The 144,179-nt window shown below is 45.5% G+C and overlaps 2 protein-coding genes and 1 pseudogene across 3 annotated transcripts; all 3 read right to left on the bottom strand.

Annotated features, from left to right (window-relative positions):
* Nucleotides 1–49,291: 49,291 nt before the first annotated feature.
* LOC308418937 (protein FAM169B-like) lies at nt 49,292–126,006 on the bottom strand (the record flags this gene model as incomplete). The annotated part of the gene is made up of 9 exons (XM_080914450.1): nt 49,292–51,122; nt 53,750–53,852; nt 58,594–58,725; nt 62,412–62,594; nt 88,726–88,903; nt 94,778–94,863; nt 119,527–119,626; nt 124,277–124,404; nt 125,937–126,006. 9 exons carry the CDS (start codon nt 126,004–126,006, stop codon nt 51,071–51,073), a joined length of 1,032 nt encoding a protein of 343 aa, XP_080770576.1. The 3' UTR covers nt 49,292–51,070.
* LOC308418453 (guanine nucleotide-binding protein G(I)/G(S)/G(O) subunit gamma-5-like) lies at nt 75,189–75,386 on the bottom strand (the record flags this gene model as incomplete). Its single annotated transcript, XM_080913825.1, has 1 exon — nt 75,189–75,386. One exon carries the CDS (start codon nt 75,384–75,386, stop codon nt 75,189–75,191), a length of 198 nt encoding a protein of 65 aa, XP_080769951.1.
* On the bottom strand, nt 120,444–120,882 carry LOC308418573 (large ribosomal subunit protein uL15-like; annotated as a pseudogene). Its single transcript has one exon. The product of its transcript is annotated as a large ribosomal subunit protein uL15-like (transcript).
* Nucleotides 126,007–144,179: the final 18,173 nt, after the last annotated feature.

The following is a 144,179-nucleotide window of genomic DNA, read 5'->3' as shown; positions in this document are numbered from 1 at the left end:
CAAAGGTGGGCCAGGCAAACACTGCCATGTTCACACCTTCTGCTTCTTGTAGAGCGATTTCACTGAATTCTCTTGGAGAGCAGAGGGTGGGGGTGAAACAGGGATCGCCATTGGATAAATAGGCTCATTCTGGTTAGTTCAAACACATGAGCCTGGACAGCCCCTCACCAAGTCCATGCCTCACTCTCCTTATCGGTAAAACACAATGCTGACAGGTGTGAAAGAATCATGCCCCACTGTATGCTGGGTACCTCACACATCATCTGCCCCAGGAGAACAAAGGACTAAGCCATCTACACAAATAAAATCCCAAACATGAGGCACCAACCTTACCTTCAGTGTTATTGCTACCAGATCATCTTGTTGGTGGACAGGATTTTGTGCTCCTGTAATGGTGAGTAGTGCTTGGTAACTGAAGCCATCTTGGAAGACTCCCTAGTAACATCCTTGCCTGATATGTCACAATAGGACCATTTTTTTCAGAGGTTGAGCTGATGTACCAGACTGACAACTAACTTTTCCTCAATGTCTACTTTTTTAAACTGAAATTATTATACACTCACAAGGAGTTGTGAAATAACATAAAACCAGTGCATTGGCATAGAGCAGAAATATCAAATGGTAGTGCTTGGGACGTGGATTAGTGAGTAGCGTGTCTGCTTTGTAAACATGAACAACCTGAGTCGAATCCCCAGCACCCACACAAAAGTTGGATGTGGCCACTCATGGTTATAATCTCAAGGCTCGGAAGGCAGAGACAGAAGGACCCCTGGGGCTTGTTGACCAGTAATTCTAGCCAAATCCGAGAACTGCAAGTTCAGTGAGAGATCCTGACTCAAAAAGTAAGGAGGGGAGCAACTGGGGAAGACTCTTGGGCTAGAACTCTGACCTCTACATGCACACACATTATCATGCATTTACACGCAAAGAGACAGGGACACAGAGAGAGGCAGAGAGAGACAAAGACAGAATCATAGAGACAGAGACAGACAGGCAAAAACAGAGACAGCGAGAGATAGGGAGAGACAGAAAGAGACACAGAGAGTGGGGATAGAGGCAAGGAGGAAGCAGGAGAGAGAGGACATATATGCATGCACAAATAAAGTAAAAAAATACAAAATTGACTGTGAGTATATGTCCAGCAGACACTCCAAGTGAATTTCAATTCCATTGTAAGGAGAAGGAAGCAGGACACTCTATTAGACACACAATCTCCAGAACCAAAATGCTTGAGTTCAAACCCCAGAGTCTGAGACGTTCACTACCTGTATATCTCTGGCCAAGCGGCTCACCACTCTGTGCCCCCATTTCCTCCTTCTGGTCATGTCTGGATCATAGAATATCCCTCAAAGGGTTTTGATGAAGATTAAATAAGGTGATGCTTTGACAAGATTGCTTTGGCCTGTGTTTCACATTCAACCAATGAACAATCTTGGCCTATAAGGCCACCATCCTCCTCTCGGAATCTAAAGACCTTTCTAAAAGATAGGACCTGCGGGATTCAGAAGGATGGGGGAGGTGTGTGACTGAGCAGAGAAGGCCAGGTCAGTATCTGTGAACCCCAGATCACCCCAAGGGCGCCAGACAACCCACCCATCCTAAGCCTGTTTTATTTCATTGCTACGGATTTTCAGTCAAAACGATTTTGTGAAGGTTTTTTTTTTTTTTTTTTTTTGGTTGTTGTTTCAGTCCTAAGTCCCACTTGCCCCGCATTGATAGCTAAAAAAAATTCAAGAGGTCAGAGAAAATATAGGCCAGTGAAAATAACATGGCAGCAAGAAATTAATTGCAGAGCCTGTTTAATATGACAGGGGACCCCCTAAAATCCTATTATGTCGTTCCTGGCTTCCCTTCGTCATGCGCACGGGTTCTGTGCACAGAGGCCAGGGCAGTCTCCCCGGTGCATTGCTGCATTAATTTGACATTTCTGGCTCCAATTAACCTTACGTTTCAACTATTTTCTAAAGCTTGTTCTTTTAATTTGCGATAAGGTTATTTTTTTCCACTGGTGTTTCACAAGCTTGTGCACAAAGGCCCACTATAGAAAATCTAGCCCAGTTGCTGGACGCTTCAAGGCACCATGCTGTCGTTTATACTTTGCCTATTCACAAGCATACAGGTTAGGTAAGAGAGAGCATCCTGCAATGGAAGCTGGTGGGCAGAGGTGTGGGACCCTCTATGGCACAGTGAGTACTGTCAACCAAGTGGACCCTACTCCAAGGCAAGATCAAGGAAACCTAAATGTAGACCTGCTGGATTTTAAAAGGCTGGGGAAATGGTCCAGTGGGGAAAGTGCTTACCACAAAAGCATGAGGACCTCAGTTCGTATCCCAGCACCCACACAAAAAAGTCCAGTGGAGACATACATACTCCAAATCCCAACTCTGGGGAGGCAAAAACTAGAGAGTTACTGGGACTCCCTTGCCATCTGGTCTAGACTATCAGTGAGTTCCAGGTTCACTGGAAGATCCTGCTTCAAATCATAAGGCAGAGAGCAACAGAAGAAGACACCCCGACATCAGTCTCTGGCCTCTACATATAACACATGTGCACACACCCACATACACCCCATGCTTCAGGGCTGAGCTTGGTAGCTTACTGAAAACACGAGGACACGCATGCGTGCATGTTTGCCACATGAATGAGAGGACCTGAGTTCAATTCCCAGGACCCACAGAGAAGCCAGGCACGGTGGCTCTTGCCTGTGATCCCTGAGCTAGACAAGCAGAGATGAGCATCTCTGGGGCTTTCTGGCCAACTGGCATAGAACAGTGGGCTGCAGGTTCAGTAAGAACCTGTCTCAAAAGAAAATACAGTGGAGAGTGATGGATAAAGACACTTGGCATTGATCCCTTGTTTTCAGGGAGTGCATGTGTGTGCACTCACAAGCACTTGCTCGCGCCCCCGCGCGCGCGCACACACACACACACACACACACACACACACACACACAAACACACAGACACGTTCATAAACAGAGACACACACATAAGCAATGAGGCTTACTTTGAGGAATATAACTTAGGGGTGTACAGTTAATGTGACTGCAGAGGAACTCCCGTCATCCTTTTCTTTCTCTCTTTTGCTTCCTGCCTGCCAGGAGGTGAATACTTCCTGTATTATATGCTCTCGACCAAGATGGACTGCTGAGCCACGTGGCCAATAGCAAAAGAGCCAAGTGAGCACAGATCAAGGTCCCTGAGACAATAAGAAAGCAAAGCTCCCCGTCCTTTTAAATTGTCTCGAGCATCAAGTGACAATGACAGAAGACTGGCTCACACCCCCCCCCCCCGCCATCACCCTGTCTACCTTGGCTGGCATCTTAACCTCAGAAGGTTGAGAACTGGAGACTATGCCTCGGAGCTCTGCTATCTTCACTCAGGTGGTACCGTGAATGGTGTCTGTCGCCCCACTGAGCACACCACACTGGAATGTGTAATATTTTATTAATGACCCACTCTCTGAATGACTCTAAGTACAGGCAGCTTTGGCCCCTGCAAACAAGGGGATTTATTTTCTGTAAAGTATGTGAGGCAAGAGGTCCCTGCTCTAATTTTCTTTAAGAACTGTCACTTTGGGGCTAGAGCAATGGCTCCGTGGTTACCACTGGCTACTCTTCCAGAGAACCCAGGTACTGTTTACAGCACCCACATGATGACTTACAACTAACTGTAACCCCAGTTCCATGGGATCCAACACCCTCTGCTGGCCTTCACTGGCACCAGGCTCACGGTATGCATATATACACATAGACAAGGCATGAATACACATTTTAAAAACACGGTCATCTCTCAGCTCATTCTGTGGGAAAGGCTCTAGGCTGTATAGGATCCTTGGGGAATAACAAAGATGAACATGAAGAATTCTTTCTTCAGTCATGCCTACACACTGCTCAGGACATTTGTGTGCAATAAACCTGGTGGTGCAAGCCTTCCTCCCACGTAGCTACTCTAGGATCCCCGGGAGCTAGCTGGAAATAGAGATCCACAGGCCCAGGGTAGATGATGGGTGTGCACGTGTTCCACAGGAAGACCACACCCACCAGAGACTTCCAGGGAGCTGGACAGGAGTGAAGGGAAGGAAGAGCCTACAGCTTGCATGTCTCTCTGACATATGGAAAGAAGAGAGGAAAATTACTAACCAAGCAAAAAGACTTTTCATTGTGGTACAGTCCCAATGGTCATGAGCAGACCAACATAGGTTCAAATGGACTGTGGCCCCTCTATCTATGCCCCAATGGAAGGTCAGTTTCAGGGTATCCCCTCCCATTACCCAAAAGGCCTGTACCCTGAGAAGAGGGTATGGTTGGCTGAGGGCAGAGTGTACCAGTAGTGCATGTAAGGCCCAGGCTTCTGTCCCTGACACTGAAACAAGAAAATCAGTAAGTAAAGAAAATAAATTTGTAATGTTTGCACAGAGTCTACATGCGTCCTACCCTCTACCTTAAAATTTTTAAATGACTTGAAATACCCAGTACAGTAAGCAGTGTAATGTTGTATGGCTTGGGGAAGGGTGTCAAGAAAACATCTGTGTCTTCTCAACATAGCTGCTCTTTTTTTTTCCCCCTGAAAGTTATTTCTCAGAGGCTAAAGACTAGACTATGGACAGAAAGCCACTAACTGTAATCATCACTGTGAGGTAACCTACCTGTATTCCTCCTCCTTACCTATCTTCCTTTATCCCAGATTCCCTGGAGTATATTGTTTTAAAGATTGGTTTTGTTTTTAACTATTTGTGCATATGTACACATGCACGTATGCATGCATGCATGTAGGTATATATGTATTGTGTAGGGGGCAGAGATATGTTCAGGTGCCCACCCTCCTGGGGTGTCCGGAAGAGGGCCTTGGAACACTTGGGGCTGTTCCATCTGGCATTACAGCTGCCTGATATATAGCTACTTGGCACTGAAAACTCGGGTCCTCTGCAAGAGCAGTACACACCCCCAGCCACTGAGCCATCTCTCCAGCACCCCGAGTGTTCTTTGTGGCCTTTCATTCTATAAGCCTTGAGATGTGTGTATATATGTGATTCATTTAAAAATTCAAACATATCCATTTTATTGATTGCACGTGAGTCCATTGCTCCTCAAGATCTCTTCCCTGGCATCACACATTTGGACCACTTCTCCACCAAACCAGTGCTTTAATGACCTGTATCATCACTGAAGCAGCAGGGATAGTTCCCAAGCACACTCTGTAACAACCGATAGAGCATATCAGCCTTTGATAGGCTGTTCTCCAGTTAGTGAAGAAAAAAAAAAAAAAAAAAACTTTCCAGCATTTGGTGTTCACAGAAAGGAAGAAGTTGTTTTTTTTTTTTTTTTTTTTCACACTTCAGGCATCAGATGCTGAGTTTTAAAATACCCTGCATGGTGTGAATTTAGCTTTCAACATCAAGCACAGCTTTTCCAAATCTGAAACCAAGCAGTTGAGAAATGAAGATATTAGGCAGCGAAACGCACATGTGTGGAGTTGTTAAATGGACACACATGTGGAAGAGAGCATGCATCCACACGCAGTCATCTGGGGGTCCTTCAGTGAACCTGAGTCTCCAGCCTCCAGAGGGCATACTCGGACATCAGTGTACACAGACACACAGAGAGAGGGGGTAGGGAGTGCAGGATCTTTTAGAAAACATAGCAGCTGAAGCACTGTTTGTCTTCTGCATTCGTGTGCGGTTCCTTCCATATGTGTATTTGACATCTGCATCAAACAGAGAACGCTGCACAAATGCCTGAGGAAGCTGTTCGGTGTGTGTGTGTGTGTGTGTGTGTGTGTGTGTGTGTGTGTGTGTGTGTGTGCAAATGTATGAGTACCTGCTGCACTGGCTGTTGCTTCTTGGGTGCCATCCAGTTTTTTCTTTCTTCTTTCTTTCTTTCTTTCTTCCTTCCTTCCTTTCTCTTTCTCTTTCTCTTCTTACTCTTCTTCCTTCCTCTTCTCTCTTCCTCTTCTTCTTTTCTCTTTCTCTTCCTCTTTCTTCTTCTCTTCCTTCTCCTCCTCTTCTTTCTCCTCTTCCTCCTCCTCTTTCTCCTCCTCCTCTGCCTCCTTCTCTTCCTCCTCCTCTTTCTTCTCTGCCTCTTTCTCCTCCTCCTCTTCCTCCTTTGTCTTCTTTTTGGAAACAGGATCTCTCACTGGCTAGCTTTCCAACAAACCAGGTACACTCACCCACCCTAGCACTGGGGTTGCAAGCACCACCATGCCCTGCTTTCATTTAAATCTTTTAACTTATCCCCTGGCAATTTGATACTTACATACGATATACCTTGATATGATCCACTCCCAACTCTCCTCTCCTAGTCTGCTCACACCCACACAACAATGCCCATCCTCCTTCCCATTCTCTGGTCTTTTGTAACTCCCTAAATCTGACGACTGCTTCCTTTGTGAGCATGGGCGACAGGGAACTGTCCAAAACAAATTAATTCTTCCTCCTCCAGATGTCATCTGTTTCCAGTGGCTTCTTTGCAGGTGCACAGCTATCGTGAGCCCCACCTCATCTACAATGACATGGCTGACTACAGGTCTTATGCGGGTAACCACAGCTGCCACATGTCCGTGAGTGCAAAGGTCTCATCAGGTCCAGAAGACAGCACTTCATAGCATGCTCCCCAACTCTCCAGCTCTTTCTGTTCTCTCTTTTTTTAATGTTCCCCAAACCTTGCAGGGGGTGTCACAGATGCTCCCTCTAGGGCTGGGCCCTTCGTCATTTATTCTCAGCACTAGGACCAGTTATGAGTCTCTACACTGACTGCTGACCGTTACAAAAAGAAGCTTCTCTGACCAAGGTTGAGAAAAATCAATAATGTATGAGTATAAACCTAAAAGTGTTTAGAAGACTGTTTAACAGCATGTCTGTTTAGCATAACAGTAGCAGCAGGCTCCCCCAACCTCAACCTCACAGTCATGGGCTTTGGACCAGATTTATAGCTCAAGACATCAATTCCCTCCTATGGAGAAGTCCTCAAATCTAATCGGAAATCAGTTTATCACTTACTTTATTTGGGTTTTTTGGTTCTTTTTTTTTTTTTTTTTTTTTTTTTTTTTTTTTTGCTATGACAAAATATCATGACCAGGTGACTTACGGAAGAGTTTATTTTGCCCAACAGTTCCATAACGGCAGGGACAACATGGCAGCCAGTAACAGGCATTGTGTCAGGAAGCAAAAAACTGAGAGCTCACATTTTGAACCACAAGCATGAAGCAGAGAAAGCTAACCTGAACTTGGCGAAGTTTCTCAATTTCAAAGCCTGCCCTTAGTGATGTACTTCCTTCAGCAAGTCTGTACCCCCTAAACCTTCCCAGACAGTACCACCAGCTGGGAACCAAGTGTTCAAACGTCCAAAACTATGGGGGATGTTTCTCATTCCAGTCACCACAGTCAGTGAAGCCCATAACAGCTGTGCCATTCACTCTTACACTATCTTGAGGACATTTCGTCTGGCAGGTCAGGACTGCAATGTGCAGGGTTCACTGCTGGATAATAAATGCATTCGTGGTTTCCCCAGATGTGACCCACAGAGCCTTGGGGCACTATGAAGTCCAGCCACCGAGGACATAACTTCCAGATCTGTTCCAGTTTGATTATTCTGCGTCCTATAATCAGTGTGCGTTGTGTCTTCAGCGATGGCGTTTACTCCAGTTTGTGGCTGGCAATAAAGAGCGACAGCAATAGCCCGTGTTGTTTGTGAAGCATCCGGAGCCTTTCTGATCAAACTGACAAGGAGCTTCTCGTACCTGGCACCTAGATTTTCACTTCACAGCCTGTGCCTTTTAAGAAAAGCATTGCCCCCACCCCATGCCTCCGTTTAACCTCCTTCATGTTCAAATATTTTTATTTACTTATTTTATGTGTGTCAGTGTTTTCTCTGCATCTATGTCGTGTGCCACATGCAAGTTTGGTACCCACAGAGGCCAGAGGACACAGATCTCCTGGCACCACAGGTACAGGTGGTTGTGAGTCACCATGCGGGTGCTGAGGATTGAACCCAGGTCCTTTGGAAGAGCACCCAGGACACTTAAATGCTGAACTCTTGATCTGACCTTAATTACTGTTAATGGGCTTACAAAGGAGTGAGGCTATTTCATGCATCCTTCATTTGGTAAATTACATCCCCTCAAACTGTAGGGCAAGAACAAATCCTTCCTCCCTTAAGTTTCTTTGTGTCAAATACTTTCTCAGTAAAATGTTTGCTTATGTAGGCGGATGGGCTGTGTGTGTGTGTGTGTGTGTGTGTGTGTGTGTGTGTGTGTGTGTGTGTGAATTCCAGAGATAACCATGTAGAAATTAACTATCACTGCTTCTTTACATACTTAATAACCATGCATCTCATATCTCAAAACAGCTAACAATGTAATTGTCATAAAGAAACAATAAAAGTTTAATGTGATGGATATGCTAATTACTTTAATTTGCTCAACCTCCGGCCTGAGCATGAATCAAAACATCACATCATTCCTCACAGATAAATACAGTCATTATGACCATTTTCTAAAAAGCCATGACATGTTTTTCTCTTGTGCTTTAAGATTATTAAGCTTCCCGGGCATTATAGAATATTTCTCTGTAACTCAAACACTCAGCATCTTTTTGATTCTTACCATTCTTTTTTAATATATTTTGATTGATTCTTTAAGAATTGCACAAATGTATACAATGTATTTATGCCCCATTTCCTCCCAGATCCACACCCCACTCCCCATCTCCTGTACCTCTTCCCAACTCTCTGTCCTCTTCTGTTTGCTGTTTTATAACCTCTCCAGTGCAATTTGTGCTGCCCATATACACAGGGGCGTAGGGCAGTCCACTGGGATGCGTTTGACCTACCAGAAACCATACCCTTATAAAACAGACTCTCTCTTCTTCAGAACCCATCAGCTGTCCATAGCTCCTCATCCACGGTTGGGGTCTCCCGAGTCTTCCCCATCTTCATGCTGAGGTGTTGCCTGGTTTGATCCGGGGCACATCTTGTGCAGGTAACCACAGGTGCTGTGTGCAGCAGGCCTGCCACGTCAAGAAGACACTGTCTTGCCGATTCTCCTTGACCTCTGGCTCCTAGAGAACTCTTCTGCAATGGTCCCTGAGCCTCGGGGACCTCTGTGATAGCGAAGTCCTCTCTGTGGCTGAGTACTCCACAGTCATGTACTGTCTGTGCCGGCTGTGGGTTTCTGTGGTAACGGATGTTCACTGCACAAAGAATTCTCGGAGAGCTGTGCTAACCTACGAATGCCCAGCATCTTGGTTTATGATACCACAGCTACAAATCCAGGCATTAGAGAAAGACGAAGAAACATTGGTTTTACGTTCTTATTTACAGGACTGGAGACATGGCTGAGTGCTTGAGAGCTCTGGCTGCTCTTCTGGAGGTCACAGGTTCAATTCCTGGCACTCACATGGAAGCTCACAACTGTCTGTAACTCCAGTTCTAAGGGATCTGACACCCTCACACAGACATGTGAGCAGGTAAACATTGATGCACACTTAATTAATTAATTAAGTAAGAGAAAAACACAAATTTAATCCCAGCACTTGGGAGGCAAAGGCAGACAGATATCTGTAATCTCGAGGCCAGCTTGGCCTACAGAGAAAGTTCAAAGATAGTCAGGACTACAAAACCCTGTCTCCAAAAAAAAGAAAAAGAAAGAAAAAAAAAAAGAAAAAGCAAACACACAAAACAAAAAGAATCATATTTGCTCTTTTGTTTATATGCTTTTTTGTTTTATTTTTAAGTTATATTGTTCAGTTTACTTTCTTTTTCTTTTTTCCAGGTGCATGTTTCTGGAGATAAAATCAAGGCCACACATGTCACAGGCAAATGCTCTATGAATAGGCTGCATCTTCAGTCTTATTTATTTCTTATGTGCTATTATATTATATATGTTATGTAGTTGAAGTAACTGGTTAACAAAAGGGACGGTAACTTAAATCTTATTCCCCAGTTCCCTTTTGCTGCTTTCATTAAAACTGACCTATATGCACGTTTGGTTGAGCTAATAGGCTCTTATTTTACAGAATTGTTCCCAGTCGTCTCTGTACACTACAGTCAGACAATCAGGGAAGTAGAGTATAAGTCTGTCTTTCACTAAATGTTTTCTATTTAAATATGGTATGGGGTTGGTAGAAATTAAGTGATCTTGCTTGACATATCAACATGGGGTAGTTTGAATAGGTTTGTCCCCATAGACTCATGTGTTTGAAATCTTGCCCCATAGGGAATATTAGAAGGTATAGTCTTGGAGGAAGTGTGTTACTGTGGGTATGGGCTATAAGACCCTCACCCTAGCTGCCTGGAAAGTCAGTCTTCCACTAACAGCTTTCAGATGAAGATGTTGAACTCTTAGCTCCTCTTGCACCATGCCTGCCTGGATGCTGCCATTCTCCTGCCTTGATGATAATGGGCTGACACTCTGAACCTGTAAGCCAGCCCCAATTAAATGTTGTTCTTATAGTTTTCCTTGGTCGTGGTGTCTGTTCACCGCAGTAAAACCCTAAGACAGTCATCTAAGAGGAGAAACCACCCATTTAAGAAAATTGCTTCCATTAGATCTGTAGGCAAGCCTATGGAGCATTTATTTAATTTGTGACTGACTGGGAAGGGCCCAACCCATTGTGAATGACGCCATCCCTGGGCTGGTGGCCCTGAGTTCTATAAGAAAGCGGGATGAGCAAGCCATAAGGCACAAGTTAGTGAGCAGCACTCCTCTGTGGCCTCTGCATCAGCTCCTGCTTACATGTTCCTGCCCTGTTTGAGTTCCTGTCCTGACTTCCTTCAGTGATGACCAGGGCTGTAGACATATAAGTCAAAGTTATCCTCTTCTGCTCAAATTTCATTGGTCATGATGTTTCATCACAGACACCTTAACTTAAACAAGACACCTTCCAGAAAACACACACACACACACACACACACACACGCACAGTCAATGAGCATATAGAATCTGCTGGATTTCATTTAAACATTAGAGAGATGCAAATCAAAAGTCAGCAGTATATCATCTCACCCCAGATGGCTATCTAATATTAAATGAATAATCAGTGCTGTTGGGATGTGGATAAAAGGGAACCCTTGCACTCTGTTGGTGGGAATATAAATTAGTTCAACCATTGGGCACACATAGCTTTTATAAACACTATGAATCAACTTACCATGTGACCCCACTCTCCTCCTTCTCTCCCTCCAAGTTAAACATCCAAATGAAATGGAATCAGCATTCCAGCAGATTCCTGTACAGTGGTCATCTCCGTCCATACAAGGCTGAGATTGGAAATGACCCCTGGTTTCCTGGCAACAAACAGGCAGATTAAAAACATGCAGCATTACTAGGAAGGTCGCTCTGTTGGTAGAGTGCTTGCCTAGCACCCATGAGGTCTCGAGAGTCATCTCCAGCACCGCAGAGAAATACTAAGTGTGCTGGCGCCCTCCTGTGCCCTCGGCACTTGGGAAGTAGAAGGAGGAGGATCAAAAGCTAGAGACCATGTTGGCCTCATTGAAGTTTGAGACCAGCTTAGACCACAGAGGATCCTGTCTCAAAAATGTGGAGAGGGACAAGAAAACATGCCAATGTACATAACGGAGTATTAGCTAGAAACAAGTGACATGCTAGTGTTTGGAGCCAGTGGGTGGAAGTGTGTGTGGACCATCATAAGAAGTAAATGAAGCCGTGCACAGGGAGAGACACACCATGTGTTCTCTCTTTAATATGAAAGTTTAAAAAGAAAAGAAAAGCTGTAGAGCAGTGATGCTACAGAGAGAGAAAGAGTTAGGGAGGGGAGTGGAGGGAAGGGGGCTGTGTTTAACTGGCACACAACAGATGTATTATTGAAGCAAACACTAAATGACTCTTGAATAAAAAAACATGTGCCCATCAAAAAAAGGGGGGGGGTTGATTCAAATAACTATTTGTATTAAGTAGTAATAATAGTATTGTTTTACTTATTGACTTTACATCCCACTCACTGCCCTGGCCCCACCCACAACTCTTCTCCCCATCCCCCTTCCCTTTCTCCTCTGAGCTAGTGGGCCTCCCTGGGTATCCAACCCTGGTACATCAAGTCTCTGTAAGGCTGGGTGCATCCACTCTCACTGAGGCCAAACAAGGCAGCCAGCCCAGCTAAAAAAGGACATAGCCCACCTACAGGCAACTTTTGAGATGGCCCTGGGCAGGTGTTCAGGGCCCACATGAAGACCAAGCTGCTCATCTAGAGAGGTTCATCTTAGCAGCCTTCAATACAGCCTCTATTTGGGGAAATAAGGGTTTTCTACAGTTCTTAGAGCCCCAATGTGAAAAGAATAGTTTCTGTAAACTGGGGACCTCTAACCCCATCCACACTGATGTCTCTCAAGCTGGGGCTCCTGACTGTCCCCTTTTTATTTGCAAAGGTTTCACTCAAAAGACAAAACATCCAGGCCTAGAGGACTCCACCCTCCTGGAAATATTTAACATCTGAATGAAGCTGGCAGGCTTGGCAGTATAGGTGAAAACCTTTAATGCCCTGGGTTCTTTCCCCCAGCTTTTAATCCCTGAACCATACAGAGATAAAGATGACTCTAACAAATTGCCTTTTTCTTAACTAAATGCTGCCAGTGAAATCCTTTAAGTTCCCTTTTGGATGGCAAATGTTATAAGACATTTCACATCCTTTGTGTCCCTGACAGATGAAATTACCCTGGAAACAAGCATTAGTGTTTAAAATTAAGATCCAGGGGCTATTAGTGTGATCCAACAGCTGTGTGAGGAATGAACCCAGGAGCAATGAGGCAGAGACAAGGATGGAGGCAAGGAAGCTGACCGAGGGTCAGAGACGATAAAATTATATGGCCCTCTCCTTTAACTGCCCTTTTGGGATTAATGCCCAAAGGCCCGTTCCACAATTGACTGTAGAATGGGATAACAGGGCTGATTGGGCATTTCCAGAAGGCATGTGTAGGCCACCTCCTTTCCCAGGTCTCAGCCAGCAGGATTTCTTGAGAGCCTGTGTCATACAAATCACAAAGCCATAGTGCTGCGGGAGAGAAAAGCAAGCTAACTCCATGCCGCTTTAAAGGCTTACACGGTCTTCTTCTCTCTAGCTCACCAGCTTCCTAGCTCATGCAAAGATGGAGCTGAACCACATGGCCGTGAAGACGTCAAAAACAGAAGGAAGCAAAGATCCACAGAGGACTTGAATGGCCACAGCTCTGGTGGCCTCAAGGCCTCTGAGAAACAGGTGCTCGGTTGCTAAGCTTCAGTCAGTCAGTTAGTCAGTCTGTCTGTGTGTGTGTGTGTGTGTGTGTGTGTGTGTGTGTGTGTGTGTTTTCTACATGAGAATAAAACTCTGATCAGTTTCCTGCTTCTGCCTACCTGCCTCTTGCCAGGTCTCTCCTACCATAATTAAAACTATGCCTCTGGAATTATAAGCCAAAATAAACCCTTTCTTCCTTAAACTGTTCTTAGTCTTGATATTATAACACAGCACCAAAAAAGTTAACTAATAGGGAGTTTGGTAGATGATTATATTAGATGAAGTCATAAGGGTGGGCCCTTATAACAGGATTAGTGTCCATATAAAAAGAGATTCCATAAAGCTTCTAATAGTGTCTCTCTCTCTCTCTCTCTCTCTCTCTCTCTCTCTCTCTCTCTCTCTCTCTCTCTCTCTCACACACACACACACACACACACACACACACACACACACACACACACACTCACTCACTCACTCTATAGCACAGCAAAGTAATATGCTCTCACCATAATCTTACCTCTGAGCACTTTGCTTTGAGACTTTCAAAACTCTGGTCTTATAAGAAATCAACGCCTATCATCCATCAGCAAGACAATGGTATTCCATAAAGACAAATCAAGCTTAGGCATCAATTAAACATTCTGTCTCTTTTCTCCTTCTCTTTCCCCATGCCCTTGGTCTTGAGGAGGATGGAATCCAGAACTTAAACAATATCTTCTGCATATAAGACGCTGATGAACTCGTGAAGCTATACTTACCAGTAAAAGACATGCCCAGAAATAAGCCTGTCAGCAATCAACCTTTCATAGCAGAAGGGGGCGGAGGCTCATGAAGGCCTGCCCCTCCCTGAAGAACTATCAAGAGTTAGCAGTGGCTGAAGGAGAAATACTGATTTCTTCAGTGATATAGGCACTGATAAGTTGTACGTGCTACAGTAAATAATCGTCTACCAATGTAAGCAAACATATTTAAACTCAGTGGCACATACACCATACACGAACACACACAAAAATGTACATACACACACTCACACGAACACATACACATTCTCATACAAGACACACACAGCGTACATATACACAGACACATAGACATATACACTCACACATGTACACTGTCTCAAACATACACTCACACAGGCACACACCCAACATGAAAGTAGGAAAAAGGTTTATTGGGAAGAAGGAGGGTTTCAGTGGGAGGAGTGGCGATGGGGGAGGAGAGAGGAAGGGGAGGGGAATGGGAAATGGGGGAGGGGAGGACAGAGAGGGGAGGGGAGTGACGATAAGAAGGGAGAGGGGAGCGGGACATGGGAAAAAGGAAGAGGCATGAGAGAGGGGAGTTGGAATGATGGTAAGAACTCCATAATGTAGAGGTCTAATATCCAATATATACAAAGAACTCAAGAAGTTAGACTCCAGAGACTCAAATAATCCTATTAAAACTGGGGTACAGAGCTAAACAAAGAATTCTCAATTGACGAATATCGAATGGCTGGGAAGCACCTAAGGAAATGCTCAACATCCCTAGTCATCAGGGAAATGTAAATCAAAACAACCCTGAGGTTCCACCTCACACCAGGCAGAATGGCTAAGATCAAAAACTCAGATGCTGGTGAGAAAGAGGAACACTCCCTCCACTGTTGGTGGGGTTGTAAGCTGGTACAGCCACTCTGGAAATCAGTCTGGTGGTTCCTCAGAAAATTGGACATAGTACTACCTGAAGACCCAGTAATTCCACTTCTGGGCATATACCGAAAAGATGCTCCAACATACAATAACGACACATGCTCTACCATGTTCATAGCAGTCCTATTTATAATAGCCAGAAGCTGGAAAGAACCCAAATGTCCTTCAGTAGGTGAATAGATACAGAATTTGTGGTACATTTACACAATGGAGTACTACTCAGCTATCAGAAACAATGGCTTTATGAAATTCCTAGGAAAATGGATGCATCTAGAGAATATCATCCTGAGTAAGGTAACCCACTTACAAAAGAACAGACATAATATGCAGTCACTGATAATTATATACTAGTCTCAGAAAGCTCTGAATAACCAAGAAACAACTCACAGACTGTATGAAGCTAAAAAAAAAAAAAGAAAGAAAGAAAGAAAGAAAGAAAGAAAGAAAGAAAGAAAAGACAGAAAGAAAGGACAAAAAGTGGAAGCCTCAGTCCTTCTTAGAAATTAATCATAATAATAATAAGTGTATAGTACCCTCTCAGAGTGGGGTACACCCAGACCTTACATCATTAATAACTCAAGAGCTAAGTATATAGCCTTGTGGCAATTTTTGGTAGTTAAAAATCAATATGTTTAATCTTTACATGCCAAAAAAATCTTTGACTATTTCTATGTTAGGTTTTGTTCTACGTATACTTTATGATCTTTGTAAATAATAAAATTTCAATGCATACTATCAAACCTTTGAAAAAAATCAAGTACTGACAAAAATATATTCATATATATTTATGCTAAAAATGCTTTTAATAATCTGTACATGTAGCTCTGGTTTTTTAAAAAAAACCCACAAAAAAAAGAACTCCATAATATACAAACCATAATAAATATTTTAAGCAAGCATGATATCACACGCCTATAATCCCAACAGTCCAGAAATAGAGCCAAGAGAGTCAAGAATTCATGGTCAAGGCCACTCTCTTCTACACAAAGAGTTGGAGGCTAGACTTGCCTACATAAAAGCTTGACTCCAATTATAATAATGAATATAAAGATTACCCTTCTCTGTACAGATGACAGGGCCTTTCTGATAAGAAGACAATGCTGTTTTAAGCAAATGTGAAATAAACTTCAAGACAACATGTTATCTAGATTACCTTAACCGCCATAAACCTCACTTAATCAGTAACCTAACAGGTAAATGATTGATAGTGGTAGCCTACCTCTGTTTGATGCTTTGGAGGAGAAATGAGTGTTTTTCGGTACCTGTTCCCATTGAGATCATGTCAAGCAGCTGTGAATCTAAGGTTCCCTTGCTCTTCACTTTGGGGAAATGGGGTCAAATAGTTGGTCAATTAGAGCAGGTGACATCCCATGACCTCTGGATCAAGCCCAGTGCTCCCTCCCAGAGACCAGTACTTGCTCCAGGAGGGAAGCTCATAAGTGGGTAAGGAACAAGGCAACAGGGCCACGCCCACCAACATTGCTACTCAATGGATGGTGTAAGCCCCTAGAGCAGGGTAGGGTGATTCGGTCACCCAAGTGGGGGAGAAGAGTTGGAGCTTAAAGTGGGGAGCATTAAGTACCCCTTCTCTGTAGGTTGGAAGACGGCACACAGACAACAGCTGCGGTTTACATGGGCCCTTCAAAGCCCATGCTGAAATGTGATATGAGGTAGCTGGGTTAGGAGAAAAGGGCCCTCAAGGATAGATTGGTGCCATCACAGGACAGATAGTTACCTTGAGGATGGGTTGCTATGAAAGTAAAGCGAACCCCATCTCCTTCTGCTTCCTGTCTTTCTCCGATTCTCATCTGTCTTTCTGGGATGAACTTGCATAGCATAAAAGCTTTCACTGTTTACCAGCTGTCACTTTGGTCTTCAAGTCCTCTGAAACTGTGAGCTGAATACACTCTGTTCTTTATTTTCACTTCTCTATCTCTGATGTCCAGCTATCTGTAGCAACAAAACCTGAACTAAGACAATTAAATGAAGCCTAATTGCCCTGATCGCTGTCACCTCAGCCTTAACCTGAAAGGAAATGCTTAGGAGTATGCAACTGACATTTTCCTTTAGAATGAGCTCTCTAGACAATCAAAGCAGCCCTCACATAAGAACACAGATTTCTGTAACAGAGGCTGGGAGATGGCTCAATGGACAAGCCTCATACTATGCAAATATAAGACCTGGGCTTCAATTCCAGGACCCGTAAATAGACCTGGGCATACCTGTGAGTAACTGTAACCCCAGCATTGACAGGAGACAGACATAGCTCAGGTGCTCAGCAGCTACCCTGGGGGCTAGGGGTGGGGCTCAGGTTCAATGAGAAGCCCTGTCTCAAGTGAAAAAGAACATGGAGGGTGATATAGGAAGACACCCAACTTCCTCTTTTGGCCTCCACATATGGGGACATGTACTCACACGAACACAGGGAATACCACACATAAACCTGCACACAACTGATTCAAGAGTTCTCAGTGCTCTGCTTTCACTGGGTGCTGAGCTGAAGGGATCACATGGGTGTGATGCTTGCTGATGAGAAGCAGGATTGTCCTCTCTGGGTCTGACCTAAGATCTAGTCAACCAGGCTCTTTGAAGGGACTACAAACTTGGAAAAACAGTCAACCCTTGAGAAGAATTTGAGGCTTGGAAAATGACGAGGGTTGTAGAGCAAGAATGGTAGCTGTCCCCTGAGAGCTAAAAGCAAACCCTGGGGAAGAGCCAACAGAATCGGGACCCTGTAAAGAGGATTCCTCTAATATAAGGTCCAGCCAGGGCATTTCCAGCCTTCAGACTTATAGATTGTAAATTAACATGGCTCTTCATTCTAGGCAATTGGGTCCAGGATCCCTTGTGAGTACCAGAACCCATGGATGCTCAACTCATTTAGACAACATTTTGTGCATTTTATATTACCTATACACAGCTTCTCCCGTACTTTAAATTGTCTAAGTAGCATGATGCCTGATACTATATAAATGTTGTATAAAGCCATTACACTACATAATTGGGGGGGGTATAAATACCAAGAAAAGTCTACACATGATTGACAGATGCCTCTTTTTTCAATTATTTTTTATCTAAGAGTTGGATATCTGAATCTGTAGATCACCCATTGATGGGAAAGGCTAAGTAGGTGGCAATTCGTTGCACAGCAATAGAAATCCAACACAGTAGTAGCCCATACTCGGGGCTTTGGTGTTTCTTCTCTGCCAGGCAGTTCTGAGTCTGGTTAACTCTGTGAGTTCACCCAACCCCACAAAGGGCATCTGCTTCTCACCCTCATTTTACGGCTAAGGAAACCAGCATCTAGCCCATTCTTAAGCATCCCTCCTAGCTTCCACATTCTGCGATTTCAGAGGGTTCTAGCCTCCCTCCATCAGGACCTGCAGTCACTGTCTCACCCCTATATCATTATAGTCTGAGGAATATACCACCCCACACTTCCCTTGGTGCTGCTGAAGATAATAGGGAAGCAGAGGCCAGTGGGTACTTTCCTCCGGTGCTTGGTCATTCTTGCTGAAGCACCATATACTAGGTGACCTGCCATTTGAACTTAACTTTTCTCAGTACTTGCCAAAGAGCAGGCTCCCACCAGCAGTTCACGGACTGATCCCCAACAGGCACCTAAACTCCATCTCTACTGTCTCTTCTATGCTTCCCCAACATGCACAGAGGGCCCCTGTACCAATCAGTCACTTCCTGTCCTGAATGTTAGGACATGCCATTGCCTCTTGGAGGGCCAAGTATACCGTAATCAACTTATCCCATCAGAATTCCAAAGGAGAGCAATATTTAGCAGTTCAAGCAGGGCAAGGGCTGACATTAAGCAAATTTCAAGGGTTATTTGAAGTTAATTAAGTTTAATCATATAATGGTTTTATAATTAGTAATGGTGCTCTTCTTTCTACATGAGTGAACTGAGGTCTGAAGAAAAAGACTATAACAAGAAGGAAAGGGACCTGGGCATCCACGAAGTGAGGATGCAGTTGGGGCACATCTGGTATCCCTGCAGGGCTTTGGTACACTCCGGGTCTTTGTCCTCTGTGTTTGGAGTATGTCCAAGCTTTGGACCATTTGGTCCTGTTGGTGGCACTGTGTGTGCAGTTGTGTTTTGGGCGGTATGGCTTCTTTGGAGGAAGTGCATCACTCGGGGTGGGCTTTGAGGGTTTACAATCTTCTTCCACTTCCAGTTCAATCTCTCAGTCCTGTGTTGGGATGAAAATGTGAGCCCTCAGCTTCCTGTCACCTCACCTGCCATTGCTGCCATGCCCCCTCCTGTGATAGGATGGGCTCTTTCCCTCTAGAACCATAAGCCAAAACAAATTCTTATGTCTGCATGTCGCTTTTTAACATGGTCCTTTTAACACAGCAACGGGAAATGAATGGTGGGGGGGGCATTACAAAGTGCAAACAGTATTTCAAAGCCACCTGTGAAATCTGTGATGCTGTTAGTCCAAATCATTGTCTCAGCTTGGCCAATAAATAGCTCTGATCTACTGGACAGTAACTAATGGTATTTGATGGCAAGATTGAATCCTGTAAGAAATTTGAGGTGGGTGCCTTGTGGAGTCCATGGTATCTTACCCAAACAGACTCGGGACTCTGAATTTTGTCCTCAGTACACATAGTTTAGCTACTTGGGAATTCACATAGGTCCTCCCTGAGTGGTAGAAGTAGACAGACCCAAATGCTTTGTGAAACCAGACGTGTGATAGCCGGGTCTCTGAGAGAAAGAAGGGAAGACTATGAGAGCAGCCTGTGTTTTGTCATGTGTGTGGTCCCCAAGACCTCAGGAGGTCTTCTTCCTTAACTCCAGGAGCCCAAGAGAGGGATGGAGAAGGTCACCACCTTCATGGACTGCTTCCTGTTGGCCATACGCTGTACTTTTTTACAGCCCCTTTCCAGGAATCACAAATGAGCAGAGCCTCCGAGTGATCTAGTCCTGTAGGCACATATCCAGGGTCAGACTGTGTGTCTCCAGGATCTGAGGGACAGTGCCCCGTGGGACACTTGCTGGTGCATATGGAAAAGGCATAGGGGGATAGATAGGTGGGTTCTTGCAGGAACAGCCACTTCCGAGTACCTGGAACATCACTGTCCTCCCAGAGAGGTGAGTCCCAGAGAGAAAACCTAAGGACCACATGCTGAATGTCCAAGGATGAAATGACAGCTCACTTCCCTTTCCTTCTCAGTCCCTTTTCTCCACAGTGGTCAGTTAATCAAGGAAATAATTCAATGAGTCAAAAATGTAGAAAACTATACACAAGGGACTTCTTCCACACAACCAAAAAATAAAAGTCTGATTCCAACTGATTTGCTGTTTTTGTTTGCTTTTATTTTGTGAGACAAAGTGTCACTTTATAGCCATGGCTGAAGATCAGGCTATCAAAGAGATCAGGCTGTCATTGCTGTACGAGTGCTGGGATTAAACATGTGTATCCCCTCACCAGGGTTTGACACATGAACGGCGACATTTCCTACATCAGAGTGACTACGTGGGATTCTGATCTGACAACTCAAGACCTGGACTCTAACCTCCATAGACACATTTTATATAGCCCAGGCTAGCCCCAAGCTTGCTACATAGCCGAGGATGACCTTGACCTTCTGATCTGCCTCTCCCTTCCCAGAGCTGGGGAGTACAGAGCCACTCCTCCAGGGCCTTGCCACCCCTGGCTTATGGGGTGCTGGGATGGAGAGCAGGGCTTCCTGCGTGCTGAGAAAGCACAACCCAGGGAGCTTCGGCCCTCAAGAGGCCACAGTCTTAACTACTTTAGTTCAGCTTCTGCTGGAAGTCCAAAGACAGGGGCCGGCAGCAGCCCTCCGAGGAACAGATGATCAGGATCATCAAGGCAGATAGTATGGAAGTTGTCTGGTTGGGTTGAGGTGAGTCATAACACTGATCCAGGACTTGGCTCGGGATACTTGGCACATCCAGATAACTGCTATGTGCATGCTTTCCCAAGCACTTAGGGGGCCAAGTGACTGCAAGGACCACGCTAATGCCTGTGCTGCTGTTTTCTTATTTTCCTCAACTGAACACCAGGCCGGACCTGAAGTGGACACAGAAAGAAGCCAGCATGTGCTGTATGGCACCTCTTGCCAGAAAAAGGTCAGGGGAACTTCTACAAGTGGTCCAGACACGGCCAGCTTCCTCCATCTCAGCTCCCTTCGCCAGCCACATGCCTTTTGAAGGTGTTTCTGAATGCTCTGCTCTGAGCTTAGACGCTAATGATGTCAAGGCCATGGTCCCCTGGACCTCGTCACGACCCTCTGTCTCCCATTCCTCAGAGTCCTCCTGTTGTGGTGCCCCTTGCCCTATCTTCTCCCTGCCTCCCTGCTTGCCCCCCGCCCCCCGTGTCTGTTTAAGAGCTGAGCTAGGAAGCAGAGGTTAGCTTTTTATCGTTTGAAGAGAGCCTTTGCACACAGCCTTGGTGCGCAGGAGCACTGTTGGGATTTAGGGTGTCGGTGGCTTCAGTTTATGGAGCGCTGCTACCTCAAAAAACACTTGCAAACCAGAAGAAATGATGGTCAACGCGCCAAGATTTCTGCATTCAAGGCCACCTTTCCTGTACGCTAGTGTTATTGATCACCCACACCTTCAGGCCTGACAGGTAATCAATAGACCCTCTGACCCCGACATGTGACTTGGCCCATCGGGGCTCTCAAAACAAGAAGTGAACATGGCAAGTATGGTTCGTGGTTTTCATACACGAGAATTACATTTTTTTTTTATTCCCCAGAGCTATAGAGCCCTTTCTTCTCAAATTACCCTAGCCAGCTTAGCAGCGTGGGATCAGAGTCCTTTTCCACTTTTCCTGCTCAATAGTTCTGACACCCAGTCCAAGCTACCACAAACAAGTGACAGACCCAACTGTGGGGAAATCTATTCGTGCCCTGAAAAGAGCTGGGATTCTAGCTCACTGTACCTTCTGAAGAGGGGCAGTCGCCTTCTTGGTGAGAGCTGTGGGGAATGATCCTGGGTGGGGGTAGCAGGGATTTGAGGAGCCAGGGGGACAGAAGCCAGTTCAGCATCTGTCAGGAATGAAGGGGGAATGTGGAAGCTGTTGTTATGGTCACCTTCAGAAACAGAAAGCTAATTCTAATGACACTGGCCTTCAAGCTGAGGATTTAATAGAATGTACGGGTATAAGACATTTAGGAAGAAAGAGAAGAGAAACACCTGTCAATCTGTCTCCTTTAAAACTCAGCACCCTCACTAAACCAGGAGCCACCTCCTTACTATGAACATGCTTCTTTGACTATATGTATATACATATATATGTATGTATAGATATATTTGTGTGTGTGTGTGTGTGTGTGTGTGTGTGTAGAGGGAGAAAGAAATCCCAAAGGTACCATAGGTATTGAAGGAATGAATCAGGACAGCTCACATCTAAACCCAAGCCCCACCCCTCCAAACAAACAAACAAACAAACCAATACTTAACAAATTTTCAATAAAGCCACATGTATGAGTTAATTCATTATGAATGAATGACTGGTAAATGAATTCATAAGTTACCAAGCGAATGAAAATATAGTATGCATCTGTGGTGGTTTGAACAGGTATGGCCCCCCAGAGACTCGTGTATTTGAATGCTTGGCCCATAGGGAGAGTTTTAGGAGGTGTGGCCTTTCTGGAGTAGATACGGCCTCATTGGAGGGCATGTGTCATTGTGGAGCTGGGCCTTGAGGTCTCCTGTGCTCAAGCTGTGTCCAGATTTGCACACGGTCTCATTCTGCTTCGTATGGATCAGGATGTAGAACTCTCAGCTCCTACTCTAACATCATCTCTGCCTGCACGCTGCCATGTCTCCCACCGTACGATAATGGATAAAATGCCTGAACCTGTAAGCCAGCCCCAAATAAATGTTTTCTTTTATAAGAGTTGCTGAGGTCTGTTCACATCAATAGAAACCCTAACTGAGACAGCAACCAAACACAGGGCATCACCATGCTACTGTTCCCAAGGGTTACACTCAGAATAAGAGTCCTCTTTCTTCATCCCTCCTCTTCAGATCTGCAAAGCAGACTTGACTAGGTACAGGGAAAAGAAAAACATGGAAGCTACAACCCAAAGTTGGGTTCAGATCTTAGTTCAGGCAGCAACGTGAGTTCGTGAAACCTGTTTTAACTGTTTCTCATTCTGGCTTATCATGTGGAAAATGAGAAAAAAAGAATACAGTGTTGTTATCATGGGAAGAGATGATGCTTACTCGGGGCCACATACACAGCTAGTGCTCTGCAAGGTATGGTTATTGCTAATATTACTCGTACCATTCAACAGAATGGGGCAGACAAAGCTGGAACATCCACTTTCAAACCAGGAAGGATTTACTTAATGAGCCAAGATCATTCTGAGTTGTCAGATGATGACTTCTGCTTCCTTCTCCCCGAGCTTGGAATAAATTCCACCTTCCCAGTAAGTTGACTGTGGAAAGTCTCTAAAGAATGTAAAATGGTGAAACAGACAAAGGAAAGCCATAGGCCCTGTGCAAGTGAAGGTATGCTAAGTCCTATGTCTCTGGAAATGACAACACCACCTATCAGGAAGTGCCAGGTTTACTGCAGTAGCAAACTATTCCAATAGTCTGTGGCTTTAAAAAAACAAAATCAGGATACATGCTAAGCCTGAGAGCACAGAGCTGTAATCTCATTTCTTAAGAGAATGAGGCAGGAGGATCAGAAGTTCAAGGCCTACCTTGGCTACTTAGTGAGACTCTGTCCAAAAATACACATCATCTAGGGGTTTTCCCTCAGAGATCTGGGTTCTAAGCATGTTATCTTAAGTGATGCTGAACAGCCAGCAACAAGGACAGGTTCTAGAGGGTTTCATTCTGACAATCGGGTGGCCCATGCATGGTCATTGGCCTGAGTTAATCAGTTGACACCAGCAAACCACAAGAGGACCAAGGATTGCCTGCCCTCATGCACTAGAATAGGAAAGCGGAAATCACTATTTGATGACACTAACAATCACGGTTGCTCTGACAAAATACTTAACAAACACCACTTAAGGGAGGAAGAGTTTATAGTGGCTCAGAGTGCAGTTTGTCGTAGCCAGGAAGTGATGACAGAGAAGGCTGGGGAGACTGGTCACTGTGTGTCTGCAATCAAGCCAAACAGAGAATGTTGGCTCTCTGGAGGCTTCCTAGAAAGCTGAAGTCTACATTAAGAGATCAAAGAAGCTGGGCTCTGACATCAGTGAAGAGCAGCCTTGTTTGTCTCTTGGACCTTTTGTCTGGGTCACTGTCAGAAGGTTCCACCCACTCTGGAGAGGAGCTTCCCTGTCAGTCCATCTGCCCAGGCTCTCAGATGAGCCCAATTCAATAAATTAACAACCAATGCTAACTCTCCCAATCACCAAATACCCTAAGCCAAGGAGCCTGCTGGGGGGTAGGCGCTCCATGCAAGCCAGTTGTATACCTAAGGACAGTGGGGGGGGCTGAGAAATCACCCTGACTCCCAAATTCTAACAGCTGAGTGCAAAAGGACCTTGTGTAGCACAGTTTGGAGTTGCACTTAGCAGCACACAAAGCATCTCAGACGTCCGTCCTTACTGCTCATTTGGAAGTGGCCCATGTCCATACCCCCACTGACCGTCCTGAGGTTCTGCATCCAATGGTTCACCCAGCCACAGACTGAAGCCATGCTGAGTAGGGGGAATGATGCCTCTACTGAACGGAGACTGAATTTCATTTCTTGATATTATTTCCTGCACGATACACTATAACAACCATTAACAGGGCATTTATATCCACTATGTGTCACCTACAGATGATTTAAAGTGCACAACATCAACGTGGGTGAGTTGTATACAAATTCTACAGCTTATAAAAGACACTCAGACAGCCACTTGGCATCGAGTCCCCTGTAGCCTCTGAGGGATTGTGACCACTGGTCGATCACCATGGAACTCACCGCCTGGGTTAGGCAAGAGTCGGTGGATCACATTGAAAATGAGGTTTCTTGGATAGAAGTGAGAAAGGACTTATCTCTTTCTAACTCTAAAACTATCTTTAAAGTGTACAAGGCATCAGGATCCCTCTGGGCATGTTCCCCTGCCAGGTTTCTCTGTGTGGTATGAGGGCAGCAATACTGGCCGGCTTGGTCAGCCTTCAAGGAGTCTGGACAGGACCTCATTGTCCAGGTCAAGTTCATTAGAGAGCTAATTAGTGCCTTGGATGCAGGATCTATCTATAACCCTCATCTTCTCTGACCCTAGTAAGCTCGACTGAGGACCCCTTTCCTCAGCAGCTGTGAAGTTCATTGATCCTGAAGATGTCTTTGGTCTCTAGAGGGCTCGTATCCCTGTGGCTACAAGATTTCCAAGGGAAACCCAAGCAAGTCACAAAGGCCTATGGCAGCACAGGGTGTGCTACTGAAGAGGGAAGCCCGGGATAATATGAGAACCAGCAGGCAGGAGACTTGGATAGCCTGGGAGAAAAGCTGATCTTTACTCAGCCCAGTTCCAGGGAAGGAGCTTAGCAGAAGTCAGGCATAGGCAGGTTTACACTTTTAGGGGATCTCAGTGAGACTGTTTCTCCAGAAGCTCGTGAAGCGGTAGAAAAATCTAGAGAGAGAACCCAGAATGGATGTCCTGGGAGCAGCCACGTATCTGGCCCTGAGTATTAAATGGTTGAGCAAGTAAAGGTGACAGAGATTTGTGATTAAAGGAAGAGACAAGAGTCGGGTAAGAGCACAGAGGACACTGGGAATGAACAGAGGCCAAAGGATGAGGGAACAGAGGGGACGTCCAGCGGGGTGAGTCACCTCAGAGGACCAGAAGACAGGCTGTTGATCTCTGGGGAGTAGAAGAAGGTTTGGCTGAGACCAGTTGTCTTGAAGGCTGGAGGAATGCGTGCCGTAGGCACAGAGCAGCCACTGTAAGTACCTAATGGAGATATAGCAGAATGGGGTGACCTATGCTGGCGGTTTGTCTGTCTACACTAGGGTGAGCCAACAGGGGAACCTTCAGAATACATTTCCTGAATGTACAAACAGCAGCATTTACAGCAGGAAAGTACCACTTTTCAATATGTCCACAATGGCTTCCACACAGCTCCTTGCAAAGGGCAGAACCTAATGACTCCTTCCCAACATCTGGCTTCTAAGAAACTGGATGAGGAGACAATTATGGAGTGTGGTAGTGAAAGCTGGTTCTTCAAAAGCCTTGCCCCCATCCCCCTCTCTAACTATCTGGGGAAGCCAGTTGCCCCATCCTGAGAACATGTCAACATATGGGAAGGCGCTGTGTGAAAATTCCAGGTCTCCTACCTACAACTCAAGAAGAATAGCGGCATTGTACCACAGCCATGTGTGTGCACCATCCTGGAAGGAGACCCTCTAGGCCTAGTCAAGCTTTCAGATGACTACATCACTAGCAGACATCCTGGACTAAAGCCTCATGAGATATCCTGAACCAGAACCATGCAGTAAAGATGCTCTGGATCCTCCCAAGCTCTGTGGCACACCAAACCATCATACTCAGATAATGATGTGTTGGCCTAGGTTATCACATAGCAGTAAGAAGTAGCAAAATGAGATGCTGGGGTAAGAGTTGAAAGATAGATGAGCAAACGGAAAGAGGGAGGGAGGCTACCTTGACAAAGTTCAGGAAAGACACATGACAAGGCAGAACCAGTGATGGGAACAGAGAGGAGGAGATCTCCTGTGTCTTATTAAAAAAAAAAAAAAAAACATTTAGGACATTTAGAGAGGTCAGAGATTTGTTGACCATGGGGCATGGTGAGATGCCTTAATGGGGTAAGGCCCCTTGCCACAAAGCTCCACTACCAAAGTTTGATCCCCCGGGACCCATAAGGTAAAGGAAAAGATATGACTAACTCACACAAGTTCTTCTAACACTAGAGGCACAGTACATACACCATGGCTCACACCTCACTTATACACACACACACACACACACACACACACACACACACACAATTTTGAAAAGACAGTTATAGGGGATGATCCCAAGACTCGGAGTCTGAGTTGTGGAAATGCCTTCAGAAATGGAAAGATTCGGATCCACCACTTGTCACCATGAACCTCACCTGTCGTTGTCACCACTGCCAGCTTGCGTGTCTGGAATGGTTTTTCCTTTGCAACAATATGCTTCCACAAGAGCGGTCTCCCTGGTCAGGTTTTCAGTCTCGTAATTTTGATTATCAGGGTGGCCAAAGTATGTTTTTTGAGACGTGAAGCTTCCATTTTGAGGTTCTGGGTTTTTTCAACACCTGTAATTACTCCCTAGGTAACTAAGGAACTTGAAAGAGGCATAGCATTTTTTCCCAACAGTCACATGAGCAGATAAAATTCCCTTTAGCCACAGCTTGTAACACTTGAAGCAAGCATGCACGGACCATGGCGTGCAGCCATGCACTAAACTCAAAGCCGCCTGTCAGAATCCCCAGTTGAGACCAAGCAGCAAAGCCTAATCGATCCACCCATCAACACCTTGGAGTTGAGCTGAGAGAAAGGATCTCAGCTGGACAGGGGGAGGGGCAAGTGGAGGTGTTGACAGGTCTCCTCGGATGGGTTCCTAAGTGAGACAATGCCCTTCTCGGGTGTCACAGCGGGTCTTCACCAAGTGTTAGAAACAGTCATGCACTGGGCAAAAGCTGAGGCTGACCCTCCCCCTCCTGGGGCTAGCACCAAAGGGAAAAAAAAAAGTTGCACTGTCTTCTTTCACTTTGAGACAAGGTCCCATGTAGCCTCCACTAGCCTCAAACAGGCTATGTTACTGAAGATGAAGCTGAAGATGATATTGCTGGGAGCTGCAGAGATGGCTCAGCGGTTAAGAGCACTGACTGCTCTTTCAGAGGTCCTGAGTTCAAATCCCAGCAAGAACATGGTGGCTCACAACCATCTGCAACGGGATACGAGCCATTTTCTGGTGTGTCTGAAGACAGTGACAGTGTACCCATATACATAAAATAAATAAATCTTAAAAATAAAAAAAATACATTTAAAAAAGAAGAAGCAAAAGATGATGTTGTTGAAGATGAAATTGAACCCCTGGCCTCTCACCCCCACTTCCCAGGTGCTGGGATTGCATGTACTTCACCGCCTCACCTGGCTTCCCTCCCTTCTGAGGGCCAAAGTGTCCACTCACAAAGAAGTGCCATTCAAATGTGGAAACCCACAATCAAGTCCTATGATATGAAGGTGTTTATCTCCTGACTGAAGTTTTATTTGGTCGATTACTTTCTCACAACAGGGACATGCCAACACCCACTGTGCCCCTGCCCAAGATCTCTGAGCAGACCCTGTGTAGACACTGGGACTATCTATGCCAGTTGTGCTGTGATCATGTTTTCCTTTGGATGCCTCCTTCACTGATGGGTGGCTTTCAGCAGGACACCGGTCAGGCTCAGGGGGCATTCTGTGGCATCTGGAGACATTGGTTTTCCAAACTGGAGGCAAGGGGTCTAGAGAGGTGGCTCGGTAAGTCAGGGTGTTGGTTGTGTGTGAGCCAGAGGACCTGAATTCAAATATAAGCACCCAAGTTAAAAGCCAGCAATGGGCATGCACATCTGTAACCACAGCACCATTGAAAGTGATAGGGATGGGGGGTTGGGGGGAACCACTGGGGTTTGTTAGGTGGCAGCCTAGCTCCAGATTTGTTGAGAGACCATGCTTCAAAGGAATAAAGCAGACAGTAAGCGATCAGGTCATTCGGTGTCTTCCTCTGGCCTCCAAGTATGTGCACAACTGGATGCTCCAGCAGACACACAAGTGCAAACACAGCACACACACACACACACACACACACACACACACAAATTTCAAGGTCTTTGACTCTCCTGCCCCGCTGGCAAATGACCTGGGGTAGTCCCATCCACAGTGACCACAAAGCCAGCTGAGCTACGCACACACATCTCCTCCAAACACTTGACACAACGTCCCTCTCCCTATTCTATGTTGCCTTCAGAGATAACCCAGACTTCCCCAACATCCACAGCCCAAAGCACCTCTCAGTGTCTATCTTTGGTAACCATGGAGCAAGGGATGGGTGTGGAGAAAGTTGGTGACAACTGTCACACTGGAAGGCTGAGTGCTGAGGAAGAGTCCAGCCGTTCTGTGTTACTCAGGTGATCAGCTTTGGGTCAGTATGGTATATACTCTAGAAAGCCATCTATCTGCCACTGGGAACAGCAGAGATCCAAGGACAGAGGCAAGGAAGTCAGGAGAGGTGGGAACCAATCACTGACAACAAGACCATGTGTAGTCACAGACAACAAGATGGCAAGAGGAAAGCGAAAGAACTTACCCAATGAAAACCAAGACAACCTGGCAACACCAGAACCCAGCTCTTCCATCACAGCAAACAGTGGAATGCCAAACACTCAAGAAAAAGAAGACTCGGACTTGAAAGCATACCCCAAGATGATGATAGAGATCCTTAAGCAAGAAAGGGAGGAAAAGCAAAACACTCAAAGAAATCAAAGAACTAGAAGAAAACAGAACTAAAGAGATAAAGGAATTGAAGAAGAAATTTAAAATGGAAGGGGAAACAATCAGGAAAACACTAAAAGAGACAACCATGGAGGTAGAAAACCTAAAAAAGAAATCAGTAGTCACAGATGCAAGCATCTCCAACAGACTACAAGAGATGGAAGAGAGAATCTTGGGGACCGAAGACAACATTGAAAACATAGACAAAACAGTCAGAGAAGATGCAAAAGCCAAAAAGCTCCTAACCCAAAATATCCAGGAGATCCAGGACACAATGAGAAGACCAAACCTAAGGATAATAGGGATAGAAGAGGGCAAAGAATATCAACTAAGAGGCACAGTAAATATCTTCAACGAAATCGTGGAGGAAAACTTCCCTACCCTTAAGAATGAGATGCCCATGAGCATAAAAGAAGCCTACAGAACTCCAAATAAAGTGGACCAAAAAGAAATTTCTTCTGACACATAATAGTCAAAACACAAAGTGCCCAAAGTAAAGAAAGAATACTAAAAGCAGTAAGGGAAAAAGGCCATGTAACTTATAAAGGCAGACCAATAAGAATCACACCCAATTTCTCAACAGAGACTATGAAAGCTAGAAGAGCCTGGTCAGACATCGTGCAGACCCTAAGAGAGCACAGGTGCCAGCCAAAGCTGCTATACCCAGCAAAACTCTCAATCACCATAGATGGAGAGACTAAGATATTCCAAGACAAAACTAAATTTACACAATATCTGAAAACAAACCCAGCACTACAACGAATTATAGGTGGAAAACCCAACACAAGGAGGGAAACTACATCCTCGTAAAAACAAGAAAATACCTAAGCAAGAAAACCAAAAGAAGAAAGACACACAGGCACAATTCTCCCTCTAGAAGCAAAAATAGCAGGAAACAGCAACCACTATTCCTTAATATCTGTTAACATAAATGGACTCAATTCCCCAATAAAAAGACATAGGCTATCAGACTGGATACATAAACAGCATCCAGCATTTTGCTGCATATAGGAAACTCATCTCAGAGACAAAGACAGACACTATCTCAGAGTATAAGGTTGGGAAAAAAACCTTTCAAGCAAACGGCCCCAGGAAACAAGCTGGAGTGGCCATTCTAATATCGAATAAAGTAGATTTTCAACCAAAAGTTATCAAAAAATATAAGGAAGGACACTTTTTACTCATTACAAGGAAAATTTGTCAGGAGGAACTCTCAATCCTTAACATATATGCTTCAAACACAAGAGCACCCATATTCATAAAAGAAACCCTACTAAAGCTCAAAAAATACATTGTACCCCACACAATAATAGTGGGAGACCTCAACACCCACTCTCATCAATGGACAGATCATGGAAACAGAAACTGAACTAGGACACATTGAAACTAGCAGAGGTTATGAACCAATTGGAATTAATAGACATCTAGAGAACATTTTATCCTAAAACAAAAGAATACATCTTCTTCTCAGCACCTCAGGGCACCTTCTCCAAAATTGACCATATAATCTGTCACAGAACAAGCCTCAATAGATATAAGAAGACTGAAATACTCCCATGCATCCTATCAGATCACCATGGTCTAAGACTGGTCTTTAATAACAACAAAGACAACAAAAAGCCCATATACACATGGAAAATAAAAAATTCTCTATTAAATGATACCATGGTCAAAGAAGAAATAAAGAAAGAAATTAAGGATTTTCTAGAATTTAATGAAAGTGAAAACACGACATACCCAAACCTATGGGATACAATGAAAGCAGCACTGAGAGGAAAACTCATAGCTCTGAAGTGCTTCCAAAAAGAAACTGGAGAGAGCATACACTAGCAACTTGACAGCACAGCTGAAAGCTCTAGAACAAAAGGAAGCAGATACACCCAAGAGGAGTAGATGGCAAGAAATAATCAAACTCAGAGCAGAAACTGACCAAATAGAAACAAAAAGAACCATTCAAATAATCAACAAAACCAAGAGCTGGTTCTTTGAGAAAGTTAACAATATTGATTAATCTTTAGCCTGACTAACTAGAGGGCAAAGAGAGAGTATCAAAACTAACAAAATCTGAAAGGAAAGTGGAGACATAACAACTGATACTGAGGAAATTCAAGAAATCATCAGATCCTACTACAAAAGCCTATACTCAACAAAGCTGGAAAATCTGGAGGAAATGGATGAATTCCTAGACAGATACCAGATACTAAAGTTAAACCAGGACCAGGTAAATCATCTAAATAATCCTATAACACCGAAAAAAATAGAAGCAGTCATCAAAAGCCTCCCAACCAAAAAAAGCCCAGGTCCAGATGGGTTCAGTGCAGAATTTTATCAGACATTTATTGACGACCTAATACCAATACCCTCCAAACTATTCCACAAAATAGAGTCAGATGGAACACTACCTAACTCATTTTTCGAGACCACAATAGCCTTTGTTCCTAAACCACACAAAGACCCTACAAGGAAAGAGAACTTCAGACCAATCTCACTTATGAACATTAATACAAAAATACTCAACAAAATCTTTGCAAACTGAATGCAAGAACTCATCAAAACAATCATTCACCATGATCAAATAGACCTCATCCCTGGGATGCAGGGATGGTTTAATATACAGAAATTCATCAACATAATCCACCATATAAACAAACTCAAAGAAAAAAAGCACATGGTCATCTCACTATATGCTGAGAAAGCAGTTGACAAAATTCAACACCCCTTCATGTTAAAAGTCTTGGAAAGAACAGGAATCCAAGGCCCCTACCTAAACATAATAAAAGCAATATACAGCAAGCCAATAGCCAACATCAAAGTTAACAGTGAGAAATTTGAGGCAATCCCACTAAAATCAGGGACTAGACAGGCTGCCTACTCTCCCCCTACCTATTCAACATAGTACTGGAAGTCCTGGCCAGAGCAATTAGACAGCAAAAGGAAATCAAGAGATACAAATTGGAAAGGAAGAAGTAAAAACATCACTGTTTGCAAATGACATGATAGTGTATGTAAGTGACCCCAAAATTCCACCAGAGAACTTCTACAGCTGATAAACAAGTTCAGCAAAGTGACTAGATATAAAATTAACTCAAACAAATCAGTCTCCTTCCTCTACTCAAAGGACAAACATGTGGAGAATAAAATTAGGGAAAATATACCCTTCACAATAGTCACAAACAATATGAAATACCTTGGTGTGACTCTAACTAAGCAAACGAAGGACCTGTATGACAAGAACTTAAATCTCTAAAGAAGGAAATCAAGGAAGATCTCAGAAAATGGAAAGATCTCCCATGCTCATGGATTGGAAGGATCAACATTGTAAAAATGGCCATCTTACCAAAACCAATCTACAGATTCAATGCAATCCCCATCAAAATTCCAACCCAGTTCTTCATAGAGTTGGAAAGAGCAATGTGCAATTTTATCTGGAATAACAAAAAACCTAGAATAGCGAAATCCATCCTCAACAACAAGAAAACATCTGCAGGAATCACTATCCCTGACCTCAAGCTATATTACAAGGCAGTTGTGTTAAAAACTGCATGGTACTGATACAGAGATAGGCACATGGATCAATGGAATAGAATAGAAGATCCGGAAATGAGCCCTCACATATATGGTCTCTTGATTTTTGACAAAGAAGCTATAAACATTCAATGGAAAAAGGACAGCCTATTCAACAAATGGTGTTGGTCCAACTGGCACTCAGCATGAAGAAGAATGAAAATAGACCCTTTCTTATCTCCTTGTACAAAGCTCAAGTGCAAGTGGATCAAAGATCTTCACATTAAACCAGGTACACTGAAACTATCAGAAGAGAAAGAAAGGAAAACCTTAGGACACATAGGCACAGGAGAAAACTTTCTGAACAAAACACCAATGGCTTGTTCTCTAAGGTCAAATATCAACAAATGGGACTTAATGAGATTGCAAAGTTTCTGAAGGCTAAGGACACTCAAATAAACAAATCGGCAGCCAACAGATTGGGAAAAGATCTTTACCAACCCCACATCTGATAGAGGTATGATAGCCAAGATATGCAAAGAACTCAGATAGTTAGACACCAGACAATCAAACAACCCTATTAAAAAATGGGGTACAGAGCTAAACAAAAAGTTCTCAATTGAGGAATATCGAATGGCTGAGAAGCATCTAAGGAAGTGCTCGACATCCTTAGTCATCAAGGAAATGCAAATCAAAACAACCCTGAGATTCCACCTCACACCAGTCAGAATGACTAAGATCAAAAATTCAGATGACAGCAGATGCTGGTGAGGATGTGGAGAAGGAGGAACACTTCTCCACTGTTGGTGGGGTTGTAAACTGGTATAACCACTCTGGAAGTCAGTCAGATGGTTCCTCAGAAAATTGGACCTGAAGACCCAGTTATTCCACTTCTGGGCATATACCCCAGAGATGCTCCAACATACAACAAAGACACAGGCACCACAATGTTCATAGCAGCCCTATTTATAATAGCCAGAAGCTGGAAAGCACCCAGATGTCCTTCAGTAGATGAATAGATACAAAAATTGTGGTACATTTACACAATGGGGTACTACTCAGCTATCAGAAACAATGACTTTATGAAATTCTTAAGAAAATGATTGTATCTAGAGAATATCATCCTGAGTGAGGTAACTCAGTCACAAAAGAACAGACATAATATGCAGTCACTGATAATGGGATACTAACCCCAGAAAGCTCGGCCTACCCCAGAAACAACTCACAGACTATATGAAGTTCAAGAGAAACAAAGGCCAAAAAAAATGAAAAATCATTATGCTTAATCTTTACAAACCAAGAAAACTTTGACTGTTTCCAGGTTATATCTTGTTTTACATTTACTTTATGCTCATTGTAACTAGTAAGATCTTAATGCACACTATCAAACCTTTAAAAAAAATCAAATACTGACAAATGTTATGCAAATATGCTTTTAAAATCTGTACATTTAGCATTTTTTAAAATAAAATTGTTCAATTAAAAAAAGAGAGTTAGAAATAAAAGCAACTGGATAATATAGAACATGAAGCACGATTGTCACTATAATGGCCCAATCTTCCCCCTTCTACCGTCCCTCTGCCAAAACTACTGCTCCTTTGCCCCCTCTGTGTTGAGCCACAAGTGTTTGGAGCTAGAACACAATCTATTCAAACTTATTTTTCTGTAAATAAGTTTGCCCGATTTAGTAAATAAAAAATGTAATTGATTTCAATTTCTAGCATGCAACATGTTTATGATGACTGTATTGCATGTTGCTCTGGAGTGCTTTCATACCAAACCTATACCTTTTTTTTTTGCATTAAATTAAACTTGGAGTTTAGTGGGAAAAGAAAGAAAGAAAGAAAGAAAGAAAGAAAGAAAGAAAGAAAGAAAGGAAGGAAGAAAGCCATCAACACTGGCCCTGGCCCTAAGGAGCCAGAACAGCCTTACCAATGGTTATATAGTTATGTCCCTCTTCCCCAGGGATGGAAAGTGTCTACACTACGCCCATGTCTTACCAGGCTTGGTGCTTTGACGTTGATGTTTCTCCCTCTGGGAGTCAGGTAATCCCTACAGAGTCAACAACTTGCCCTCAAAGCAAACTAACCAATATATACCCTACAAATCCTCCTGGGCAACTCACTGTTCACCTGCCATAATCACTGTAGAATCAGATTCAGATGAGGGCCAGCCCAGCACCTCCGGACCTCAGGCTATCCCTCCTGAAGACTCCCTAAGCCTGCTCGGTCCCTTGCCTTCTCTTTCTACAGACACCACAGGTGACAACCTGGCCTCCTCCACTCTGCTTCTTCTCCCCTAGTCTCCCCCTTGAATGTCCAGGAACAGCTATTTATAGAAACCCGAAGTTGTGTGTATCTCCACATCTGCCTATCCTACTATATTTGGTTAAAACAAACTCAAAGCGCTCCTACAACAATGCCAGACCCGCTCCATTGCTCAAAAGGGACAGGGTACACCCAGCCCTCTGCCTCCTCGTATGCCAGCCCATGTCAGTGACAGCAGCCCAGGGAGGTAAGGACATAGTGTGCACACTGACTGGAAGTTGCACACACTGTCCTTCTCTTGTGGATCACAGAAAAGTCTTGGAGCAGGTAAAGGACCCAAGCTAATCCGATAGAGCCAGATTTGAACCCTAACCTTAACTGTGTGTTCTCCATCTACTACTGGGTTGCCTGCCTGCTGGATGCTGTAATGCATCACAAACAAATGAGCCTTTTTCCCCAGGAACCATCAAGGGCCACAGAGAAAATACACCAATAAGATGTGACTATTCTATCAATCCCAGGGACTGTGCACATGACATGGTCCACTGTCCACAAACTCTCCTTTATGACACCCAGTCACTGGCCATGTATGAACGACCGTGGCATTTAGCAGACCAAGCGAAGAGAGGTGGCCCAAGGGAGCCTCAAAACTGTTCCCTTGAAGCCCAGCCCTGGCAGGACACACTGTGTAGTGTTTACAGCCATGCAACCGAGCCATGAAGGAGGTAAAGGGTGCATTGTTCCTAGCCCAGCTGCTCTTAGGGGAGGACTTTATAGTGCACCCCTGGCAGCTGGGACAGGAAACAGGGCCTAAGAAGTGTGGGAACTCTTCTACTTCACTGGTGCTTGAAGCCAGCGAGCTCATTAAGGTTTTCCACCATGGCTGAAAAGAGTTTGCTGTCTCTGAAAAAAAGCCACCTCCTGATGTTGCTGTATCTACAGTCCTCACAGCAGCAGGGAAAGGTAGAAGTCATCTTGACTTTAGGTTTGCCTCATAGGTTGTGCACCCACCTCCCTGGGAGAGTCGGGTCTTCTCCAGTAGGTCCCAGTGAGATTACCAAGACACACCAGAGAAGGTCAAAGAAGAACATTAACTTTAAATTGATTTTATTTGACAATAAAATATGTATGCGTGCATATAGGTACATATGTGTGTGCACATACATACATGCATGCGCTACTGTGTGTGTGTTGAGTGTGTGCATGTGATGACCATAAGGGCTCTAAACCATGACGCAGAGGTCAGAGGACAACCTTCGGGAGTCAGTTCTCTTTTTCCACTGTGGATTCCTGGGATAGAACTCACATCACCAGACCTCGAAAGGGCTAAAGCTAAATCTTAGCCCACAAAGTCTTCCCGCCAGCCCCTCCCCGTTTAAAGTTTAACTTAAAGAACACTAGTTTTAGAGAGGTGTGGGGCAGAAGTGTCCTATGTGCACGCATTTCAATGTCACAAAGGACAAGGGAATGTTTCCATGTCGGTTCCAGACCAAGGGATCAAGGAGATGTAATAATTCCCCTGTGCTGGGGGAGGGGTGGAGGTTACTAATAGGGGTGGCTATTGGGGGGGGAAGAGTTAGGAAGGGGGAACTTGGGGGAGAGGGCTGCTCTAAAGGGCATAAATTATTAGAACAGGTGGCCAAATTAAAGCAAGCCTGAGCATAAGTGTTGCATCTGTAGAAATGGATGACAAGTCCTCCCCTGTGACACGTGACTGTGAAGAAGAAAGACTGATGTCGGGTGTGTGGCTCCCGCCCCATCTACAATCCAACACTTCTGGGGCAGAGACAGGTGCATCTCTAGCACCCACATCTTGGAAACTCTTGCAAATTTTAAATGAATTCCAACATCTTTGGGTTTGTTTCTGATCTAACCTTTGGACAGAGGCAGAGAACTTTCCATTGGAGGGTAAGCTTGCATCAAGTTGAGATCAGGCAGGCGTGGGTACCAGCTTGAAACCCAGGGGAAGTTCATTACTCATTCCAAATGTCTTGTGTCCACACTTGGTCCTGCAAGCCCAGCAAGGGGAGGAGAAAGCAGACAAAGACATCAGTCTCCACCCAGCTGCTCAACAGACAGATCCAGTGGATAACACACACCCAAGAGCAAATGCAATGCTTAAATTAGACTTTGTGGGGTTTTTATGGGGTGGGGGGAGTGTCCCCAGTTTTTTTAAAAGTCTGTCCACTGGGAGTGTGACCATGCTCCAGTGAGAATACAAATTAGACTTGGTTTTTTTTTTCCTTCTTTTGGGGAGGGGGAATACAAGGAGGGTGAGGGGGGGTCCCTGGGAGGGGATTGTGATGTGTTGAAATCCCCAAATAGTCAATAAAAATATTATGTTGAAAAAAACTGAGTACCCAAAGAAGGGTGGGTAGGAAAGGGGAGAGTAGGTCTTGGAATAATTGGGAGTTGGGAGGTGAATATATCAAAATGCAATGTATAAAATTCTCAAAAGAAAAAAAAAGATTTTTAAAAAGTAGGGCAGCGGGAATCACACCAGTCACCAGATGGACTCGGGAAAGAAAGGAATGTGAGAGGACAGTGACAGCCAATGAGGAGCAAACCCAGAAACAGACGGGGGCACTTGGGGGATGTGGTAAAGCCAGAGTGGGAAGCACTGGGCTGATCCTGGCAATCATATTGGTGGTGGTGTGGAATCAGGGCGGGATTTGGCGTGGCAAGAACAAAATGGATATCAAGAGAGAACCCCCAAAGTGGTGAAACTCACAGAGAAGAGACTGCTTGTGGCGGGCACCTGTGCCCCATGGCTCTCCCTTGTCATCTCTCCTCTGGTTGGCCACGGTCTTCCAGAGATCTCCCCTTGCCCTCACCTGGTGCGAAGAAATATGGAGAGTTCTCCTCAGAGGATCAACCTATTCTAAAGACATGAATGCCAGCCAGGTCTCTCAGGGAGCTGAGCGTGGTGGTGGGAGGTGGGCACGATAGAGGCGCTGAACCCTTTCTTTTAATCTCAGTGTTTTGCTTTCCTGAGTTGGTACCCTTTCTCCGAGGCAGCCGCAGCCCCACAGTGCCCATGTGGATGTAGATGGAGCTTCTGGATGTGCAGCTTCCAGATGGCTTCAAAGTTTATTGCCACCCAGGAAAGTGGGTTTGTCACTGAGTCACTCAGCAGCCCCCTGCAGCCCCATGTTCATGCTGTGCTCCGGCACAAATTAGTCTAGGCCCAGTTCCAGCCTGACCCTATTACCCTGCTTCCCTCAGACATTCTCATGCCCCAACCTAAATAGGACTCTCGATTTCTCGTGAGACCTTCTAGGAGTCCCTTGCCAATATCAACTCCATCAAGGCTGGCACCAAAAGGGAGAAAGAATTCAATCAGATCAGAAAGCTCTGCCACGCTGAGAGGCCCAGGGTGGAGTGGAGTGGAGTGAAGTGGAGCCGAGTTAGGGAGCCTGCCATGCAGAAGGGAGATTTGTAACATGCTGCATGGCTTTCCTGCTACACCGTTCCCCCTAGCCAAAGCCTCATGATTGCATATGATTTCCTAGGTATCTTAGTGAAATAGGCCTCAACTCACAGTGGCCCGTCGTTCAGGTTTTTTGTTTTTGTTTTTTGTTGTTTTTTTAAAACGAGGACTCCAGTGGCATCCACAAGAGCCTTAAGTGGAATCAAGTGCAGAGTCCGCAGGGAAGTGCAGCAGCGCCATCTAGTGGCTATTCTTGCTCCGTGCATCTTCTGGGCCGTGAAGATGGACCTGCATAGTAGCAAATTCTATTTTACAGACTTAAATCCACCAGCTTTCGCTTCCTCCTCCGTAAGAAATGCAAAAGCAAAACTACTCACAAAACCTATTTCGGCTAAAAGTCCTAAAAGGGCCACTGTAAACCAGGTTCCCTCCAGGACGACTGGTGCAGGAGGCCTTCCTAGAGAAGCCTTTTTCAAAAGAGTTCATCCTTGAGTAGAAACTCAGAGATGAACTCACCAGACAGAGTAAGACAACAGGCAAACACGGAAAGCTTCCCTGTCATATCCTTGCATATTGGCTGCCACCAAAAGGTGTGACCCAGATTTAGATGGGTCCTTCTAACCTCAAATGATCCAGATTTATAATCTCCCCACCTCAAACAATCCAATTAGGAGAAATCCCTCACAAGGCTTACCCAGCTGCTTGGTTTTAGCTACTTCAGGATGTAATCAAGTTGGCATCCAGGATTAGCCATCACATTACAAAAGTCAGTGGACTGCAGAAAACTAATTCATCAGTCCAGACGCTTGGTGTGAGAGACAGAAAACCAACTCTAACATTAGGCAAAGGAGAATTTTAACTCTCGAAACTGAAAAGTCTAGGGACAGTTCTGGCTTCAGGGAAAGCTGGATGGGGGGGGAGGGAGCTCAATCCTAGAGTGTGGAGTCTACTGGTTCTCATTCTGTTTTCTAGCCAGCCCCGGATGGCAATCTTCCACCTGTCTCAAGCCAACTGTATGCCCTGGGCCATGCCTATGCACGGAATGCTATGCTCAGACTACTTAGATCTGTGTCTCAAACCCCACTAAGCCACATGAGGAAAGATGGGGACATAATGGGCAAACATCCAGGGCAATTTCTGGAAGGAAGCATAGATGCTGGAAGTTGATATTGCTTTGTCCTCTGCGCTGCAAAGTGCAGGTGGCAGTCCATGCTCTTTGCCTTGGAAAGCATCAGCATCCTTCTGCTCATGAAACTACCTGACATCCCAAGATCCCTTATGTCAAAGTTCAGGCTTCGCAGACAAGAAGATCAAGGCTCAGAGGGAAAGAGATCACTGACATTTTAAACATCACCTGCCCTGACTGAACACTGCGGAGCCTGAGAAAGTGGTCACGGGTTTAAGGGAGGAAGGACGTGAATACACAGCTCTTTGCGGTGTGCTACACACCCCTGTTATATTCTTCTCTACTTTTTCTTACGTCAGCTTACCCGATGCCCTTACAAAGCCAACAACCTCACTGGGTGAAACGGCCTCCTAAGGAAACTGCCAGTCAAAATGTATACTGCTGGTCTCAAACAAAGGTTTGCCCCAAAGTAAAGGTGGGACTACTAGGTTTAACATTGGTCATCACAGCTACTTGAGAGCACCCTGCATCTAGGCTAGGACCACAAACCTGGGCAAGTCAGGGCTAAGCAGTCATCCCAGAGCACACACAACACGCTCCGATACTTACTTCTGCTATTTGTGAACCGTGATCCTCAAATGTAATCTCACCACTGCCCAGCCCACCCACCTCAGGGCATGTCCTTAAAGGATGCAAGAAGGCCACCAGATTTGACAGAACCCAAGCATCCCAGGGGCTTTTCCTATCTACCCAAGCTTGCAACTGGCTTTGATCCTTTCCTTCAAGCCCTGACCTAGCTTCGTGGAGCTCCTAATCCTGGCTGAACACCCCAGTTGGATTCTTTGCTTCCTATGCACCCTCTAGTATTGGAATAGGACTGAGGGCAGCCAGCAACAAAGGACCATTCTCTCTCCATCTTCTGTATTGGCCCCGGTGCTTGCTCACTCTGCGGCTCTGTTGGCATCAGCTTGCAGTGAGACTATGTGCATGTTAGGATGCTGACTGCCAACACCAGGGAGAAATCATGATGCCAGACCCCTTATTGCTTCTTGAGCCAGAAAGCTCAAGGAGGCCAGGGAACGTGCCCGCCATGTCCAAGAGTCTGTGCCAGTCCTCAGCTTAACAACTGGTCCATGAAGAGGAAACTCGTGTGGAAAGAGTGCTCACATGAGTTGAACGTCAACAGGACAGAAGCATCCTGAGCTCAGTGTGAGAGTTCCTAGGCCTGTGATGCACAGGGAGATCTTGGACACAATGTTACCAGCTGCTCTGTCCTAAGCCAGTGTGACCTGGGCACCCTCAAGTAGAAGACAAGCGCCCATACACCTCCAGCTTCCCAGCGGATCCTGCAAGAGGACCATCACTGTCCTTTTACAAAGGGGCAACTCTGTTCCCAAACACTTGGCTGCCAAAGCTAAGAAGAAAAAGTCAGACAACATTAAAAAAAAAAATCTAAAAGCAAATGTGTGCCCAAGCTGACAGGCTAGAGAGAAAAGAACCTGTCAGGACTGTGCCCTGTGTGCAGAGAGAGAAGCCAGCAGGTGGGAGTAGCAGGAGGAATGGGAAGGATCCCAAGGCTGTGTGCATCCCAAGTCAGGCTTGGAGAAGCAGCCTTCAGGTTGCCCACAGCAGATTCCTCCTGCTCTTTGAGGGAATTTGTGGAGGAGTTTGTTTGTTTGTTTGTTTGTTTGTTTACTTGTGGCCTAGTTTATGAAGTTAGTAACAAACTTATAGAACTGTTCGGTGAGAGGAGATGGGAGAAGAAAGTAGGAAGAACATAGAAGAGGAGACAAGGCGGGGAAGAAGACAGAGGAGGGAGGACAAGAAGAGGCGGCTGAAGGGCCTATTCAGAAGTCTCCAGAAGTTAATCTTGTCACATCATTCAAATTTGGGAAACAGGTTGGCCAGATGCATTCTTCTGCACGGCAGTGGGGTGGGGGAGGGGTCACGTTGACACTCACTATTTCTTTCCCCCGGGAAAATACATAGTGTTACTCAGAACGCATGCCCCCAGTGGGAGGGTCCCCTCCCACTGGGGGCATGTGTCTTTTGCAGATGAAGGTGAGAACCCCAGAGCCTGCCCGGGGTGGCCTTGGTCTGTGCGAGGCTGCCATCGTGTGGCAACTGCAAGTATTGCTCATAGAACCCAGGAGCTGGCGGGCGCTGCTTAATTTCTGTTGTTTTGGTTTTTTAATTCGTTTGCTTGCTTGATGTTGTTGTTGTTGTTTTTAATGGTAGGTCAACTAAATTGATAACTAAGTTTTTGAGGGGAAAAAAACCCGCTCTGAGTCTTCTTTGGAAGCCTTCCAAGCCACATGATGTGAGCCTTCGCTAGCTGAGGCAGAGATGTCTAAGGAGTCTTGTCTATCGGCGGGGGTAGTCAGGAGGTTCTCTATAAAAAGACAGTCTCCAGAATGGGGCTTGTGTTCCACGGTCATCTTGTAAGATGTCACTTGGGCTTGCCCTTGTTCCAGGGTCGGATTCCGTGTTCAGAGTTCCTGAGGCATGCAGGGTCCCCGCATAGCACCCAGTGAGTGCTCAGCTAACAATAGCTTACCTGAAGTTTTCTCAGAAGATAGAACTCAGAAGTGGCCTGGGTCCCAGAGCTGGGGGGAGGCCTGGGGGTTCCAAGGGGCCAAAAGCACAACAGGAAGAAAACCAGCAAGTCACGAGGTTGACTTCATGGTTACCACTAGGGGAGGTGGTGGCGCCATCATGGGCTGGTGCCAATGCGGTCACAGGCAGGGCCCAGGTGGGAGAGGCCACTAGCTCAGCTCTGTGGCCAACGTGGCTGGGAGTGTGAGCCCAGAAAGGAAGATGGAACAACCATGAAGGTGCCACCAGTTTGCGGCGAGATCGGATGACGCTCAGCATCACCGAGCCTCTGCCCTTCTAGTAGATGACAAGAAGATAGAGGTGCAGTCCCGTCTGGAGGTGACTCTGGAAGGAGTGTGGAGCCACCTGAATTGCATTCTCTGACCATTCAATATGGCGGGGTCTGTGGCATGGCTGAACCACGCTAAAGCATAGTGTGCAGGGAGCTAGTCTTGGTTACACACCTGAGTGCAAATTCTGCAGGTCAAGACTAAACGCAGACCTTTGGAATCCCATGTGGATCAGTCCTAAAACAACCCTCCTATGCTAGGATCTGAGACTCTTCAGCGTTCCATATAAAAATCTGTATCGGGGGCTGGAGACATGGCTCAGCCATTAAGAGCACTGACTGCTCTTCCAGAGGTCCTGAGTTCAAATCCCAGCAACCACATGGTAACCAACAACCATCTGTAATAAGATCTGATGCCCTCTCTGGTGTGTCTGAAGACAGCTACAGTGTACTTATATACACAACAATTTTCAAAATGCTGTATGTGCATAAAATTTGCACCTCCCTAAAGACTAAGCTGTAGGTCTGTGTGCCAGAGGCCCCACATGGAGATCTCTGGTCAGGGAAGGGGAATGGCTTCTGCCGCCTTTGCTGCTGGGTCCAAACATGTGTGTGGGTTCAGGCAACAGAGAAACTCTAATGGAGGGGAGGGAACTGCTTCTGTTGCCTCCACTGGTGCTGCTCCATCTGCTTCTGCCACTACAAGGAGATGCCAAGCCAGCAGGGGACTAGCTAGGTATAAAAGGGTGCAGGAGAGCTTCCAGTGGCAATTTCGGGAGAACAGATCTCTTCCCAAGCACTGGTGTTACAGATCTTATGACAGAAGCTCTCAGATGATGGAGTAATTCTTGCACACCTTTAATTTTGGGCAGGCCTCAAATATACAGTTTGAGGACAGTTCAGAGTCTGACAACAGGTGCTTCCTATTGGTTTGGCCAGAAAACTTGGGGAATACCTCATCTACATATTTGGGGGTGTGGTCCTGCTTCTGTCTTGAGCCTACAAAACTTGTGGTCTCAGCCTCACCTTCAAAGGAGGGACCTGGTGTGTGACCCATGCCACTCTACAGGGGGCCGTGGGGGCTGTAGCTGTGTGAGAGAGGCCTGATCTCCTGGGAGACTAAGAAGCTTCCTGCTGTCCCTTAGGGTCCCCAGGGCTTCGCTTATCTCAACCGAGAACTAGGGTACCTTGCACCACCAGTTGCCCCACACTAAGCCATTGCCAGATGACACCCAGAATCTGATGTGTAAATGTCGTGTGGATAGTTGTTAAACTGTATCATTGTGGGGCATAATGACAGGGGAAAACAGGTTTTCATGTTTGGTGACACTGGCAACTTTTTACAACATACATTCTGGTAGCTGTTGAATCCACAGATGGGGAAACAGTAAATGAAGAGCTGTCGGCACAGTCAAGAGTGAGGTGGATGGAACATTTACGGAGCAAAGGCTTCTGTCCCTGGCATTAGCCCTTGAGCTGTAAGAGGATCCTTCTGGAGCTGTTGGGCCATACATGTGCAAGGCCCATGAGGCTTGTAACTGAAGTATCTGGGCCAATATTATCTATCAAATGGCAATGGACCAGGTCTTTAGATACAAACACTGGTGTGACTCCTGTCAACCACATGTTACAAGAGAACTCATGGAGTGGCACCTTTTCTCCCCAGCTCCCCTCTCAACTGTCACCAGGACTGAAGGGATCCTGTACCTCACAAGAGAAGGTGGAGACACACAGACACATACAAGCTTTTGGGGGAGGCTGGAGATACAGCTTAGTAACTAGGCACTGGCCTAGCCGAAGAAGGTCTTAGGTCTAGTATGTGTGTGCACACACACATGATTTCTTTTCTAACATAGGAACTGTAGAATTCAGGAAACTGAGGCAGGGTGTTGGCTGGTACAAGACCAACTAGGGCTAGCAAGGTCAAAAACAGAAAAAGCACACCTTTAATCCCAGCACTTGGGAGGCAGAGGAGGGCAGATCTGAGTTCAAGTCCAGCTTGGTCTACAGAGTGAGCTCCAGGACAGCCAAGGCTACACGGTGGGGGGGGGGGGCAGGGGGGAGTCTCAAAAGAAAAAGAGAAACCCTAAGAATTTAATTTTTAAAATGAATCGATCACCATACCATTGCTAATCATTACTCCACGTCCCCACATCCCAGAACCTCACTGAATGCCACCTCAGAGGGCTGGGCACTGGGCAGTCGTGGCCAATGTACTTAGTGCACAGGAGGTGTCTCATTCTGGCCTTGTTTCCAGTATCAATAAGACTTTCCACAAACTTGCTGTCCTGAGGCTTATTAGCTTTCCCCCCATTCTGTCTACTCTTGAGCCAAGAGCATCATTTCTGATGGAAATGAGGTTACAAAGGATTAGCCAATTCCATTCAGCAGCCTTTGAGCCTTCACAGAAGCACCTTAATCACTGTGGCAGGGAAGGAGATCACGCCTTCCTAAGATCTTGTCTGTCGGAAGCTGACCAAGGGCTTCATCTGGGACCCTCACAGACTCCTTGTTCTCCTATAGTGGTTCAAACAGCAGTCACTCTTTACCTCTCCCTCTTCCACGACAGCAGTCTGTGCTCTGAAGCAGGGGCGCCAAAGAGGAAGAGCCGACAGAGGAAACGTGTATCTCGCAGTGCGATGGCTATTCCTGGCTGTCAACTTGACTATACCTGGAAGTAACTGAAACCCAAATATGGATGGGACACCTGGATTCTCTTCTGATCCGGATCCTTGAGGCGGGAAGACACACCTACTGGCGGTCTAGACAAAGACATGGAAGAAGGAAGCTTGCTCTCTGTCTGCCTGCCTTCACTCCAGCTGGCCAGTCCGTTCTATCACTGACATTAGAGTCTACATCTTCAGGATCCCACTGTATAGTGAAGACCAACTGAGACATCCAGCCTTGTGAACTGAATAACTATGAGGATCTTGAACCTTCCATTCCTAGGTAGCCATTTCTGGGAGTAACAAACCATAGCCTGTCAGTATATTAAATACCCCTTTCTGTATATACATTCATTCTGTTTTTCTAGAGAACTCTAATACACACAGTTTCTCAAAATGAAAACTCAAGAACCTAACTTAAAAGTTCCATCTTCAGGGAAGGGTAGAAGACACCTGGCTAGACATTGAGAGGCCCTGGATTCTATCCCCTACCTCAGGGTTTAGGGGAGAAGAAGCACCTTCTAGCTGCAGACCAATAACTCTCTACAAAGATAATTGCACATTCAAATGTTCAGATTGCCTTCTATAGACAGGATATATAAATCAGTATTCTCAAAAAGAACAGAACTAATGGGATGCCGTGTGTCTGTGTGTGTGTGTGTACACATAAAACCACATCCACTGTCTTAGTTACCATTGTGTTATTGTAAAGAGACACCAAAAGAAAGCATGTAATTGGAGGCTTGCTTACGGGGTCAGTTCATAATCATGGATGGGAGCAGGGTGGCAGGCAGGCATGGTTTTGGAGAAGTAACTGAGAACTACATAATCAGCAGGCAGCAGGCAGAGAGACACACTGGGCTTGAAACCTCAAAGCTCACCCTCAATGACACACCTACTCCAGCAAGGCCACACCTCATAATCCTTCCCAAACAATTCCACTAACTGGAGACCAAGCATTCAAACAAAAGAGTCTATGAGGGCCATTCTCACTCAAACCACCACATTCTGTTCCCTGGCCCCCACTGGCTTATACCATAATGCAAAATGCATTTAGTCCAAGTTCAAAAATCTCCATAGTCTTTCCATTTCAAATCTGTGTTAAAGTCCAAAGTCTCTTCTGAGACTCTTGCAATTTCTTAACTGTAACCTCCTATAAAACCAGAAAGCAAATTACATACTTCCAACATACAGTGGCACAGAATACATATTACCATTCCAAAAAGGAGGAAAAGGAACACAGTGAGGAAATACTGGACCAAAGCAAGACTGAAAGCCAGCTGGGCTAACTCCAAATTCTGCATCTCCATGTCTGATGTCAAAGTGGTCTTCAGATCTCCAACTCCTTCCAGCTTCATTGACTGCAGCACACTTCTTTCTCTTGGACTGGTTCCACTTTCTGTTATCAGCTCTTCCTGGCAGGCATCCCACGGCTTTGGCATCTCCAACATTTTGAGGTTTCCAATAAAATCCAAGCTTCATTTTCACAGTTTCACATGTTGGCTTTTCTGGGCCTTCACAAAGGGACTCCTGTGCCTCCTTAGCTTTCTTTCACCACAGAGGAAGGTTCCAGAGCCCCCTTTCCCATATATTCCTTGATGATGCCAGAACTGCATAAAGTTGTATGGCTAAAGCTGCTAAGTTCTGCTGCCTGCCGGTGCAGAAAACTGCACCAAACTTACATTTGCCCAAACTTTCCTTTGTTGTTTAAGCCTAAAAATATCCCATGTCTTTTCTTACTTGGTTGCAGATTAGCTGAGTGGGTCTTGCCCTATAGTTACCACTTTCTTAATTCCATTTTAAAACTAGCCTTTAAAAAAAAAAAGAAAGAAAGAAAGAAACTTCTCCTTGAGCACAGAATTTGGCTTCATTTCCGGATGTACTTTTTGTTTGTTTCTCTTTGCCCACTCCTTCCTTTTCATTGAGATCTACATAAGAGCAGCCACTAGTAACCACATGATAGAGTCAATACTAGGCTGTCTTGAAATCTCCTCTGCCAAGAACACTAATCTAAAATTCTTCAATAATACTCAAGTAGATTTTTGAAATGAGGACAGAAAGCAGACACATATATTCTTTGCCAAAGCATCCTAAGAATGTTCTCTGGGCCTCTCTTACTAATACATCTTGCCCTCAGAAACTTCTTGAGGTGCAGCTGCAGAATCCACATCACCCTTGGCCCTCCTGTCCTCCATGACCCTACTAGGATGTTCCCATTAAGTCACACTTACAGCATTTGATTTAATTAATGCAAAGCAATAAAGCATGCCCTTTTCTAGTCAAAGCCCCAAAGTCTTCCATAGTCTTCCAACAAACAGCACAGTCAGGCTTGTCACAGCAATTCCATAGGTGTCAAGTATCAACTTCAGTATTATTGTTTTGTTGCTGTGAGGAGACTCCATGACCACACAGATATATGAGAGAGAGAGAGGGAGGGAGGAGAGAGGGAGGGGGAGAAGGAGAGGAAGGATGATGAATGATAGATATGATGGATGGATGGATGGATGGATGATGGATGAATAGATTAGAAGATCAGCTTTAGGTAGTAATAGCAGGACCACACGTAAAAGCTGAGTACCCGGTAGTTAGTCCTTGAGGCTTGTCCCTCAGCAGTAGGAGTCCCATAATCTCTCCCACTGAAGCAAGACAGGGTGGCTGGTGGTAGCTTCTCAGTCCACACAGCTGGATACTTCAGTAGACCCAATCTGGTGCTGAACACCTGTAAGGTTCCTGAGGAGATGCTGGTCCTTAGCCCACAGTGAAAACCTAGAAATGGTGGTGCTGCTGTTTGTGATGAAATTAGCAGCCGCCGTCCAATGGGCAAACACACTCAGCCATCAGAGAGAGGCCAAGTGTACCAATGCAGGTAAGTTTCCTTCTGCCAAATTCTGTTATCCCGGCTCTACCAAAAGGTGCTGCCCAGAGTCAGGGTAGTTCTTACCACATCAATCAAGGCCGACACTTCAAGTGAACCTCCCTAGTCAGGTGATTCCAATTTGGGGTAAATTGCCATTAAGATCAACCATAATACAGGGGTTAGTATATACAATATAAAAAAAAAGCTGCAGAACTTAAAGATCAAAAGTAATCATCGGGTAAACTGGCCAGTGAACTGAACAAATAAATCTCAAAAGAAACAAGAGAAACACAAATGGCCGATACATGTTCTAAAAAGTTTCCAATTTCCATGACAATTGGGAAAACAGAAGTTAAAGCAATAATCTCAATATTATTGTTTCAAAGCTAGAACTCAATCCAAAAGCCCATCAGCCAGTGCGTGGATGAACAATTGCAGCTCCATATCTGCATGTGCTGGAATATTATCCAGTCCTGAAAAGGAATGCTGATACATCCTAAGTGAAGAAAGCCAGCTGCCGATAACCTCTAAGACATGACTGCAGTTATGTGACATGTTCAGAGCAGGCGTGCCTGTAAGCAGGGATCGTGGATGGGACACTTAGGGGTCGTGAGCATTGAAGGGAAAGGGTGCACATGTACATGTGTTGGGCACAACACTTATTTTGGGTGGTGGCTGCAGAAGCCCTGAAAATCACTATTACAGTCAGTAAACTGAATTAGCAACAACTGTTTAAAACTAATAGGAACACCCTGGGCACTGTCATCCCAACACTCTGGAGACTGAGACAGAGGTGGTGTTTGTGTAGCCTGGGTTACACAGCAAGATCCTGTCTCAGAGTGGGTGGGGGGACAAGTCCATAAAGAAACTGAGTAAAATCAGAATTGCTGATCTTGCATAAACAGGCTCACCCCACAGTGACAAGCAAGAGATCCTTAGGTGCCCTCCCTAGAAGGCACCCTGTACCAGCCTAGGGCTGGCATCAGCTGTGCCACCTCCAGGGTGGGTACTGCTCTGATCCAGAGAACCTCTCCTAACCCTGTGGGCACCTTCAAGCCCTACAATTAAGCTACTAATACATAGAAGATCTTTATTGAACAATAATGTTATTAAATCCCAGTGATACTTATGCATTAATTTTCATACAAACAGAAAACAAAAAATCTTCACAACACACAAACAACATGTTAAAGGATATCTAGAATTCCACACAAAGTATCCCTCAGATGCTCAGTCCACATCTGTGGTCTGGGCTCCCTTCACAGACCCTATATGCAAATAGGGTGCTCAAGATGTCCCTCTATGGAGCTGAAGTTCTGTTTCATTACAGCTGGGCTCCTCTCTCTTTGCAATGGGTGTGAAAGGAAGAGAAAGTATAGAGGACACTCAAGGGCAGTCCACCCAAAGAAAGCAGCTCTCTGGGACTCAAACCAAGCCTCAGCTTAATGTCCCAGACACAACACACAGTTTGTCCCACAGAAAACACATTGGCTGAACAGGCGGATGGGTGGAGAGTTGGATGGAAGAAAGAAAGAAAGGAAGGAGCAAGAGAGGACAGATGGTAGGGGCTACAGACGTGAACCAAAAGAAATTGTGTGTGTATATATGTGTGTATACACGTGTGTATATATGTCTTAGTTAGGATTTTACTGCTTGTGAACAGACACCATGACCAAAGCAACACTTAAGGGTTTTAAGGCATTTGATTTAATTCTAGGACGTTTAATTGAGGCTGGATTAGAGGATCAGAGGTTCAGTCCATTATCATCAAGGTAGTAGCATGGCAGCATCTAGGCAGGCCTGGTGCAGGAGGAGCTGAGAGTTCTACATCTTCATCTGAAGGCTGCTAGTGGAATACTTGGTTCCAGGAAGCTAGGATGAGGGCCTTAAAGCCTGACACCCACAGTGACACACCTATCACAACAGGGCCACACCTTCTAAGAGTGCCACTCCCTAGGCCTAGCATATTCTTTCTCTCTCTCTCTCTCTCTCTCTCTCTCTCTCTCTATCTATCTATCTATCTATCTATCTATCTCCCTTTCATATCATATATATATACACACACACATAAATGGGTAGAAGAAGGGGAAAGAGGAACATAAGTAGTAAGGGAAACAGAAGCGAGAGAAAATGAGAGATCTGTGTGTGTACATGCAAGCATGTGTGTGTGTGTGTAGAAATGAGCAAAGAGCTGAATGCTTTGATGAATATATGGTCCCACAGCATATGTTGTCTGACCATTCAGGGAACATAAAATGCCATGCCAGCTTTCTCTGGGAGAAATCCTCCTCCACATCCAGACATCTGGACCCAACAGCATTGAAGGCAACACGGGCAGTACACTGGGCCTAATGCAGTCCAAGGGCCACAGTGGCCATCATCTGGCCCTGGCATAGCTGATATTACCCAGCCCTGGTGCTTGTCCTCAAGGTTCCATGAAGTGACTGAGAAGTCCCCAGAGAAGGAACTTGTCTCCCTGGAAAACTCGGGTGTTGAGTTCTGAGGTTACAAGAGGGCTGAATGTACTGGTTGGGTACCTTGGTTCATCTCTGAGCCCATTTCTACTAAGGGAAAGGGTATGCATTCATTCACATGGTCTCACGCATCTCCCCCTATACTGCAGGGGAATGCAAGCAACAGTAGTTTAAATGAATGATCTTCTAAAGTCTTGCATCTGCCAACAGTCGCCTTGCAAAAGTAGTTCCCAATGAGTTCTTCAGACTCTGTAATTCCAGAGCCTACACGGGGAGCCAGAGATAATGGACACCACACTCAGGCTCAGATCCCGGGGAATCCAGATGGACCTCTGAGGAGTTGGGTATCAAGTTTGAACCTAATTCTCTTCCTCACATGCTTCTGCCATGGCTCACCAACCAGCCCAGAGACTACCAATGCCCTCTTCCCTCCCTTCCCCTCCATCTCATCCCAGGATGGTCTCGGGCACCCAAGCTTCCTCTTCTCATTTTCACACGTTCTTGGTCAATCTGGGTGCTCTCTGGCTCTCTGACATCTCGCTCCTGAAATCAGAACATAAGGCAAAGGCATTCATCTCAAACACTGTGAGGATGTCATGCAGTACAGGTCTAGACATAGGGCCTGGGGTGACCTGGATTGGCTACCCCCCACACTTCATGCTGAGAATAAAGGGGATAAGATGTTCAAACATGCCAGCTAGTCATGCATGGGAGAAATGACATTTTGTCGTGAGTATGCATATGTGTTGGATGGACCCAAAGGACTAGAGTAAGGTCAGAGCAGAGCAAAGGAGACATGCATTCAGCACCAGCATTTGAGGGATGAACCAATTCAGCTAACCACAAGTCAGAATACTCCAGAACAGCTCAGGCACTTCCTAGGTCATTATCCCCCACTGTACTGAACGATTTCTGTGGCATTCATGGCACTAAACTAGAAATGATGTCACACATACAGACGTGTGAACAGGACGTTTCACAGAGGGGGCTTGCATATCCAAGGAGGGTCCTGAAACCAGCTCCCATAGGCACAGCTAGACATGTTTATTGGTCTATTTTGTTTATTCATTTGCTAATTTGTTATAGGGTCTTGTGTGTTATAGGGTCCATGAAGCTAAGAATGCCCAGCTTTTCCTGTCTCTAGCTCTTTTGGGCTGGACTCACAGGGGTATACAAGCACACCCAAGATGATTCATGCAGCCAGGCAAGCACTGTACCCACTGAGCTGCACACATCCCAAGCCTGGCTTTAAAAGAGCATCCCATGTGCTTGAGTGAAGCTGCTCGCAGAAGCCACAGGTTATTAAATAGAGCCCCAGTGACAGGGCTGGGTTACTTCCCTGTGAGATACAGGACAGGGATACACCAGAGGCCCCACTGCACTGAGACCAGTTGCCCACCAGACCTGCAGGACAAGATCCTACTGCTGAAGACACCGTATGCTCTGGCCAAAGGACAAAGGGAACTCAGGATGCAACCGGAGGCTGCTGCCGTTGCTAGCCAGTCCTCGCCATTCGAAAAGTGGTCCAGGTGGCCATGGACGATTGTCCTCAGCAGCTGTCATCACTCACGGGTCAGGCAAGACAGATCCACTGATGTAATAGTCCCAAGTTTGTTACAACCAACTGTCTTATGGCTGCATGTGAGGCTTGCCCTCCAGAAAAAAACTCACATGTTGCAGTGGAAGCCTGCTTAAAAGCCAGTGGCCAGGTGGGTCATAGGCCCCCCATAGGGAAGGTACCACTGTTGCTTTACTAAATGGATATGATGTGCCTGTTAAAATACCACAGAGTAGCCAAAGGCAGCAGTACACACTTTTAGTCCCTGCTCTAGGGAGGCAGAAGCAGGTGGATCTCTATGAGTTCAAGGCCAACCTGGTCTACACAAGAGAGACTCTGTCTTGAGAAAAACAAATACGTATATACATATACATATACATATACATATACATATACATATACATATACATATACTTCTCTGGCCTTTGCACTGAGTTCAGCAGCTCTGAGCACAAGCACAAGACCTACAGAAGCCTGGGCTCCTGACATCCTATGACAGAAGCAGGCTGGGCTCAGGAGGCCCTACCCCTCCCTGGGGACTCATAGGCAGTTCCTGGTTGAAGGGGGGGGGGACATTTTCTTCAGTGGTGTAGCATGAAGGTGTAAGGAGGAAGAGTTAGGAGAAGAAAGGGGTTCAGTGGAAGGGGGAGGAGGAAAATAGAGGGTAACGGGGCAGTGACTACAGTCAAAACATATTATATACAAGTGGGAAGTGTCACAGTAGAACTCACTGAGTATGATTAATATATGCCAATATATTTTTAAGTTGGCATTCTGCCTTTGAGTATGCAGACACACACACACACACACACACACACACAGAGAGAGAGAGAGAGAGAGAGAGAGAGAGAGAGAGAGAGACAGAGAGACAGACAGACAGAGAGACAGACAGACAGACCCTCAAATACTCCAGAATTCAGCTGCTTCCTCTAAAAGGAAATTTTAAAACTCAGTGACCAAAAAAAAAAGGGCCAACTTTCAAAGATGACCCAAGACTTGGAAGATCTTCTGCCTCTGTGGACTCTTCTGCCCCAGAAATCACTGGCTTAACAGGATGAGCCATGTTGCTCCGCACGTTTGAGAGTTAGGTTCTAGAGTTGACTCTAAGGATTTCAGGACAATCACCCAGTGTGCTGGCTTCAGGGAAAACACCAAACCTTATCAAATACTGAGCATCAAGATACTGAGATAGACTTGGTTACCTATTTCCCCTCCAGTCATTCTGAAGGATGCAAACACTTCTTCATTGTCTTGGGGAGGCGGTGGAGAAAGAGCAAGGTGGACTTGCTTTGCTTTTGTTCTACGTGAAAGATGCCGGTCTGTGGCCAGATTTGAAATTCAGATTTTTTTTTTTTTTTACTAATTCCCTAAGGATACTAGGGTCAGGCTCCTAGTTCCCTTCTGACTTCATGAGTGCTTGTCTGAGAGAAAATAATCTAATTATAAAGGTCTCTTCTTACTCCATTCCCTCTATCCTTAACATCAGCATGGCCCACTGCCAGAGAGGAGCCCAGTGTTCAAGGAGCTGGGAGCTGCCAGGCAGTCACTAAAAAGAGGCGAGCTGATCTCGGAGGAGAGAGAAAGACTGTGGGATGACGCATTGCTACTGTACCCGTGGCTTTGTCCATGATTGAAGTGTGTGGGTCCATCATCCTCAGAAGTCTGCCTGGGAGTATTCATATCCTCTTCAGAGCACTTAGGGTGCACAGCACTCCCTAAAACAAAAGAACAGGATAAGCGAACCCCTCCCTGCACGTTGATGCTGAGGCCCTCTACTCCATTTTCCACTTTGATCTTTGCTACACTGCTCTCCTCTGAGGACAGCTGCAAGGTGCCGGGGGAGGGGGGGGGAGTGTAGCAAGGGAGGTGGCTCACTGGCGGGGATGTAGCTCATCGAGGAGGGTGCTCAGCCTGCACCACACTCTGGCCTCGGTCTCCATGTGGTGTGGTGCCCCCCTGGAATCCTGGACCTTGGAGAAGTAGAAGGACCAAAAGTTCAAAGGTCATCTATATCCCTCGGGTGTTAGCTATATAAGTAAATGTATAAATGTGTTCTATATCTGCATGATTTAATAAAAATTTGGTTTGGCAAAAAAAAATAATAATAATTCTGAGCACTTAGAATGCCTTCAGCACACTTTCTCTAACAGACTTTTTACAGCATACGGGAGTAACTGCCCGTGGACTTACTAGCTCATAACTGAATGCAGAGCCCTCATGAGCCTTGTCTGCCTACTCTCCAATACCTAAGAAAGTGCCTGTCTGCACTGTAAACTGTTACCAAATGAAATAATCAGAAATAATGGGTGGATAGATGGTGTAGATGACTACATCCTCAAGTTCTCATTATTCCTTATATTTCTGTGTGCAGTGAGATAACTCGGGATAACAAAAATTAAATAGTTACTTGCATTTCATTCCTAACCAATTAATGTCCCACAACTTTTAATACACGGATTGGAAAGATACATACATACATATCTGGGGAACTAGAGCCTGCTCCGTTTCAGGACTGCAGTGCATAATGATGGCCACTAGGGGGAGCCATAAAACCTGCCCAAAACAGCGCTCAACAAAAAAAAAAAAAGTCTCGCAGCAAACTTAAGCAGGTTATTTAGGCTCGCCACGTTCCCAGGCATACTGGATGGCCGTAAAATTGCTGTTGCTGCTGTACCATGTAATGTACAGCTAATGAGAACAAGCTGCAACAAGATTCGGACTCCAGTTTGCTGGCCCTCTGACTTTAGAAAAGCAGGGAGGGCTTCCTCTCCATCTCAAAGGATCTACATCTGGGGAAGGGGGGGTTGGTTTGGATGACAAAGTGAACATGATAAATTCATCTAGAGAAAGAAAATTAAATTGTGAAACTTTAAAAGGAAGAACTTCTTGGATTTCCCCACCTCCAGCAACATTTCTTTTTCCTTGCAAAAGAACATTTTCTTGTTGACATATCCGATTTCATCCCCTCCAGTGAAGAGATGTTAGGCATGTGCGGACTGACTAGAAAATCACATCAGAGGGAATTACAATACTATCGGTCAAGTTTCAAAGGTTTCCCATGTAACCGAGTGGGGGTGGGGGAGGCATTTCCCACACACTCCTCTCTTAAAGGGTCCAAAAAAAAAAAAAAAAAAAATCTAACAATTTCCAGGGTCATTATAAGCCACAGATGTTATCAGCAGCCAGGGCTATGCAAACTTTAAAAAGACCCAGCCCACAAATGAAACCATTTCACACACACGTTCTCAAGCATTTGCGTGGAGCCCAGAGACTCTCCCTTTGAAATGCATGTGTTCACAACTTCTCCAAACTCAAAAGCCATAAGGGGTTGGGGGGAGGGGTTCTGGTTTCATTTCCCCAGGAGCAAAGTGAGAGAGACCCTGTAGAACAGCATGTCTCAGCCTGACAGTTCATGAGCTTATCTACATTATGATTCATATTGGATTTCTTTATGTACATGAGTACACTGTTGCTGTCTTCAGACACACCAGAAGAGGGCACCAGATCCCATTACAGATGGTTGTGAGCTACCATGTGGTCGCTGGGATTTGAACTCAAGACCTCTGGAAGAGCAGTCAGTGCTCTTAACCACTGAGCCATCTCTCCAGCCCTACATGATGATTCATAAAAGGAGCAAAGTTACAGTTAGGAAGCAGCAACAAGAATAACTTTGTGGTCCGGGGTCAGCACAACGTGAGGAACTGGATTAAAGGCCCACAGCGTTAGGAAGGTTGAGAGCCGCTGCTCTAGAAGAACAGAAGTGCAGGAGCCAGTCAGAATACAGAAAATATATTCAAAAATAGTTTTAAAAGGAACTCTGGGGATCTCTGGCTAACTGAAGATTAAAATTAAGCGGCATGGTAAGATGCCCAAGGTAGAGAACCTTCTGGAATTTGCAAGGCCTATGAGAAATTCTAGTCAGCTTACACTTGCTGATCTCCACCAAGAGGGAAGCTGATTAGAAACGTGCCCAGCATCAGTGCCGAGGTCTGACTATGTCTCATAGCCCCTGCTTACCAGCTGGGGAAACCCTGCAGACATCAATGAGGTGACCAAAGGCTACCCACTGCACTGCCCTGCTTGGGAGCTTTGAGGATGACACTGTAAACAAGCCAGGATTTCAAGAATGAAAAGAGCCTTTTAATTTTTTTTTCCCTCAGAATCTGAGTAATCTAATTATAGGCTAATTATAAGAATGACTCTTCTTCCTGCAAAGGACTTCTGGAACATTCTCTGTGAAGGTCCCCTCATTTGCTATTTGAGAGTAGGAGTTGGTGACTCTCAGAGTGACTTAGCATCTGATTTCCAGACCAGCTTCCTCTCACCAGACCACACAGGCTCCCAACCCTTGAAAATAAACCCCAGCGGAATTCTCCAGGAGGAAGTCGTCTCCCCAATTAGGCCAAAACAGCCTCCTCCCCGCCCAGCCCCTCTGGTCAGGCAATTTTCACATTCCAAGATGCATTTGCTTCTTCCACTCCCAGCCAAAGAATGGCTGGCTGTGTATGTCCAAGCACAAAGCTGGACGCTCATTTGTGAAGCTCTGCTATAAAACTATTCGGATGGCCAGCCCCATGCCCAGGGGCACAGGCTGGCTTCTCTTCCCTCCTAACACAGTGCCACAGGGCAAGTCATTTAGCTGCATCATTAGGATCACAGTCCCGGCTCTGCCAGTCTCCTTCCCTGGCACTCTTTCTCCTCATTAATATCTGTAAGGACCCATTAAGCCTTACAGCTGAAGGGTCCCATTAAGTCAAGACCTAACACTATTATCATCAATAAGGTCTAAGGCACTTGCCTGTCACTACCTGAGTTAAGGCAGTCACCCACGTAGCAAGGCAGCTTATACCCTGGCCTATCCGTCCCTAATGAGCCACCAGCTTCTGCAGAAGCATCCAGGTGAATGTGATGGGTACCCACATCCCGGAAGGGAAGAAAAGCTCCTGCTTTAACTTAGTGCCTTAACTTAAACTCCGGACACTCATCTCCAAGGTCCTGCGGCTGGAATGTCTGGATACCTAAGCCCCACCCAGCCCCTTACATGGAACCTGTGCAGATGTGAAAACTTTTGCCTATCCACAGGAGTCAGAAAGCCACCTGTCAATCCTGGAGCAAGCGTGTCTTTCTTCCCCTCTGGCCATCTGAAGCTTCTGCCTCCCCTGCAGAACCTGTCATTAAAGCCCTGCCTTGCTCCCTTGGAAGATCCCTCTATCCAAACAAGCCAGGGCATTGTCTGGAACCACCAGATCTGAGGGTCAACAGCAGATGAACAGTGCATCTGTGGGGCATGTTAGCATCCTACCCTTAAAAGGATGAAGATAGCTCATGAGCTCACAGCCACAGTGCTGACCTCACAAGGTCAGGATGACAGAGGTGCTGGCAAGGCCCCACCTTTCGCTGAGAAGCTATAGGTGGTCAGTGGTGGGGCCTGGGGAGGGATGGTTACTTTTCTTTGGGCCGTGGCCACTTGTAGACTGCCCAGGCTCCAGTGGTTGACCCCACCCCCACACACATACACTAGAGAGCACTAATTGGATTCAATGAGAGATTTTTTTTTTTAATTTTTTAACAATTTTAAAAAGAGGAACGTAAAATTAGGAAGGATGGAGATAATCATAAACCATCGTGTACATATATGAAATTCATACAACAAAGAAGAAAAGGGGAGGAGGAGGAAGAGAAGAAGAGCTGGAATGAGATGGCTCAGCCAGCAAAGGGCCTGCTGTAGAAGCATGAGGGTCTGAGTTCGAATCCTCAGCACCCAAGTAAAAGTCATACCCAGTGGATTACTTCTATAACTCCAGCAAGGGGGAGGGACATCTCTGGAGCTCACTAGCCAGCTATTTCAGCTGAATCAGTACCAGATTCATTCAGAGACCTTGTCTCAAAAACAAAACAACAACAAAATAATAATAATAATAAAATGGACAACAACAAAGAAAGACAGCTCAATCTCAACCTGGAGCCTCCTCACAAACATGCAATGCACACACACGTCCACACGTCACCATTCAGCATACCCTGCACAGGAGAGAGACAGGCTGGCTTATGGTAGCAAACCTCTTGAATTCCCAACCTAGTGTATGTGTTACTCCCTCAAAATAGCATTTGCACCTGATCCTCAGCCACACAGAAAGGAAAAGAAAGGAGCTCATGCAAAAATGTTTCAGGGATCTATCTAGTCTACTTGGGAAAAGGGAAACCATTAGCTTCCAGGTCTTAAACCGAGGAACATCTTTTGCAGCCATGCAAATGAGGTGGTCATAAGAGAGAAACAGACAAAGAGTACCCCGGTTGGGCCTCAGTCTCTCCTCAGTTCTCTCCTCTGTTACATACTCAAGAGCAGTAACATCTACAAGAATCAGACCCAGCCAATGGGAGTGAAACTGTCCCCATCTGGTGCAGCTATGAACGTTACAGTGACTAGACCCCTAAACAGATGTCTGTCCCACTCACCATCTTGAAGTCTCCACTCCTGAAGATAAACCTTGAGCCAGATGTTAACACGCTGGCCCCAGGCCCCTGGTGGCTGCACCTCCCACAAGCGCCCTCTCTCGCCTGGACAGGTCAACAGGAACTGCCTGAGGACTGAGAGGGAGAGGCAAACCATGAGTCAGACTCCTGCCCACCAAAAGTGGTTCAGCCAGCCAGCTCTTTCTGAGTCCCTGCGAGTGGCCCTCCTGTGACTACCCTCCACTCCTCACTGCCCCAGCTCTGCTGTGCCTGAACCCTTCTCACCAACTCCCCACGAGTACAGAATCATCCCTGTTCATCCCCTGCTTCTACTTCCATCCATCCTGCAGTGAGTTCCCAGGGCTGCAGCTATGAAGGTCCCATCCCTTAGTATCCATGGGTATTGAAGACCTCTGAACACACCAAATCCAAAGATGCTACATTTACATAAAATGCCAGGCACTGTGCAATCAATCCCCCTGTGGCTGTTCCATTGTCTCGCCTTTCAGCACACAATGCATCAGAGATGCTACGCAGCATAGATACACAGCATTAATAGCAGTTAGACTGAGATGCTTAGAACAGGACAGACACAGAAGTGTAGATGGTCCTCCAACCGTTCATATTTTAATGCTACCTCCACTTTTCCCCAAGAAGTGCTGCGTAGTAACGTAATCAGGACTTCATCAGAACCTTCCCATTTTAATTAGTAAAATAAAGGTGGTGATTAGGCAGGGGAAGGGAGGTGGATAGAGAGAGGGTCAGAGGGTAGAGGACAGAGGAGGACAGAGAGAGAAGCTCCAAGACAGAGATCGGGAAGGATGAATTAGATCCAGGTGGGCTTAACTGGCATTAAGTAGCTATAAACATTTAAGGATTGTATAGGTCTTTTATCTCATCTAGAAGGGCAGTTTGTATCTTTGTCTATTCACTGTAATCTTATTGTGTAGAGGGTTTGTGGATCGAGAGTTTGATATATAAACCTGTGTGAAAAGCTATTGGGCCTTAGAGTCCTTTTTGTGCTGGGCAGGGCAGTAATTTTAATGGGGTTGGAGGCAGTCATGCAGACAGAGTGAGACCGGGAAGGGGAGAGGGCGCGGGGCGGGGGGGAGTCCAGCTTGGACCGAGTGACAAAGTCTGTGTGCCAGCTCCATACTAGAAGCGGCGTCCTCTGAGTGAGACCACGGGGTGGGGGGGGAGCGATAAAGAGATAACCTTTTCCCTTTTCAATAGTTACAACAACACAGAAGGGCCTGTGTGTGATTAGTACGAGAGTCTTTTTAAAACATTTTCAAGCCATAGTTTGAATTCTGGAATCAGACTCCTCATGGTGCTGTTAGCGCCACGCACATTTCTTGAGGCTCTGAAGGCCCGGTAGAGATACCTTGGGCTGGATTGTCCGAGGCCTCCCCTGGCTTTCCTGTGTGCCTTCCCGGTGATCCCCAGGGTCTCTCTCTGTAAAAGAGAACCTTTGATGGCTATTCTTGGCTATGGGCTCGACTACACCTGGAATTTGCTGGAACACAAATGGCTGGGCACACCTGCCATGAGACGCCTTAATTCAGTCATGTGAAGCGGGAAGACCCTCTTCTGATCCAGATCTCTATGGTGGGAAGGTCCACCTTTACTCTGCACCACACCAGCCTTTCTAAAGACATGGAAAGGGAAGCCCTCCTTACTCGTTTGCCCTCACTGGCAAGCCCATTCCTTCTCTGGCATTAGATCCGACTTCTCTGGGATTCCAGTGTCCACTGAGGACCAAACGAGACATCCAGCCTCATGGACTAACAACTACTGAATTATCAGGTCTTCAGCAGGTAGAAAACCATTGTTGGATTAGCTGGACCACCACCTGTTAGCCCTTCTAATAAACCCGGTGCATGTTTATGTAAACATTCATTCTTTAAATTCCGCTTCTCAACAGTGGTGATTCTCACCTTCCTAATGCCACAACTTTTTAATATGGTTCCTCATTGTTGTGGTAGCCCCCAGTCATAAAATTCTTTTCATTTGGTACTCTATAACTGTGATTTTGTCATTATTATGAATCATAATGTAAATATCTATGTCTTCCCCCTGTGAAAGGAGCCACCACCCACAGGCTGAGAAACTCTGAGTAGTTTTTTAAAGGCTGGTAGACTATTCACACTTCCTGGATAAGCATCTTCACACGGCAGCAACCCCAACACCAGGGAAATGGGAAGCTACTTCCAGTCCTGCAGGTGACGGTGAAGATATCACCAAGCAGACCACTTGCAGCTCTAGGCAAAAGCGCTGTGGAAGTTTGTTGGTCTAGAGGCAGTGCTGTCTGACAGGTGGGACCTTGCGACACTGAGCGTAGCATGCCGGGCCCTCCTAGCTTGACCAGCCTAAACTTCTCTTCAGAGAAAGCCAGCTCCAACGGTAGAAGTCTTAGAAAACTGGGGCTGTGCATCAGAATGTGTGACCCCAGGTTAGTCGAACTGCCAGCCATATTGGTTTCAAATTAAAGGAAAAAAAAGTCACTACAAGGCCCTGACACAGCTCCCTGGATTCCATGTGTCCCTCAGATATTTATTTCTGATTAATTTGTTCGTCAACTTATGGTGAGGTTACACCCACACCAGCTGTTTACACGTGATGAATGGCAGCACCGTCTCTCTTGAACATGCTAGAGGCTGCCCAGATGACTCAGCTAGGAAAAGCACTTGCTGCACAAGCCTGATGATCTAAGTTCAAATGCACAGGAGAAGGAATTAATTGCCCTCTGACCCCTACCTGAGCACCATGGCATGTGAGGGACTGCATGTGAGCATGCACCCCTGCACACATACATTCACATATATACATATATACATACATATACATATATATATATATATCAACACACATATATACACATAAATGCACACACATATATAAACACCAGCACATACACAAACATGCATGCAAACATATACACACTTACATATAACACATATACAAATGTGCACGCGCACACACACACACACATTTTCTGAACACTTTTTAAAAGAAAAAGAAAAATACACAGAACAGAGCCCACTGCAGGACAAACCCACCTAATGTGAATATTTGTATCCAAAGCCACGGTAAAGACAAAAATACCACAGAATCCTGGCTTTTGCCATTCTCCAGACTGTGTGAGAGCGCATATCACAAGCCTAGGAAAACATCTGTGGTGGTTCGAATATGCTTGGCCTGTGGGAAGTGGCACTATTAGGTGTGGCTTTATCGGAGGAAGTGTGTCACTGTATAGGCGGGCTTTGAGGCTCCTAGTGCTCAGGCTCTGCCCAGTGCAAAAGAGACAGTCTCCTCCTGTGGATCAAGATGTAGAACTCTTGGCTCCTCAAGCTCCAAGCCTGCCTGCATGCCGCCATGCTTCCTGCCGTGATGAGAAGGGACTGAACCTCTGAAACTGTAAGCCAGCCCCGATGAAATGTTTGCCTTTATAAGAGTTGCCTCGGTCACGATGTCTCTTTACAGCAATAAAACCCTAAGACAACACCAAAACTCTGAATGTGAATATGGTCTCTTCTGGGTGTGTATGTACTCACACTACTTGAAAACTGAAGAATCCTAAGGGACAGAGTGCTGAGTCAGGGACCATCTGCATTTTTTTAAAGTGAAATTATTTCTCAGGCTCAGGAAGGTCCTCTTTGCAAACTGAACTCGAAGTCTGTGGTTATGCTGGGGCTGTGGGAAGGAGAAGCCTCAGGCTACATCTGCCCAGATGTTTCTTCTGCTTCCACGCGGCCTCGGTCCACATGTGATAGTGGTCATCATGGCTCAAATGCTCACAGAGGACACAAGGTGGGGGTTACCTTTGTACATTGCAGGAGATATCGGACAACTGATACCCAGGGCTTCATCTCCTTGAAAGGTGTCACAAAAGTCCCTCAGCATGGCTGTCCCCAGGCCTTGGCAACGGTTCTTCCTCCTCACAAACACGGTGTCGAAGACAGGCAGCAGATAGCATGCACCGGTACCATCACCACAGAGGCTGCCTTTGGGAAAGCAAGAAATACATGCTGTCCCCCAGGTTGGATGGCGACTCACCCAGACCTGGGGTCTAGCTGAGGTCACTAATACCACCTGGGGGCAGAATTAACTTCACAAACTGAACAAATAATGGTAAGATACCGGATCACGCCAAAACACCAGGTCTCTAGTGGACCTGAGTATTTTCCTCAAAGACCCACACAATTAATTGCTCCAGGCACAGAAAGTGGGCTGCGTCGTGGGTGCTTAGCCTGGGAGACTGAGCATAACCAAAGCCCCATGGACCCAGCAGACCTCTCCTCCCAGTGAGACCCTTAGAGCCAAGAAGGTTTGTCTACGTAACATCAAGGTTCTCCCTGCACAGGCGAAGCTGGTCCACAGTGCAGGCAGAGAGACCAATGGGATTCAACAGAGGCTAGTGGTGTCCAGTTCAGTTAAAGTCTGGGGCCCTCCAAAACTCAAGAACAGCAGCTGCATCAGAGCAGGGGGGTTCAGATTTTGCACCCTCTCCGCTTCCTTCTTCCTTCCATGTTAACTGTCCTGTCACCAAAATTAGCATCCCCGTGACTGTCATCTCTCCCCCTGTCAAGATTCAGAAACATGAGTAACTTCCCACACCTGGGGATGGCTTCCCATTCTTCCCTGAAAAGGAAAGATTCGGTTCTGAGTAGACGGGCTGAATTGCCCGATACACAATGCTATGCAACATTGTTCCCATGGCCACAGCGATTCCCTCCCTGTGTCCACACAACTTTGTGTGTGGTGTTAAAGCTATTTCTGTCAAGAAATGGGGTCTGTTCTTCCATCCAGTCTAGGCTGACCTGTGATCACTTTAGCAACAGAATAGGGCAAAGTGGTAGATGATACACTAACGGAGTCCAGTGTGCCTCAAATTCTCACATACCTACCTCTATCATAAATCCAAGTGTAGACCAACCTGTTACCATGAAAGAAATGTGACTCAGAGCCCTGCTAGTCCCAGCCTACCTCTAGCCCAAGCGGTTACCCAACACACAGGTCACCACGTTCACATAGAAAACCCACCGAGACTAGATAAACCATTCAGCTAAGCAAAACCCAAAGTGCCAAGCAAAAGAGTCTGTGGTGACATGAAATGACTCTTTCATGCCATATCCAACAAGGAAACTCCGTTCAATTAAGGCAGTCATTGTAGAGATAGTTGGCATTTCTCCTTCAACATGCTTGAAAAGATTAAAAGTCTGTTTGGAAATTTCCAGCTTTGGTTTCTGTGGTTGCCGAGAACAATGTCACCCTAGTATGAAATCTTCTGGAATTGAGAAGGTTTAAGTTGAAATAGAGATACAACTCCGTCCACCAGAGAATTAAAGAGAAGAAAATACTTAGGAACATACTGAACATAAAAAAAAAAAAAAAAAAAAAAAAAAAAGTCCGGGTCTTGAAGATGAAAGTGAAAAGCACTGGGGGAAAACTAGAGATCTAGATAAATGAGAAAGATTGTGTTGATGAATCGGAAGGCTCAAAAGCCCCTCCCCCCACCCATTATTCTTCCTGAGATCATTCTGTAAGTTCAAAGCTAGCCCCAGCAACCGCCCCCCCCCCCGGCATGTTTTTGGTAGCCATTGATAAGTTACTCTAAATGTTAAGTGAAACGAAAAGTTCCCTGGACAGCCAGCCATGCTTGGAAAGGAAAAGAGCTGCAAAGAACTACAGATCAATATGAGAGAGAGAGAGAGAGAGAACACATAAGAATGATGCACGCACGTGTGTAAAACTCAAAGAACTACTTGTAGGACTCAGTTCTCCTCCATCACATGGGTTATGGGGCTAGATCTCGGTCCAACAGGCATGGCAGCAAGTGCTTTTACCCACTGAGCCATCTCGCAGACCCAGAAATCAACTCTTCTCTGTCTACCAACACAGGTTAACACCAATTATGTGGGGAGAGAATTTATTTATTTATTGCCATGAATAACAGTGCGATGATTTGGCACACACACTTGCTGGAGGCCTGTTACTCATAGAGGAAGATGCTCCTATAAACAGGCAAGCGTTCTGATTACAGTTGCCAGGTATTCTGAAAAAGGCTAGTCTGCAGAGGTGATGAAAAGATGGTTGGAGCACCGTGGCTACTCAAGACCTGGGCTACCCTATATACTATATACCACTAAACATTTGTCTAGATATACAGAATGCCCAATACTAAGGGTAAGTCCTCATGTGAGCCGTGGCCTCTGGCTTAGCAACAATGTGATCTATGGGCTGACTTGTGTCCCCTGACATTCCAAACCCTTCAGCATGACTGTATTTAGATAAAATGCTTTATAAAGATAGAGTGGGGTTCATATAAGGCTATTAGGCTTTGCCCTTGTCCAATATGGCTGCTGTCCATATAAGAAAAAAATATGACCAAGGAAAGTGCAGCCAAGCTACACACATTGAGAAAGCGGCTGCATGCTAACCACGGAGAGGCCTCAAGAGAGGACAGATCTGCTGACACCAGCTACCTGGACTTTGTACCGCCAAAACTAGGTAAAATTAAATTCTGTGAAAGTCGAAACAAACTAAGGCATGCAATCATGTTGGTTCATGGACCAAATTCATGCAGTACCATAATCACACTGTACTAGCTACATTTTTGCCAGTTTGTTAGAAACTAGAGTTACTTGAAAGACAGACTCTAAGTTGAGGAACTGCTTGCATTAGGTTGGCCTGTAAGCATGTCCATGGGCATTCTCTTGAGTAATGATTGATGGGGGAGGGCCCAGTCCACTGTGGGTGGTGTTACGCCTGGGCAGGAGATCCTGGGTGCTCTAAGCAAACAGGCAGAGCAGACCATGGGAGGCAAACCAGTAAGCAGCACCACCCACCCACCCAAGCTTCAGTTCCTGCTGCCTTGACTTCCTAAGTTACCTGGAAGCATAGCATGAAATAAATCTTCTCTCTCAAAGTTGCTCTATCACAGCGATAGAAGAAAACTTAGATCTCAGTGCAAACCGCACAGAAAAACTGCATTTTGCCTCAGTATGTTTCTAGATGCTTAAAATGTAGCATCCCCGATTTCATGTACTGGAAGCCAAAGACATGGCTCAGGACGCTAAGCCATGTGTTGAGCCCGCCAAAAAGAAGTGTCACTTTTAAAGTATATTAATTGCTTGCTTGCTCGTTTGTTTGTGTTCAGCTGAAATCGGAATCTTTTCTTACATCGTTTATATAAAACAAATTCAAAACGGATCACAGATATAAAGATAAGAGGCCAACTTTTAAAGCTTTTAACAAGGAAAATAGGGGGGGGAAAGTCTTTGCAACCTTGAGTTGGTGAGAAGTTCATAAGATTCAGCAACAAAAACGCCAATAACTGGCAACTCCAACTTCATCAGAATTTTTAAATTGTTTTGCTTCAAAAGACTATTAAGAAAAACAAAAGGCCAGGCAAAGACTGTCATCAGAAATGTTTACAAATCACATTTCTCATTTTTTAAAAAACACTTACTGAGAACCAGAATAAAGAACTCTTATAATTCAATAAAAACAAAATAAATATCCACATTAAATTTGCACAAAAGACTTGAACAAACCTTTCTTTAAAGAAGACATTCACATAACTATGGATGGAAACCAGCTAACATCACTCATAATTTAAGAAACGAAAGTTAAGCCTGTAATGAAATGCCACCCTGGGCTAGGACAGCTAGAACCAAAAGGATGGGCAATAGGGAGGGGCGAGAAGAATGTGCGGAAATCGGAACCCTCGTGTGTGGTTGATGGGAGTGTTCAGTGGTGCAGCCAGACTGCACGGCCGTTTGGCAGTTCCTTTAAATGTTAGGACACAATCTTGCCAAATGACCCAGCAATTGTTCTCCTAGGAGCCTACCCAAGAGGAAGAAAAATGCTGCCATGCGAACCAGAAAGAGAATGTTTATGGCCGCCCTATTCACAGTAGTAAAAGGGAAACAACTCATCAGCCAATAAATTTGAAAGCAAAGGAGACCATATTCATAAGGCAGGATTGTGTGGCAATAAAGGGAAACATAAGCCATGATTTGCACGAGCTCCAAGACACTGCGCTAATTGAAAACACGATTGGAACAGCACCTGGTACATGCTAACTGGAAGGGCAGGAGGCAACTCAGCTACTGCCTAGGGCTGAGACGGGCGACAAATGGCAGGTGCACAATACCCACTGGTAACAGGGGTGTCCTGACACTGGGTGTGGGTGATAGTTACGTAGCCCCCTCTCTCTAATGTTTACCCTTAGTTTAGGCAAGTTTTATAAGATCTAAATTTATACTGAAACAAAAAACTATCTTAAGAGAAACCACAAGAGCATGTATAAGAAGGTAGGTACCGTTTCCAGCTGTATGTTCTGTAAACAAGCGAGTAGCTCGATAGACAGTTCCCAATACGAAAAGGCAGATTTTTACAGGGATTAGTTACCCAGACTTGATCGCATCCCATCTCAAGGAATCACCCTGTACCTTGTAAATATGTCAGTGATACATCCGTGTAAATAGGTACATTAGCTGAGTAGTCTTCTGACTTCTGCATCCGTACTGTGGCTCAAGCCTAAGCACCCCTCCCCTCTACCCAAGCACATGAACATGTGTACATACACGCATGCATGCATACATGCATAGACAAATGTGTAAAAACGGCTTTAGAAATAAAAGATCATAACAAGTAAGTGTGAGAAGGTGGTAACCCTGATGTGGCAAAAAACATGGCCGCCTTATGCGTCTCCCATAAAGCCTGGTGTGGAAGGTTTGCTGCACAGCTGGTTGTTCCAGCTGTTGAGAGGTTACTAGATCATGGAAACTCTGACATAATAATTATTGATTCACAGTAAGACAACACTAGGAGGTGGGACTTGAATGGAAGAAGGGGATGATGGGAAGGGTCCTCTGGAAGTAAGTGTCTGTTTGCTCCTGGCCCCTTCCTATCCCTCTCTTTCCACTTCCAGGCTGTCTGTCGTTGTGAGTAGCACAAGATCACCTGATCAATACAATCTGGCCTCCACTATCCTCCCTGCATCCTGACAGTCTGTTTCATCTGAGGCTAAAGCAATGGAGCCAGATAACCATGAAATTGTGAGCTAAAATAAACCTTTCCTCCCTTCAAGGCATTTTCACAGTGTTCTGTCACAATGACAGAAAAGGATTAATGTCTCTTTCCCCATCCATCCCTTAACTCAGGCATAGATCGGTGTCAGCACCATAGGCTCCAACATGTGACAAGGTTTCTCCACATCTCCCAACCCACAACCCTGTCTAATCGTCAGAAAAGGTGAGGCCAGGGATCCAAGGGAAGCCTAGAGTGAGAATGGGATCAAGGCACATCCAAGTCCCAAAAATCTCATCCTGAGATTGGCAGGCATATGATCAGTCCCTGCCTCCCTGGGCCTGCATATCCCAACGCACATAGCCCTATGCCTTTGCCCCACCAGAGGAGGTCACACACTCTGGTAGCCTGGTTAAACTTCCTTTGCTCTTAGGAGGTCACGTCCAGCAGACCTGGAATTCTTCCTTATGCAAATGAGGCAGCCCTAGTACCCTGGCCTGGGTCAATAATATGTGCTCACCCCAATAGTCCCTACATACCTCCCAAAGGGATGTAGCCAAATTAGCCTTTGTTTACACACATACACACACACACACACACACACACACACACACACATCTGTCTCACTGAAACTGAACTGGAGAATCTATTCTCACCACTGGCCAGTCCTCCTCCAAAGTCCAGCTGACAAAATACAACAGGAAACAATACTGTAGAGGAGGCTCGGGAGGGCTGGCAGGGGTTGCAGGTGCTGGGTGTTCTCTTGATCCCAGAAGAGAAAACAGAAACTGATAGAATATCAACCAAGGGAGATTTCTTCATCTTAAACACCATACTATGATTACACAAATACAGATAGTAGGAAGGGCCTGTATCTGGAGGCACAGAAGACCTCTCTAACTGTCTTTGCAATGCTTCTGTAAACTTCTCAAAATCAACTTCTGGAGAAAAAGCAGCAAAATTACTCTACCAGTGCTTTCTAAAGGATAATCATACCTTATAGTTGTCAAGTAAAAATCCATGATGTAAAACACCAAGCAATTTTCCTAGAGCTCTATTACAGCCGTGAACCGAAGACCTAAGATGCCTGCAGTAAACTGGCCCCTCTGTTCATAACTAGGATAGGAAGACTAAGGGAAATACTGGGAGAAATGATCTCACCCATTGTATCGATTTTACAGTATGATCACTGAAAGGGGCAGAAATCATCAAAGAGGGAGAAGATTGGGCAACTCCATAGGTAAGATCTCTTGTGTGCAAGAAGAAGAACCTGGGGTCAAACTCCTGGCAACCATGTAAAAACCCAGCTGTGAACAACTTAGTAAAGACAGGAAGATCACTGGGCCTACAACCCACCTCCCAGTTCAGTGAGAGACCCTGTCTAAAGGGAATAAGGTAGAAGAGTGAGGGACAGAAGACTTGAAGGTGAATACCAGCAGAGAGACTTGCATGCCCACACACCCAAGTAATGAGACAGAAAGCAAAGACTGAGAAGAAAGGATTTTGTTTTTTTTTTTTTATTATTATTATTTAAAAGTTACTAAAGTCAAAAAAAAGAGAAAGAAATACATAGAGTTTATTGGGAATTAAAATAGAGATATTGATGCAGAAGCCAGCTCCTTGTGGGTAGTAAAAAGAGAGGGTCCATCATGAAAAGTATAAGCTGCTCACACAGGTTACAGTGGAATGGATGTTACGGTTGGAGCAATGAAGCCGGCACCAAGAATGACAGACAGTGCAGTGAGCGTGAGACAGCCAACCAGACCTGACAAAAGGCAGACACACAGGCCCTGAGTCGCCAGGAGAATTTGGTGTGCCTGGTGGCTAGCTTCCATGAGCCTCCCTGGGGAATGCATGCTTGATATGATTTATTACTCTTTTACATATCCTTGCTTCTTTTATTTTAAAGATGCATTTATCTGTTATATATAAGTGCACTTTAGCTGTCTTCAGACACACCAGAAGAGGGCATCAGATCTCATTACAGATGGTTGTGAGCCAACATGTGGTTGCTGGGAATTGAACTCAAGACCTCTGAAAGATCAGTCAGTGCTCTTAACCACTGAGCCATCTCTCCAGCCCCATATCCTTGCTTCTAACTCTGCCAATGATAACAGACTAAATTCCAAGTAAAAATTGGCTTCTGACAAACCTGCTTCCATTTTGGGATAAAGACCCTAGACAATTCCACAGACAAGGTCATAACCAAAAACACTATAGCTATATATTGGTGGCTTTGACAGAGTTAACTCTGTCATGGTAAGACTGCTGGCTGGTCATGTACATGTAAGGATTTTTAAAAGAGCAATCTAATTGACACCTATCAAGAAACCTGCAAAGGCAGAGACAGTAATAGCATCAGCTACTGACAATCAAGATCAATACCTAATAACTCAGTCAGAAGTAGACAGCGGAAGCCTCAACCAGCCCTAATGGGTAGGCAATATATAAATAATGCATGATCAGACTTGGTTGGGCTGGGGTACAGGCATGGAGTCGGTGAGCCTTCCCTCCACTTTGCTCACTATATCCCAGAGAGTCAGCCAATCTGAATAAGGAATGCCTAAGCCTGTGTCCAGTTTCTGCCACAGCCCGATAAAACCCCTACATGATGGAGTTCAGGGGCTTTTCCTCTTTTGGTAACCACTCCCATTCTCTATGGTTTCTTTCACTTTTCCTTATTTTCTCACTCTTAAAAATTATTTGCAATAATTTTTAATAATGCCTGCTTCTACTTTGCATATTCAGACAGCTTTAGTTACCACTGACGTGACAATGATCTTCCACCATGGGGAGTGTCTGGTATCTTTTAGCCTTGGGAAATGTACAAATAGGCCATGAAATATCCTGCTGCTCTAAAAATTCCTGTATCAACATTACTAGAGGTGACACAGAAATTTAAAAGGTAGGAGAACATGCCAATAAACCTGAAAATAAATAAAACGTAAGCATCTCTAAGGACAACACAACCTAACAAAACTGACTCAAGGGGAAATAGAAAGATTAAAATGTCCTACAAGCATTAAAACATTACATCAATAGCTTAAAGCCCTCCGACACTTAACAAAAATCACCAGGCTCAGATGATTTAGAGATATGTTCTACCAAATTTGCAAAAAAAAAAAAAAAACCTCCCAAGGAACAGAAAGTAAGAGAGCTTTTCACCTTTTTACCAAGCTGTGTGCAATAGAATATTTCAGGGAATTAAAAAAGATTGTCAACAACAGGAGGAAATAGTGGATAAATCATTTGAATATCAAAGGAAAACACACAAATTAATAAAAACAGTAAAGATTCAGCAGTGTAGACAAAGTCACCACAGATGGCTGGATCACATGGGCACCAGATTCCTGTGAAGGAAATTTGTAGTCATGTGGGTAACTGTAATGAAACAATGGTGATGAAGTCCAGCACCACATACAATCAGAAATCTTCACTCCAACAGTATGGGCAGACCTGAGACAGAGCCTTTGAGAGGAACAGAGAAAACTCACCAAAGAGATACCAACATGGAGCCAGGAGGCTGTCTGCATCAATAATGTCCCAACAAAAATGGAGAACGGGCTTAAAGTAAGGTGTGACAGGCAGTGGTGGCTCGTGCCTTTAATCCAGCACTCAGGAGGCAGAGGCAGAAGGAGCTCTGATTTCGGAGCTAGCCTGGTCTACAGAGAGAGTTCCAGTACAGCCAAGACTACCCAGAGAATCCCTGTCTGGAAGGAAGGAAGGAAGGAAGGAAGGAAGAATACATCTATATGTATGTATGTATGTATGTATGTATGTATGTATGTATGTACGTATGTATGTATGTATTATGTTTGTATGTGTGACTTTTCAGAATGCCTGAATGAGAATTCCCAGGTAGACCACTAACTAGGAAAAGCCAGGAATCGGCATTCAACAAATAACAAAAGAAACTGTCTTCTCCAGACAAGAACTAGGAAGAAGACTTAACAGGTAAGTACAAAGACAGAGGCTGTAACTACCCTGCCCAGCAGTTTCTGAGAATCATGATGAGACACAGTGAGTTCTGCTGTGGACTGATGGACACAAAGTAACCAAATGTCCAGTTGATAGCAGCTCAGACCTTAGGAGTGAATGTGGATCTTGTCCTGAAAATCCTGGAAGAAAGAAAATACACTGAGGATGGCTGCTGCTCTGCGGACCGGTAAAAGGAATGGCTGGGAAAACCCAAATTTAGATCATTTGCCAATGTAAGAGCCTGACAACAGATAATGAAGACATGGGGAGACCCCTGAACCAGAGATCTAAAACAGAAATGGCTAAGCAGGCTGGCTTTCGCCAATTGTTATCAGTCTTTTCGCTATAATCATACTACTGGGTCTCTCCTGAGGCCACTCTTCAAGATTAAGGCCTTGGAGTCCAGGGCAGTTAAGCAGCTAGTAAGATGGCAGCCGAAACTCTGAATGCTCCTGAATTCCACTAATATAACTTTAATTGAATTGTTTTGTTGTTGTAAGAGATGTTTACAACGTATCCTCTAGAGCAGGGGTCAACACAATGTTTCTGTAAGGATGACCATTAAAAATACTTTAGCCTTTTGGGATTCAGGTTTCAGTTGCAAGTCCTAGACTCTGAGGTTACAGAAAAGAAGCATTCATATGAGTATCTGTGGATCAATAAAACTTTATTCAAAAATAACGATGGCCACAAAAGCCCAGAAGATGACATAAGGGACCCCTGCTTCACAGGGCCACAGTGCAGGAGGTGACTGTGGCCCTTGAACATCTTGAGAAGGTTGATTGACAGGAGGCCTCAGTCACAAAGAGGGCTATGCCATCCTTGTGGCCTCCCAGATTGGCCAAGTTCCTAACCATCCCCTTTAATATGTGTAGTTGAGTCTCCTTTCCATGGCTCTTGTTCTTACTGGGTTTTTAGTAATTTGGAAGACAAGTTTGTTCTTTTGTAGGTTTTTGCACATGTGTATAATACTTCAAGTTCTTTCTTAAATTCACCACCCCACAGTACAGTCAGTGCTTTCTTCACTGAAGGGCTAACAGCCTTGTGGACTGGTGGTTTGAGAGTAGAAGTTAAAGTAAAACCCACTAATTTTTATTACTTAGGGGAAATCCCAGCATAAAGTAGTAAAATGACTGAAGTGTCATCATTTTGTAAGAAAACCAATCACAGAACCGCTAAACCAACCGAGAAACGCACAGCACCCTATTGGCAAACTGCTTCCAATGAGAAGTCCACCTGGAAATGTCCTATCCAAAGGCACTCGTTTGTTTGAAAACTGAACATGCTCCTGAGGAATAAAGAGGCACAATCTAAGATACCCATGCTGACTGAGACAAATCTCAGTGGTGTGATGCTCAAAGGTGTGATGCTGAGTGGAAGGACCCGGTCTCAAAAACCTGGATGATGCAGGGTTCAACTTCCGTGATCTTCTTAAAAAGGCAAAACTATAAAACTCAAAAGCCACAGTGATAGGGAAGTAGCCAGTGGTTGCCAAGACATGGGTGAGAAGAATGGAGGTGGGCTGACTCAGGGAGGACTATGGGAGGTGAGGGCAGCTGCACAGGGATTAAAATTGGCAATACTATGAAGCCCAGAGTTTTTTCTGTTCATCTTCAAATTATATTTAAAGGCTTATGTGTGTGAGAGAAAGATGATAGATAGATAGATAGATAGATAGATAGATAGATAGATAGATAGAGATAGATAGATAGAAAGATAGATAGATGGATGGATTAAATAGACAGGCAGGCAGGCAGGCAGGCAGACAGACAGACAGACAGATACAATTGAAAAGATACTCGATGTGTCCATTCTCCCAAACAGCAACAGAGAACCATGCAGGCTGTCATTTGGTGTCCTCCATTGACACTACAGCTTATTGCTTCTACCCAATGTGGTGGAAGAGTAATGTAAGGAGCCATACATCACTACATCCAGAAAAAGATCAAAATTCAAATTATAGTTTCCACTGAATATATATCATCACAGAGTCAGAAAAAAAAAAAAAAAACTCAAAAGTAAAATTGCCATCATGTTGGGGGTGGTCTGCAGTCTTCAGTAGCTAGAGCCTGGCCCCTGGTCCTCTCTGGAGTGAGTCTGTATGTTTTCTAATGCTCATTTTTAGTAATGTCACTGCAACCAACATGCAAAGAAACCAAAAAGTGTGACCCATACTTAGAAAAAGTAGTTTTTAAATATGACTGATTTAAAAGAGACATTAGCAGGAAAGGAGGGAGGATAAGCAATGTCACAAATGTGTTCAATTAAGGTAATTATTTTAATTCACAAATTAATGAAGAAAATAAACAAGAAATTGATTTAAAATCTCAACAAAAAATATGAAACTGTAAGTAATGCCTGAAATTCTAAAATTGAATATGACTACACTCACCAGTGGTCTGAACAGTATATTTAGGAGATGGAACTGATACAGATCAATAAAAATAGCTAACTAAATAAGGCAGAAAAAAATTTAAATGAAAACAAAATTTCAGAGCCATAAATGGTAGCATATGTCTATAATCCCAGTACTCAGGAGGCGGGAACAGCAGGGGCAGAAGTTCAAGGCCAGCCTTCACTACTGTGGTGCTCTGAATGGGAATGTCCTCCATAGGCTCACATAGATTCTAATGCTTGATCCCTTATCAGTGGAAAGCTATGGGAAGGGCTAGGGGGTATGGCCTTTTGGAGGAGGGTGTGCTATTAAAGGTGGGCTTTAAGGTTTCAAAATACCATGCAAGTCAATGTCTGTCTTGTCTGACTGTCTCTGTCTGTCTGTCTGTGCCTCCTGCCTCTGGATCAGATGTAATCTCTCAGCTACCAGCTACTGTTCCAGTGTCATGCCTACCTGCCTCTTCCCTACAATGAGGGTCAAAGACTCACCCTCTGAAACTGTAACCAACCCCCCCCCCCATTACATGGTCTTGTTACTAAATTTCTCTTGATAACAATAGAAAAGGAACTAAGACAGCTACATATCAAGTTTAAGGCCAGCCTGGGTTAAGAAGGACTCGATCTCAAAAAAACAACCAAAACAAAGAGAGACTCTCAGAGACTTGAAAAGCAGTATGAATCACTGTAATACCAGATATAACTGGAATCCCAGAAAATAGAAAGAAATAAAATGAAAAATTATTTGAATAAAAAAAAGTCATGGATAAAAATTCTCCACAAATGGCAGAAAAGCGGTCTAGACATGGTGGTGCACATCTATAATCCCAGAACTCAGAAGAAGAGGTGGGTGGGTGATCTCAGTAAGTTTGAGGCTAGCCGGATCTACATAGTGAGTTCCAGGACAGCCAGGGCTACAAAGTGGCACCCTGTCTCCAAAAGTGATATTTACAGTTATTTTTTTTCTTGTACGCTGCTTTATTGGATGCTTCAGCCAGTGTATATAAAACAGTTGAACCTTGTGAAACAGAGATCCATGAAAACTCAGAAAGGTAGATGTTAAGGACTGACGAGTAAGAGATTGTGTTTTATGACACATGTTAAAGAGAAGTTTCTGTAAAGACTTCGAACTTACTTCTCTTCCATATTCACTGGCTCATGAAAAGTGGTTTGAGAAACCTCAAGATATATGACTACAAAAAGGAGCAGACTGTCTGGTGTCTGAGGGGATTAGTACTTGAAGACATTCCAGTCAGCAGATCACGTTGAACATTCTGCAGACAGAACTGTTTCGAGTCTGCAGCTGCCTGGGAAACCTTCACGCGGTTGAACCCGGCCTCCAGCCGGAGCTGCTGAACCACCTTCTTCATGGCGCTAGAAGAACGCGACATGGTGCTCGGGACAGCCAGGCCGACTTGTCAGTCCAAGTAGAGGCTGGCAGGTCCAAATATTTACAAATTTAAGAAACACAATAAGCCCCACAAAATGCAAACAGGAAATCAGGTCACCCATAGATGGCTGGGGCGGGAATGTCAGGTGTTGCTGGGGACAGCATACCATGACAGGGACTGCCAGCAGTAGGCCAGGATGGAGACATCTTAGTAGCCCATGGCAACTCTTTGTAAAAAAGTTGTTCCCATTTCTCCTGACCTTAGCCCTGGACAATCAATGGATGTATAGATTTCATCTGTGGGTGACTACTTTCAGTTGGCCTTAGTGTACCTAATTATCCTATTATATTTGACTTTCCTATTTTTTTCTCCTTCTGCTCTGGTGGATTTTGTGAAACTAGATGTTCCTTGATATAATGGTTCTTAAACAATTGGAAACTGAGGCACAGAGGCACAGTGCAGCACAGTCCTAATGGCCCAGGTGCATGCCGTATGCTCTCATCTTGGAAACAATGTAATAATTGCACAATGGTAGTTCCAGATTAATGCTCGGTGAAGAAATTATTAGAAAATGAATTAGAGTCAACATTGAGACTCCGAGAAAGAAAAAGAAGTTAGGAAATAAGTTTTGCACAACATTTGTGAGTGGTTCCTGGATAAGAAAGTACAGAATGCATGAAATTATATACTAGTAAAACTAAGAACACTGGGATTCTTAGGAGAGTCATTGTGTGCAATGTACAGGAACAGAAAGCTGGAGGAACGACTGAGTTAAGGGTTAACTTGATTCTCTCTGGCCACTGCCTGGCAGCTTTGCCCATGTCATTCATCATTAGAGCTTCACAGGAAAATGCAGGTAGCTGACCTTGGAGCTCTGAGCTCTGAAGTGTAATAAGTCAAAAGTTAAAGTTTAAATAATGATAAGTTTGCAATTATTATTATTTGGGCCATAGGCCTGGGAATATGGGAAGCTTGAAACTTTGGGGAACAATTGTAATTCTTAATTCTTTCTGGGATGTGGTCATTCTTATGAAGTTGATTTGGCAATGATTATACAATGACTTTTTTTTCACCTGCTTTTGGGGTATCAATAAAAGACTGGGGCAAGAAAAAGGCTAGAGAGCATGAGAAGAGCATGTGAAGAGGGAATGTGAGGTGTGTATGTAGAATGCGTGTGTGTGTGTGTGTGTGTGTGTGTGTGTGTGAAAGGAGAGTGCATGTGGTGTGTGTGAGCTATGTGAGGTGTGTATAGAGTGTGTGTGAAAGTGAAAGGGGAATGAACAGAGGTGTGTGTGAGTGTGTGTGTGTGTATGTGTAAGGAGAGTGCATGTGGTGTGTGCGAGCTATGTGAGGTGTGTATAGTGTGTGTGTGAGAGTAAAAGGGGAATGAACAGAGGTATGTGTGAGTGTGGAAGTTTGAGAAAAGAAAAACGCAAAGAAGAAAAGCAGAGTGTACAAGAGAATGCAGAGTGTGTGAGTGTGTGCAGCCTCAAGCTGCAGGCGAGAGAGAGACAGACAGACAGACAGACAGAGAGACAGAGAGACAGAGACAGAGACAGAGACACAGAGAGAGACAGAAAGAGGAGAAAGCAACAAACACTTGAAAAGTTGCTGACCAGTTTGTCCCCGAAAAGTAGCCCGTGTTCATTATGCACCTGCTAGGCACCCCTGCTTCCAGCTGAGAACCCCGACCCTGCGTCGAGGCTGGACCTGACAAGATTTAAGCTCTTGTGATTATTCTTTATCCAGATCAGCCATGCTTCCAGCATGGATGTGAAATAAAAATATACTTCAAACAACAATCTCAGAGAACTTGTTATCGGCAGAACTGTAGAGATTAGCCTGAAGGGAAATGTCCCAGGTAAGAACCAGAATAGAAAGAGAAAAGGAGACTGGGAGAAGAAACAGGCTTCTGACATACACTCTTTTCTTAACTGCATGTTAAAAGTCTTACTACTTTTTAAAAGTCATATACCAATACCAGTAGGTTTGTAACAAAAACAAATAGCTCAACATATTATATATACACACACACACGTATATTATGGTATATAGTATAATAATGTATAACCAATATAAATAAAATGAGGGCTAAACAAAAACACACTACTATAATGCCTCCATATTTCACATGGAACTATTCAGTATTATATATGTATTGGGTGATTTCAAGATGTATATGGAATGTGGAATCCTTACAGATTTCTCAAGTTTTCTGGTTAAAAAAATAATTAAAATGTAAATGAAGATAGAAAATAAGCAAATAAACACAATCCAGGATCTGGAGAGGAAAATCAGCAACATATCAGAAAAAAAAGGCAATAAGATACGTAAGAAAAACAGTAATACGGACAGGAAAAGCCAGAAAATAGAAGACAATTCTATAAGGAACTTAAGATTTGGAGGGAAATGGAAATGTTGAAAATGAAAAAGCTCAATGAATCAAACCAAAAACACAGTCATGGTTTTCTGATAGCCGAGCCATCCAGGCCCAGATCCAGTGCCCTGAGTTGCTCCAGCCCTACTATATCTATAAGCTGCTGGAGCACATGAAAGAGCTAGTCCTGCGAAACCAGATGTCATCAATGAATAGGGCCAGTCCTAGGCCTGGCTGGCCCCCAACTTAAAGCTGCTGAGGCTGGCCATACAGCCCATACTGTTTGCCCTGCTGGGAGACAGAAGGAGGAAGTAGTGGGGGAAGGAGCAGCAGTGCTGCCTATAGGCTATGCACACAAAGGTAGAGAGCCCTGAGCTTCTGGGGAAGGAAGATCTGCAGCAGCCTGAAACTCACAAAGAACCTATCCCAGGACACTCTGCCTTGCAGGAAGATCACTTAGCTCCGGGCAACAGCTGGATATTTGAGACAAGTCCTAGTGATCGTCCAGTATCTATGGTGCGTCAGAAACCAGAAAGCCTGAAGCAATAAATAGGTAGGTAGGTAGTAGGTAGGTAGATAGATAGATAGATAGATAGGTAGGTAGGTAGGTAGGTAGGTAGGTAGGTAGGTAGGTAGATACTGTGTGACAATGTAGTTTCCAGTGCCACTACAACAAATGAATATGCAATAAAGAGGTAGGAAAGATGGGGGCAGGGAGAGGTGCTTACACAGTGGAGAGATGGAGAGCTCCAAGACAATGACCGGTGTGAGAGAAGGCTGTGTGTTACCACCGATGGCCATGTTGATGTAGGTGACCTGTGCAGCCACCTCAGGCCATGTATGTTCAAGTTCCATGCTGCCATTAAGAACCATGTTTAGGTCTGTAGTCCTGCTGCAGCTGGGAGCTGTGTTCATGTTTATGGCCATGTTAGCACTGGAGGCCATGTGGATGTCTGTGGTCTTTACTGCCACCTGAAGTCAAGTCGATGCCTGTGGGTCACGCTGTCACCTGAGGCCAGATTAATGTGCAGAGGCCATGTTGATGTCCTTGGCCTGTGCTGTCACAGAAGGCTGTACTGGTGTCTGTGGTCTGTGCAACGATAAAAGGTCATGTTGATGTCCGTGGTCTGTACTGCCACCGGAGACCATGCTGAGGTCATGGCATGTACCGATGCCAAAGACCATGTGGATGTTTGTGGTTCGTGCTGTTGCCAGAAACCATGATCTGTGTTCCCACTGACTATAAAAGCTATGAATGCTACATACTTTTGCAGTGCCTTCAAGGACTGCAGACTTACAGTTAGAAAGAAGGACATAGAAGGCTTAGCAACAACCCCTACCTCCACTAAGCACCCCCTCCCAAAAATGTAAAGCCTAGACAGGAAACCATCAAAGAGAACCCTTCAAAATTGTGATTAGGATGCTGAAATGTAGCTCTCCACAATCAAGGGCTTCTGGTGGGGGTGCAGGTAGGGAAAGACTCAGTTTTCTTTAAGAAGTTAGCCACTGGGAATTTGACCAAGCACAGTGAAGACATAGGCAACACAAGGTAGACTTGGGGTCGTCTTCTTCTTCATCCTCTTCCTCCTCTTCTTCTTTTTGTAGGGGGGAGGTTACACGGGTAGGAAAGGATCTAAGGATCTGACACACAAGTGAGTGTGATCAGGGAGCATGATGAGAAATTTCCACATAATCAATAAAAATATTATGGATTAAAAAAAAATCACAGTGAGAAGAGTCACCAACAGACTTGAGCAAGCAGAAGAAAGATCATTAAGGTTGGAGGGCAAGGCAGATGGGTGCCTTCTTCAAACATCAATAAACAAAACTAGCTAAACAAGCAGGCTTTGGGATGGTAAGATGGATCAATGGGGGAAGGCCCCTGCCAGCAAACCTAAAGACCCGACTTAAATTCCCAGGACCTATATAAGAATGGACTCCTGCCTACTGTCCTTTGACCTCCACACACCCACCATGGCATTTGTATGCCAGGATGCTTGTGTAACTCCCTCACACCCAATAGTAGGTAAATTATAATTTCTTTAAAAATGCCTCTACCAATAAGCATGACCGCAACATCCAAAAATTCTGGAATGTGATCAAGGTACCAAACTTAAGAACCCAAATGTCTTAGTTTGGGTTTTATTGCTGTGAAGAGACACTATGACCCAAGGTAACTCTTACAAAGGAAAACACTTAATTAGTGCTGGTTTACAGTTTAGTTCATTATCATCATGGTGAGAAGCATGGTAGTGTCCAGGAAGACATGGCACTAGAAAGGTAGCTGAGAGATCTTGATCCACAGGCAACAAAGGGAAGACTGTGTCTCACTTGATGGAGCTTGAACATTGGAGACCTCAAAGCCTGCACCCACAATGACCTGCCCCCACAGTGACACACTTCTTCTATTAAGGCCACACCTACTCCAACAAAACCACACCTCCTAATAGTGCTAGTCCCTATGGAAGCTGTACCTATTCAAATCACCATACTATAGAAAGAGGAGCTTACATAAACACTAAAGGCACAAACCTATTCAATAAAATTATTGCAGAAAATTTCCCAAACATAGAAAAATACATATACAAACACAAGAGACATTTAGAAACCCCTCCCCCAAAATATGACCTGAAAAAAAGCCTCCCCCAACATACAGTCAAGGTGTCAAAACTCCCAAACAAGGAAAAAACATTAAAACTTCTTCAGGAAAAAATGCCAAATTACCTATAAAGGCCAAAATACCCTGACAATACCAGGTCTCGTAACAGCAATGCTAAAGGCCAGCAGAAGAAGGAATGATGTATTTCAAGAACTGAAAATAAATAAACTGCCAACCAAGGCTGCTAAAGCTGTCTTCAAAAATAGAAGGGAAAATCAGGGCATTCCAAGACATGCCCACATCAAGGAAGTTCACGGACACCCAAGAGCACTGTAGAAGACATGGAAAAAAAAAAAAAAAAAAAAACTCACCATCTCAAGGAAAGAATAAACTTCATGAGAGGGAGAGATGAACAAAGAAGATCTGGGAAGGAATCCACCGCTGCCAACACAGCAAACCAGTAAACTAAGACTAACGAGGAGGAAAGGAAAAAGAAACCGGCATCTAAACACCACTATTAATAACTTTAAATGTAAATGACCTCGAGTCAACAAGAAAGGGACGCAGATTGGCTGAGTGGATTAAAAAAAACAAGATCCAACCATCTGTTGTCTCCAAGAAACACAACTCACTTGGTAAAAATATCCGTAGACAGAGTCAAGGGATAGAAAACAATCTATCAAGTGAGCAGAAGCTGAAAACAAGCTGGCATAGCTGTTCTGATAAAACTAGACTTTAGGGATGAGGATTTCGAGAAGCTGGAGTAATGCTCGTCCAGTACCCACAAGGCACCGGGCTCACTCAAAAGTACTGCTCAGGCTTGATGACGTGTGTCCATAATCCCGGCACTAGGTAGACAGGAGAACAAAAAGTTCAAGGTCATCCTCACCTACATAGAAAGTTCAAGGGCATCCTGGACACACAAGAGCACATCTCCAGAAATATGAAAATAGATTTCAAGCCAGAGTTAGTCAGAAGAGATAAAGAGAATGCTATGCATAGCAATAAAGGGAACAATTCATCAAGGTTGTAATAACTGCAAACAAACAATAATTGCACTAAGCATTAGAGTCCCCGATTTCAACATGAAATTGCTAATAGACATAGAAGTCAGACAAGTTCCTGACACTATCAGCAACAGTGGGTGATTTCAACACATATGCTTCTCTTCAGAGAGGGCAACTAACTGAAAGGTCAACAAAGAAATCTTAAAAGCTAAACTACAGAACAGAACAAATAAAGTCACCTTACAGCTACATAATATTCCATCCATAAGACAGTAAATATTTGTCTTAGCCCATATTCTCTAAATAGACATTCTGGCTACAATTCCAGGAATTCTCAGGGTGTAGGCATCTCTGTGCTGCCAGGGACTGGACCCTTCCAGCCTCCATCTGCAACCAGAACTAGAGTCAGCCCACTGCCATCAGGATTCACAGTCTGCCCACAGAGAGCTGAGCACCCAGGAGGACTCTCATCCTAAACCCACAGGCCCACAAGAGAGACAAACTCCAACCAGAGAAAACAAGATCAACCAGCATCACAGATAACAAGATGGCAAGAGGCAAGCACAAGAACCTAAGCAACAGAAACCAAGACAACATCAGAACTCAGTTCTCCCACCACAGCAAGTAGTGGATATACCAAAACATCAGAAAAAAAAAAAAAACAATATTTGTACTTAACATCATACCTAACAATGATGACAAAGGGCCTTGAAGAAGGAAAACACAGATAAACAAGTAGAACCGCTTAAAGCAGAAACATAAAAAACACAAAAATCCTTTCAAGAATTACAGGAAAATACTTGCAAACAGGTGAGGAAATTGAACAAAACCATTCAGGATGTAAAATTGGAGATAGAAACAATGAAGAAATCACAAAGGGAAACAATCCTGGAGATAGAAAATCTAGGAAAGAGATCAGGAGTCATAAAAGCAAGCATCACCAACAGAATACAAGAGATGGAAGAGTGAATCCCAGGAGCAGAAGATACCATTGAAAATATTGACACAATAGTCAGAGAAAATGCAAAAATCAAAATGCTTCTAGCCCAAAACATCCAGGATATCCAGGACACAATGAGAAGACCAAGCCTAAGGATAATAGGTGTAGAAGAGAGAAAAGACTCGCAAATAAAAGGCCCAGTAAATATCTTCAACAAAATTATAGAAGAAAACTTACCCAACCTAAAGAAAGAGATGACCATGAACATACAAGAAGCCTACAGAAAGAACTCCAAACAGACTGAGCCAGAAAAGAAATTCCTCCCTACACATAATAGTCAAAATACCAAATGTTCAAAACAAAGAAAGAATATTAAAGCAGTAAGGGAAAAAGATTAAGTAACATATAAAGGCAGACCTATCAGTATTACACCAGATTTCTCAACAGAGACTATAAAGGCTAGAAGATCTTGGACAGATGTCATACAGACCCTAAGAGAACACAAATGCCAGCCCAGGTTACTATATCCAGCAAAGTCTCAATTACCATAGATGGAGAAACCAAGATATTCCAGGACAAAGCCAAATTTACAGAATATCTGTCCACAAATTTAGCCCTATAAAAGATAATAGATGAAAAACTCCAACACAAGGAGGGAAACTACACCCTAGGAAAAACAATAAAGTAATCTTCTTGCAATAATCCAAAAAGAAGATAAGCACACAAACATAATTCTACCTCTAACAACAAAAATAGCAGGAAACAACAGTCACTATTCCTTAACATCTCTTAACATCAATGAACTCAATTCCCTAATAAAAAGATATAGACTATCAGACTGGATATGTAAACAGGACCTAGCATTTTGCTGCATACAGGAAACTCATCTCAACAATAATGACAGACACCACCTTAGAGTAAAAGGCTGGGAAACAATTTTCCAAGAAAATGGTCCCAAGAAACAAGCTGGAGTAGCCATTCTAATATTGAATAAAATAGACTTTCAACCAAAAGTTATCAAAAAAGATAAGGAAGGACACTTCATACTGGTCAAAGGAAAAAGCCACCAAGATGAAATCTTAATTCTGAATATCTATGCTCCAAATGCAAGGGCACTTACATCCATAAAATAAGCATTATTAAAGTTCAAAGAACACATTTCACCTCACACAATAATAGTGGGAGACTTCAACACCCCACTCCCATCAATGGACAGATCACGGAAACAGAGACACACTGAAACTAACAGAAGTTATGAACCAAATGGATCTAACAGATATCTATAGAACATTTCATTCTAAAACAAAAGAATATACCTTCTTCTCAGCACATCATTGTACCTTCTCCAAAACTGATCATATAGTAGGTCACAAAACAAACCTCAACAGATACAAGAAGATTGAAATAATCCCATGCGTCCTATCAGATCACCATGGACTAAGACTGGTCCTTCAAAAAGAAACAAAAACAAAAAAAAAAAAAACAGAAAGGCAGGACACATACACTTGAAAGCTGAACAATGCTCTCTACTCAATAATAACTTGATCAAGAAAGAAATAAAGAAATTAAAGACTTCTTAGGATTGAATATAAATGAAGGCACAACACACCCAAACTTATGAAATACAAAATGAAAGCAGTGCTAAGAGGAGATCTCATACCTCGGACTGCCTCCAAAAAGAAACTGGGAGAGCATACACTAACAACGTGACAGCACACTTGAAAGCTCTAGAACAAAAAGAAGAAAATATAACCAAGAGGAGTAGATGGCAGGAAATAAACTCAGAGCTGAAATCAACCAAGTAGAAACAAAAAGAACTATATAAAGAATCAATAAAACCAGGAGCTGGTTCTTTGAGAAAAATCAACAAGATTGATAAACACTTAGCTGGACTAACTAGAGGGCACAGAGAGAGTATCCAAGTTAACAAAATCAGAAATGAAAAGGGAGACAGAACAACAGAAACTGAAGAAATTCAAGAAATCATCAGATCCTACTACAAAAGCCTATACTCAACAAAACTAGAATATCTGAAAGAAATGCAAACTTTTCTAGAGAAATACCAGGTACCAAAGTTAAATGAGGATCAGATAAAACATCTAAACAGTCTCATAACCCCTAAAGAAATAGAAGCCATCATCAAAAACCTCCCAACCAAAAAAAAGCCCAAGATCAGATGAATTTGGTGCAGAATTCTATCAGACCTTCATAGAAGACCTAATACCAATACTCTCCAAACTATTACAAAAAATAGAAACAGAAGGAACACTACACAATTCATTCTTTGAAGCAAAAATTATGCTCATACCTAAATCACACAAAGACCCTACAAAGAAAGAGAGCTTCAGACCAATTTCCCTCATGAACATGGATGCAAAAAATATACAGTAAAATTCTTGCAAACTGAATCGAAGAACACATTAAAACAATCATTCACCAGGCTTCATCCCAACATTCAATATACAGAAATCCATCAATGTAATCGACTATATAAACAAACTTAAAGGAAAAAAACACATGATCATCTCATTAGATGCTGAGAGAGCATTTGACAAAATTCAACACCCCTTCCTTCATGTTAAAAGTCTTAGAAAGATCAGAAACTCAAGGTCCATACCTAAACATAGTAAAAGCAATATACAGCAAACCAATAGCCAACATCAAACTAAATGGTGAGAAACTTGAAGAAATACCACTAAAATCTGGGACTAGACAAGGCTGTCCACTCTCACCTACCTATTCAATATGATACTGGAAGTACTAGTCAGAGCAATTAGACAAAAGTCAAAAGGACACAAATTAGAAAGGAAGAAGTCAAAATATCACTATGCAGATGATATAATAGTATACTTAAGTGACCCCAAATATTCAACTAGAGAACTCCTACAACTGATAAACAACTTCAGCAAAGTGGCTGCATATAAAATTAACTCAAATCAGTAGCCTTCCTATACTCAAAACATAAGCAGGCTGAAAAAAAATTAGGGAATACACATCCTTCACAAAAGTCACAAATAATAGAAAATACCTTGGGTGTGATCCTAACCAAGCCAAGTGAAGTCTCTGAAAAAAGAAACTGAAGATCTCAGAAGATGGAAAGATCTCCCATGCTCATGGATTGACAGGATCAATATAGTAAAAATGGCCATCTTGTCAAAAGCAGTCTACCAATTCAATGCAATTCCCATTAAAATTCCAACGCAATTCTTCATAGAGTTAGAAAGAGCAATTTGCAAATTCATTTGGAATAACAAAAATCCCATGATAGCAAAAAGTATTCTCAACAATAAAAGAACTTTTAGGGAAATCACCATCCCTGGCCTCAAGCTGTATTACAGATCAATTGTGATAAAAAACTGCATGGCATTGGTACAGAGACAGGCAGGTAGATCAATGGAAGAGAATTAAAGACTCAGAAATGAACCCACACCTATGATCACTTGATCTTTGACAAAGGAGCTAAAAACATTCAATGAAAAAAAGGATAGCTTCTTCATCAAATGGTGTTGGTTCAACTGGCAGTCAGCATGCAGAAGAATGCAAATTGATCCATTCTTATCTCCTTGTACAAAGCTCAAGTGCAAGTGGATCAAAGACCTCCACATAAAATCAGGTACACTGAAACAAATAGAAGAGAAAGTGGGTAAGAGCTTAGAACACAAGGGCACAGTGGAAATTTTCCTGAACAGAACACCAATGACTTATGCTCTATAAGTTCAAGAATGGACAAATAAAACCTCATAAAATTGCAAAGCTTCTCTGTAAGGCAAAAAACAGTGTCAATAGAACAAAATGGCAACAAACAGATTGGGAAAAGATTTTTACAAATCCTACCTCTGATAGAGGGCTAATATCAAATATATACAAAGAACTCAAGAAGTTAGACTCCAGAGAATCAAATAACCATATTAAAAATGGGGTACAGAGATAAACAAAGAATTCTCAACTGAGAAATACTGAATGGCTGAGAAGCACCTAAAGAAATGTTCAACATCCCTAGTCATCAGGGAAACATAAATCAAAACAACCCTCAGATTCTACTTCAAACCAGTCAGAATGACTAAGATAAAAAACTCAGGTGACAGCAGATGCTGGCGAGAATGTGGAGAAAGAGGAACACTCCTCCATTATTGGTGGGGTTGTAAGCTAGTACAACCACTCTAGATATCAGTCTGGTGGACATAGTACTACATGAGGACCCAGCTATACCACTCCTGGGTATATACCTAAAAGGCACTCTAACATATAACAAGAACACATGCTCCACCATGTTCATAGCAGCCTTATTTATAAATAGCCAGAAGCTGGAAAGAATCCAGATGTCTTTCAACAGAGAAATGGATACAGAAAATGTGGTACATTTACACAATGGGGTACTACTCAGCTATTAAAAACAATGACTTAATGAAATTCTTAGGCAAATTGATGGAACTAGAAAATCCTGAGTGAGGTAACCTAGTCACAAAAGAACACTCATGGTATGCACTCACTGATAAACAGATACTAGCCCAAAAAGCTCAGAATACCCAAGAAACAATTTACAGACCTTATGAAGCTCAAAGAGAAGGAAGGTCAGAATGGGAATGCCTCAGTCCTTCTTAAAAGGAAGAACAAAACACTCATGGGAGGAAATACAGGGACAAATAGAGAAGCAAGGATTGAAGAAAAGATCATCCAGAGACTGCCTCATGTGGGGATCCATCCCATAATGCAGCCACCAAACCCAAGCACTATTGCTGATGCCAAGTAGTGCTTACTGGAACTAATATGAATGCCTCTTCAGAAGCTCTAGCAGAACCATACTGATACAGAGGAGGATGCTTGCAGTTAACCATCGTACTGAGCACAGGGACCCCAATGAAAAAGTTAGAGAAAGGACTGAAGGAGCTGAAAAGGTTTGATCCCCATGGAAAGAACAACATTATCAACCAACTAAACCCTCCAGAGCGCCCAGGGACTAAAACACCAATGAGTACACATGGAGAAACCCATGGCTCCACTTGCATATGTAGCAGAGAATAACATTTTTTGGCATCAATGTGGGAGAGGCCTTTGGTCCAGTGAAGGCACGTTTTCCCAGTGTAGGGGAATGCCAAGGCACTGGGGTGGGAGTGGGTGGTTGGAAGAAGGAGCATCTTCACAGAAGCAATGGGGGGGGGAGAATACCATTTAAAATGTAAATACAGAGAATATCCAGTAAAAGTGGGAAAAAAACGAAATAAAAATAAAAAGGAACAAACTGGTCATATAAAAGCTAGAAATACTCTAAGACACTCTAGTTATGACCTGTCTCTTCCAGGAGACCCAGGACTAGATCAACAAGGTTAGGCATTCAGACTGCACAAGATTCTCTTGCAGAGTTAAGCTTGAATATTTAATTAAAAAAAAAAAAAAAAAAAAAAACGAGGACAACATGCTTTAGGAAAGATGAATTGTAAGTGGTTCCCCTTCATCTTAACTATTCTCCAGGCCCATCAGTCTAACAGAAACTAATATGCCAGGAAAATAACAACCTGGGAAGGTCTAAGACACACTGAGTTCACAGGGCCAGTGACCGTCTAAGGGAAGCTACTGAAACAGCTATGTGCCAAAGCACCCAAAACTCACACACACACACACACACACACACACACACACACACACACACACACAAATGTGAACATGGTTCAAAACAAAAATCAGCTTCTTTATCCACCAAGAACACTTACCTCCAAAAATAGCACATCCATTGGGGATTTTTCTGGGAAATTTAATTGTTGCTAAAATTGATACTTTTCTTGCCAGTGAGCTTGTTCAGAGTGTGACCAACCAAGCCTGATGATATGAGTTTAACCCACACTCACCTCGCCCATTTCCCCTTCCACCTGCCAAATAAACACTTGTAATCTTTTAAGTAATTTTTAAAATGAATAACTTTTTAAGAAATAGGTGGTGGTGGTGCTGGAACCAGCTAGGCCAGACACTGACAGCCCTTAAAAGACTATTTAAAAAAGCAGCTATCTGCAAGGACACACAGATACTTGCAGCCCAATGGTTGGATGCCTAATGCTCTCCAAGGGCCTTAGAAGGAAGTGCTGTTGTCTAACCTAACCTTGTTTTTTTATGGCCAGTTCCCTAACTTGTCTTCTGAGGTAATGTCTGAAAGTCTTGGCATCTCCGGTGCTTTCTGAACACGTGCCAGCTGTCACAGCCATTGTTCACTGTTGTGGGGCCACGCTGCTGCCCCTGGGAACCCAGGAGAAGGCTTACAGAGATTCGAACAGGAAATCCATGCCTTGGGTTGATTTATACAAAAGTTTAGTTAGCTGGGCTTCCTGAGCCAGGAGAGTCCACATTCTGCCACTGCTGAGGGGGGTCTACAGAGACGGGCAGACATCCCTGATGCCCACCCTACCCTCCACCTCATAGTCCCTCACCTTTCATTTTGATTGAGTAAAATCCAACTGCGGCTCCATCTCTCCACAGAATCTTAGCTTGCTCCTTTGCAGGGTGAGGTAAGAAAAACATGTCATCGCTGTCCAGCCTCCTCTCCAGTCTTCCAAAAACAATGGCATTGAGAACAAAAAGAACAATTCTCTCCCCAAAGGACTGAACCTTAAAAGGAAAAAGAAAGAGGGGCCCCCAGCAGGTGAGGCTAGACAGGAAGGTGACTTTCAGCAGGGCCAGGTGAGGCAGGCTGCTTCTGATGAAGACAAAGTCCCAATACCACAGACCCGTTACAAAGGCAGTAAGGAGTAACTGTGGCAGGGAAGACTCAGGTCCACAGACACGGTCCGTAAGTCCACAAGAGTGTGACAAGGAGTCTGCCGAGGGTGGCAGAATAGGAACTTGCCTGCCTGGCAACTGGGCCAATCATCCCATGAGATGATCTGTGTCCTGAAATAACCCAATCGGACATTTTAACCCAGTGACATCCTTGCCCTACTCATGGGTAGCAGGGGGTGAAGGAGCAGGGTCATCACCACAGCAAAAACCACTTGTGACAGATTTCAAGCACACCCTCTTGAGTCCCACTTGAGTCCCAACCCAAGAGCATTACAAGGACTCAAGGCCCACCTTGAACTAGGTAGATAATAGAACCCTCCTGCCTACCCAGAGCACAGTCAGCCAAGAAAGGAAACTGCCTTGTGGTCAAAGTTGGGCCCATCTAGTTGGAGGCTTTCTCTTCCACAAGCCAAAATGATGCCACATTCTCGTCTGTGATTCTTCTGGAGTACGTGGTCCAGGAAGGGCAAATGTGTAGCTGAAATCGGGCCTCTCTTCTGGATTCACATGAGACATGGCTACGTGGCCACGTCTGGTGACAGCCAGACTATGACCTAGTAATCCTACAAACAGCTCTTTGAGGCAACACAAATAACTGAGGAAAGGCAGCATAAAGAATGAAAGCAGCCAGCTATTGATGTGACGGCTACATCATGGTGCTGTTTCCTTCCTACAGCTCTGCTATGTGACGGCCAATGTGATGAGAGAGAGAGAGAGAGAGAGAGAGAGAGAGAGAGAGAGAGAGTGTGTGTATGTGTGTGTGTATGAGTGTGTGTGCACATGTGCATATGTGTGAGTGTGTTTGTGAGTGTGTGTGTGTGTGTGTGTGTGTACACATGTGTGAGTGTGTGTGTATGAGTGTGTGTGTGCATGTGTGTGAGTGTGTGTGTACACATGTGTGAGTGTGTGTGTGTGTATGCGTATGTGTGTATGATTGTGTGTGCGCATGTGCATGTATGTGAGTGTATGTGTGTGCATGTAAGTGTGTATGAATGTGTGTGCATGTATATGTGAGTGTGAGTATACGTGTGTGCATGTGCCAGAGTGTGTGTGAGTGAGTGAGTGAGTGTGTGTGTGTGTGTGTGTGTGTGTGTGTGTGTGTGTGCTTCATGCACACATCAGAGGTCAATATTAGACATCACTGTTGGGGTGCTGTCCACTTTAATTTTTGAGACAGAATCTCTAACTGAAGCTGGAACTCAGCAAACAGGCTAGGTTGGCTGACCTGTGAGCCCAGGGATCCGAGTGCCCCTGACTCCAGCTCTGGGATTTCATGTGCCACCACGTCCCACTTTGTATATGGGTTCCAGGTGTTGAACTCGGGTCCACCTGCCTGCATTTGTGTCCGGGATCGACAAGCTTCCTCGATGGTGCAGAATATGGAGATGTGTCACCTTCGTCTGGAGCTAGCTCTTGGAAGATGTGCAGATCTGACCGATTCCCTTTCTATCTCAGACGCTGGCAGCCAGATCAAGCTCAGCTTTAAGAACTAGCTGAGCTCAGTGCTAACGGGTACCATCTGGGAGGCTGTACTTTTTCAACTTAAAAAACCAGAGGGAGAGTAAGAGAGCAGGCTACATGTGGCTGAGGGGAAGCATCCAATCAGACGCTGGCAAGAGAAGAAGGAGAAAAAGGGGGTGTGCTTAATTTGTCCAATTCCGTTACAGGGAGAAAAAAATGCATGACATTCGATTTGACTTAGAAGCATTTCCGAAAACATAAAACCAAGATCCATTCCTAAGCTCTCATTGGGACCACTAAGTACATTAACAAAGATAGCATTAAAGATGATTTTTTTCTAGTAATTTGTGAAAAATAGGTGGCTGAGAAACAAAACCTATGTGAAAAACAGTAAAGACAAAGTCTTACCAATTACAGAAGGAAATATCCCCATGTATGGGGTGGGGTTAGAGCACAGAATGTCACAGCGCACATTATTAATTTCTTTCTATTCAGAATATAAACATACATACAGCACACACTCAGAAACTTGGGGGCGGGCTCCTAATCTAAATTTGGAAGGGATGGGCAGTGAGAAAAGCAACCACTCTCGTTCTGAAACATTCTACCAGAGTCTGCTCAGCACCAGCAGTCAGCAAGGAGCCACTGTGTCCACCTGTGGAAAGGGGGCTGGGGCGACCCCACATGGTGTTCCTCTGCTGAGTCCCAAGGCATCGAATTGGTTTTCTGGAAGAAAACCTTGCAGAACATCTATAACAGCATCTACTGTGTCTCTTGAGTCTGGGTATAATCTTTTTAAACAGGCAGCTTACAGAATGGGAAAAGAGCCCTGCAAGTTTTCTCAATCGCAGATACATGACATAACTCTCTCACCAAGAATAGGTGGGAAACAAAATTCGACACCAAAATTCAAATATCCCAATCTAAAAGTGGGCTAAAGAAGGATCAACAGTCATTCTTCCTAAGAGGACATATGTCTTATTTAGGGTTTTACTGCTGTCAACAGACACAACTACCAAGGCAACTCTCATAGGGACAACATTTAACTGAGGCTGGCTTACAGGTTCAGAGGTTCAGTCCATTATCATCAAGGCAGGAGCATGGCAGCATCCAGGCAGGCATGGTGCAGGAGGAGCTGAGAGTTCTACATCTTCATCTGAAGGCTTCTAGCATAATACTGACTTCCAGGCAGCTAGAATGAGGGTCTTAAAGCCACAGTGACACACCTACTCCAAGAAGACCACACCCTCTAATAGTGTCACTCCCTGGGCCAAGCAAATACAAACCTTCACAACATAAAACAGCCTGTGAACATAAAAAAGGATACTCAGTATCCTTAGGCATCAGGGACTACACATCCACACATCTACAGGGTACCACTTCACACCTACAGGATGGCATACGAGCTCCTGGTGTGCTGCTGTGATAAAACACCATCACCTCAAGCAACTTAAGGAAGAAAAAGTGTTGCTGTACCTTAAGGTTCCAGAAGGAGGGGGACATCATGGTGGGAAAGAGATGACAGTCAGGGAAAGCAAGGCAGCAGGAACAGAAATCTGGCTGGTCACATTTTTACCCACACATGGAAAGCAGAGAGAGACAGAAACAGAGGCAGAAAGGAAGAGATAAAGAACAGGATATGGGACAAGCCTCTAAAACCTCAAAGCCCTTCCCCAGTGACATATTTCCTTCAGTGAGGTTCCATTTCCTAAAGATTCCATAACCCCCACACACAGTGCAACTAACTGGGGACCAAGTGTTCAAGTACAGGGGACTATGGGGGACATTTCCCATTCAAACCACCACAGACAGAGGCTAGAGGAGGCAGATGACAGTGCATATTGCTGAGGACAAGGGGAGACTGAACCCACTCATGCTGCCAGTGGAAAAGTCAGATGGTACAGTAACTGTGCAGGGAATCCTGGCCGTTCCACAAAATATGAAATAGAAAGATACCATGTGACCGGTAATTTTCTGCTTCTAGGTTTATACGCAAGAAAATTCAAAGTGTGTGTTCTCATAAAATGTCATGCAAAAAAGGCTCATGAAAGCTAAGAAGTGCACGCTACTCAACATCCATCGGCCGAAAACTGGATAATAAAATGTAGTCAGTCCACACAGCAGACTGTCATTCAGCCAAAAACAGAGTTAGAATGATAAATATGTTATGCAGTGATTGATTTAATACTATTAAACGTCACGGAATTTTATTTTTTATAGAGTAAACTTATGGTGCGCAAATTCAATGGAACTTGTTTAAAAACAGGACTTAATTTAAAATGTTCAAGCTGTGTGTGTTGGTTGCTGTGGTGCATGTACTTGAGGATGCTACCGTGGGTGTCTCCCTCAGTCACTCCTGGTCTTACTGCACTGAGACAGGCTCACACTGAGGAGGAAGGTTGCCATCTTGTGTTAGGGAACCCTCAGGATTCTCCCGTCTCTACCCGCCATGAGTTGGGTCTACAGTCATGCCTGGCTTCTTACAGGGTGCTGGACATTCCAGCTCAGGACCTTATGCTTGCAAAGCAAAGGTTCTTACTGAGCCATCAGCCCAGACCCAGCCATAAAGCATAAACAATGCTTTAATTGTTCACTAGGAGAAACGACACTATAAAGTCATTCTCCAAAGCGAAAGTGAACAAATGTTGACATTTCATTCAGCACTTCCTGGGCCCCACAGGAAGGGGAATGTCGTTTTCTAGACCACAGTGGAAAAAAACATGCCATTTCAAGATGGTAAAGAATCCTTATCTCACCTACATAATTAAAATAAATCTGGCAGCCAGATGAGCAAGTAGTTATGAGGCACACGGTCAGATCTCCCAGCCGATTGCTGCCTCCCTCCTAAGTCCCACTCCAGCTGAAGTTCAGCTGCTCTCTTGCACTCTGAGAAGCCATGTGACTCCACCCTCACCATCCCAACACTCAGACTTTACAGCTCTACAAAGCCACTAACACTACAAAGGCTCCGGGCTGGACATCAGAGGCACCCAAGTTCACACCCAACTAACCCACTGGCTGGCTATGTAAGTCAAACCTGTGTTTCCATGTGCACAACAGAGCGTCTGAAGAGTCTGAAATTAGACCAGCTCTATGAAGAAGGGATGGATCAACAAATATGCCGGATAGAACTGGATCTGTTTCTAAATCTATCAATAACCCTGACCTGAATATACTCGACAGAAAAACTTCTCAACACATCAGAGAAATGGGACAGATTAAAGCTTACAAACTGAGGTACAGAGGAACTTGAGACAGCAAAGCAGGCTGAGTGGTACTCAGACTGAGCGGTACTCAGGAACCCGGTGAACCACCGCATGCTCCTGCTTCTCTTGCTGGCAGGATGCTAGAGTTGATGGATGTGCCCCAAAAGATACTGAAATTCCCACCAGCACCTGTGAATGGGAACTTTTTTTAGAATGAGTTTTTATAGGCAATCAAGCCACAACCAGGCATTCTTCTTCCAAAATCTAATACAACTGATGTCCTTATCAAAAGTGGGACTTGCAACCTGGGCTGAGAAAGGCCATGCAGAAAGACATAAATACCATCATTTTTGGAGCAACCAGAAGCAGGAATAGAGCAGAAAACAAATTCCCTCAGAGCCCTGCAAAGAAAAACTCCTTGACTTTGGACCTCCAGCCTTCAGAATCAAGCAACAAAGAGAAGTTTGCTATGTAAGCATGTCAGACTTGGCACCCCACAGAGCACCCCTGGAAAAAGACAGAGGAACACACTCTCTAGACAGTTGGGGACTAAAACAAAGCAGCTACAGACTGGCAATGGTGACACACTTCTAATTACAGCACTTGGGAGATGGAAGCAAGTAGATCTGTGAGTTTCAGGCCAGCCTGGTGAGTCTGTGTACCAAGGATAAACAAAAAACAAAAAACCCTGTCTCGGGCCTGGAGAGCTGTCTTGGCAGTTAAAAGCACTGGCTGCATTTCCAGAGGACCCAGGTTCAATTCCCAGTACCCACATGGCAGCTCACAACTGTCTGCAACTCTAGTTCCAGGGGATCTGACACCCACACACAAATATATAAGCAGGTAAAATAACAGTGCCCATAAAACTAAATAATATATTTAAGAAAAAAAAAAAGGAACGAAAGAAAACCCATCTGGAAAAACAGTTTGGCTTCCTGATAAACAAGCTTGGTACTCTAATTTATTAACATGGACCCGAGTAAAGAGACCTTGAAAACCTGTTTTGCAAATATTCATGTAAAATCATATCCCTCACCTTCATGAGCCCTTCCCGTGTGGGATTAGAAGTTCTTAGGACGTCTTCGATGGACCACCAGGATTCCTTTAAGTAAACAGCCACAACTGAAGGGAAAACCAAGAGAAAGGTGTGAGTCACACAGCAGACTCACTGGGGTGAGGGTGGTACTTTCAACAGCATGGGCCGACAAGTTGCGTGCTTTGTGGGAAGAACCAGGTGGCATTTTTAATCATTTGGGATGCATTACGATGTTGTGGACATGGCACACAAGCGCTTTACCACTGAGATAGCCTCTCAGCCTGGAGCAGGTTTAAAGAGTTCTATAAAAAGACAAATTGGAAGAATCACTTGATAGGGACAAGACAAGTATGTTACAGGTGGTCTGTCTGTGGCTCAGAAAAAGAAATTATCTTTTTCTGAATAAAACAAAATGCAAACCAATACTGAGGCAGTCAATGAGTTAAGAATTACATTTTTTTTTAAGCGTGGGGATATAGCTCAGTTGGTAGAATGCTTGTCTACCACTCATGAAGCCCCAGGTTCAATCCCCGCCACCACATAAACTGGGTGTGTAGACTTCAGTGGTGTGCATGACGCAATCCTGGCATTGAGGGGCGAGGATGGGGGTAGGGACGAAGATATGTAGGTTCAGGAGAGTCAGAACTACAAGGTCACCCTCAGCAATATAGCAAGTTCAAGGCCAGCCTGGGCTACATGAGACGCTGCCCCCCCCTTTTTTTTTAATTATCAGAAACATATATCTAGGGTTGGAGAGATGGCACAGCAGTTAAGAGCACAGGCTGCTCTTCCAAAGGACCTGTATTTAATTCCCAGCACCCCACATGACATCCCAACTGTCTGTAACACCAGTTCCAGAGAGGATCTGACCCCCTCACAGAGACATGCATGGAGGCAAAATGCCAATCAATGCACATTAAAATCATAAAATAAAGAGACATATATCAAAGTCCAATCATCTGGGGTTGGAAGAATGACTTGGCAGTTAAGAGCCATTGCTCTTGCAGAGGACCTAGGCTCAGAATTTTACAGCACCCTCATACAGCTCACAGCATCTACACACCCAGTTCTGGAGGATCTGATACCTCTGTGGGCACGAAGCACACGTGTGGCACCCAGACACACATGCAGCGTAAATACTCATACACATAGTTTTCTAAATAATGTGCCTTTTTTTAAAAGGTCCAACCATTTGCGCAGCTTAGACTCCTCATACATCATAAGATCGGATGTTATCTATGGGCCCTGAGTGAAGAGAGCTACTTCCTGTGTGTTGAGCAATGCCTTGGCACTAGGCTCAGCCCTGCCTGCTTTCGTGTGCTTTTCCTCCAGCCCCATAATGAAGCTATTATCAGCCTCGTGTTGAGGATGATGCGGCTCTGAGAGGGAGCTGGCTAGAAGAGACAGAGGGAGGGGTCCAGCTCTGGACTGCAGACCATAAATCCAGTAAAAGGCCAGAGATGCAACGTGATCCTCAGAGTGGGGAAAGGGGCCATGTGGGGAGGGGCTCTAGAGCAAAAGACTCAGGAACAGAGTAGGGCTTTCCTTCCCCACATCTCAGTGATTGGATCACTCCACGCTTTTCTGCCCACATCCCATTATTCAGCCCCTTGCCTCAGATGACCAAGGCAGCCCCTCACTCGGGCCTACTCTGGTCTCCTCACTAGTCTATCCGAACTCAGTAGTCAGGCCTTGAAAAGCAAATCCCAAACCTGGCTTCTGCCTTCGTGTTCTCATCTCCCATACAAAAAAAAAAAAAAAAAAAAGATGCTTTCTGCTATCTTTTATGCCTTTTTTAATAAAAGGTTTTTTTTTTTTAACTACTACTTAAACCAAGTACCTAATCCCAAGGGTTTGGGAAGCCACACGATTTTAATTTTTTAAAATTTTAATGTATTTAATAAAGTTAATAAAAACGACGTCTGAAATGCATCTTCCCTTTCAACTCTTTCTAAATGAAAGTGTGGGGGATGACGGAATCAAAAACCAAGTCATTTAAGATAAGGCTTGAGACTATAAAACAATGTGAACCACTCAGGGTCAGCGACCTCCCACTCCTTCCTTATTCTGCTATTTGAACACCTTAGTGGAGATCTGTGAGGAGCAGGCTGCAAGGTACTGTCTCAGAACCCGCCCCTCCCCCTCCAAAGACCAACCGCCTCCCTTCTCCTGCCCCTTAGCTTCCCTGACGGTGCTTCTAAAATTCACCAGGCAGGCTGGGAGGGAAGAGCCAATTAAATGCCTGAGGCTTACCCTCACTTTGTCAGTGTGATTAATTTCCAAGATGGCAGCTACTAGAACTTGCAGGGGCTTTCGACAGCCACAGGAATTGTTTCCCAGCCGGACAGGGTGAATGAAGCAGCAAAGTCATACTAACAGACTGTACCCCTGTCACACAAATGTTCAATTCTCTAACGCGAGTTCAAACAAACATGTTGACACGGCACCTTTCGGGTTTCATGGTGCACGGCGGAGCCTTCATTGGCCAGGTTGTCGATTACAGAATAGATTCAGATGGCACCATGTTTTTCAAAACAAGTCTCAGTTGGCTAAGGTTACGTAACAATGAGCATGGAGTCCAGTCAAATTTAGCAGTCTAAAACAAAGCCGTCCTCAAACCAGAACCAGCCTGGAGGATGCGGCGGCGGCTTTTCATCAGTGGAGTGCCTGGAAATGCAGGCAGTGTGGGGCTGGCAGCAGAGCCCATGCCAAGGTTGGCACCGCACAGCAAGGACACGTAACAGCACAAGGGGGCTGACAGGTACTGCGGGCCCTTACTGCAGAGACCCTGGATCTAGGCAGCGCTAAGGGAAACAAAATACAAAAAAAAAAAACCCTATGTTTCAAAAAACAAAAGCCACCTAGCAGATCCAAATATCACTCCCCACCCTAGCCATCCACCTCCTGTCCAGAGCTAAGAGGAGCCTCATGAAAGACATTGCCAAGGCATTAGCACCGATTTAATTCTCTCTCTCTCTCTCCAAGTGACAGGTGACACAGAGCACCAGGAAGATGTTGCTGATGGATTTTATCCTATGGCAAGCCGAGGCTTCTCAAACAAGTTAAGACAGTGAAGTCCCTAAGTGAACTCCCAGTGGCCCAGATTCATCCCGGGCAAGAGGAGATCAAGTGAATTCAGCTCTCCTTGGCTGAGCTTCCAAGTGTCCACAGAACCTTGGCCCCAGGGACTGATGAATTCGCCTCCATCCTGACTCCAGAGGTTGGCAGCTTGCAGAGGAAGACAGAGCCCAGCTAGCTGCTCTGACCAAGGCAGGGAGGTGCTGAAATTGACTGTCACAGCTCTGCAGAGGGGGAAAGGGACAGTGTCCTCAGAGAACTCCACAAAGTCTGAATCACTAGGTAAGGCTTCGGCTGGCCGATGAGACAGGGCTGTCAATGTGCAGCAGAGACATGGAGCCATTCAAGACAACTCAAGCCGCCCAGTGAAGAATTAAGGAAGAAATGGTGGCAAACGCCAGTTCAGCAAAGCCTCAAGGTACCAGCTCAATTCCCAGCATCTGATGGGCTTTAGCAGAAGCAGCGAGCAAGGCAGCTGGAAGTGATTCCTGACATGGCCCCTGAGTACCTAGTATAGGGAGGAGGGTGCAGACTTTAAAGCCAGCCGGGCCTCAAATACCAACTCCTCCATTACTAGCTTTATGGCCCGATTGCTAGCACAACACAGCATCCTCTGCCCTGGTTCCATGGCAGGTACCACGGGAGAATGTAGCTCACCAGACTGCCCTTCCCAAAGTGTAGATGCTCTACTGTGCTCTCTAGAAATGTCCTCCTCCTTGCCTTTAAAAAAAAAAAAAAAAAAAAAAAAACTGCAAAGCAGTGTGAAAAGGCCTTTGTCGCATCCACTTTCCATGAGGCAATAAGATCTCTACCTGGAAAACTTGCTCTCCAGGTCTGCACAGAGATGTCTGTCTGTCTGTCTTTCACAGCTAGCTATCTGCCATCCTGTCCATCCCCGCCAGTGGAATGACAAGATACTTGTCACACATTTTTCTGTCACCAGACCTTTCTTCTGTCAGAGAGCATCAAGCTGATCACGGCACTCCTGATTAGGACATGCACTTTGTCTGCCCAGTACCTCCCAACAAGACTGTGTGTGCATTTGCACATGTGGATGAGCAGCGTAGGTGTGTGCATGTGTGGAGGGAGAGGCCTGTGGTCAGCAGCAGGTGACACCTACCTTATTTCTTAAGGCAGGGTCTATCGCTGAACTTGAGGCTCCCTGACTAGACTAGGCTGGTTTGCCAGAAAACCCCAGGGCTGTCTCCCCATCGCTATCGCTGGGATTACAAGCATATATAACCATGCCAAGATGTTTTCACATATAAAATGCAACTTATTAACGTTTGGTCACATAGCCTTAAATTAAACCTTGAGAACTTAGCCATCCTGCATAACTGAAACTTTATACCATCTGAACAACATCTCCCCATCTCCCTCATCCCCTGATAATTATCTATTATTCAATTATTAGTTTCTTTGAGATTTGCTGTTTTCTTTCTTTTGTTTGCTTGTCCCCTCCTTTTATTCCTTTCAGTCCCTCCCCCACTTCCCCTCTCCCCCAGATCCACTCCCCCCCCATTTCCCTTCAAATAAAAGAGCAGGCCTCCCAGGGAAATCCACCAAACAGTATTGTTACTGGCCTAAGAGTAACAGTAAGACTAGACACAAACACTCACATCAAGGTTGGACAAGGCACCCAGTAGGAGGAAAAGAGTCCCAAGTGCAGGCAAAAAAGTCAGTCCTGTAGCTGGTTTTTGCTACTTTGTGGGTTCTTCTCCCCCCCCCCCAACACTAGAGTATAGGGGGGAGAGAGGAATTAGGAAAATCCTTGAAGCCAATTCCTTTCCTTTTGTTTCTTCTTTGACCAACCTCCTTAAATGACGAACAACCACTGACCTCACCTCCCGAGGCCCTCACATGTATGTGCCCTCTGAAAAGTTCCCAGAACTCCAAACATAACACAATCTCAAAAATTATCTGCAGCTGGCAAAACCACACTTCTGCTATGAGGCACATCATAGCTGCTGTGGACAGTCCGAAGCTGCCCCATACCCCTACCCCCTGGGATGAAAATGAAAGCACATTATTACAATAGTTCTGTGTTTTTAAAAGAAATCAAAATTCCAGGACTCTCAAAAATATCGCAACAACCCCCACCAATTCTGACTGTTGGGATTCCCATAAGAACACCAAGCCACACAGGGTAACATATATGCAGAGGATCCAGCTCAGCTCCATACAAGGTCTGTGCTGCTTCAGTCTTTATGAGCCCCTATAAGGCCTGCTTAGTTGGTGCTGTGGCCATGTTCTTGTGGCGTCCTGACCCCCTCCACACGCCCAGGCTGAGAGGACAAGCTACGATAGCCAGAAGCCGGGGCAGATTTTCAGGCCACAGCAAAGGGCAAACTTAGCAAAGAGCACAGAGTACTATGATGAATTAGCAACATCCATCAGAAGATGGCTCAGATACCTGTTTGCCACCTCCCCCAACCTGCTCCAGTGGGAGGCATCAAAATGACACACAACCATGCCATAGGTGGAAATTCTACAGTGCCAGTGGCCCATGATGCACACCCATGAGGAACAGGTGCACAGAACTCACTACAGCCACTGGGGAATTAAACATGAGCTCTATCCTGGGAAACACCCAGCCTGGAGAAACAGAGGGGGCCTGGGCACAAGACAGAATAGAATATGAGCACACTCAAGCTATGTGCAGAAGAAGGGGAGGGGAGGAAAGGTGGATCACACAATCAAGAATCCTGGAGAATGTGGAAGGGCCAGAGGAATGAGTGAGGTCATGGTGAGCAGAGGCAGGCACTCCAGATGTGAGAGAAGAAAGAACCCAGGAGGTGTGGCCACACTAACACCAAAGGCATAGGAAGGAATAAGGCCAGTCTGGGGTGTGCTCAGAAGATGACTGACAGCCTCTTAGACCCCAAGGAAGGAGAGGAGACACACAGCCCCATTCCTGTAGTGAAGTAGTAACAGTAGACACGAAGGCATATCTGAGTATCATGCAGCACCTGGTGCAATGAGGGGTGGCCTCTCATGCAGTGGCCACACAAGCTCTTTCTGTTTCCCAGGTGAGGCTCGGGGGTTGAGAGCCCCATATACGGTCATGTATGTAATAATGGTGCCACTGGAAAAAGGTGTGAATCGGGAAGGTCTCACTGGTTTCAAAACCCCCATTCCAAGTAAGCGTTGTGCCCGCAAGTTAAAACAGTGGTGTAGAGCTGGCACCAAGCCAGACAGGTGACGCCAACAGAAGGCCAGGCTAGACAGGTGGGGCCAGCAGAAAGGCCAGGCAAGGCAGGAAGGGCCAGCAAAAGGAGATCAATGAGAGAAGGGGCCCAGGCACTGAGTAGCACAGTCTGGGAAGGTTCAGCACTGAAGGAAGTGAAGCACATGGTACCTATTCAGTAACTCTAACTACATGCCAGGTACTGTGCTCAGCAGTAGAGATCCAGCAGGGTGGACCTGACCATGACACACACTGTGACATGCACTTTAAGACTGTCTGGGAAAGATGGAGACAACGTTCCAAGACCGAGACTGAGGCAACAGACGGTGGCCAGCCAAGGAACAGGGTCCAGCCTTGGAGACCAACAGTATTTGGATCACGGTATCAAGCTTTGTAATAAGTCACAGACGAGACCAAGCAAAAGAGGCTTTTGCTTCACAGAATGTAGATGAGAACTCTGGGTAATTGGGACATGTCCTGTAGGCAGCAGTTGTAATGTATGTCCCAAGGCAGGAACACTGACCACCAGAGGAGGCTGCTCAGCTGTGCAGGGACGCAGACAAGGAGACTGGGGTTTCTGTGCTTCCTAGATCAAAATGGTGGCATCCAAAGCTGTGTGCTTAAAAGTGCTGTTTTCAAGAACGAAGTGCTTGAATAGATTAGTAAAGGGTCAGAGACAGAGACTGAAGGTAACAGAACCCCAAGAGTGAGGGCCTAACCCAAAGCAATTCTGCTGACAGAGTAGAAGGTGCCGGGGACAGAAAGGAGCCACAGGAGTAAGTTTTATCCCAGACAGCAAAGTGGGCAGCAAGTTAGAGCACAAGGAAATAGGTGCGTTAACCAGGAGGACACCAGCACCAATTACAGACAACAAAGAAAGCCAGACATGACGGTACATGTCTACATTCCCAGTACCCGTCACGTTGAAGCAGAAGGATTACCAGGAATTTGAGGACAGCCCTGGGTACACAGACAGCAAGGAGAGGGTAGCCAGGAGGCAGCGGAACACATAGTAAATAGAAGAGACAGCGCTTGTGCCCCGTGCCATCTCCATAAAGGACTTAAGAGGAACAAGCGTCCTTCATCTGCCCTGAAACACACGTCTTACCTCCCTGAACCATCTATCTGCAAAGGGTTCTCGTACTGCCCCAAGATGTACCTCTTCGCCACAGCTAAAAGGGTTCCGGTCCCCCACTCCTTCCCTTTCTATTGCTCCCCTGCAGTTTAAGTCACCACTGGCCTGCTACAAATCTTAGAAATATCTGTTTTGGGATTGGGGTTGGGGCGGGGGAACACAGTTAAACTGGAGCGACAGGCTATCTTTCCCAAAAGCAAATGCATGCTGGGGGGGGGGGGGGAGTGATGAAAAGTTCTGGCAGAGGCTGCCACATAAACACATTCCACTGAGTTGCATGACTTTTATGCAACATTGACTGTGCTGGTCAATAATTTAAGGGGAGGGGAAAATACAACAGTTGACATAGCAACCGTCACATTGCATTACTCGGCCTACCATTCCCATACAGATGTTGTCCTTAAAGGAAAACACTCCCTACCCCACATGCGCGTGAACTTGGGTGCCTTTTTGTCATGAGAAGAAAACATCTGGCTTGCAGGACATTCACAGCCCCCCACACACCCCCATCCCCCGTGTTTCTCAGGCTTCTCTTGCCTCAAGTGATTTTGTTTTTCATGGGTCTAGATTTTTAACTCCAGGAAGATGGAGTGGAGGGAGGGTGTGGTGCCTAACTCCTGAAGTACAATTAAAATTAGAAATACCAGGGCAAGAAAAAAAAAATCTAGTCTATCGAGGAAAGAAACCTTAAAATTGCCAAGGCGGACCAAGGCAAACCCACCAAATTGCCCCGAGTTTCGGGAGGCACAGAGATGCAGACAGACACCCTAGAGGTACTGACAGACACCTTCCATGCATGGATGAAAGCAAAGGCGTCCCTATCCTTCAAGACAAAGGCCCCACTCTGGACAGTATAAATATTTTCCTTGGCCTTCATAGTTTCCAAATACCAAAAATTCCTTGGTATGAGTGACATGTCTTCCTGGTATGTTCTTTCCCTCAGTTTAAATCCTTCCCACGGGGAGTACCATAAATAAACAGCAGACAGAAGAGGGAAGCCCAAGCCATGGCCAACAGGTGTTCTCAAAACACATGGTTGTCACTGGGAGCAGATCTGCTACCTTCACAGTGAAACAAGATTCGGGGAGCTATATGTGTTCGTGGTCATACACGATCTTAGCTGCCCAAAGATGTGGGTACCTAAGAGGAAGCTGGGTTTCCCTCTTTGCTACTCCCTTAACTGGTCTGGACTATCCCACTTAGATGGTTTTGGTCTACCCCAGTATGACCCCTATCTTTGTGTAGTTTAAGACACATGCACCAGCTAAAACATGTTTGATCTACTATGTCACAGGAGCCAACAAGGTACCGGCTAACCCAGGGGACCCTCAAGGAGATGTCCCGCTCTACCTCTGTTTTGGAGTCTGCAGAGAGGGTGGAGTTAATGTTCCCACGCCAGAACAATTGTATTCCTTCCTCCACTGACTCTGCTACACGGACAAACCTCCCTGAGGCACCACCCAGGAGTTTACTAGAGGCATATAAACCATCCACCCAGAGAATCGAGTGGACGGGCTCATTCTGCTAAGAGAGCTGGGGTGATCCGGGTCCATCCCTCCCACCTCCCTTTAAGAAATCTGCAGATCTACCCACCCTGTATCCGTCTCTGTGCCCTCCTCAAAGTCGAGATATCCTGTTCAGGAGTGAGGGGTGCCTCGGAAAGGTCATTCTGTTCTGAGAGAAGCCCCCCAAGCCCCTCTGGGGTACAGCTCACATCTGACCCTCCACTTCTGCACTCCAAACACCTGCCCCAAAGGCAGCAAAGAGGTCTGGTCTTAGTGTCGCAATCTTCCTTGGACCAAGACATCCCCTCAGAGGGCTGTCTACACAGAGGCTCCAGTTTCATCTGAATGTTTAGCTTGGCACTTGCTGTCACTGCAGGCTATAATGGACATGTTTTTCCAGGAAAAAAAAAATCATCATTTTTCAATTCCCTGCTTGTTTTTTCTCAGGGCGCACATGATGTGCAATCACCAAACGCCGTAAATAAATTAGCAGCAATTTCAAGAGTGAATGTTACGCTTGGTCACAAAATGTCCTGGGAGCCAAGCGGGGAAAGACAGACAGTCTCAAGAGAGAAGTGGATGTGGAACTACAGCTGTTTACACCATCACCTCGGTCTCCTGTTTCAGGAAGGATCTGGCTTGCTGTTTCTGAGCCTGGGCCACCACTATGTCTCATAGCTCCCTGGACAGAAAGCTCAGGAACACGTGTCAGACATCTCCTCGGGTTGACAAACACCACAAAGAGTCAGGAGATCTGAGTGGCAATCCCCCGCCTTCACAGAGTTTATGATCTACCCAAGAAGATCAGCTGCAAAGAATGACCAGAGCTTCAAGAGTACAGAGCTTCAAGCTGATGTGCCCCCACGCTGAAAGGACACATACAGAAGGAGTCCCACTCAGGGGAGCATCCAGGTTCATCCCCCCTCCACCCACAGCACACTCCTACTCCTCTCTTAACTCTGCTATCCCACAGACCATGCAGGAAAAGACCCCAGTTGATCTCACCTGACACCATTTCTCCTAAATAACCGAGCTTGGCACCAGCACATGACCAGACCTAAACCTCCATCTTCTTCTTCATCCACACCCTAGTGTGCTCTTTTCCTACTGCTTCCCCAAGTTGTGCCAGGCTAGCCCACTGAACCCCTGACCTGACTACTGGCAGCCTCCAGGGCCAACCACTCTGGTCCCTGATCATAGCCAACAACCCTTCCAACCACCTAACAGGCAATCTGCCAGGCACTGGAGAGTCAGAGCCAGGATCCTTGCGGGCAGCCCTTATCCCACCCCACTCTATAGAATTCGCACCAGACATCTTTTGACCTCTGTGCTTTCTCCCCTACCCTTCCATCATGGCTTCCAGGGTAAGCTACGGTCAGGAACATAATAGGATAGCTACAAAGAAAAGCTGGAATACTTCAATAAAGGGAACTGCTAAGATTCACAGCTAGACTTTATGGGGGGGGGGCAGGGGTGGGGAGGGGCTACATTGGAGCAAGCCCAGGAGTGCCAGCAGCCAAAGACCCAAGTCCCTAAGTCCTGTAGATCACAGGAGTCAGTGGCCTCTGTGAGCATGAAGAACAGATACCATTATTGACCCAGGCACCAGGAGACAGGCACAGAAGGCCAAGGAAGTAGCATTGGGCATCTTCTTGGGGTTCATACCCCTTGTGAACTTCCACTGTCCTGTCAAGAACCACTCATGGGTCTCCCTGTCCCCCAACACCACCGTCTCAATCCAGAAACTTCCATAGCACTCTGGTACCTTGTCTCTGTCACATGACGCAATTACTGAGTTTTATCACCTTCTGGACACTCTTTGCCCTGCCAGCCTGCCAACTAGCATCTCGCCACTTAGTTTAGTTTTTTAATTGATTAATTAATTAAAAATGTATAAAACAAACATCGTCAGAAAGAGAACTTTAAAAAAAAAAAAAAGAAAATCTGACAATGTTATCCACAAGTGTCTTGGGAGGGTCCGACAGTGATGTGGTCCCACAGCTCCCAGAGAAGCCTGACATCTGATAGTGTCTCCTGTCACAAACATGTGACTGTAAAGGAGGCTGGTTGTATCCAACAGGGAAGTGTTGCAGTAAATATTAAAAATAATAAATGCTTATCGCCTTACCAGCCCTGAGGTCTCGCTCCTCAGGCTCGACGCTGATACGGAGCCGCGCTCCTCTGACACATGGTCTGATTCACCACCATGGCCCAACTTGTCTGCACAACTCCCTTCTGTTGTAAATTAGATTTCTCGCCTAGGCCCAGACGGACCACACCAAACACGGTTCCACGTGGAGAGGTTTAATAGAACGGGATAGGGCAGGGGTCAAGGCCGGGCGAAGAGAGGAAGAGGAAAGAGAGAGAGGAGGAAGGGTTTCGGTCTTTTGTAGGGGTAGTGACGTCACTTGCTCCCAGGTGGAGATGGGATTTAGAACTGATGTCTTCTGGGAATGCTTTGGCTGTTTCCATGGCAATTGATGTGCTAGGTTCCTGTCACCTGTGGGTGGAGCCATTGCTGGGGGAGGGGGCTATCCTAATGCCAACATTCCTCCCTTTTTTCTTATATAAAAAGAGAGAAAAGGGGAGGGTAGGGAAGCCGATGGTGAAAAGGGAATAGGGGCGTCGGGTCTCTTAAACTGCTTCCTGCTGTCTTGGGGCGTCGTAGGGGTGTAGCTGGTTTTCGCCATCGGGTTCCACTTGGTAATCATTAACATCAGGATTTTCTATAGGCAATGGCTTGTAGTCCTGCAACAGGAACTGATTAATGGTTTGGTTAGAAATTTTTTGTATCTGTCGTTGAAGGAATGTAGAGACAAGATTGATAAGGCAGGGAGCAAATAGTAATGCTAGAAAGATGACTAGAAGAGGGGTTACGAAGGGGAGTATCCACTTCCATATAGGGTTTTCGAAGGTCCAGAAACTGGAGGTCTCACGTTCCCTGGAATTTTGTATGTCAGATTGTAGCTCTTGGATCTTATCTCTCACTATCCCGGATTGGTTGACATAGAAGCAGCATTCTTCTTGGAGGAACAGACAAAGGCCACCTTCTTTAGCTGTTAGAAGGTCCAGCCCCCGTTGGTTTTGAAGAACCACAGCTGCCAGGGAATCTATCTGTTTTTGGATGGTGAGCAGAGTTTCAGACACTTCTTGAAACCTGTTGTTGAGGGTGGAAGTGATCTCATTATATTTGGTCATGGAAGTAGTTATTCCTGCTATCCCAGTGCTAGTTCCTACTGCTATTCCTGCAGCTACCAAAAGTGGCACAACCTGAACTGCTCTCTTATGTCGGGCGGCTATCATATTGACAACTGGAATTGGCAGGGGCTCGTTTCCCTGGATTACTCCTAGTTCGGGGAAAAGGAGAACCAAAGTGCAGCTTCCTGACCAGCTGCCAGGTAAACGATGATATGCCTGCGTGCCACAGAGGATTGATGTATTTTGGATCACTGGGCACTGTGGCAGAGATGGGGTATCAAGGGTTGTGGTCATATTGCAGTCTAAGGAGCCTAACATTCCTACAGGATGTGTCCCAGATGCCTTAAAACAGTTTGCCGTGCCAAGAAGAGAGATAGAGGAGAGGTAAGGGGTCATGGCAACATCAGAGTCGGGACAGCTGACGAAGGGTGAGGTAAGGTTATTGGGCAACATTACTGGAGAAGCTGTGAGCGGCAATTGTGAGTTTGTTCCAGGAGGAACACATAGCCAGCAGTCTTTAAAACGACCAGGTCGGGTGATATTAAGGAGCTTGTATGCTAATGTCAAAGTCTGAAGCAAAAGGCGGAAGGACAAGCTGGTGCCATTTATGAGGGGGGATGTTAAGGAAGTAAGGACCTCAGAGGAGTGTTTGATTATTTTTCCTACCCCTTCTATATCTAGGGGTTGGGCAATTGAAACATATTTTCTCTGAATTTTGATAGTACTCACTGGGGATCCTGGTTGGTTTTTACGGTAGAGCTTACCGACAACTCCAGTCTCCCACCTGGGATCCCATGGATCTTCTATGTAGAAAAAGAGCTTCTTGTGCTGTTGGTAGAAGAAGTGGTGGGGCCGTGATCCTAGCATGTGTATCTGGCAAGACCAATATGGGCAACCCCCATATTTATCTGGCCATTTCTTACAAACATCTGCTGTCTGGTCAAAGAGAAAGCAGGTAAAGAGATCATAGTACTTGGATGGGATGACCGACACAGGGACGACAGCGATTTGGATCGGTTCTTGACATCCAGCCATAGAGCAGTTTCCTGAACCTATTTGGAAGGACTGTTTGTTATCTGCAGAAGTCTCTTGAACCTCAAATCTCCAGATATATGGGCTTCCCTGGATAAAGACAAACAGTAAAGGGAAGATAAGAAGCCCATGTCTAATCCAGTGGTGTTGAATGTTGCTGGCAGGATGGGGTTTCATTTTCTGGAAGCGAGGGTAAGGTGGGTTGTCTCGACGTCCTCTGGAGCTTGACAGAGCACGGTCCTGTTAGGGTCGATGTGTATGAAGAATGTTTAGGTGGGGGAATAAAAGGATTGAGATGGGACAGGTGGACCCAGTGAGGGAGTCCCTCCAGTTTGGCTGCTGTAGGTGTCGCGAGAATCACTTTAAAAGGACCCTGCCATGTAGGGGAGAGTGATGAGGGCCGGTTGTCTGGAGGAGATAGAAGAACTTGGTCTCCAGTGTTTACAGGCAGTGGGCAAGGTTCAGTGTGTGGTCGGGGTAGATGGTGGTCAGCGAAGTTCCACAAGAGAGAGCGAAGGTGGCAAAGTAACGGGGTGAGTAGATGGTCTGGGAGGGGAGAGCATTTAGGTGAGAGGCCAGGAGTTAGGACCGGACGCCCATACATGAGTTCAAATGGTGAGACCTGAAGAGGTCGCTTGGGAAGAGCTCGTAGTCTGAAAAGAGCCAGAGGTAGGAGTTTTACCCAATCAAGGTGAAGTTCCTGTGACAGCTTGACAAGGGTGGTTTTTAAAGAGCGGTTAGTTCTCTCTACCTTCCCTGAAGATTGAGGGTGGTAGGGGATATGAAAATGCCAGGGGATGTCTAGAGCCTTAGACAGGTTTTGAGAGATTTGAGAGGTAAACTCAGGACCATTGTCTGATTGCAAGGAAGCTGGGACACCAAATCGGGGAATTATCTCTCGGAGGAGGAGATCAGAGACTGTCTGAGCCCTCTTGTTGGTTGTGGGAAATGCCTCTACCCACCCTGAGAAAGTATCTACCAAGACCAGGAGGTATCTGACTCGTTTGACAGTGGGCATGTGGGTAAAATCAAGTTGCCAGTCAGTTCCAGGAAGAGAACCTCGGGCTTGATGGGTAGGAAAAGGAGTACTACGATATTTTGAGCTAGGGTCTGACGCCTGGCAGATTTTGCAAGAAGCAGTGATAGATTTTAAGAAACTTAAGTCTTCAGGGGTAGGCTGCAAGTGGGTCTTAACAAAATAGGACAAGGCCTGGCTGTTAGGATGGAAGAGTTGATGAAGATAGGACAGAGTTTGGCGAATGTCCGGGGGTGAAGGTGGGATTGTGGGCTGCAGTGTAAGAATGTCTTGGGGAGGGTGAGTCAAGCCTAAGCCCCTAAGGGCTGCAGCCCTAGCTGCCTCATCGGCCCGGTTATTTCCCTTGGAAACAATGGAATCATCGGTCTGGTGGGATCTGCAGTGAATAATCCCAATAGCCGTGGGGAGATGGGAAGCCTTTAGCATGGCCATAATTTGATTTGCATTAGTTACTGATCCTCCTTTTGTTGTAAGTAGCCCACGTTCCTTCCAGATGGCAGCGTGGGACAGGAGGATATGAAAAGCATATTTAGAATCTGTGTAGACATTGAGGGATTGTCCCTGTGCCAGTTGAAAAGCACGGGTAAGGGCTATTAATTCAGCCTGTTGATTGGTGGTATGAGCAGGGAGGGCCTGCGCCTCTACCACCTCTGTGTCTGACACTATGGCATAGCCAGCTCTTCTGTGCCCTTCATGTAGAAAGGAGCTGCCATCTGTATACCAGGTGTGGGTAGCCTGAGGCAGTGTGCCCTCCTGTATGTGTGAGGGATGAGGTAATAGTTCATCTAAAGTTTCAGTGCAAGAGTGAGACAGGGAGTAGTTAGTATCTGGCGGAGGAAGAAGGCTGGAAATGTTAAGAGGTGGACATGATTGGAAGGTGAGCGTAGAGTCTTCGATTAGTGCTACCTGGAGAGAAAGAACCCTGGAAGGGGGCAGGGTCTGTAGGCCTTTGTAAGTCAGGAGCTGCGACAGGTTATGAGAAGAGAAAACAGTTATGGGCGAACCAAAGGTTAGCTTTTTTGACTCTCTAATGAGGAGTTCAGCAGCTGCTAAGGTGCGAATACAGGGTGCCCATCCCTGGACGGTTAGATCTAGTCTTTTTGACAAATATGCTACAGGTGCAAAAGATGGCCCCAGTTGGTGACCTAGGACTCCAAGGGCAAATCCCTCCTTTTCAGTTACATAGAGGGAAAAGGGGCGAGTCAGGTCAGGGAGATGTAAGGCCGGAGCCTTAAGGAAGGCCTGTTGGAGCCTTCGAAAGGGCCTGGTAACAGGCTTGAGGGGAGGTTCATGGATGGAACCTGATGCTGCTTCATATAGGGGGCGAGAGAGGAGGGAAAAGGAAGGAACCCAGGAGCGTAGAAAGCTAGCTATCCCTAGGAATGATAAAATTTCTTCCTTTGTAGAAGGAACGGTTAGGGACTGAATTAGGTTTTTTCTATCTAAGGTAATAGCTTTGTGGGTTGGGGTAATTGTTAGTCCCAGATAGGTGACCTGAGAAGTGGACAGTTGGACTTTGGAAGGTGAGACCCTGTAGCCTCGACTGGAAAGAAAGTTTAGGAGAGTGGAGGTGTCATCCTGGCTGATCTCTGAGGAAGGACTACAGAGAAGAAGGTCATCTACATAAAGTATGACCTTAGATCTGAGAGGAGGCAGAGATGACAAATCAGAAGCCAGAGCCTGGCCAAACAAGTGTGGGCTGTCTCGGAACCCCTGAGGTAGAACAGTCCAGGTAAGCTGGGTAGAGAAATGGGTGTCTGGATCTGTCCAGGTAAAGGCAAATATGTCCTGTGACTGTGCATCTAGAGGGATGGAGAAGAACGCATCTTTGAGATCTAGGACTGAGAAATGGGAGGTCCCTGAGGGGATAGTGGAAAGAAGAGTATAAGGATTAGCCACAACAGGATGAAGGGGAACCACTGCAGAGTTGATGCGCCTGAGGTCTTGAACCAGACAATAGGTTCCGTTGGGCTTTTTAACTGCTAGTATAGGGGTGTTAAAAGGAGAAGAGGTAGGGCGAAGAAGTTTTTTCCTTAAGAGGTCAGAAATGATAGGTTTAAGTCCCCTAAGGCTCTGGAGGGAGAGAGGGTACTGAGCTTGGGTTATGTACCTGGTAGGGTCCAGTAATTGGACGACAACAGGAGAATGATGTTTAGCAACAGAGGGGTTCTGGACGTCCCAGACTTGGGGGTCTACCTGAGAAGCTGGTAAAGGAAGCAGCATGTTTGTGTCAGTAGGTTGGCTGGCTAGGAGGAGAAGCAGAGGGGTTGCTGGCGAGCTTGGGTTTAGGCGAGTGGGGGGAGCAAAGGAAATGGAAGCTCCCAGCTTTACTAGAAGGTCTCTTCCCAATAAGGGGACAGGACATGTAGGCACTACCAAAAAGGAATGGGTGAGAGGTATGCCCCTGAAGGTACAATTAAGTGGTGGGGTTTGGTGAGGGAGATAGGGTTGTCCTCCTACCCCGACAATAGGAAAACGGGAGGGAGAAGTGGGTCCCCAAAACTCCGTCAGGACCGAGTAAGTGGCCCCAGTGTCCAAGAGGAAGGAGATGGGCCGCCCACATACCATGATAGCTACCCGTGGCTCCCTGTTTGTAATGGTAGTGGTCGGGTCAAGGGAGCCCAGGCTCCGTCAATCGTCCATAGCCAAGCCTAGGAGATCGGCTGGAGAGTTATTTGGGTGTGATGCCCCCCTGTCTTGCGCAACATAAGGGCAGTCTACAGCCCAGTGTCCCTCTCGATGGCATCTAGGACATGGCCCCTTTGGTTTGCGGGGGCTAGGGCAGGCTTTTGCCCAGTGACCTTTCTGACCACACTTATAGCAGGGAGCCGGTGGTCCCTTTGCCCTCGGAGGCCGGGAGTTTGTAGCAGTGGCTGGTCGGACAGCCTGTGCCAGCATATGGTACTTTTGTTTGCGAGCCTTTTCATCTCTCCCATGGTACACTTTAAAGGCCAGCGCCAAGACTTCTGCCTGTGGAGTTAGGGGCCCCCTCTCCAGCCGTTTAAGCTTGTCTCTTATGTCGGGGTAGCTCTGGGAAAAAAAATATGTCATTAACAGTTGTTTACCTTCTGGGTTTTCAGGATCTAAGTTAGTGTACTGTAACAGGGCCTTTGTGAGGCGCTCTAGGAATTGGGATGGGTTTTCTTGTCTGTCTTGGAAAACCTCTTGTAGCTTTTCAAAATTTACCGGTTTTAAGGCTGCTCTGCGGAGACCGGCCAGGAGGCAGGTTATGAACCTGTCTCTGGCCAAGATACCACTCGTGGAATTGTAATCCCATCGGGGATCTTGGTCAGGTACTGCCTCAGATCCAATTGGGTATGTTGTATCTGTTTGATGGATTTCGTCTGCATGCGTTTTTGCCTGCTCCCAAACTCGCCGGCGTTCCTCAGGAAGTAAATTATTAGTAAGAATCATATGTACATCATGGAATGTCAGACTGTAAGATTGGGTAATGTATTGGAATTCTTTAATAAAAGCAGATGGGTTAGAGGTATAGGAACCCAGCCTGCTTTCTATTTGGGAGAGCTCATTTAGCTAGAAAGGAACATGGACACGGACTAGCCCGTCGACGCCAGCCACCTCCCTTAGTGGAAGGACTGATGCTGGGCCTGGCGTCTCTGGTGACGAAGAGTCAGGTGGAAGTTTGGCCATGGCCTTGGAACGAGTAATGGGAGGAGTAAAACTAGGTGCCAAGGCAGAGTGGCCTCTAGCTGGCACCGGCTGTGGAGGAGTGGAAACAGTAGTCTGGGTTTTGCGGCGAAGTGGGGGTGGCTCATTGGCTGGGTCAAGAGCTGTAGTGTCATCTGGTGTTTTCTTCATTGCTAAAAGGAGGTGAGTGGGATTACAGGAAGAACACAGAGAAGGATTAGAACGGAGGTAGGTAAATGCCTGTACATAGGGAACCTCTTTCCATTTACCAGATCGTTGGCAGTATGAGTGGAGGTCTCGTAAAATTAACGAGTCTAGGGTGCCATTTTTCGGCCATTTTGAGTTATTATCTAGTGGATATTGAGTCCAAACATTGTTGCAGAGGTGTATCAATTTTGATGTCTTTAGCTGAGGTGTTAGTTTTAGAGATTTGGAATTTTCCAGGAGACATCCCAGTGGGGAGCCTGGTGACACGTTTTGAGACATTGAGTTGCCCATTGGGAAGGTACAGGGAGGGGGCTACGGAGCCATCCAATCCAGCGTCCCAGTGGATGAAACTCGGTAGAAAAGTTTCGCCTATGCGCAGGGGTCGCGAGTCGTCACTCGGACTCCTGGTGGCTTCGCCAGATCCTGGATCTGGCAGAGAGTGCCCTCGCCAGGCCTGGACTTCGGCTGAGTGAACCGGCTGCTAGAGCCCTGGGGGAAGGGAAAAAGAGTGAAGGGCACTCCCGACGAGCTTCTCAATGGTCAATGTCTGTCTCAAAACTGTGGCTATAGAGAAGTAACCCTCTTTGCCCGAAAAAGCTGGCCAGGCCTTTTTGGGAAATCGGGGATTCTCTCCACCAACTGGAGTGACAATCCCTACCAATTTGCCGATGTTTGTGCGGGAGCCTTAGCCACGATCTGGTATCAGGAAAAGTGAAACCGTGTGGCGTGTGGCTGATCTATCTCAGCAGCCCGCGTGGCAGGAGCTATTGGCACACGTGGCAGAGCAGTGGCCAACAAGTGTCTAGAGCTTTAGTAATGGCGACAACTCACGTGCTGGAAGTCTGTGAGTCGGGCAGCTGTTGGTAGATCAGCTGTGGCGGCAGATGGGTTGCACGTGGCGGCGGCGGCGGCAGTGGCGGCGGCAGCAGCGGCGGGAGACGGTCACTGCGGCAGTCAGCAGAACAAGAGGCAGTATGGGAACTCGAGGCAGTGGCCTCGGTTAAGAGGAATAGGCAACCACAGTGCCCGCCATGCAGCTGCCGCTATGGAGAGCCCGATGGGGTGGGCCGGGGTGTGCTGGAGTGGCCGGCAAGGACTGGTCGCGAGAAAATCTGGCTCCCCGTACGGGCCACCAATGTTGTAAATTAGATTTCTCGCCTAGGCCCAGACGGACCACACCAAACACGGTTCCACGTGGAGAGGTTTAATAGAACGGGATAGGGCAGGGGTCAAGGCCGGGCGAAGAGAGGAAGAGGAAAGAGAGAGAGGAGGAAGGGTTTCGGTCTTTTGTAGGGGTAGTGACGTCACTTGCTCCCAGGTGGAGATGGGATTTAGAACTGATGTCTTCTGGGAATGCTTTGGCTGTTTCCATGGCAATTGATGTGCTAGGTTCCTGTCACCTGTGGGTGGAGCCATTGCTGGGGGAGGGGGCTATCCTAATGCCAACACCTTCCCTAGCGGTTTTCTACGGCCTGTTCTCTGCCTCCATCCTGGGGTATTTCTCTACCCCAAAATCCCACATAAATACAACTCTACAGTCCAATAACTTTTCATTCAGGTTTATATATTCAACTCACAATCCACAAACCACAATCCACACAACAAGATTACATCAAATAGACAAAGATACAAACTGCCCTTCTATATAGACCTATAAAATTATTAGATCTATAAAATCCTTAATGATCATAGCTATTTAACGCCAATTAACATTACCTGGGTCTAGCTGGTCCTTGGGAACCTCCATCTTGCCATGACCTCTCCTCATCCTCTGACCTCCTCAGACCTCTCCACCTCACTCATCCTGCCCAGTCACTGGTTTTCCTTTATTTTACTAATTAAAATGGGAAGTCACCTCTTGAGTAGTGACTGGGCAGCCCTTGATGGGGAAGTGGAATTAACATTAAAATACAAACAGCTTCAAGACAATCTATAGGGAAGGACCTATCTCCAGGTCCCCAGAGACCCTGTATGACTTTGGTGGGCAGGGTCACAGCATTGCATGAACTAGGTAAGTGCTCAAATGCACCTAGGAGATGGCAGATAGGGACAGGACAGTCCCCAGAAGCTCACAAGCCAGCTGGCCTGGCAGACACTGAGCCACAACAGAGACCCTGTATCAAACAAGGTGAATTACAAAGACTAATACCCAAGGCTGTCCACACACACACACACACACACACACACACACACACACACACACCTGGATGGCTAAGATGTAGGAGCCACAGGTACGAAAGGAAACATGTGGCAGACACATTAGCCTATGCTCTATAATCCGAGCTGTCCCAGAATGGAATAGACCAGCCCAGAATGCAGGGACCAGAGCTTCCTAGAAACAATAATTCACTTGTCTGTACACCACCTGTCCTCTTCTCAGCCTGGCTACCCACAAGCCTTCACAGCTATTCAGATCAAAGTCTTAGGAAGAGCCAGATCTCATATTTATATACACACACATATACACACATATATATATACATATATATATATATACATATATACACACACATATATATACATATACACACACACATATATATACATATATACACACATGTATACATATATATTCGCATATGTGTGTGTGTGTGTGTGTGTGTGTGTGTGTGTGTGTGTGTATACACCCTAGCTTAGGACATCAGAAGCCTGTTCCCTCTTGTTTTAAAGTGGGATTAATAGTTAGTCAAGCAAGACACACTCTCAGGAAGTAAAAACAAAATATTTAGAATTGAATGATTGATAAATTTGAAGTTGGGATAAATTGATAGATTTAGAATTGGAATAGAATTATTCAAAGATGAGCCATTTTCTCCTTCTGAAAGGCAGTCACAGTGCCTAAAACCCACATTACACAGCTCTGGACCTTGGGATTTCAATATACCTTCAAAGGTTTTCTTCTACTTGTTCTTTCATTTGTGTGTGTGGTGTGTGTGAGTGGGTGTGTATGTATGGTATAAATGAATGTGTGTGGTGTGATTATATGAGTGTGGTATATGATTTGTGACTTTCAGTATGTCACAGTGTTTGTAAGTGTGAGTACAATGTGAGCATGTTTATATACATGCAGAAGTAGAAGTGGGCATTGGATCCTTAGGCCCGGAGTTAAAACAGCTCTGTGGGACACCTGGCTTGTTTATGCTGAATTCAAACTATGGTAAAAGCTCGAGTAACTACCGAGCCATCTCTTCAGCTCCCACCATGAGCTCTGGATCCCACGTCCCTTATCTGCAACCTGGTCTCCTCAGACATTGCTCCAGCCTTCTTTTGGTCTCCTAAACACATGGACAAATGCCATTTGCTACAGACGTTTCCTGACTGGCTAAAGAGGTTGTTAGAAACACTATCTACCCCTCTGGCAGCACTAGATGGCCCCTGGCATCTCCCCTTGCTAGAGTGGCTCCCTTCTTTTTTACCCAGGATGGCCACACAGCCCCCAGCCTAACCCTGATCAGCTGGTGCTTTGAGACCAAGTGCATTGCATTTACACAATAGGCAGTTCGGGGTCCGTAGAGGAGCAACCTTACAGTTAGTTAATTCAGAGTCAAACGAAATCACCTGTGTTGTGTCAAACAGAGGATAGTGGGGACAGAATCTCAGCTCACAGGGCCTGGCCAGAGGTTAACGTGTGAGCATATCCCTCTGGAATCTTGTGTTTCTCTTACACAGAGAAGTAGACCAAGGTTTGCTTTGGTCGACTTTGGGAATCCTGCTCGCTGCTGGAACTGTCCCAGAGCATCATATTTTCTGCCATAAGTCTCTCAGTTTCCACAAATACCCTGGGAAGCATAACATGGTCTCCAGTTTGTAAAGGGCAGACCCGGTGCTCAGAGGAGCCAGACAGCCCAGCTGGTACAGGCATGACTTCCTCTTGCTTCGCTTGACACCAAAATCCACTCTCATCCGGCCACAGTCAGGACACAGGAAGAAATAATAAGTACAAAGGTCACCAGGGGCAGTAATCCTGGAACCTAGGGTGAGTGCTTTGGATTTAGTAAAAATGGGGGGAAGTCGCCTTTCATTTGGCATATAGTCATAAACACTGAGATTAATTAATAATTAATAAATAGGGGAAATAGCGTGAAAAAGTATACACAGGCCCTTGAGAAGCTAGGAAAGGGAGCTGCCGGGTACCTAAGTCTACTCCCCGTTAGAGAATACAAACCAGCTGCTATGGAGAAAATCAGAATAAATACTTGGAAGCAGTAGAGACCAGAGGCTCTGTTTCTGTCACCACCTTTAGGCAGACCGCATTTGCAGTTCCCTACAAGGAAAATGGTGGGCAGTGTCATCACTGGATTTTGAGCAGGATGCTATCAGCATCAGCTGTTTGCCAGTGGGGAAATTTGCCCTTCCAGGATGTTTTTCATTTGCTTACAGACTTATCGGAAGTCACTGTAATGGAGTCAACCGGCTTATCAATAATTAACCCACACACCGCTATCAATAATTAACTCATATATAGGGCCGATCAAACAGCTTCTGATCCCTTCAGCTTCCGTTTAAGTTCACATCCGCCTTTGCCGGAATGGGAAGATAATGGCACAGAACAAAGACCTGGGTACAGGAGCCAGCAATTGCCTTCTCCAAAGACACAGCTAAGCACAAAGGTAAGGGAGGGTAAGGGACCCACCGACTGGGCAGAGAGTCCTTACACTAAAGGATCTACAGGCTTCGAGTTCCAAGATGTGGGTTCTCTGAAGACTTCTAGAGGAAAACACAGGGCATCAAGAACATGAACGCTCCTCTGAAATCAACAACTGCCGCCCCCAACAATGGAGCCCGCAGCAGCAGGAAGTCATTCAGAAAGTTTACTTAAAGCACTTTTACATACGAGCAGAGCACGGGGCCGCAGCGAGATTCCTTAGCACTTATGAATATGGATTAGGGTATACACTTAAAAGGCGGCAGAAAATTAAGTACAGGGCAAATGGGAAACAGATTTCTAAGAACCCATTGTATGTTTACATCTTGCAGACCGTCTTTACAGCCCTGTGCCAGATTCTTGCTCAATGGCTACAGTGCCGTGGGGGAGCTGCTGATACTCGGACGTTTTTCTTAAGAAGAGTTCTTTCAGAGGTGCATTGAAGGACTCCTCTTCCCCACCCCTGGTAGTGAGGTTGCAAACTCAAGGTAGTGTGTCAAAAGCCTCAGGTTAGCATGGGCCCTCTCTTCAGGGCAGCTGTGGCTCTGCTGGAGGGGGAGCAAGCAGGCCCCCCCTCACTGCTCTCACAACCTCTGTCATCCCGGAGGCAATAGGAGGCATTGTCAACACACCCCCAACACAGACAGCTAACTGAGCCTGCTTCCGCTTCACATTTAGCAGGAAGAGAAGCATGAAGAATAAATACATACTACATACTTTTAAACAGCTTGTCCTCAAAGACATCACCTTGGACTTTGGGACATCAGCGGAGAGCCAGGGATCCTCTAAACCTAAACTCCAGGCAGGCAGGCAGGTGACAAGCAAAAGGCGGTTTCTCAGGAGGAGGGGCAGAGCTGGAGAACTCCTCCTTTGAAAACAGTTAAAGACCTAAAACTCCAAAATGTCATCCTTTCAGAGGCCTAACTAATTAAAACGTGCACTACCAGTGTGCTACAATTATTACATCTTACCAGAAAGCAACCCTCGGCATAGTAAAGGCAAAATAAACAAGAAAAATGCCTCGAAGGATTGTTTGCTGTGAGGTCAGAAGTCAGGTGCCTCCCACCAGCTAGCCAGTGCACTGGGTCCAGGCAGACCAACCAGCTGGATCTCCTCCCGACCGGCCCCCTTGCCGGTGGTACCCACGCCTCTGCGTAAGGCACCATTGACAGTTGCTTGTGCCTCTCTCCAGAGGACTCACTCCAGGAAGCTGAAGTCTGCCACAAATAGTCTCTCCATAAATTAGGAGAGGGTAAATGAGTCGCAGACCAAACTTGTCTCCTTGAGAAATAGAACCCGCACCCAACCGTCACGTTGCACAAATTGAGCCCTCCCGTGTTCTAACAACTGAAGGCCTTTGGCAAGCCACTTGACCGTTGTGAGGCAATCGCTCATTCCATTTGGAGATGAGAGTGGCCCTTTCATTCCACAAGGTCATGGGGATGTCCCAATAGTGTCCTACCCAGTGCCCACAGCTCAGGAACAGCTGTTAATGGGAAGGACAAGGGTGAGCCCCAAAGCAGCTCTGGGTAGGGACTGGGGTCAGGGATATGCAAAATGGCCAATGTCTAGATAAATAAGAATGTGCAGCAGGGTCCCTAATGTTGAAAATTCCCATACATTGTCTATCACAAAATCGAGATTCCTGTTTTTAAAACCCAGAGCTCCCTGGGCAGTAATGGCCTGTGCCTTTAATCCCAGCACTTGGGATCTCTGTGATTTCAGGACCAGCCTGGTCTATATTTCAAGTTCCAGGATGGCGAGGGATATGCAGAGACCCTGTCTCAAAATAATAAATCAAAACAACAACAACAGAAATTGGGGCTGTATGTACATGTCTGTCATAGACACCGTATCGATTAACTACCAAGACGGTGCTAGAGAGCTGGCTTCCAGAGTTGCTCTTCCAGAGAACTCAGACTCAATTCCCAGCACACACACAGCATCTCACAACCGTGTGTAACTCCAGTTCAAGGGGACCTGTCACCTTCACACAGACAGACATGCAGGTAAAACACCAATGCACATAAATGAACAAATCATCATCATCATCATCATCATAATAATAAACTACCAACCTGTCTTTGTGTCCTGGGGATTAACCAAAACCAGTATTTTATGTTGAGGTTCATCACGGTACATTGTGCAAAAACAAAGAGACGAAGTTTCAAGTCTGACCTTTAAAAAATGGGGGAGAGGGGCAAATAAAATGAAATTACTATTCTGCTCAACCACTTCCCTAAGGTGCGGGAAATAACGTGCAATTAATTAGTGACGTGCTCACTGAAGGAACACTGTTAAAATAGATAAGCTTAGCAGGATGCAGGAAGGACAGAGACGGAAGTCTTAGCCACCCGGATATGGCAACTGTCTTGCTTCTGACTTCCACTAGCAAGCCTTCCCATCCCAAGATCACCTGTCAATCAATCCATGGACCAGACACTTGTTCTATTACCCAACACCCTACGTGCTCTCCCCCTTTCCTGTGACTTCTGCTCCTGCAACCTTCCCCATCCTGAACCAGCAATGCTGACGGCCCCACTCCATCTCACACAGTAGTTCTCATCTTTTCTAGAGCCCTGGTAGCCACTCAGTAGGATGAGCCCAGGCTGTGCCCCCCTCCATAGATGCTCTTGCTCTCTGTGACCCCAGCACCAGCTCTGAAAGCAACCGTTAAAATGTGTACTATGTCTGAGCCCTCCAGGCTTGGCCCTGTCCTTAAACCCTACGATGGAAAAACTCAGTTCAAGGTGGTTTGGCTAACAGGAAACCAGATTACCTCTGAGGGCCACGTCTAAAGCCCTCTCTGTAAACATCCAACCCTCTGCTCCCCACTCCAAACACAAGGTCAATACATTCCATTCCCAACATTGTTTTGAAAACTGAGAATATAGGAAAATTAGGAAAGAATGTCAGCTGAGCTGAACAGGGAGGTTCTTTTTTTTTTTTTTTTTTTTTGGAAAATGTGAGCATTTAATTAACCTCTGAAGTAGCTTTAAGCCATAAGAACACAAGCACCTCCACACCCTTCATCTTCTCTTCAGCTCTTCTGCTGAAGAATTTGGCCTTCACGATGACAGGTTGCTTAGGGAGCTTTCCCTTCCCAAGAACTTCGTAGTCGCCTGACGGAGCAGCATCAATGACGGGAGCAGCTCCAGTCTTGTTTTTTGCTGCATTGGCCCGTGTCTGCTCTCTGACCAATGTCCATAATTTATCCAGGCTGACAGTTGGGCAGAAGCTCTGGTTCCTCTTCAGGTGGTAATGCCTCATACCCACTTCCCCTGAAGTAACCTGGGTGATGTTTGTCAAAGTTGATCCTCTGGTGACGCATGCCTCCAGCATTGCCTGGGCCTCCTGGGTGCTTACGGTGTTTACTCATGGCCGAGGCTCACGTGGCTCCAGAGTTTCCAGGTCTTCCTCAGTCTGGATGGCATGGTAATGGCAGAAAAGAAAGAGGGAGGAGTCCACGAAGTCTCGAAAGAACAGGGAGGTCTTACAGCAGACCACCACCAATACAGAGAACTGTGCCCTGGCAAATCCTGGGAGGCTGACTAATATCTTGGTACCTTCCTCTTTGGGAGGGACTTTAATGAAATGTCCTGTGGGGGGGGGGGCTCATCCGCAGGGATGACTGTTACAAGAACATTAAAACACCAAGTTTACAAAACATCGCAGCAACGGGAAAACATGCTTGTTGTAGAGACATCGAATCTTCAATGTGTATCTAAGATTCAGAGGGGAATCTTACCCAGGTTTTTTAAAGCAGGCAAAAATCTCAGCATTTGGAACCATGGAGAAGGAAGATTGCAAGTTTGGAGCCAGTCTGGGCTACATAGCAAGACCCTGGCTAAAAAAAAGAAAGGAAGAAAGGAAGGAAGGAAGGAAGGAAGGAAGGAAGGAAGGAAAAAAAGAAAGAAAGAAAGCAGGCAGGCAAGGAGGGAGGGAGGGGGAGAGGGGAGGGGAGAGGGGAGGGGGAAGGGGAAGGAAGGGGAGGAAAGGGGAGGGGAGAGGAGGGGGAGGAGGAGGGGAGGGGAGAGGGGAGGAGGAGGGGAGGGGAGAGGGGAGGAGTAGGGGAGGGGAGAGGAGGAGAGGAGGGGGAGGAGGAGGGGAAGAGGAAGGGGAGGGGAAGGGGAGGGGAGAGGAGGGGAGGGAAGAAGGAGGGGAGGGGAGGGGAGGAGAGGAGAAGGGGAGGGGAGGGGAGGAGAAGGGGAGGAGAAGGGGAGGGGAGGAGGAGGGGAGGGGAGGGGAGTAGGAGGGAAGGAGGAGGGGAGGGGAGGAGGAGGGGAGGAAGAGGGGAGGGGAGGAGGAGGGGAGGAGGAGGGGAGGAAGAGGGGAGGGGAGGAGGAGGGGAGGAGGAGGAGAGGAGAGGGGAGGAGGAGGGGAGGGGAGGGGAGGAGGAGGGGAGGGGAGGGAAGGGGAGGGGAGGGAAGGGGAGGGGAGGGGAGAGGAGGAGAAGAGAGAAGAGAAAGGAGAAGAGAAAAAAGGAATTCAGAGAGTAAAAATAGAGAACTGTATCAACATGTTTATGGCAGTCAGCACACATGGCTTTGCTCCTTCTGTCCTTTGTTGTAGGCCTTAAACACCACACAAAGAACATATATGCATTTTTTAAAACAGAGAAATCAGCAAGTGTTTTAAATGCAATAGAATAATGTCAAGACATGGGGGGAGGGAAACAGAATTAACTGTGAAAAGAAGAAAGTAAAGACATAGTATTTTCTCAAACCACTTCCTTATAGTTCCTCTCAGCCAGAGAATCTTTGGATACCAAAAACCCCTACTGTGTAAGCTGTGCAGAGGCTCTCTACCAGTGAGTTTGGTTCAGTGTGCCCCTGCCTCATACTCATGGCAAAATAGTAGAGAACCAAATGATGCTCATTGCCTAACTTTCTTCTTTTCGGGACACCTCATATTAAAACAACTTCATGTCAGCAACTGTTTCCCTTTCTGTTTTTGTTAGTGACTTTGGCATTATCCCATCGATGAGTATACCCCATGTTGGGTTTATTTTTAAGTTATTCTTAAGTATAAATGCTGTCTGACCCCCTACCCCACCAGCGCCCTTGTGATTAGGCAATGTCAGATGGAGCCCTGTGTCCTTCTGCTAGAGCACCACTAGGGGGCGCCGAAAGCACACGAGGCCTGCAAGCTCCGACAGGAGCTCAACAACTTCAGGTCCCCCCCACACATCCGCCTCCAAAAATCTCAAGTTTATAACTGCACAAGCTGCTGTTTTCATTAACTCTGGGACAAAAAGACTTTCCTCTACCAGCTCGGCCTGCCAGATCGCAACCATTTCCAGCAGGAGTGAAATCATCCACACCTAAAAAAAACGAATGTTGTAGGTAATGTCCATGATTCTAACGGGGAGGAAAACAGTCTGAGTAAACAGACGGGGTAGGGAGAGGGCACAGTCGAGGGTATGCAAACTTTGTAAGCAGAGGGCCTGAGTTTGTGCCTCCATAGCAATGCACAGAAAGGCAGGTAAGATGCGGCATTGTTTGTAAAGCCCAGCACTGGGGAGGCAGAAACAGCACATAGAGCCTCAGGATTACGGGCCGGTCCGTCTGGTCTCATTATGAGCTTCAAGCCAATTTGAGAGACCTTGTCTCAAATTACAAAGTGGATTGCATTTTATATATAACTGTATCCTGAGGTTATCCTCTGGCATGTACACAAAGGCATACACATTGACATGCTCATCCACGTGTGCATGCGTGAGCACACATGCACCAACATACACATACACAAATTATTTTTAAAATTTGCCACCATCCCAACAAATAAATTTTCCAGACTTCTAGTCACGATGCAAAGAATCTCATCAATGCAAAAATATTGTAAGTGACACACAGCTTCATTCCAAGACACATGATATCACAACTGAATCAAAAACCTTATAAAGCAGAGATGGGCCACCCCCTCACTTTAAAATGAAGAAACTTGAGATTCTGCTGGGCATTATATATGGCATCTCATTTAACCCTAGTGCCAGCCCTTGGAAGGTGGTGTTAGGCCCTGAATTCCCACGGGTTATCTGACCCACAGCTTGCCAGCTGGACCCACCAGCAATATAAATAAAAACACAGAAACACTTATATATTTAAAACACTTATATATTTGTATATATTAAAGAAACACTTATATATTTATATATATACAAAACCTTTAGCATGGGCTCCCTCCCAGCTATTCTAATCTGACTAATTCTGACCTATGTCCCACCCCATAGCCAGTCTACCAAGTTCACACTCAGAACTTCCGAGTCCTGGTGAAGGGTTTCCGTGGCATCAAAGCAGAATCTGTTAGGGTGAAAACTGTTCAAAGGTCTATCTCTGGGTAACAGCACAGAGCTAATGGCCCATCGCCAGTCTGATCATGTATAAGCATTCAGCCTTCTTTACCTGCTGATTGGCTTTAATAAAGATCTGCCAGCCGATAGCAAGGCAGGAAGTGAAGGGCAGAAATCAAAAGTGAGAGATTCAACCAGAGGGTGCAATGGTGGATGGAAAATTCAGAGAAAAGAGATGTAGACCTGACCATGGGGAGGGACATAGGCCAGAATTAATCAGGTTAGAACAGCTAGGAGGAGCCCAAACTAGGTCTATGCTTTAAAATATATAAAAAATATAAGTTTCTGGGTCCTTATTTATTTAACTGGAGGGTCCGGGTCAGTACCATTATAGGAATTCTTTAGTATTCCCTCCAAAAGTTTCTTTTCTGGTTGTTTGTCGGTTTTTGTTCTTCTAACTCTGAGATTCTTTTTTTCTATGCCATCTCTCTAAGTTAGATTGGACAGAGCCCTCCTCCAAGAAAAGTTAAACATACCTGCTCCCTGGTGGAAAGGGAGATAACCTCCCTTGAGGTCTGGGCTCCTTCCCAGAACTCATAGTAAGCCTGTGCTTGGGCCAGACAGCCCTCTGGGTCATCCTCCAGGATGTCCACAGGGTAAGCCTCTGTAGAGGAAACAAACAGGGACAAAATTAGTCTTACTCTGTCAAGAAAGGGAAGTTAATTATTTCAATTTGGGGTTTTTTTGTTTTGTTTTGTTTTTTAAGACAGAGTTTCTCTACATAGCCCTGACTGTGCTGTAACTCACTCTATAGACTGGGCTGGTCTCAAACTCACTGAGATCTGCTGGGATTAAAGGTGTGCACTTGGCTATTTCAAGGTTTTAAAGGAATAGTTTGTTTAACAATCATAGTCAGGACTGGGTAGATGAACTCGGTTAGTAAATGGCTCCCCATACAAACACAAGGACCTGAGTTTCATACCCAAACCCCACCAAAAAGAAGAGGAGGAGGAAGGTGGAGGAGGAAGAGGGGGGGAGGAGGAGGAGGAGAAAGAAGAAGGAAGAAAGGAAGGAAAAAAAGAAAGGAAGAAAAAAAGAAAGGAAGGAAGAAAAGAAGAAAGAAAGAAAGAAAGAAAGAAAGAAAGAGAAAGATGGAAGAAGGTTGTTTGTAATCCAGGTCCTGAGAAGGCAGACATAGGCCAGCTTCTCCTAATCAAATAGTTCCCAACCCGAGAAAGGGTTTGTCTTCAAAAAAACAAGATCGATAGTGGATGCCCCCTAAGGAATGACACCTGAGGTTGACCTCTGGCTTCCACATGCATGTGCACACATCAGCACATGCACGAACTCATGCCTACATAGATCTGCACACATACATACACAAACACCAAAAAAGATCAAAAAATTATGTTCACTCCTTCCCTCCCAGACTGTTTCTTAACCCCCCCCCCCTTCCCGGTCACACACTCAAACAACTGAGTGATTTTCCATCTTTCACTGGGGCCCACTCAGGGGCCGTGAACACAAGCAGCCTCCTGGAGAGCAAAGAAAGGATGGCTGGCAGCAACTTCGAAGCTTTTTGTCACGTGTGACCTAAGTTATTCGTCCTCTCATTTATAGTCACTGCACAAGTCCCTAGGGTTTGTCCCTGCCGCGAGGCACTGGGGGTGCAGTGGCTTGCGAGCATAGGAGCGTCCCTCCAATCCCTTGCAAGGAAGCTAAGGTATTCTGCAACTCTGACAGAAACAGATCCCTGAATAATCGTACAAATTGGCACCGTCCAGTTCTTAGAGGCAGCGATCAGTTGCCCCTTCTACAATGAGCAAAAAGGATGTTGCCAGCCTCTGGCTGACATCTGCATGCACAGGGGCTGACATCTGCATGCACAGGGACTCAGGGACTTTTCTGGGGACCACAACCCTCTCTGATTCACCTCCTGGCCAATGAAAGAGGCACACTTCCCTCCCCTTTCTCTCTCCTTCCTTCCCCCTAATCCTCTTCATCCATCTATCTTCCTCTCACAGAGATTCGTCTGGACACGCAGTCCAGCTGCTTTGAGCCACTTGGGGCATCTCAGGTTCCCGTCTTCTCTGGAGAGCCATTGTTCCCAGAAGCCACTCTGACGATCCAAAACACTGTCAATAGCAAAAAGTTCAAGCCTTCAGCTCACTACATTGGCCTAGGAGGAGTTTTTACCTCTGCCAATCAGCTCCTGGTGGGAGAACTCAAAGGCGTACAAGCTGCCAAGGTTAGTGGACGGGAACATTGTTACATCTGCCCAAACTCTCAGGCCCACTTGCCTGGGTGCAAATGTTGTGGGTTTGCAGGTTGCCCAGAGCTGAGTGGAAACAGATAGCCTCTTTATTGGGAGGTCCTGCATCCATGGATTCAACCAACCATGGACTGAAAATACTGGGGGTGGGGGTGGGGAATTGCACAGGACCTGTAAAGATGCCTTTATCATGACTTCCTAAGGAGAACAATGTAGTGACTGCTTCTATAACATTTACTCATATTAGGAACTGTAAGTCACCTGGGGTGTCCAGGCACACATATATAGGATGCACACAAATGAGCCATTTGGCAAGGGACCTGAGCACAGGCAGATTCAGATGTCTAAAGGTTGCCTTTGAACCAGTGGGATACTGAAGGAAAACTGGACATTCTCCCACTACTCGAGTTTTTTATAAAGCTGAGTATGATCTGGAGAGATGGCTCAGTGGTTGAGAGCACCGACTTCTCTTCCTAGAGAACCTGGATTCAATTCCCAGCAACTACATGGTGGCTCACAACCATCTGTGATGGAATTCGACGCCCTCTTCTGGTGTGTCTGAAGACAGCAATGGTGTACTCATATACATAAAATAAATAAATCTTTAAAAAATAAAGCATGAGTATAAACACACACACTTATACACACACATACACACACTCACATACACACACATACATACACTCACACACACAAACATAAACATATACTCACACATACATACAAACACTCAACTCACAGACACACATACATACATACATACATACACACTCACAAACATACATTCACACACAAACACACAAACATACACACACACTCACAAACATACATATACACACACATACACACACTCAAACATACAGACACAATCACAAACATACACACATACACACACTCATACACACACGCTCACAAACATACTCACTCACACACACACAAACACACACAAACTGTCCTTAGAAGTGCAGTGTCAGAAGATTTAAAAGTAAAGACACCAAGGGTCGGTGGCTTATTTGGTAGTAAAGAGTAAGTGAATGCAAAAGGGATGTGTCTTTATAGAGCCAAGCACAATCTTTGGTTGGGGAAGAAGTCACATGCCCTCTACACACCAAAAACCAAGTGCTCAAGGAAGTACATGACCAGCAATTCCTTTAGCAACGGTGCAGGCCTGTGGACCCTATGCCCACGCAAACCTGCCCCGCTCCTTTACTGGGACTCTCATGACTCTGCTCGGGAACCAGATGGACCCCCAAGAACATCAAAATACCCAGAGACTGTGAGTCTGTCACAGAGACAAACTCAGCCTACACCTGCCCTCAGGTGCACCCCTCACTTAGATCAAGGTCTCAGCTTCCTGTAAGAGCCGTGGTCCCCAACCTCCCATCCATCTAAACCCCCATACATACATAATTAGCATTGACAATCAACTTTCACTGAGTTCCAGTTGCCAAGAGGCAGCTGAGTGACCAGCCTTCTCTCGCTGTATTCTGGTCGCCCCCCATTCACAGAGAAGAAAAGAAGCATGAACCTAGGCCTTGTGTAAAGCAAGCTCTGTGTAAAGCATCCAGAGTATGTTAAGTCAGAGCTCTCTGGCATTACAGCGGGGCATCCAATGGGCTCCTGTAGCCCCTACACTCAAACTCCATCCTCAAGGCTACAGGATACAGCCAGCACTCCTGAGGAGCCTTCCTTAAACCCCCCAAAAAACAAGATCAAGGACTTCATGAGTCACTGACACTTGAGTTCAAATACAGAGCTGAAGGTATGGCCACCTCTCTGTCCTATAGCCAAAACCCTTCCAACTTGTCCCTCGGTTTTGTCACAGCCCAGTCACCTCCAAACCCATAAACAAAGAGAGCAGCAGGAACTTGTGAGGCTTAACTCTGCTTCCCTCCCCACCCCACCACAAAGACCTGTGCTCAGGCCTTTCCCATAGGATGCACTTAGGAAATGTGGTGGTTGTTCCCATGTTAACGGGTATTTCAAGGACTTGGTCACATGGCTTCCCACGAGCATGCAATCAGATCTAAGGAGCATGCCAATAAATTAAGGAAAACTAGCAGGTGAGCTGCTTGGACCTTGGGTACACTCTCATGCCACAGTTGTCCCATGGGCACCTGCTTCAGGATTTACCAGTCTCAAAATACCCACCCTCACCCCAGGAACACCAGCGGACGGGGCACAGAGAAACCAGACCTGGATTCTGCTTCTGGGCCTATGTTTTAGGAAAGATGTTCATCCTATCCAGACCATCAATTCCCCTTGTGAGGTGTGGATTGCAGAATTGACAAACATGTACTGTCAGCCCCATGGAGAGGCTGGTCCTATGCTCATCAGGTTGCCGGGAGAGGAACCCATCTACCCATCCATCCATCTACCCATCCATCCATTCATCCAAGGCCACCAGGGCCAAGGCTAAGTGCTTGCCAACTAGTGACAACAAACTTTCTGGTCACATGTAGAGAAGACAAATGTCATGAATGTGATACACCCTGCTCACATCATGAGATCATTTACCCTGCAGTTAAGACCCCCTCAAAGAACTTGTGGGCAGTGCCTCCCAATGCTGCCGGTCTCCTGGAGAAAGTTGTGGTGGTTGGCCTCCTGCAAAGGTCACAGGGGCAGATCTGGGAGGGTCTCAAGGACCTAATGCTTGCTGGAACTGGCAAGCTAAGGCCCAGCCTGATTATCTTGAGAATGGGGGAGGGGTCACTTTCTGTTGCCTGGGGGTATCAGGGAATGTAAATTAACCACTGAGGACGTCTGCAGACCTCTCTCTATCCCTGGGGCACAGTCATCAGACAAGAACACCTGGGGCACCCTGCAATCTGGGCTACAACACTCCATCCATCCTAAATAGCCACCCCATTCCCACCCTTGGGAAAAACACCTCCACTTCCAAACTCAACAGCTTTCCTCTACACAGATAATGTTCTCGAAAGCCTTATGGGAAAACTAGGGGAACTTGAAAATTGAAGGTTGCCCAAGTAGAAGGGATAGATATTCAAAATGGGCAGAAAAAAAGGCCCTCTCCTCCTCCGAGGAAGGAGATGAAGGAAGGTTCCAGGAGGAAGCCCCGAGTACCCCCTCCCAACAGAGCCCCCACTCCAAGGGGCCCTGGGAAGTAAACACATCTGGGCTAGGTTAGGCCATTCTTGATTCTTGTGGAAGACAGGCTCCTCTCCTGTGGATTCCAGATGTGAGCCCCTGACAGGCCTTCATGGCTTGAACCGAACAGGAAATACTTTTCCAAAGCCAAAAGAATGTAATCTCTACAGCGTAACACTAAACGCTCTTATTAAAAAGACATACAGTTGAAATAACTCGCTGCAGACCGTAAAGAGGTTGAACTTCCTGGATAAAGCCCGGTTTAGGAATTCACTTGACTACATGCTGGCAGTACAAAAATAATGGTACACCTCAAAGTGTTTTTCTAGGGGAAAATTCGGCAAAGGCTCGGCATTCCCTGAGCAAGGCTGAGTTCGGAGAGCTGCTTATCTCCCACAGCCCAGCAAGTCAGCAGTTAGTCGATCCTGAAAGGCCTAATATTCAGGTGGTTACCGGGAAATGCATGGTCCTTCGAATGCAAACAGCAATGCTACCTAACAGACTCCGGTGGGCTCAACCGAATCTGCCCTTAATCATGGACTCAGTATACCTTTTGCACCAGACTCTCTCCCCCACACTTCCTTACCACAAACATCAGGGAAAAGCTTCCATTTTGGCAAAGCACCATATTTCAAAGGTGAAAGACTATCATCCTGAGACACCCCAAGGAAATATTTCAAAGTTTGCTAGTCCTGGCCTTACAAACTTTATTAAAAGCCGTTGCCCGGTAGTAACTACGGGGCATTATGTCACTGGAAAAGCTGGTGATAGTCACTCGAGATTTTCTTTCTTTTCTCTTTTTTCAGTCACGTGGGTTATTGGTCTTCAGTTACAGTGAGAAGAATTCTTGCTCCAGTAATGTGGCTGGGGGGGGGGGGGAGGGTGCAAGGACACAAAACTAACTCCATTCTCATCATCAAAAGGAGCTAAAGCAGGTCACACTGATCAAATTTTTTTCTTGAGCATTTGCTTTCTGTATTTTTTTTTCATGCAAGTGGCTTTTTTGTTGTTGTTCTTGCTCACATGAATTTTCTTCTAAAATGAAATTATTCTAGAACAGAATCTTTATTAGAGAGGACTTTGCTACCTAGGAAGGCAAAAGATCAATTCTAGGCTCAGCAGAGAGTAAAGACCAGTTTCTCGTCGGACGTGGGAGGACAGCAGAAAACTCTAGAAGCTAGCAACAAGACAGCTTGGTGTGCTGTGATGGTTTGAATATCCTTGGTCCAGGGAGTGGCACTATTTAGAGGTGTGGCCTTGTTGGAGTAGGTATGCCACTGTGGGTGTGGGCTTTAATACCCTAGTCCTAGCTGCCTGAAAGTCAGTCTTCCACTAGCAGCCTTCAGATGAAGATGTAGAACTCTCAGCTCCTCCTACACCATGCCTGCCTGGATGCTGCCATGATGACAATAGTCTGAACCTCTGATCCTGTAAGCCAGCCCTGATTAAATGTTGTCCTTATAAGAGTTGCCTTGGTCATGGTGCCTGTTCACAGCAGTAAAACCCTAAGACGTGCTCTGCAAAAACATTGAAGGACATTTCAAAAACATCTAAATTTCTCAAAATCCAAAAACCACCCTCATCATGATCACTGGCTTGAATGGAGGTACATGTGATTCTGAGGGTCGCTGAAGGTTTTTACAGTCCCATACTCCTCTTCCCCTGGGGGCCTTTGCTGTTCCACACTCTCCAGGAAGGAGTGCACCCAGAGTATAGGAGAAGGACCTTTATATATGAACCAGGTGCCAAGCAGCACTTTTTCCCAAGAGAAGTGTCTTATCTGGGTAACTCCTGGAATGCAGGGCATAGGTCCTGAAATGCAACCCACATTGGTAGCAGCCAATCAATTTAAAAGTCAACTAAACCCATCAATGCTTGCATGCCTAGTCACCATTGCTGTAGCCCACCCATTACTAAATATATGAAAAACTGCATCAATGGATAGTTGGGGCTGCCTCTCCTCTGGATGTAGGCCACCCCAGTGCACTAGACTAATAAACCTCTTGCTTTTGCATCAATCTCCAATCTCTCGTCTCATTCAAGGGAGTCTCCAAGCAACTAAGTCTCTTCGAGTCTTACAGTTCAACACAATACAATCCACAGGTCTTCATTTGTAAAGTGGATGAGGTTTAAAAAAAAAAAAAATTACAAATGCAGACTTAGAGCCTTCAAAGGATGCATTAAAGAACACCTTGCCGGACACAGAGAGATGACTGAGCCTGCATGTCCATGGGACCTGAGTTTAGTACCCAGCACCTACCTAAGAGCTCATAACTATTCTGTAACTCCAGTTCCAGGAGATCTAACATGCTCTGGCCTTTAGAGACCAGTCAGTTTGCAGATGGCTCATAGACATACATGTAGGCTAAACACACTCATACGCTTAAAATAAAAATATACAAATTCTGAAAAGGAGAATGCTAGGTGACGGTGGCTCAGGCTTTTAACCCCAGCACTCAGGAGGCAGAGGCAGGCAGGTCTCTGAGTTTGAGGCCAGCTCGGTCTACAGAGCAGGAGTTCGAGGACAGTCAGTGCTACACAAAGAAAAGCTGTTTGGAGGGAAGGGGACAAGGGGAAGGGGCTTATTTTTAACTTGAACATAATTATATTTCACCTTTATCTTGTTGTTTACTTGTTTATTGGTGCTAGAGACTGAATTCATGGTCTTGCATAAGCCAAACATGCACACTGTTGCTAAGGCTATATCTGCAACCCAATGTGCTTAATTTTTAAAAAGTAAAATAAAAAGGCCAGGCACAGCATCAAACACCTTCAATCCCAGCATGTGGGAGGCAGAAGGAGGAGGATCTCTATGAATATGAGGCCAACTTGGTCTACATACCAAGTTCCAAGACAGCCAGGGATATATATCTGTCTCAACATAAGTTAAAGTAACACTAAAAGAAGGGAGCAGGGATGCTGCGAAGTGGGAAGAGTGCTCACAAGGGACTCAGCAGGCCCAGCACTGCAGGACAGCAGGTATAATGTCTCATATCTGTAATATCAGCATTCGGAAAGTGGAGTCAGGAGGATCAAACACCCTGTAACATCTTCCACATAGCCAGAGACTATAAACATCCTAGCTGTCCCGGAGCTGATAAAGAGAGCTCAGTTCATTTATACAATGGGATACAACTCGGATATTTAAAAAAGGACATGGCAAATTTTGCAGGCAGATGGATGGAACTGGAGAATACCATCCTGGGTGAGGTAACCCAGACCCAAAAGGACATGTGTGGTGTGCACTCGTCAGAAGTGGGTATTGCCATAAACTACAGGATACCCATGCTACAATCAGCAAACCCCAAGGAGGGCCCAAAGGAGGACAGCTGAGTCTTTCTCAGAAGGCAAAACAGCATCCTGCTCAAAGCACTTGCCACAAAGCTTTACACAATCCCAGCAATCCTGGGCCCACATGGTAGGAGAACCAACTCTTGCAAGTTGTCCCCTGACCTCCATGGTGCACTGTGCCATATATGTGTACACACACACACACACACACACACACACACACACACACACACACGTTAGGGTTTTTTAATTAAAAAAAAAAAAACCTGATGATTCTCACCAGGGAGTCACGTGAGTTATCACACTCCTCAGACATCTCAAGACCCAACGTCTCCGTGCACATCCTCACCCCTTTCCTGGCACATAGCTCCATTTTCCCTGATGCTTGTTGTGAAACACAAGGTCAGAAGATGTGCTTGGGATAAGCTAGTGACAGACAAAAAGGGGGATTCTGGCGCCAGCACAATAGTAAAAGTGACACACACCCCCTTCTCAAGACTGGGACTGGAAGTTCCATCAACAACAAAGTACTTTTAGAAGTTCTGCAGCAGGCCAGGTGGTAGTGGCGCATGCCTCTAATCCAGGAGACAGAAATAGGGAGATCTCTGAGTTCAAGACAAGCCTCATCTACAGATGGCGTTTCAGGCCAGCCATGGCTACACAGTGAAATCCTGTCTCAAAAACAAAAAAGCAAACAAGCAAGAAAAAGGGGAAGGAGGAGGAGAAGGAAGGAAGAAAAGGAAAGGAAAGGATGGGAAAGGAAAGGTAAAGGATGGGAAAGAAAGGGGAAGGGAGGGGAAGGAGGGCGTGGAAGGGGAGAGAGGGAGTGGGGGGAAAGGGGGGAGGAGAGAGAAGGGGAGGGGAGGAGAGAAAAGGGGAGGGGAGGGGAGGGAAAGAGAGGAAAGGGGAGGGAACAAAAGGGAGGGGGAGGGGCAGAATGGGAAAAAGGGGGAGGGAAGAGGAGAGGGGGAGGGGAGAGGGAACAGGAAGAGAGGGGGAGAGGAGGGGAGAGGGGAGAAAAGGGGAAGGGAGGGGGAGAGGATGGAAGAGGGGAGGGAAAGAAAAGGAGAAAGGAGAGGAGAGGAGAGGAGAAAGGAAAGGAGAAAGGAAAGGAGAAAGGAGAAAGGAGAAAGGAGAAAGGAAAGGAAAGGAAAGGAAAGGAAAGGAAAGGAAAGGAAAGGAAAGGAAAGGAAAGGAGAAAGTAAAGGGAAAGGAAAGGAAAGGAAAGGGAAAAGGAAAAGAAAGGGGAAAGGAAAGGAGAAAGGAAAAGGAAATGGAAAAGGAAAAGGAAGGGAAGAAAAGTTGCAGCACTCGGATTATTTCCCAAACTTAGTTAACAGGGGACTCTGGTCCCAGAATGCCATTTGCCAGATGACAGAACACATCTTGGAGACCAATGTTCAGAATGATGTGAGAAAGGAGGGGCCCATCCCTATTAGACAGCAAACAGGCAAGGGTCTGAAATCCAGGGTCAGAGCACAAAGAACCTGTCACCAGGAAAGACATCCATCTACAGTGCTACAGAACATCTCTTTCCAATAAAGAACAGAAGGAGAGGCCAATAAACACTTGGAGATTTTTGGGGTTTTGTTGTTTTTTTTTTTTTTAAGCATCTGATTGCCAAAATATTCTTAGCAAAGTTCTTTTTTCTTCTTCTTCTTCTTTAAAGTTGGAAGACAGAATGTAGAATGTGTTAGAATTTTCTGAGCAGATGAGTGAGATTGTCAGGGGGTGAGGAGACACTGCGGAGGGTCTGCGGGGTAGCGGGCGGTGGAGTTTTATTCCCTGGTGACGGACAGGCTGCCTGCCTGTTGCTCTGTTATCGCATGATTAATTAATATTGGCCAACTTGCAACTTGTCAATGTCTGGACTGAGAACAAATCACTTGTCCCTCATCTAAGAGGGTAAAATATGCAGATGACTTTATGTGACACCCACACAAATGTTTACATAGTCCTGGTTTTTGTTTTGTAATGAAATAAGCAATACATAAACCATCTTGGTGATAGGAAAGAGTTACCTATGGTTGCCTCTCATCAGTATTAGCTAACACAATAATGGTTTGGACAACATTATTAGGAATGTTGGTTATATAAGTACAGGGTGTCAAATTCTCTTGTGGATAACTTTAGAAACGTAGCAATGCGTACACGCACTGGCCCAAATACATATAACAAGGAATGCAGGGAAGGGGAGTGTCTGTCTTGTCCTGTGTGTGTGACAAAGCCCCTCTCCCTTTCCAGTAAGGCTCAGTTATTATATGGTGCAAGTATGCACCTTTCTGTGGGTGCAATACCCAAGGAGGACACTGGGTATCCTGCTCTATCGCTCTTTGCCCTATTCCTGCCTCTCACCAACTCTGAAGCTAGGCAGATGGACATCGATCATTCAAAATGATCCTCCCATGTTGGCACTCTACAGCGCTGAGATTACAGGCGTGTGCACAGCCACATTAAGCTTTCACCCGGGTACTGGGATCTGCTTCAGATCTTCATATTTGTGCGACAAGGGCTCGTCCCTGTGAGCCATCTCCCCAGCCTCTAACTGCTTTTAGGATGAAGGTTATTTAGTCTTGTAACCTGAGTATCAGCGCATCTTACGTTTGAGCGGATGAGCCACATAAAGTGCTTTTCCCCTGAATTTATTCAAACACACACGAGAAGAGCCAGCCAGAGGACTGAGCAGGTCCAAATGCCTGCGGAGGATGCCTGGTGACCTGAGTTCGAGTTCTGGATCTAACTCTCAAAAGTTGTCCTCTGACCTTCACATATGTGCCCTGTCATGTGCACACTGGCATTCACAAACACACATAATACATACACACGCAAATAGACGTTTAAAAATATATGATTTATGACTGGAGCATTCTGTTCCTTTAGCATTCGTTCAAGGAAAGCCTCATATTCAGAGACATATGTGGAGTCCCTGAGAAGGAGAGAAAACAGGAAATAACATCTCTCATAACTGCTTCCATGTGACGCAGCTACTCCAAGTTCAGGGTCCTCACCCATGAGACCTGGAGCCACTCTGTCCCAGCTGGTCACCTTCGAGGTGACTACTTGTCTGGGCTTTGCTGGAAAGGGATAAGGAGTTTGTTATACACACAGGACAAGACAGAAAACCTGAGTCTTTTTTTAATATATATATATTATGCAATAGTTTGTTTAGGACATGGGAAGGGGAGTTGAGAAGAGAATAGAGAATAGAGAAGGAGAGAACGAGTAGAGGCTGGCTATGAACACATGAAGAGAGAGGGGGGAGGAGAATGAAGGGAGGGGGAAGAGAAGGGACAGAGAAGAAGGAGGATAAGACAGTAAGAGATCAAGAGAGTAAGAGCAGAAAACCTGAGTCTTCGCATACTGAATTTGATCACTAAAAACACATGAAAGTCCCCTCATATCAGTAAAACCGAGCATGTGTGGCGGTCCTGTAGCTGGGGAAAAAGCCCTGTGGTTGGGCAACTGCCCAGCATTGAACTAGATCTACATACCACACAGGACCCAGAGGACAAAGAAAAATAACCCCTCACCATTGTGATGCGTTCACTGTATGCCTACGAATGACAGTTCTCAGGCCCAACCAAACATCAGGGCCTTTACTGATTCCACAAACTTCTATTCAAAAACCATATCCCCTGGGTGCTCACCTGTCAAATTTTAAACAGCAAAACTTCCGGGGAGGAGCAAATGGGTTTCTGACCTAGTGTGAGCTTTGTGAAGAGCAATGGGCTCTGGAGGAATCCAGAGTCTTAGCCACAGCCCACGAATGCTCCAGTAATGGTATACATCCTTCTGATGTGCAGCACCCAAGAATCACTGGAGTTTGTATTAGTTGGGGTTCTCTAGAGTCACAGAACTTACAGTAATGACTAGTTGGTTAGTCCAACTAACCCAACAATGGGCAGCTGTGAATGGGAAGTCCAAGAATCTAGTAGTGGCTCAGTTCCAGGAGGCTGGGTGTCTCAACAGCTCTTCTGTACAAGCTGGAATCCTCGAGGTAGGTTTCAACAGATGTGCTGGCAAATGACTGCAAGCAGGCCAAGAACAAACCCTTCCTTTTCTCCACTGTCCATGAGGGCCTTCAGCAGAAGGAATTGCCCAGATTAAAGGTGCTTACCACCACGCCTGGACCTAAGCTTCTGATTGGAACATGCTCTGTCCCTGGCTGACCTCAATCTCAGAGATCTGCTTGTCTCCTGGAATTAAAGGTGAGTACCACCTTGCCTGGGCCTAGCTCTTCATGGCCACCCTGCCTCAAGATCTGGATCAAAAGCCTGTGTCATCCAGCCTCAAGCTCTGGCTCACGGGTGCGCCCTCTGTTTCTGGATGGCAGTTCATTCCGGTGTAGTCGAGCTGCCAACCAGAAAGAGCCATCAGAGTCCAGTGGGCTCACCTGACCTATGAAAGGATTCGCCGAGGGAAACATCTGCTTCTCCGCAACTGGAACGGCATCCCGCATCATCTCGATGAGTGCCTCTTACGAGTGCTAGACTCTCGGGTCTAAATTAAGGAAGCAGAATGCTGATGCTTGCACGGAGCTTGGTACCGCCTCAGTGTTATTGTGATAGAACAGAAAAGAAACACGATATTTCTGTGTTTTATGGATAAACACTATCTCTAAAGTAGGAGAGGAAGGGGGAGAAGGGGGTCGTGGTGTGTTTTCACGTGAATGCCCACAGTGAAACCTCACGCTTGCAGAGATATCCCGAAGGGCTTTTATGTGCATGGCTAGTGTGGAACATGGATCAGCCCCACGGGGTCAATAAAGCACAGAGCACTGACCGTTTGTCCACCGAGGGAACAGAGATTCAAAGGTTAATTAGTAATGAAATACAAACTTAGACCCAGACCTTGAGATTTCCCGAAGAGCCCTGGTGACTCGCCTCCCACTAGTTTATCTTTAAGGGTTGTTTTTTGTTGTTGTTGTTGTTGTTTTTGTATGTTGTGTGTTTTAAGTATTTGCCTGCATCTATGCCTGTGGGTCAGGTGTGTATCTGATGTCCACAGAGGCCAGAAGGCGGCGGGAGAGCCCCTGGGACTTGAGTTACAGATAGTTAAGAGGCACCATGCTAGGTGCTAGGAGTCAAACCCAGGCCGTCTATGTCAGCAGTGTTTTGTCTTCACAGCTGAACCAGCTCTCCAGCTCTACCTACTAATCAACCACTCACTTTAAATGTCAGACAAGTGTTCATGGCAGCCCTACTTCAGAGTATGCTGAATTTGCACACAATTCCTAGCAGCACTGGTCACAAAAGACCAAGCTAAAGGTAACCCCAGTGTCCACCGGCTAAGGAGGCGGTACACAGATGTGCTATACTCACACACAGAGTGGAATGTTGTTCAGTTTTAAAAGGGAAGCAGCAACTGGCATCAATAGAACCCGTGGCCACTGCACTGAGGGCAATAAGCCCGTCATAAAAGGAAAAGGATTTTTCTGCTTCCATTTGCATGTGCTACCTAAAATAGGCAAGATCAGCAGGCTACATGAAACATGTTTCCAGAGACTTGGCAGCCACAAGGTTTCTGTTCAGATGGAAATGGATGGTGGCCATAGATCATGTCACACTGACATATACAATTCACAGTTAAGGTAAATGTTATGTGTATTTTACCGTAGTAAATGAACTTTTAAAAATACTGAATATTTAAAAAAAATACTGTGTGCTCGATTCGGCAGCACATATACTAAAAAAAATACTGAATGTCACAGGTGTGGCACAGTGTAGTGGTTCAATCCCAGTGCTCAGGAGGCAGAGGCAGGCAGGTCACTGAGTTCAAGGATGGCTTGGTCTACAGGATGAGTTCTAGGCCAGGAAGGGCTGGTTCCACAGAGAAACTGTTGCAGTCGGTAGGCGGGGGTGTGGGGAGTGAGGACTGAATATCTAGCCTCTGCCTTCAAGTTTAGTTTTAAATGGAAGTCACAACACATCTCTATAATTATTTCAGATAAGTTCCGTTGTGGTTACCACTTAGCCATGCCTAAGTGTACAGTTGGACGACCTTAAGCACATTCTTACCACACAGTGCCGTCTCCGCTACAATCCACCCCGAGCACTCCTTCACCCTCCCAGACTGAGGGAGTGCCCTCCACGTCCTGGATCCTAACATTTCTCCAGTGCCCTGTAGCCATGACACACCCCAGCTCCTGAATTTGACTCTTAAGGTACCTCACCTGACTGGAACCTCGTGGTCTTTTCCTCTTGCAGCTGACACACCTCATTAAGCACTGGAGTGCATCCTTGTAGTTGATACACAATGTCAAAGCTGAACAACAGCCCTTTGTGGAGAACATTTGGTCACAAAGGGCGCTTCGGTTGCTTTCCACCTCTTACATGTGAAACACGCAGCTTGGAGATACAAACACTGTTCCTGCCTGTGGTCCTTCAGCCCATACATCCAGAAGAGGAATTACCGAACCATACGGTAATTTTGTTTATTGTTTGCAGAACTTCCATACCAAGTTTTTCCTCCGTTCCTCTCTTCCTTTCCAGTAGCAGTGGAGACGACTGAAACCAAGGCCCCAGGCACACTAGGCAAACACTGTACCACTGAACTACAGCACCTGCCCTCGGCACACCAGGCTATAATATATTACATTCTTATCAGTAAGACACAAGGGTTCCAATTCACCCCAGCCTCAGCAACACTTGTCTGTTCGGTTGATGTTTTATCGTAGCCTCCCAGTGTAGGACACCTTTTCCTAAGCTCACCAGTACATCTTCTTTGGGAAATGTCCTCTCAGGTCTTTTGCTAGTATACTCCTAGTATTTGACGTCAGCTTTGATAATTTTGCAAGAACTAGAATGAGAGAAGTGGGTGCTTAATGTTTCATCCAGAACACACTGCGGTAGTAAGGGATGGAGTCAGGGGCATATCTAAGAGTCAGGCAAGCACAAAAGACAGCCTAGACTAGAGATGGCAGGGAAGGTAACAAGACACATGGCACGTGTAAGCCAGGTTTTGGCAAGCTGATGTACTTTAATCCCTCTTTCCAAATCGGAAATTTGAAATGAAATTCACCCAGCACCTTTCAATTGTGGTGGCTTTGTGAACTACCCAGGAAGCAGCCTAGGTCTATCACGACTGTAGCATTACCAGAGGTCAAGGAACATACTAGCAGAAGACTAGTCCTATGACTATGATGTACGGTCCCCTAAAACACTAAGTACTTCACTACAGCATTATAAGCATGAGAAGTTAAGAGGTGTGAAAAGCCTTCAGAAGGATAGCTTTCACACGGGGAATTGAAAATGGGTAAAAGCCAAGCTTGACCTTCTTCAGTATTCAGTCACATGTGTGTTTAGGCTAAAGACAAGGGTACCGGCCTCAAGGTCATGCAATCTGACCTGTAAAACTCTTCAAGCTCCTGGGCACAGTGGTGTGCATCTTTAATCCTGTCATTTAGGAAGCAAAGGACGAATGATCTCTATGAATTTGAGGCTTTACTGATCTATGTAACAAGCTCCAGGCCAGTTGGGGCTACTTAATGACATCTGGCTTCAGAACCAAAATTAACAAACAAAAAGACTAAGCAACAAAAGACTGAGCATATGGGGAAACCAATGACATTCAAGAGGCAGCACACACAGACTATATGGCACACGGAAGCCACACGCTATAGGAGACACCGGTATTAAACGTGCTTGAGAAACACTTCAGTTAGGAATGAAAGGATCCGAGACCTTTCACATTGCCCAGTCAGACTTGAGGAGGAAAGAGAAGTAGGGTATTTAAAATGGAATATCTTAGCTGAGATGGTGACCCAGAATGCAGCACAGAGAGACACAGCTGGTAAGCTTGGAAAGGGAGCAAGGAGAACTCAAGCACAGAGGGGCAAGATACATGATGCTGTGGCAGTTTAATGAAAGTTCCAGAAGGAGAAGAATGAGGACGAATCCAAACATAAAGAAACCGTTCATGGCCACACCTACTCTTAGATTTGAAAATCTTAACCAATCCCCCAAAGGAATTCCCACCTAAACACACTAGTCAAACTGCAAAACAGCAAACACACACACACACACACACACCCCTGAGAGCATTCAGGAAGAAAGGACAGATCTTTCCACTTGGCTGCTAATAAGTGGACAGCTGCCTTCTCCACAAAACTATGGAAGGCAGGAGACAATGGAATGTCATTCTTAATGAGCTAAAGGAAAATAACATTCATCCTCCGTCCAGCAAAAATAACTTCCAAGATGTCAGACAAAATAAAGAAATATTTAGAAACATATCATTGGGAAGTTTGCTGTGAGCAGACCTCGGACATAATTATTTCTAACGCACATTAGTATATAAGAAATTGACATCTTGGAGAAAAGGCTCATTGGGAAGCAATGGGTACCAGAAAACAATAATAAACTTGGATAGAGTCTAAGCCAATGTTGACCATACAACATAAAACATCTTAATTTAAAGAGCAAGAAAACATTAAATAGAACTTAAAATATGATGTAATAATGGCACATGTGCTTAGGATTTTTCTCGTGGCTTTGACAAAGGACCTGACTAAAGAAATTTCAGGAAGGCTTTATTTTATTATTTCTTCTCTCCAACTGAGCCTCTCTGGAAAACACCCTTACAGACATGCTCAGAGATGTGTATCCTAGGTGATCCTAAAACTAGTCAAGCTGAGAAACCATCACAGTATGTGAGCTGGGAAGGAGACAAAAGGAGAGAGAGCATCTGAAGGCCCTAAACTCTTCAGGGGAAGTTACAGTTTGACTTATCACAGAATAATTAATCAACTATGAATATTAAAATTTCTAAGTTAGCACTTAAAAAGAGAATTAATTAAATTTCAAAATCGGGAAGAATGGAAATGGGACGAGGGTGGAGGGGGTGCCATTTAATATAAAAGAGTGCAAAAGATTTAAAAAGATGATCTGCCTATTGTCGTTTTAATTATGATTAAAAGCAGATGGTTATGTATGCGAAAATAACTAGATTTTTATTTGGTAGATTTTGTTTAAGTCGTATTTTTACACCAAATATTTGTTAATATTTTTATCTAATGTTCATGCATCGTGGGGAACAAAACATGAATAAAGCGATATCTTCGCTTCTGTATAAATGATTTTTTTAAGACAGGGTCTCAGCCTGGCTCCAAGCTTACTATGGAGGTGACTCCCCCCGGACCATGGAGCTTAAACCCCGGGATTTGTGCAGGCTGTGCCTGCTACATCCTACCCACCCAACCACCTAGCTCTTTTGTCCACGAGGCTCTGTCCAAGTGTGAGCAGCACACCTGTGCTGTAGTAACCTCTCCAACCCAAATAAGCCCGTGCAAAGAAAACACAATTCAATTAATATGAATACAAGCAGTGCTCCTAGACTGGGCAGACCTACCAGCACACTACTGTTCCCCAGCTATGAGATCCCTTATAACCTGCGGTTTCTCCAGGCCACGTGCTTCCTACTACCCCCTCTTCCTCTCCCTTCTCCTTCAAACTTTTCTGTTCCACCATCCCTTCCCCTGCCCAATCACGGGCTCTAGCCTTTATTTTACAAGTTAAAATGGGGGAGAAAATTCCAATGCAGTCACCTGAGTATGGGATTCACTCCCCGCCGTAGGCTGCCTTTCTTAGGGAAGCAGAATTAGCATCAAAATCTAAACACCAGGGTGATCCACAACATGAGTGTATTACAGAAATCACTTGTAGGAAAATACAAAGGTCAAGTAAACTACAAACCAGTTGTAACATCTGTACCTCTATAGATATTAAACAATATGCACTGTGGAGCAGAATCACAGAGTATGCCTGAAGCTGACCTAGGTGAGCTGCTTTCCCCACTGGTGAAAACTCTACAATGCTTACTCCTCAAGTATTTGAAATATTCAAATCAGATTTTGTTTCAGCGAAGGCAGTGAAGAAGAAAACGAAGCTTTCTCTCTGTTAGTGACATTTTCACGTCATGGTTACAGACTTGGTTTCCAAGAACAACACATTTATCTTAATTTCAGCAAGTCAAGCTGTCGGGGTGGAGACCTGGCATCCTGCCCTGGAATAGCAGAGAGATCTCAGCCCCATAATTGCTCACTCTGGATACTCAGTGCCTAGTAGCTGTCCTTGTCTTGAAGGTGCAAGCACCTATGGAAGTTTTGGATGTCCTGAGAACCAATAGGCACCAGTGAAATCTGTTTTGTCTTAAAAGTGAGGCCACAGTTTTGGGGTACTGAATGAGTGGGTGCAATGAGTTTTAAAGACCAGGGAGAGAACAGGAAAAATAGCAGGGGTGGAAATGGCCTTAAATGCACAAGGCTTTGGGGTCCCTTAACCAAGCTAGCTGTTAACTGACTCTGGGAAGGTAACCCTATAACCCAAGACAAGACATGTAAAGCCAAGTAGGCTTCAGCCTAGGTTTTTTTCTTTTTTTCTTTGTGTGTGTGTGAGGGTTGGGGGGACAAAGACTCACTATAGCAGACCAGGCTGACCTTGACCTTACAATTCTCCTGTTTCAGCCTAGAGAGTACTGGATTACAGGTGTGCATAGCATTTCAAAATCACAGCTGTCCCACCCTGATTAACTGTACTCTGAGACCCAGCCCTTCAAAGGCTACCAGCAGGCACAGAACTGTAATTGCACCCTTAAAAGACAGACTGCCCCTCTGACCAAAGTGCTTCAAGTTTAGCCACAAGCCCTTTTTCCTCTACCACAAAGCACATTTATTTTCTCCAGTCCTTCAACGCAGAACTTTTCAGGGCTGTGCGAGGAATAACATTATCGGAGTTTGGACATAAAGACCGGCCAGCCTTCCGTCCCACAGCTCAGTCTGACTTCTGGCCACTCGATCATACACCCCATCCCACTAGTCCACAAGACACTTAAGATGGGGATTGGGAGCCCAGCCATATCCAGCCCAGTATCATGAAATCTCGGTCGTGGTTTAGTGCTTTGTGAACAAGAACTGGCTTTAGCATAGAAACCACGGGGCACCAAGAATCGCAAAAAGGAGAATCCACAGAAACTCAGTTATTGGGAGAACTGGCCCTGCTAGGGGCCAAGCAACCCAGAGCCTTGCCGGACACTGCCCAAAGCATGCAAGCTTGATTCATCTGATTGCAGGTCCCAGAAATCCTTCCTAGATGCAGAGCCTTCAAGGAGGACTTGACCAACATCTAACTGGAACCGCTGCCTCCACTCCCTCTGAGGGAGCTCAGGGCACTCAGCAGACGGCTCCAGGGGGGTTCTGCTTGAGTAGGAAGCCCCACCAGAAACCACCATTTCAATGCCAATGTTGCCAATTGGTGGCCGGGTCACCCTAGCCCATCCCTGGGCCTCAGTTTCCTCACCTGTGAACTTTCTGTCTGCCGGAAAGGTCGGTTGTGGTAATGCTTGGGAAGGGTTCGGGACTATAGCCGACATAGTGTTCCTAAAAGTGAATGCACGACCACACACGCAAGTGCGTGTACGCGCAGGCCAGTGAGCAGGTAAAGGCGCTTGTGACCAAGCCTGGTGATCTGAGTGTGACAGGGTGAGAGACCTTCACCCAGGCCTAAGTGTTCTCCCCTTTCTTGCCTTTGAAATGCCTTTCAAACTATAGCTGTGTCTGGCCCCTTTAGAGGGGCCTGTGACATATCTGCTCCCTACCCCAGCCCACTTCAGGGCTCTGCCTTTACTTCAGTCATTGTTCCTTGGGTCCTAGTTCCTCGGGTCTGTAGCAGGCTCAAAATAAACAAGTAAACAAACCAACAGATGGCCTTGGGCACGCTCCATCCTTTGAAAAGAACACGGGAAGGCCCCACTCTTCCCGTTCCTTGACCCTC

The sequence above is a fragment of the Micromys minutus genome (genome assembly GCF_963924665.1).
Source record: "Micromys minutus genome assembly, chromosome: 3".
Lineage (NCBI taxonomy): Eukaryota > Metazoa > Chordata > Mammalia > Rodentia > Muridae > Micromys > Micromys minutus.
The sequence above is the reverse complement of the archived record's forward strand: the minus strand, read 5'-3'. Positions and strand labels throughout refer to the sequence as shown.